This window comes from Plodia interpunctella, chromosome 24 (genome assembly GCF_027563975.2).
Source record: "Plodia interpunctella isolate USDA-ARS_2022_Savannah chromosome 24, ilPloInte3.2, whole genome shotgun sequence".
Classification (NCBI taxonomy): Eukaryota; Metazoa; Arthropoda; class Insecta; order Lepidoptera; family Pyralidae; genus Plodia; species Plodia interpunctella.
This window is the reverse complement of record NC_071317.1, coordinates 2,465,903-2,575,639: the sequence shown is the minus strand read 5'-3', so window position 1 is coordinate 2,575,639 and position 109,737 is coordinate 2,465,903. Positions and strand designations below refer to the sequence as shown.

Here is a 109,737-nt window from a genome sequence, read left to right as displayed (position 1 = left end):
AAAAGTTCATCTATCTACATATTTACATACCTACATACATAATTGAATCTAAAAAAGTTAATTACTTACTTATTTGCTGCCGATTTTTCATCGAACTAAGAACATAATATGTATATGAACGAACTATATCGAAGTATGTTTATAGAAAAAAAAAAACAATACTCTTGCATAAGCTCCTATTGAGGCAACAGGCTGTTGGTAGGTAAGGTCCTTAAGGCCAATTTAAAAAGCATAGTTAGTAATTTACCTACTTAATGGTACATATATATATTTGCTAAAGAGCTCTGATAGTTGAGTTTATACCACGTAAACTAGGGTGCTCTGACAGTTTCATATTTTATAATAATGTTTTCAAACGGTGGTGGCCTAGTTAAGACCGTCCGCCTGTGATCTAACGGTCACAGGTTCGAATCCTATTCGTGCCACATGAATTTGTATACCAATATGACTCATGTATATTGGTTTTGATAGACCGCCACTTGCTTCCGGTGAAGGAAAAACATCGTGAAGAAACCTAACACACTGGTTGATTATTATCTTGTGTGTGAAATGGAGAAGGCTATGACAAACCACTCCATTAATAGTGCCCAGAAAGTTGTTGTGTGTGTTTCATTCCACGTAATGACCACGACCCTCAACCATGAGGAATACGACAATGAAGAAGAGAAGTTTAAATTATTCACGAAGAGATTTTTGTAAACCTGTGGTTAAATGACCTCCCAAAACAAGCATTGGTTCACAGTTATCGTATTTGCAATTGACAGTCTATCCCACCGTCACACCGTGCCTCCCAAGCCAGTACGGTAACTTCAATTCGTTCATTTTTTATTTTTTTTTATTTACACGGCTAATCGCGCTTAACGATCGCCTGCGCAGCAATGACATGCACGATTTCTTGAGTTTGGACACACTTTTCTTGTAAAACGAGCTTCTTATACAGCACGATCTGGTTTCTTCAAATATATAATATTTTTTAAAATGCATAATAAAATCTAAATAAAGAAGAAGAAGTTAGATGTTTCATTCCTCACTAGGAAATTCAGAGTTTTGTACAGAATCCAAATCAAATCTAGACATAAACTATCTAACGCTGAAGACGGCAAACCAGTAAAACTATTTATTCATTGTTTAGAATTATTGTATTGTATACCTATAAATTAAAAAAAATCAGATAATATTTAGAAAATATAAGAAATTATTAAATTATCGTATAAAAAATATCATCAAATGCGGGGCATGCCTATAGAAAAAAAAACGGGAAATTTAATAATAATAATATAATAATTTATTTCAGATAATTTAAAAATCCATATTTTGTTAGTAAATCTTAATCTATATTAGTAAAAATTCAATATGATATTAAATTACAAATTAATGTAGTTAAGTAGTTTTTTAATAAATTGCATATAAATAAATGTCATTATTAAAAAGATTGGTAACTAGTAATACAACGTTATTGAAACTTAGATAATTTAGCCTTCAGCGTGCTCTCGATTCCGAACATCCTATACCCGCCAAATCAAAAAAAGAATCGAATTCCTGACCGTAGCGCGGTTATCTGCGCATGATTAGGTGCGCGGCGGGCGCGCATTGTGCGATGACAGCTACCAGGCTGGGCCCTTCGATTTAATTGATCCACTAGACAACATTTAATAGATTTACATCTCATGTTAATACTCTTCGTTCGCTATTAAGTAAGGTATCCAAATTATGTTTTTATATTCAAACTATACGCTTTCTCTTAACGGAAAAATTTAAATAAGTACTATTAAAGAAATACTTTTGTTATAAATAACCGAGTAACTGGCAAGTCTGTGTCTTTTTTTTTTGCTAGTTAAGTAGGTAGCTTATTCTTTTGGATATGATTAAACTGGAAGTATTCCTCTTTTTTCCAGCAAACAAGAGTCTCTCGTAGACTCTTTAAAAATTACTAATCGTTAATCGAATACCAATGTCGGACTTTTCTGGTTGAAAAAGAAATTGTTTATCGCGTCTGTTGCATACCAGTGTCAGTAGTGTACAATGTACTTCTTACTTCCATATCACTAGAAGAGGAGTGGAGACGAAGAAGTAGGAAAGCGGACCCTGGTCTCCGAGGCTGAGCGGCTGACGAAGAAACTACTTCCCCTGTCTCTCGCAGCGGGATGACCAGTCTTGTCACGTCATTATACCATCATTGTACAACAGTCGCCCGTCGTGCCTTTAATATGTTTAAACCACACAATGACAGCTGATAGGACTACTGGAGTTTTTACGAACCAACAAAACATGTTCTGATAGTAATTTGAAAGTATTTTCTCTCTCTTACGCATGGTCGTGGTTTCATATGCAATCCCGACGCCCCGAAGCCAGGGATACGGGTAAAAATAAACTTTTTTGTATATTCTGCTGTGATTTCACGATAGATCGCCTGCAAATTTTTAGGCCGGTAAATTTTCTTTGGGAATGCTATTGTTGCCTTTCAGCTGTCAAGGCTTATTAATTGACTCACAATATCCACGATAGGATGTCGAGTAGTGCTTCTAGGGCGGGAACCACCGTAAAATGCAGACAACACTTATGTTTATTTTTGTATACAGTGATATATTTTTATCTTCCACGTACCTATAAAAGATAATTAAATTTGTTTATAGAAGAAAATCAATAACGCAAAATATTCGGAGAAGAAAATTAAAATTAATCTAAATTAACAAACGATCCATCGGAGAGATTAATTAAAAAGTTTTGGAAAAAAAAATTGTCGCAAGAGCCCAATTAAAATTCTACGGGGTCATTATGAGACCTTGTTTTGAACGATCGTTAAGAATTCTATTCATCAGTAGGTAAATAAAATTTATTTCGAAGTAATATCTTCTTTATTCCTTATAACATTTCACTTGGGGTCGGGTCTCATCGTACACATGCGCCAGACCTCTCGGCGACTCTGCTCCGGGTTGTCTATCTCTAGATCTCATTTGTATATTGGACCACCCGGTGGAAGAATCTCATTTCATAGTATACATTGATTACTATAGTAATCAATCTGAAAGCGCTCGCGCCTTGTCTTTATCTTTATTTACATTATAAAACAAACTCCTCTGCCGCGTCCGGCGTCTGTCTGTCCGCGATAAACTCAAAAACGACAACACGGATTATCATGCGGTTTTCACCAATAGATAGTGTGATTCATAAAGGTTTATGTGTATAATTTATTACGTGTTTACCCGAGCGAAGCCGGGACAGGCCGCTACTATAGTATAAGTAATGGTTTCATTATATTTATAAGAAGTCAAAGAACTCGTTGTTTCTTACAGTTAGAAGCGCAATAAAATCCTTAATGAGCTCCCTACAATGTCTCCTCAATAATTTGAAACATTTATTTTAATCTAACAGCTCATTCAGCATCATCTTTGTTGGTTTGTTCCCTTTGAGGCTGGATATAAATAAATGGAAAACACTCAACGCTGGTCCTGAAGCCTTCAACATCCAATGGACACAAACACAGAAACGAGCACAACGCACCCAGAACCACAGACGAATATATATTTCGGATGATTACGGTGACAAACAGAGCTATTAAATCATATCTATAAGTACAGTGACAAATACTACTATTAAATTATATCTCTCGAGGTATATGGTGAGTTTATACATACAGACGAATGATACGGTAGTGGCAAGGTGAGACCATCTTATCGTGTTCGTGTATGTGTAACTTTTATTTTCTTCCCAAATAAAAAAAAAAACATATCAATTTGTTTCGATAAATCTTATTTAGAAAGTAATTAATAAGGGATGGAAACAGACAAGTGGAAACATTGATAAAATTATGTAATATTTACAATATCTAGTTAACTTAAAGATTTCAAATTGAAAGTGACAGGCAACAACAGGAGCAAACCTGATACAAGATCCCGCCAAGAATTTTAATAACCAATTTGCGTTACGGTTCTTCGACGCGTCCAAATTATAAACGACGGTCCCTAATTGAATGGTCCACAAATAAATTAGAATAATTTGTACGAAAGATGGTTATTGCTCTGTTAGAGACTGGCTGAGTAATTGCTGGCACCCGCTCGCGTATGTTGCACACCGTACGTCTTTTGTTTGAAGTTTACTTGGTTCGAAAAAAGAATTGGTTTTGTAGTTTTTTTTATGTTGGATTTATGATTTTACATTCTGCGGGTGAAAAAATGTATTTAACTGGCCAGAAGCATCAAGCGCACCTACCTGACGCACTTTAATCAATTTTGTAAGGTGAGATGCATCAGTAACTTTGACGACGGCGTACATTGCGTTTTTCTGCGCAGATCAAAGTTAACCTAAAATTAGACTGGTGCAAATACATTTTTAATCTTTCCTGAGATGTATTGTAGGTATACTTATTAAGAATCTTTTATGATGTGCGTACAGCAACTTAAATCTAATTAGATAGGTACATTAATTAATAGCTAGTATTAATAATTGAACGTATTACTCATACAACTTATAATTAACAACACTTTAACGCAATGAAATACATTGATATTAAATTAATAAGATGTTCAAAAGACACTATTAAACAAGAATAATAGTACAAATCGCCTTGTTTGCGTTGCAATCATTAGTGATAGCCATTCATTATATTAATGAGCTAGTTCAAAGATAGTAAGCCTATTTAAAATAAAGGAAACCGATCATTACAACGCATCCCTTTCATAACCACCCCGAAATAGTAGCCAACCACCCCGATAGGTGGCGCGCAGGTAATTTGTCACACACTCCCAACCAGACGCCTGACAGGCCCAAATGATTTATCGCCTTTCACACAGACAAAGACTTCTACAAATAGACCCCCCTTGCAAGGCAAACACTCAATTCGGAAGTAATTATGGATGGAAAATAACCTCTATATAATCTGAGCAAGGCTTATTTTCGCGCCAAAAAGTGACGTTGACGTTTGCCGCGCTGTCAGCGAGATAAGGTGCGTTCGAATCACTGCGCTCAGCCGTTCGAATTCCTCGCCTAATTGTATGTATCGCGCCGCCGCGAACACATTTATCAATTGACGCCTGTAGCTTCCTTTATAACGACATAATTAGTTAGGTGACTATTTCTGGAATGCTTTGACGGCTTATTAAGAATTCAAATTGAACACAAATTGGATGTCATGCCTAACTGATTTCTAACCTATGATATTAAGCTTTGCAGCGCTGAAAAATGTGTTCGTTGACGCGCAGACAGTTCAGTTTTCCGGACATCAAAAAGCTATCTGTTATTTAGAATTGTACTCAGAAATAGATCTCCAAACGGATTAACTGTTCATAATTGACTTGTCATGCTGGTTTTTGCTGTGAGTGACAGTTTATAATCGTGAAATTGTAAGGAATTTCTTTTTATAATTATGTAATGAGAGTGGTTTGAGAATTGAGAACATGCGGAATCCGCGTCTTGGGAACTTGAAGAGTTTAAAAAAATACCAAAAAGTATCTTCTTCATTCGTTACCATGCGTTTTTAATCGTTTTACTGAAAATTATTTAGATTATTTTTTGTAAAAACTGATTTTTTATTAATTTTCTAACTGAATTGCAAGTAATTTTAAAATGACAACTTTAAAATGGAATTTGGAATGGAATTTTAAAATAGGAACATTTAAAAGATGCTTTGGGGTCGTATTAGTACCTAGGTAGGTACTTAATTTACGGCAAGAATTGTTCCTAATTATAGAATACAACAATCATAATACACAATACCTAATCCTAACAAATTAAAAGTCAATAAAAACGCGAGATTGAGGCAACCTCATCACCACATGTTCAAACAACTAATTACAACTCGTCGAGATTCCAGTCCCACAGATCGCCATCTGTTGACAGCCAAACAGATCGCTCGACAACCGCGCGAATCGATTCGATACATCGAGTTTTTCTAAATCGATTCCTTTAAATGAATGCACCGCGACGAATCTCGATACCGAACCATCAATTAGTGAATGCTCTCACAACATAGCTCGTTTTATTTTTTTAAACATACGGCTTTGATACAGATGACAAAAAGAGAACGAAGCGAGATCGCTGGCTAGAGGTGGCGGGAAAAAAAGAAAATGGCAGCCGGAAATCGTTACAACATTTTGATTGCGCCGTTTGTGGTGTTTCGTTTGAGTCCATTGAAAAATAGAAATGCAGGCATCCTCTTTCTATTTATACGGTTTCTTTACGTTAATTCCATTTAATTGGATATCGCTACCGATACATACCGATTTGTCAAACATATGTTTCTATTAATCATTCTTGGTAAAGTCGATAAATTTTAATAAGTGAGAAGAATATAGTCAGATAGGTCCAAGGGTCCAAGTAACGATCACTATGTCGAAAAGTAAAGTAAGTTACATTTAACAGCTAAAAGTATGTACCCATTGCTACGTTGCATCGTCGTAGCACAATGCGGTTCCGTAGTTTTCTATAGATTTCATATGACGTGCGTAGACACATCCTTTCTCCGTCAAGACAATGGGGTCGCGCTCTTTGAAACTATTTCGAAGGTTATTCCGCCATCTAGTATACTTTGATTGAAATACTTACCTATCAATAATACATAAGTAGGTACTACTACTATGAATTAGTAACGTAGCGAATTGGAGTTATTGATGGTTTTTCCTTGCATTGATACAAAGTACTTACACATTATGAACCGGCTATATACTTCGTTGTGTCTGAGTTCGTTGAATGTATACATGTAGCCATAATCCAGTTGATACCAATAACACCAAATTAGAGCCATACCCCATAGTTTTGTTTCTTTTAATAACCTAACTAACCTAAACATTTAATTAACCTCTACTCGCCAAGCTGAAACCAAAAAAGGAAAATCCTCTCAGTTATTTCACCGACGCGTTCCGGAAAACCATCCCCAACATTTTTATCGCATTATACCCAACTGAAGAGGGTGAATTTTTTCACCCTGCACCGCTGACGTTTATTGTAACAGGAATCCAATTAGCCCGCCGAGCGTGGTTCAAAATATTATGGCGGGAGTATTTCCCGCGCCACGACGCCATCTTTAAATGATTTTTCTTTTTTTATTTGCTCGAGTTTTCCAGCCAGTGTTTAATTAGATTGCTTTTTTATGTTCTTGTTTCGTTTTGGTTTTTCATAATTTAACGATTTATATTATTGAAAGATAGCATTTTGTCCATATTACCTCTAATCATATTATAACAGAAAATAACTTTTACCTATTCCATAATTACTTAATGAAAATTATTGGCACTAGTAATTTATTCGACATTTTACGGAAACACTGTCGATTTCAAGCGTGCATTCAACATTTTTACTCAGCATTATTATAGCGCTCGACTTCGGCTTCATCCCGCTTTGTGTCTAGTAACTACATTTGCACATTTGTACCATTATACCTACGCTATTTAAAAAATACTTGCAAAAAAATTATATTGATATTATTTCATTGTAATATTAAAAAAAATATGGACTTAAAGCTTGAGTCTTTACACCAGTCAAAAGATTCAGAGACGAAAGAACATTTTTGGACTGAGAACAAATGAAAGAAAAAAGATTTCTCTAAACAAAAGAACTTGGATTGGATGGAATGTGAATATATGACAAGTTATAATTGTAATATGTATATTAACATATTTATGTAACACAAATACACGTGAATACTTACATATATAGATACGTATAGTACTAGCAGATTAATATCGATATTGCCATAGACAGGAACAAGTCATTGAAATTCACAAGGCCACGTAGGTATTTATACAACAAGCTCGTGCGTGATTAATAGAAGAATATAATTTTATAAGACACGACGACGCACAAATCTGTTTCCGCAAACAATCACAGTAGCTCAAATGCATAAGTTATAAACATCAAGTACTTTTAACCGTATACGAGAAACAGATATGGTTATAAACATTGAACTTGAACGCATTCTTTTCTCTTGGTGGGTTTTGGGGGGGTTCTCGGCGTCCACTCGGCAAAGAAGAACCCCTTCTTCTTAAACAATCGTAAACAACAACATAAAGTTGAATTATTTTGAAATTAATGATCAAAAAAAATAATAAGAATACTATTTACTCCCATGCAATCCCCAAGGAATCCATATAGATACCACATTTCAGCTATCTCAGGCCAGTAGCGTCGCCTGTGCAATGTTTGTCAGTATATTACTCGGTATTTTCTTTCTAAATAAAAAGTGAAATAGAAAAACACAAAACATAGCTTTTTATGCAGTCGTTAATTATAGGTTGCAGGTAAAGAAATTTCTAATTGAACACTGAATTTAAAATGTCCTTCGTTTTTCACATTCGACCTTTCAGAGAGACGCGTTAATTGAACCTATCACTTGACAATCAATTAATGTTTTTGCCGTTTTAGAAAAAAAAATGTGTGAAGGGAAAATCATGGTCTTTAAACATAGTTGTTACTGGCCATAAATTATTGCAACGACTAGCCGCTAGCACGTCTACTCTGGCTAGAATATAATTCGAATAAAAAATAAATTGTTTCCATTTTTTTATTTTCAAATAAATGGTTGAATATTTTTTAGATTCATTAGCTGTAAAATTTCATTTATGAGTTTTAATAACTAATTTGTTCACATGTGTCATTTTTGTTTCGTCATTGATAAATTAATGAACTAAGGTAGTGTGATGTTCCTTCCGTTCAGGAATTTCCTATTAACGTTCAAATGGCAGCAATACTTAGCAGCATCTTTGGGTAAGTCAGAACTTAAGGCACCTACATTATTATTTTCACAAATAAATAAATAGGTAGTAAACCTTATGGATAACCATACCAACCAATAAGGGCATTTGACAGGAAGTGGGTGAAAAAAAGAAAAAAGTAGGCATTTGCATAGTGCAGTGGGACATACTATAGCTATTTATATATAGTTAAATTAAATAGCCAGTAACCATAAGACTGTTTATATATTTTTTCTTGTTTGTTTTAATGAAAATAGTTATAATGAACATGTTTCTCCCACAGCAAGCTACGGCAGCCTGTGCACGGGCATGGCGATGGGCTGGACGTCCCCCGTTCTGCCTCAACTCAGGGGGGAGAACTCCCCCCTCCCGCGGGAACCCACGCTTCAGGAGGAGTCCTGGATCGGCTCTCTACTCGTGCTGGGGGGGCTTTTTGGTGAGGTCATTTCGATAGATCAGTGATTGTTACTCACGTCCTAACGACGCCTGCTATAGATGCGCGAGCGCGGGGGTTACGAACCAATTTGTGGCCCGAACCGGTAACCGCTGTACTAACAGTGGACATGGACACCATTCCTCATTACACCTTGGGAGCGATCGCACGCTGACACGTTAAATACTTTCTTTGTGTTCTATTATTATATCCACGACACAACATCTTTACTTCTGTTCTAATCCTTCTCTGATTTTATTTACTCAATATTTTTTTTGCGTTGAAGTCGTTAAATAAGATATCGTAATTTATACTGTCCATTAGTTGATTTTTTTCCAATAAAAAGGCACTGATGCAAAAAGATAAAAATAGAAACAAATTAGTGTTCAGTGTAATTGGTTTCTCGATCAAAATAATCTATAATGACTTCTGGAATGATACAATTCGTTTCAGGGTTAAAATCATTACTTAACTTGGTACTTAAGTATCGATCACGGAAAATCAGATGTGAAGCAAAAAAAAGAGTTGTTTTGACTCACACGTTTACCTTGTGATCTTGCGAATGAAGTACTATAGATATTGTTGCTGTGTAAGTACATGTTTAGTGGTGGAACATTCGCCACCTACTTACATCGTAAATATGCAATAGAAATAATAACATGATGATAAATACATGCAGTAGGTATGATGATCAGTTAGCTATATTTCTATTTGTCTGTCTGATGTCGTCAAGAAGTACTTACCTAGAGGTATACATACCTGTGCCAAAGGCCTGACATCTATGGATATATCGTGAAGTGGAGAAATAAGAGTAGGAAAGGTCGGGGCTCCGACGTTTAACGGCTGGGGAATCAATCAGGAAAACGCTCAGAACAGTGAGAATTCTATCCAGGAAACCAGTCAAATCAAAAATCATAATAAAAATCTTCATCATACGCAGCAGGAGGCTTGTAATTAACTACCTAAATCATAAAAACATGTATGTATGGTGTATTAAATAAATAAACAACCTTGCGTCCACAGGTCCTCTCATAACAGTGCCCCTGTCGAAATACGTGGGTCGTCGCTGGATCATCATGAGCACCAACCTGCCGCTGCTCCTGGGTTGGCTTCTGGCTGGGGTGGCCACGGACCTGGGCACACTGTACGTGGCCAGGCTTCTGTGGGGGTGCGCCACGGGCATGCTGTTCGCGACCGTACCCATTTACATCGGAGAGATCGCTGAGGTAAAGCACTTAAGCTTTTAGAGGTATGTCTTCGAAGAGTATGTATGCGTGCCAAATGATACCTAAAGAAAACTACCTATGTCGATAGACTGGATTAGATGGTCCTACTTTTTGCTTATCTTGGAAAGATCTAAGAAGTTTCATCTATGTGGGTAGTAGTAGGTCGGTTCCTAATTCCTCTGGTGATAATTGGTCAAGCGTTTTTTAACCGCTAAATATAATTATTTATGTATTTATTTCATAATAACTTATTCAACAAATTTTTAGTATTTAGTCAAGTCAATTTTTGTTTCTATGCGTCAAGTCTTTGTCATAATCGCTTACTCTCGTCAAGTGTGCCATGAGTCAAGTCAGTTCAATAGTGTAAATTGGTTGGTGCAGTCTTTATGGTTGAAATTATGTAAAGCATTTCTATTCCTTTGTTCCCAGGACAAGATCCGCGGCTCCCTGAGCGCCCTTTTCCTCCTCTTCATCAATGTGGGCTTCCTCCTGGCCTACGCCATCGGACCGTTCACTTCTTACTGGGGCCTGACAGCCGCCGGTGGTATTCTGTCCTTGTTCTACCTACCTTGCACCTGGTTCATACCTGAGACGCCGTTCTTCCTGGTTTTCAAAGGTGCGGTATGTGACTATGAGGTAGGTAGGACAAAATTGATAGGACCACTGAACAAAAAACCACAGGAGCTGAAATAGTAATCCTGACACTCAACACATTTTTGGAACACTTAAAAAAAGGTGAAATTAAATATGTATTTCTCTTCCAGGCCGTCACGACGAAGCATCAGCAGTTCTTCAAAAGTTACGTGGATCTAGCAAGGAAGCCGTGCAACCTGAACTGGAAGGTCTGCAGGCACTGGTCACCAGGGAGTTCCAGGAGGAGCCCAGGATACAGGACCTGTGGGCCTCCAGGGGCAATGTGAAGGCATTGGGTAAGTCTACCTCATCTTAGGGTGTATCCGACTGTGTTGACGCTGTGATGTCTCGAAGCTTGGGGTCAGCGTGTGGCTGTGATTTAAGAACCGCCTGCCTGACATCTTTGAATATGGTATTATATCAGCTGCCAAGGCTATGTACTTTCGTGACCTCGTGTCACATTAACGCGTGGATGAAATAGTCCTATCCAGGGCAGCCAACCTGTATATGGCATGGGAAACTATCGTCATGATGACACATCTGCTATTCTCTACATATCAATGCTTTGATTAGTAGAACTAGCAGTGATACCATCACAGTGGAATTTTATCTACTCATAAATCTATATTCCACTAATATAAAGGCGAAAGTTTGAGAAAATGTGTGTTTCTTCAACGGCTGGGACATGGGCCTTTTAACGCATATGGTTTTTTTCGAAAACACGAGATTCCCGTAGTATTTCGTAAATAAGCCTGATAGCCGATAGGATTTTTTTAAGTAGGTGACACTACTCTGTATAAAAACGTAAGAATTTTTCGGGTCAAGTAAGAAAATAAATGTATACCTATTCAGGTATCTGCGTGTTCCTGGCGATGCTCCTCCAACTGTCGGGCATCGACGTGCTGTTGTTCTACATGGAGGAGCTCCTCGCCAAAGTCGGCACCAGCATCTCTGCTTCTGATGGCACCATCATCATGGGAGTCGTTCAGGTCTGAAACTTCAGTGTTATAAGTAGATGCTCATTAGTTTTGTAAATAATCATTACATAACTTATCTCGATTAAGTTCTGTGTTAAATCATAATGCAGTTAGGCAGTCATATCATAACTAGTAGTACCGGATTGTAAATGTTAGTTAGTCTAAAGGGTGGGCCTTCGAACAATGCCCGATAGCCTCTTGGGCAATTCACACCGTGGTTCGAATCGCTTGTGGTGCGAAACGACTAAAGACCCCCCATTGCTACGTTGCGTCGTGCCAATCCGTTGTTTTCTATAGGTTTTGTCATTGGCATGTGAACCACTAAATTTCCTCCTGTGTCGTCGTAATATTAGCCGACTAAGAGATAAGAACAGCCTTGACAGCTAATATAGATGACAACAGCAATCCCGAAGAGCGATGACATCAGACAAGCCAAAAAAACTCGGACGAATCTTCAAAATTTAAAGAGTTGGATATTGGGGCGTCACATGCAGCCGTGAATAAAACCAAAAACTTGCAAGGATAAGAGAGAGCGAATGGTCAATATTCATTACATGTCCTCCAGGTAGTGACCAGTTGCGTGACGCCACTGGTGGTGGACAAACTCGGGAGGAAACTGCTCATGTGGACCACTTCACTTGGCCTCACCATATTCTTGGTAAGACCTCCCAACATCAGTTTTAGCTATCTATATGTCAATTGCAGCATGAAGCGTAAGATTTGCATACCTATTTGATTGGAGCATAAACATCCGCGTCTATCTGTTTCTAAGCTTTAGGTACTCAATTGATTTTTATGTACTATTCACTGTTATTTGGACAATTTATACCCGAAAATTTATAGACCTCCTCTCTGTATGACCTGAAGGTATACTTACATATTATATCTAATTTGTAGAAATATATAAGTTTTAGAAATAAGTAAAAGGTATGCATCCAAAAAGATCCTTCTCGTATTTAGCGTCATATTTTACTTGTGATTTCTTTTAGTCTTCCAATCATTTAAATGACTTGTTAGCGGTACCCCGTAGGACTGAAGTTGGGTACTAATACATAACTATAACTAAGTAGGTATGTGTACCTGGTCATATATTTTATAGCAAACAAATTCAGTATAACTCAAACAATCTCCACCTTTTAATAAGAATGTCATCAAAACAAAAACAAAATCGCTTTCTTCATTTCAATGCGTAATCATGGTCAAGGTTGGTCAACATAGCCATGAACTCTGTTCATTCTAAATCGGCGTGACCTTACGATTGTTTTAACAATTGTTTTGTCACAACCCTAGTACATGAAGGATCACAAAAAATCTATTGTATCAGTTCTTTCAATTCACTTCTTATCAATCTAAATTTTCTAATTTTTTGGCATTATTCATATGGAAGTAGTGTCGTAATGAAAGGTAAAGTACCTATGTAAGTGTCCTAGGATGTTTTTTATAATCTAAGTACCTTATTATTATTCAAACAAGATCATAAACATCTACCAAGACGACCCAAGCGAAGGGCTAAAACATTATAGTTATGTTTTCACGAACTGTTTCGCTGAAATTTTGATTTTATTGATACGTAAAGAACTCTAAGATCACGTACTCTAAGTTGTAGAATAAGCTCTCTAGAGATAATCATGCCCCCTTGTCAGACTACAACATGGAGTTTGTTTAAAAAGGGCGTAAAAGATTAATTTAGGGTCGGCAACGCGTGTACGCGCCTGGAGTTGCAGCGTCCACAGGCTGCGGTGATCACTTCCCATCAAGTGGGCCGCATGCCGCATGCATGGCCGCTAAATGAATTAATTACTTTATAAATTATCTAAATAATAAATAATCTATATTCTGTTTAAAGTTTCTTATAGGCGTGTACGCTCTGCTGGACTCATACTTCAAGTACGACCTGTCTTCCGTCGCCTTCATACCGCTGCTATGTCTCATCATCTACATGATTCTCTTCACTCTGGGTTGGTAGATTTATCTTCATATCTTTTTATTAAACCTGTTAAATAACATTAACGTTTTATGTATAGTTTGATGAGAATATGACCGTCCGAATCACGAAGCTAAAATCATATCAGAACTTTCCCTTACCTACACGGCTAGGTAATCTTTGATACCCATATAGCGATTTAGCTCTGATAACAACGCAATTATTTCGTCGGCGTGAGGTCTCGTCCTAGAATATCTTCATATGGTGGCGTTCGAGATGACATTCCCGAGGATAGTTGACGACAAACGTCAGGCAACCGGCTTATCACAGTTGAATCTTCAAAACTGTAAGATTTAGTTGTGATTTTACAACAGGCCGCCTGCCGGATGGATGTCGAGTCAACCCTCATCAGCTGCCTAAGATATGTGTTCCTTAGTGGATTCGTACGACATCATCGGGAGGATATGGATGGAGTGGTTCAAGGGCGGAAAAACACGCCTTTTATGTTGTTGTATTTAGAAATCTCTTTTTTTTTCTGAATAAATAAACAAAAGTTTTATTTTTTATATAAATATCATTAACTGTTGTATAGGCGTGGGTCCTGTGCCGTGGATCTTGGTGGCGGAGATGTTCCCGGTGAAGACCAAGTGTCTCGCCAGCGGGATCTGCTCGTTTATGTGCTGGCTGGCGGGATTCATCTGGACCAGGTAACAACACAAATGCACAAATGCCTAGTATTTTCTAAACACATTCACGCTTTAAACTCACGAATATTACCAGACGTTTGACGGCCACGGCTACTGCAAGTTTTTTGAAACAATACAATACTGCAAGTTCCCTGAAAAACTGCAATATTTATACGTAGGTATTTTTCAACAAAGGCTCATTGGAAGTTTTTGTGGAAATAATTACCTAATACGGTTGTACTTAGTTTTCTACTTTTATATTTACATTGAAGTTATGTACATAAATTATAAAACTTTAAAATGTCGGACAAATAGCTCAAAAACGGACTTTGGGGATATGGCATTATGTATTTTTTCTTTTTGCTCATCTATGGGATATGGGGACCTTCGATCGCTAATAAACCATGATGGTGGTGGCGTTATTGTACCAGGTGTCGAGCCCTTAATCACTTGATATCTCAAAATAAAGAGGACGCGATATATTTAGCAAGACAACGTTTTGTAGTAATACTGATAATTTTATAGATTCTTCCGCGACGTAGCAGCGTCGTACGGCATATACACGGCGTTCTGGATACTAGCTGTGTGCTGCGGCATCGGGTTTATATTCTCCGCTACTTTGCTGCCGGAGACCAAGGGCAAGACCTTCGATGAGATTCAGGACTTGCTCAACAATAGGTACGTACTTAAAGTCAGTTTTTTTATGTATTTGTATGAAGCTATAGATACTGAGCCCGCATCGCTAAGAACATATACTGTGGGGGGTCTACCCACCTAACATTAGCCTGCTCCTCTGATTCTCTGCCCCTGACTTTGTCATTAGTACTACCAAGACCAAGGCCCCATTGCTACGTTGCTTTCCGTCGTTCTCCGTAACGTTGACTTCGGTTGAAATTATATGTATCGACGTACGTCAACGCATGTCACTGTCAAAATCTATATAAAACAATGGAGCCGCATTGTGCTGTATCAGTGGATGACTGAGGAACGGGACTCGCTGTAATACAATAAAGCGGACGTGTTTGAACTCCAATTTTTCCAAATAACAGTGAGACAGTGTAAAAACTACATTAATCTGCCTTAAGATCAAATCTGAGAGCATTCTAGAAAAAAATCAAGGAGATCTTTTTCTCACGGACATCCGTGTATAAAATTAATGTTTGTTTTTAAAGTTTTCATAAGTAAGCATAAAGTTAATTACAATAATACGAAGCCAAGAGGCCAAAATATTGATTCCTGTTCATGGCACACCGCGCAAAAAACAACTGAATGAAATGCAGGTTTCATCTAATCATGATTAAAAATCAATAATTTATTTAGTATATATATATTTTCACGTTTTTCTGTTATTATTTTTTAGTACTAAGCAGACAACAAACTTAAAAATTTTTCTTTTTTACTAAAATCCGTAAGGAAATAAAAACTATTAACCAAAATATTGTTACAGGTCTAAAGAAGAAAAATCTGCTGACGACGTATAATCCTATATTTATACTTTTTATAATACTTAATTTACATAATATTATCATTACTTAATTTATTACATCGTAATTAATTTAAGCACAATTCAATAATATATTAAAAATAATAAAACAATAACATCGAAGTATACATTTATTTACTTTCTAACCTTATAATAGTCCATAATATAATGCAGCATTGCCCTATACTTGTCGTCCTCGTACTATCTCTGGAACTGTAAGGGACAAATCCGGAGCCCGAGGACGTCTTTACCAATTTCGGCAACCCCGCATACGGTACACAACTTTCCTTTGTGTTCGGGCATGAAGCTGGCGCTGCAAAGTGAGCATTTTTCCTCCGGCTTCCCTCGATATATGGGCTTGTAGCTGATGCCGCAGATGTTGAACGGATTGTGCTCGTCGTATAGGAGTTGGTGTTCGTCTGTTAGTGTCTTTTCGCACGCCTGGAGAGAATATTTTTATTTTATTTGTATATATTATTTGTATAATATTTTTTTAATATGACAAATTATCAAGTGTTTTACAAATATGTAACTTTTGCCACAAGCTTTTATTGTCGTTAGATCTTGTAGCGTTTAGCGCCTAAGCAAGCACAAAAAATCAAATCCGTGCTGCAAACCGTTAAGAGTTCCCTTGTAGGGAGACGATCCTATGTGCACCATCAGGTCATGCGTATTATAATAATGCATTATCATGAAAACTGAAGCGACATGGAAAATTTCCACTTTATAGGACAAGCGGAAGTAGACGAAAGTTGCAACACACAAGATTTGATTACAGGACAAAACAACATCGGGTGGAAACTAAATTAAAGCTTGTAAAATAGGAAAACGGGCTTTTTTTGGCTTTATGGCTCCGAGAACATAATGATTTTGAAAACGTCTAAACTTATATTAATTCCCTATATGGCTGAGGAAGAAACCTACGAGACTATAACAAAATTGACGAAATCTGAATAAATGAATTTATTATTATTATAAATACCTGTAGAATCTTCCTGGCTTGTTGAGCGACCTCAGGCCTCGGGCCTAACTCCAAGAGTCTGCGCGCAAACGAGGCCGCAGTTCTGAAGTTCCTCAACTTGTAGAACATGTTCAGTGCCGTCCGTAAAGTCAGTATTTGGTGGACCGGCTGCAGTTTGCAGTGGGTGAAGTATGCGGCCATTTCGCACGTGCGCTTCTGCTCGTCCAGGGTGTTTTTGGGCATTGCTGCATTGAGAAAAAATATTGATGAGTTCTATTTTCAACTATTCAACTAACAAAGGCGGCCGGTCTTTTAATTACAGCCGAATCAGAACAGTTGGTTAGCTTAATTATTGTGTCCAGATTTAAACTGTTTGTCTCCATTTTTCACTTAGTACATGTTGAGAAATTACGAGAAACTATAAAAATAAATTACCTTTCTGACTGTAGCTTCTCTATGGCTTCGGTGAATTTCTCACTATGTATATAAAGTAAGACATTTACTACAAAACTCTCGTTTTCCCAGCAGTTTCTATTTGTTATCTCTGTCTTGGTCCCCGCGAACATCGTTTCTCACAATCTTTCAACTAGTTGAGAAACTATTATAAGAAACGAAATTACCTTTCCTATCAGTCGCCACCCCACAGCAAATTACTCTTTACATATATTCAACAGATTTGTAGTTCTTACAATTTCTCACCTAGTATAAATTGAGAAATGTCGAGAAACTATAAACTATCCAGATTGAACAGCAGATACTCTCGCCATATATTTAACAGTTACAGCTTCATTACTTTGACCACAGTCGATACTCCAACCATTTCTCACAGTTTTTCAATGAATAACTCATTTGAGAAATGACGAGAAACTATAAAAATAGATCACCTTTCCTGGCAGTCTCCATCTGCAACCCGAGCAGGTATTCTCGGCATATATTCAGCAGTTGCTGGGCTTCAGTCAACTCGGTCTTAGCCTCGACATTCAATAAAGGAACGGTTTGCACGATACGCTGAAGTTTCTCAATGGCTTCGGTGAATTTCCCGGCGGTCGTCAGTTGGTAACACTGCTGCAGTTGTATCACGAGGTCGTTCAGTTTTGCAGCTAGAAATAAAAATATTGTTTGAATATTTCCCAATTTACCCCTATAATTAATGACGTGCCGTCCTCAAAATTTTCGAGAATGCACGGATACGATCAGGAAATATTCTCGGGAATTCGCGAGGATTTTCTTAAGATCGTACCTGTGTTTCCGATCACAATTTGTCTTGGAAATTTACGAGAATTCTCAAGGGAGGAAATTGCCGAGAATAGATATTTCTTAGCTGCCACATTGCACACACACACACACACACACACATATATATATATATAGAAAAAAAATAAAACATTATGATACAGTCGCACTATAGCGCTATGTCGATCTACGGTTTGAGGCGTGAGATTTCCACCAGATACCTCACCAAATAGTCACAGCCGCGAATACAATATATTTACGTTATATTGGTTATTATAATGACGAACGCCGTGGCCTAATGGTCATCATGCCGGACTGCTACACTGGAGGTCCCAGGTTCGAATCAGGTCAACATTAAAAAATGATATTTTTCAGATTGACCTGGGTCTTGAATGTTCATCTGTATATGTATACGTTATAGAATATTGTATCGTTGAGTTAGTATCCCATAACACAAGTCCTGAACTTACTTTGGGGCTGGCTCAATCTGTGTCACTTGTCCCTATATATTTATTTATTTATTTTATTTTATTTATTTATAATCGGTAGCTATAAGAAGGTTAAGTACTACCAATAGATCATTGATATTAAAGGAATGAACGATTAGGATGACTCACTGACAACAGGCAGTAGATGTTTCCCGCTGGCCTCCTTCCAGTTGCGGTGCAGACGCGCCCACAGCGGCGGCAGCGACGCCAGCGCGCCGAAGCTGGCGCGCGCGCTCGCGAACATACACATGAAGGTTTCTAGGTACGGCTCAAAATTCACTATGCCCACTTGCTCGTTCAGCAGTCTGTGGAATTGACATTTGGAGGACACCATTGTATGTAAGGACGTATGTCATAGATCGATAAAAAAAATACCAGGGAGATTGGGCATTGAAATTATTTTCTATATAAATCTTTGCGCTTATTGGAGAAAATAAATGTATATTTTTATTTTAGTTCACAATGCACGTGACTGTGGAAAAAAACATTTTTAAATGCACTTATTGAGAAACATTTAAGGCCTGTTTCACCGCTTGATGATAGTCTATATATATATCGAACACATAGCGTTAAAAATTGTATTTCATAAGTTGTTCTGAGCTAATTTTATGACGCTGTTCTATTATATATATCTGTCATATTATACGAACTTAACTAATATAATTGCGAAAATAAGTTTGTTTGCTTGTTAAATAAATTTTTCACACATATCATCCTTTCATCCCGGAAAAATAACTGTACCCGTGCGAAATGAAGGGATACAAACCTGAAAGCGATCTCAAACTGTCCCGTGGCGACGTGATCGTGCGCCGTGCGCAGCGCCGCAGCCGCGTGTGCGCCGCGCGTCGGCGCCGCGAAGTACTGCGTGTCGCCGCCGCTGTCCATGTCCGCTGACAATATATTGTTCAATTTCATTTAATTAAAATCACTTTTTTTTAACATAAATTTAAATTTATTATTGATACTTAAATTAAAAAAAAAAACTAATTTAAAAAAAATTCAATGTAATACGTCCAACTGTTATTTACTACCCGACTCCGTATGTATGTATATATATATATTTTAACATACATAATTAGTTTTGAATACTAGCTAGCTACACACCCTATCGTTCGTTTTGTAATTATTAAAAAAAAAGAATTTTTATTTTTTGTATAGTAAATAGACCATCTACTTTATAAAGCACTATTATGATATTATTTAGTCACCTTTATAATATTAATAAATTTACGATTCTTATCAAAACCACACACAAGAACACACTATCTATTACTGAAAACCGTACGAAAAACCGTCCGGTAATTTTAGTTTATGTTTAATTTAAATTACATGTGTGTCTTTTCTAAACTTTGGTTAGTGAGAGTGAACTCTCATAGTAGTTTTTTTATATGTATAACTAGCGGCCCGTTCCGGCTTCGCTCGAGTAAAAACATAATAGATTATTAAACCTTCCTCAGGAAATTATCTATTGGTGAAAACCGCATAAAAATCCGTGCAGTAGTTTTTGAGTTTTATCGTGAACAGACAGACAAAGGCGGCAGAGGACTTCGTTTTATAATATGTACCATTAATTAAATGTGTGTCTTTTCTGAAGTTTAGTTAGTGGGAGAGGATGAATGTTCACAACATATCTCACCAGAAACTGGCGCCAGCTCCTCGGGCAAGTCGAGGTCGTCGTCGCCGACGTCCCAGCCGCCGTCCTCGCACGCGTCCTCAGGGTCTACCGCGGGAGCTTCACCTTCCTCCTACGAAGAAACTACTTATATATTTCTATTCGACGATTCTTATCACTTTTATATCTATATCCAACTTGAGTTTGTTCGCGTCTTCGTCCCCGTGAATTTGAAAGTGCCCGGAGAACTGAACAGGGTAGAAGGTTAGTAAAGTGTGTCTTATGGCCTTGTTTCTATTCTACATAAGCAAAATTTAAGGAAAATTGGTTGAGTAATTAAAGCGTGAAAGGTGAAAAATAAACAGTTACTAACATTATTTTTTTCGTATAATTTCCATTATTAAGGGTTATTGATAAAATTAGGATTAACTAACGTTACATGAAACATGAAAACAAATACCAATACTGATGGTGACTGGAAGAGATCGCTGCGAGTTCGTTTTGTGTCTATAAAGTTTTAATTTTCTGTATACAAATCAAATCAATTTTATTTCGGAAAAAATAACTTAATAGTGTTAGTGATTATATGTTTATTTGTGTTGTTTTCACTTTGTATGTGTGTTTGATGTGAGCAAAATTTATGTACATGTTATGTACACATATTGTTGGTCAGTTTGTATATTCGTAGTATATACATTAGTATTCGTATATATTCGTAGATACTATGTAATTTTCATATATTTTATGTGCATGTACCTACTTAACTTGCTGTTTTGTGAACTTATGAATAAATAAAAACATGTTTGGTCTGGTCCACTACACCAGCAAGAGACCCTGGTATACTTCTCTCATTTCGCAATATACAGATAGGAAGACAGTTAAATTATTAAACATTTTTGATTGTTTTTAAATATGTGCTATTCATTGTTTCAAATAACGTCACTTAAGCAATTAAGTCAATGACATCTGCAAAGATGTCATTAATATATTTGTATTGTATTGTACTTTTCTAACTACGTTTTTATTCGATGTGTATTGACCAATACATACCCCATCCTCAGCCAGCGGGTCATCGTCATTGCCCCAGGCGCCGCCAGCCTCCAGAGGCTCGTCATCGACGATCGCAGACGCGACGCCAACAGCTGAATCAGCCGCGCGCGCGTTGCCAGCCACTTCGAAGAAACTCCTGAAATTAAAGTAAGTTTTTTATTCTTATAGAAGACATTTGACGACCCTCCGTGGCCTAATGGTCATCACGCTAGACTGCTACACTGGAGGTCCCAGGTTCGATCCCCGGTCAGGTCAACACGGAAAATGAACTTTTTCAGATTGACCCGGGTCTAGGATGTTTATCTATATATTATAAAATATAGCATCGTTGAGTTAGTATCCCATAACACAAGTCTCGAACTTACTTTGGGGCCAACACAATATGTGTGATATGTCCATACATATTTATTTATTATATTTATTTTTTTATAGAATGTGTATTCTCCTAGGCTTATTGTCAGCCTATCGTTGTGTCCCACTGCTGGGTAAATGCCTCCCCTTCCTTTTCCCACAAGTTGTGGAACAGATGTGTGCGTATATTATTGTGCGATGACGTCATTCTCAGCTGATGGAGGCATAGATTTATTTTAAAGTAATTATGAACTTTTCTGAACCAAATCAATTGTGGTCGTAAATGACAATTAGAATTCGTATTGAATAATTTGAATGCTGGGTATAAATAAGGGTGACAATACACATAACATAGCACATATTGCTGAGAAAATCGAGTCGACCATTCTAATCGCAACTATTAATATAACATGTTCTAATTGTAATCATTAAGAAAGCAGCAGTTGCAGCAGTTGCAGCAAATGCAAATTAATGCTTAAAACTATTACTTATATTAAATTTATAAAATTGTAAAGAGTAGTAACTCGCCATGCCACGTTTAAACCTATATTATGTAATCATGTAAAAATATTGTAACTTAAATAAAGAAATTAAAAAAAAAAACATACTTGGAAACAGCCAACAAAGGCCAGTTCCCCTGCGCACGCTGTACCGGCAATGGCGGCCGCAGTACTTCCGTCGCGCCGCTCGCTTCCGGTATAGCGAGGCCGGCCGCTTCCAACGATTCTCTTAGTTTCTCTGCGTCTTCGTCTTGTTTATGGTTGATGGCTGTTAGGTACGCGAGGGATAGCTGTGAAACAATATTTTCTAGACTTAAAAGCCCATCCGGCTTCGAATAATATCATAATATTAAAAAAAGTGTCGTATGTTACTTTATATGGCGTATGTCTCTGTGTTAGTTTTCATCAAATTCGGTCCAGTATTTTTGAGTTTATTTATTACAAACAAAAATACTAATCTGTTCTCTTCATAATATTAGTATAGACTAAACAAATTTATTTATTTTCTTGAGTACACAACGTAAATTAAAACCACGTAACTATTAATGTCTGATGTGCGGTTATTAAAATGTGAATTTCAATTTAAAAAAACACATGTCGGGATCGTGTACCAACTTAAGTACCTACCTAAATAAAAGCATATTGTGTTATGTCAAGTGACATAAGAAACTATATTGTTTTACTAGCTATAACCCGCGTAATTATTTTAAATAGATTCACTTTATGTCCAGTAGCGCCATTTACTTTATAAAGCGCCATTGACGGTCAGACTTGACCAAATTATACGGGAATCGCGTACTTTCAGCATAAAAAGTAAACTATGTGCATCCAAGATATCAGCTATCTCACTCAACAAAGGCCCAGTCGTTTGAGCGTGAAAAAGTAACAAACATACAAACTTTCGCCTTTATAATATTAGTGAGATCACCTGTCCAGCATTGGTCAGGAGGCGAATCCTCTCCTTGATATCTCCCAACAGCAACGCCCCTTGGAACTGCGCAGACACATCCTTCCTTATCTCGGCGATCTTCATCATCTTGCGCAGTTTCTCCAGATTGCCGGTGATGAGGTACAGGAACGACAGCTTGTCGAAGTTCTTCGTGCGTTGGTAGCACATCTCTACGATCTGTTATAAGAAAATTATACATTTTTAGAACATAATGGCCCAGACTGGTGGAAAAGTAAAGGGGAGACCTTTGCCCAGCAGTGGGACACGTAATCTAATGGTTAAATAAAAAATATATAATGAGAGTTATAATTTCTTTTAGGTTACCTAGCGGATACGCTTAACAAGAAACCGCGAAGACACTCAAATTAATAGGAAGGCAACTTTTTCCTCTCTCACTAGAAGGCGACACGGTCGAATGAGACCCTGGCACTATTAATAATAAACGCTCTGGCCACGTGGTCCGACTTCCTTTGTCCGATCGATCGAACGAATCATGACCACAATAAGAACGTCTATATTCGCTCTGGTCATTGACCTGCTCTTACCCAAAGCGGCGAATCCAATTGCTTGTCCTCGCGTGTTGTGACGAGATAGAATAAATTAAAAATTAAATTTCGTATCTTTTCCGTGTTGCGAAAACAAATGTTTACCTACCAATAAGTGACGCTGAAACAAAAAATGGTCACCTTAGTTATCATTACAATCCGGACCAACTCTTTAGTTAGATAATATTTTGCTCCATATTGATTGAAATTACGAGATTACGCGAACCATTAATTGCTTCAGTGTATCGACAGCTTTGATTACGCGGCGTTGTGCTTGTGGTAGGATAGTCGCCGCCACGAGTTGCTGGCGGCCATGCACATGACAGTTTACCATGATACTCGTTTGCCTAAAATACTGAAAAAACAGTTACACCATGTGACTAGCAATACAATTGTCCCCAACTTACGTTGTAGTTCCCAATGGCTAAGCCGCCTGCGCCTCTCGATTTCTCTACAATTAGATGGTCTCGTCTTCCGATTTTTTTTCGATTATCCGGGTCTTGGATGTTTATCAATATATATATATTTGTTATAAAATATAGCATCGTTGAGTTAGTATCCCATAACACAACTCTCGAACTTACTTCGGGTCTCGAACTTACAGCTCAATCTGTGTGATTTGTCTTAATATATTTATTATTTTCTGCTCTTTTCTCCAATAGATTCAGGGTTCGGAAGACTTCCTCACCGTTGTGTGGCATTGTGGCATGGCGAACTTAGGATGCTTTTCACATATTTTTTATATTTTTTGGGCGTTCCCAAATGTTCCCAAATAGGTTTTGTTTGTTTGAGCATTACTTAAAGTGCATTGTTTGTTTGATTCAAGAGCATTATTTTACTCGTCCATTATGGTGTTTGCTTACCACCAGCTTCCTATGCTATAAAAAAGTTGCACCATACGCCTTCAGATATAGATCTGAAATGTCCCCATGATACCTGATGGTTGCCGGTAGCCAGCGCCGCCTGCGCCAGCTGGTCCCAAGCATCGGTCTCGTCCAAGCTCTTGGCGGCTTCCAGCGCCACCTCGATGTTGCCGCACTGCAGCGCCAGCGACAGGCGAGTGCGGGGGTCTTTTACGAAGTGGAGCGCTACCTCTGGGTAGCCTGAGACAAAAATTATAGTTTTTTATTACTACCTTAAGATCCTACTAATGTTATAAATGCGAAAGTTAGTGAAGGTGTATGTGTGAATGTTTGTCACTTCACATAATCTACTGAATGGATTGTTATGAAATTTTGATAAGCGCTTAGAATATATAACCTGTAATAATACATAGGGTTTTTTTCCCGAAATTCCTACGGATGCGATGCCCCGGGACGCAGCTAGTAAATAATAAATCACGATAATGCTATTACTGCTTCGAGTATTTTTCACCACTTTCTAATAATCTGCAGATAAACTTTTGAAACGCAATTTTTAACTCTATCTGTTTGATATGTTACATATAAACTATCAGATACTTTATCAGCAAGAGAGTGAATGAAGAATGAAGAGTATATAAATATAAAAATTACCTTTATCTTGCAAGTAAGCAATGATGCTCTGTCCCACAAGTTTGGCCGTCCTCACCATGTGGAGCACTTGGTCGTACTGACGGGTCACCAACGCCAATTTGAACCTAAAAATGCATATTTTAATGTGTTACAGAATAATCAATTGGCGCAATATAGAAAATCATTAATTTTATATAAAAATAATGTTTTATGAATATTACACTAGTATACTTAAATCAGGGCATGCAGCCTTATATTTATTAGCATTTTTATGTGTAAATATTAGTCTAGTCTAGTAATTATATTTATATTTGTACAGTTTAATGCCAAAATAAAGAGAAAATAAAAAGATATTACTAGATAACTTACCTATATTCAGTAGGGTCGATGTTGAGCACCTTAGGCCTGCACTCCCGGTCGAGACAGACCACCCTGGCTGCGGTCTCACTGGCCAACACTTTCACCGCGTAAACCGGAACGTCCAAGGTTCGAATTATACCGTAGTCACTGGTAAAAAATAAATATATAGAAACAAATCAGACAGATTGCGTTAGCCGCAAAGCAAATTCGGACTTACCTATGGTTTACAAACTCGACGATACTATATACATACATAGTATATAACACAGTACTTGATAAAGTGAATTGATCATAAAACTTTCGCGCAACTCATCAGCTGCAGAAGCTACCCATTATTCAATAAATATATATTTTATTCACGAATGATTTTTCATGGAGCAAAAATGTCGATTAGTCGGTGAATTTTTTTTTCTTTTAAGTTTCGCAGCTTATTGCCTTGCCTTTGCTTAATGCCTACTCTTTTACAATTAGGTACCTACATTAAATAGATACAATGAAGTCGTGATATTGTATCTGTTTAATGTAATAAAAACTATACAAAAATGGTGAACTTTAAATGTACACGAAACTGCATATCGCGATGAAAATATATTAAAATAAATCGAACTATTATTGGCGGGATTAGCATAAACGTCATTGCGGGAAAATATTCAAAATTCGAACACTATTTTCAATATTTCTCTTTATGTGATGGCCTGTGCAATAAATTTCAATTTCCCGGACATGTTTCATTGCCTTTGTCAAGAAGTATAAAAAAAATGCTAGGAAACATTACAAAGATTTCATTATGTCTAATAAACATATAGCGAAATCAAAACTGCCGATTTTGATGAAACTTGACATAGATTTGCAGGGTAGTAGACTTAGTTTTACGTCAAGAAGTTTATCACCCGAAGTTGTATAGAGAATTCAAACTTCGACTTGGACAGAAAGCGCGATGACGACGCGGGAGGCCGCTAGAGCCACTTGACCGATTCCGATGGAATTTGACACAGGATCAAATTAGGTATAACATCTCTTATTTACCGCGGACGTAGTCGCGGACACTGCTAATATAAAAAACCGTCTCACCCGTCCTTGCAGCAGTACTTGATGTGGTTCGCCGTGGTGTATATGAACACGGGCTGGGGGGTGGAGTCGTCGAACGCCCCGGACTTGACCCTGGCGCCCTCTGTGATGCTGCACAGCTGCTCCAGCTTCTTGGTGCACAGCGTCACCGTGTGCTTGCCCAACAATGCCACCAGAGACATGTCCGAGTTCCACACGGCGTAGCGGCATTTCGCTACTTTCACCTATAGCAAAATATACTATTTATCTATACTATTATTATAAAGAGGTAAGCGTTTGTGAGTTTGTATGTTTGAGGCGGGTAATCTCCGAAACTATCGAACCGATTTTTAAAATTCTTTCACCATTAATAAGGTACATCATCCAAGATTGCTATAGGCTATAATTTATCTCAAAATACTCGCCTGGGCAATGGTCCTCTTCTGCTGCACATCAAGGAGTTGCACACAGTCCGGTTCTCTGAGCAACAGCATTCCAGTGCCCGCGTACATAATCTCTTCGCATTGCGGAGTGGAGATCTTCTTCGACACTTCGTTCTTTAGGTTTTTGATCACCAACTGTAAGGAAGTTTGTTAGGTAATGTAATCTAGAAACTTCGTCATATCTTCCGTTTCGCTCAGAAATACATAAGAAGAAAGGGGACATACGCTACTAATTTGTAAATATTGAAATAAATACATTTATATATCCTAATATATATATTTATTTCAATATTTACAAATTATTCACAAACTACACAGATTGAGCTAGCCAAACAACTTACCGTTGAGTTAGATATACAACCTAACATACCTATAACATTTTTAGATATTAGGTAATGAAATTTTAAACTTAGAAATAATCAGGCTTTTTATTTTTATATATTTTTTAATTATTCATTATATCCCGCAATGAGTAAATCTGACTCTATGGTAGGTTTGTTGGAGAAACAATCGGATAGATCAGAAAAAGTCTTTACTGTTAAGATAATTCACTTCACAAACATAGTACGAACGGATGCCCCACGTCCACTGCCCTGACATCAATTTTTTCCTCTTGTCCGTCAAATACGGATTGAAATATATTTTATTTTTAAAACGAATAGCTACTACCTACACTTTAGCGCGAGCACAGTAGCAGAGTGAGACCGTGGTACCTGGTTGTTCTTCTCGAGCGCGGCGAAGCGGTTCCTGGCGACCCAGACGGCGCTGACGGCGGCGCCGCGCGCAGGCTCCGCAGCCGCCTCACTCACACCCGCCTCGCGCGCGCTGTACAGCTCGTACGAGCAGCTCTCGCCCGCGCGCCACGTCACCAGCACGCACCACTCCGCGTGGTTCAGCGACATGCTGCAAGCGTAGTGCGAATGGAAACGGCTGGCCGCGTAGTGCGACTTCGCTATTTACGTCTCAAATAAAACCAAATCATTTATTCAGAAATTATAATTATAATTTCTCACAAGCTCAAAACCGATCACGTTGCGATGTGGTTGTCGTTGCGTCACAATGGCGGACTGTGATAGGGTTGGCTGCGTCTCACTTCGATTCGACTCGATGGTGAGAAGTGAAATGCAAACCCGCACTAAGCCCTCTGAACTCTGTTTGACCATAGGAGCTCCGTAAATAAACAACGTAACCCCACTTAGTTTGGGCTCATTCAATTCTAGTACTTTGATATTAGATGGTAACTAGTGTTTGATAATGGAGCTGATAAACTTGACCTGATGGTGCACCCAGTGTCGGTTCTCAACGAGGACACTTCTCAACGGTTAATAGAACGAACTTTAAATTTTATAGGAAAATGTAAATCTTGATAGAGATTTTTTGGAAAAATACTTTTGTGAATGAATGTTCTAAAATCAAAACTTTTATTCAGAAATTAAACCTTCACACCTATAATATAAATAAATATTCATAATTATCAAATTATTATGCTATATACATATATCCTGGTCGTTATTATTTCCAATACCTTCCTAATAACATTTTATTTATTTTTTATTCTAGTTTACTCCAACAACACACGCAAGTGAAATGGACATAAAGCCGACATACCAATAGCCGGCATTTTCAACGTGATATCAAAAAAATCAACATCATTAAAATATCACAACATCATCCTACCTGTAAGGTTGGTGGCGGGAATTTCCCTTGATCTGCATTACCGGGGAGTCGCGGTTCGTAGACATGTCCAGTTTGCGGAGTTGTCTGTAACAATATTGTCTCATTAATACAAGTTTTGGTTTGGATCTCAATATGGATTAATGACAAATTTTGCCAAAATATACAGACAATTGCGTCCCAGGAGTCACTTAGGACATATTACCCGGTATCTCTGTCTCTTTCTCTCTTTAATCTAAGCGTACTCTCATTTCATTCTCGGCTGTGACGCGACGACTGGGACGCTTAAAAATGAATATAAAATGTTGATTCGGCAGTGATTTACGACCGGACGTAAACACTCATTGGCAATAATGTTTTTACCTATCAACTTGTCCAATCTATCTCATTGGTTTAGCAATGCCAAATATAGTAGTTCGTTAAAAAACCGTTTTCAATTCTTTATAGACAGACTGTACAAATGTACCTGTAGTTAATAGGTTTAGCAATGCCAAATATAGTAGTTCGTTAAAAAACCGTTTTCAATTCTTTATAGACAGACTGTACAAGTGTACCTGTAGTTAAATGTTACCAGCGGCCCGTCCCGGTTTCGCTCGGGTAAGATTTTGTTTTATAATATGTAAGTATGATGATACCTGTCCTGTATGTAGAACAGCAGGTTGTTGTGCACAGCGTAGGCGGGCCTCTCGCGGTGCAGCTTGAACAGGATCATGCCGGCGTCGTGCCCCGCCGCGAACAGGTTCAGCGTGGGGTGCGACGTCAGCACCCAATACCTAATAATTAAAAAATAAAAGAAGACATTGAATGACTAACTGACATATCAACGCACAGCCCAAACCGCTGGGTCTAGAAACTTCAAATTAAGGTATTTAGGCTCTTTATGCGATATAGGGGTGCACTAAGGATTTTTCAAAATTCATCTCCTACGGGGTTCACAATTTGTATGAAGAAACGGGATTAATTAAAGAGTTGATATATTTTGCTGAAGAGAAAATCACGCGGCCGAAGCCGCGGGCATAAGCTATTAATACACGGAGAAACGTAAACACACAAATATCTCCTAGAAAGAATTTGAATAGAAAGATAACATTTATTTGAAGAAAGAAGTCACCATAAATAAGCACATTATGAAAAAAAAATCCGCAATTTTTCAAAATACGTATTTCCCTCAGGGAAAGGAAGACAAAAACATCGTTGATGTTAGCAAAATATGTATATTGATATGATTCATTACTTTGTGTTGGATAATCCAACCGTAATTTTAAAAGATATAGCATACGGACAGACAACAGCGATAGCGACTTTGTTTTATACTATGTAGTGAAGTGGTCACCTCTCAGTCTCCCTGCGGAAGGTGTGCAGACAGACCCGCTTAGTCATGTCCCACACGCGGATGGACTTGTCCTCGCTGTTGGACAGGATCAGCTCGTGTCGCGCGTGGAACAAAACGCACGACACGTTGTTGTAGTGGCCACGGCACGCGTCTACCTCCCACGCCTGAAACATTTCAATTTTTATTTTTTCTTATCGAGTGTTATTGGTAACACTGGTGTCGAATTTTAAGACGAAGGTTTAGGATAGATTTAAGCAGTACACTCGCAACATCTTACTGACTTCCCAAAAAGGAAGAGGTTATATGATGGAGTGTGTATATTTCATTCATTTTATGTAAATAATAGCCATTTTGCAGGAGTAAATCTTTCTACAAATTATTATTTCTATATTAATATAATTGTATATTATAAATACAATTATAAATATATATAAAGGATAGATTAGAAATATGAAATAGGTTTCTTCTTTCAAATCTATCCCTAGTAGATATCCTTCTTCTCTAATGGATAGGTCTACTGTGGAATAGTATTTGTTAATTCTACTTAATTACAAATAGATTCTTGAAGTCTAGTGACTTAGTAACTTACATGCATGGTAATCGATAATTAATAAAATTAACTTTCACACAATATATAATCAATGTAAAAAAAGACATGGTAAAATATAAAATTAAATATGTTGAAATACTTAAAACTAACATATGCGGTGGTTCTCAGAGTCAGAGCGTTTCGACCGCTGCGGGCGCGCTGTCATTACGATCCGTCAATTTCCTTAATCGTATCCAAAATTAATGATTGGTATTGACATTACACCTACTACAGATTAATTATACAAGAAGGTTGGGTAGTAAAATTGATTCTTGACTTTGTTAAAATTTAAAAAGCTGTAATGACAGCGCAGCCGCGGCAGAACGGTCGAAAAGCTCTAGGAATGATTATTATGATAAGGCATTTTGGTATTACCTTGGCATCATTCATCCTCCACAGTTTGACCTGTCTGTCGTCAGCGGCAGACACAATGAGCGGCAGGGAAGGGTGGAACGAGGCCCAGTTGACTCCGCGATCGTGTCCCTCCAACACATGCTTCACGACTGCATCAGCCTAAATTGAATTATCTTATGTAGGCTCGACATACGCGTAATTTTCATCACGACACTTACGGCGCGAAAACGAAAACAAGTGTGAAATTTTTGATTCAATTATAATTTAAAAAACTACTTTCGTGCCATTAATATTGTAGAAAATCAGGCTTTATTTATTTTAGTAAAATTTCTTACACAAAAAATATTTTACACTATTGTCCTTTACTCACTTTTTCAAATTCAAATTCTCGATTTTCAACTAAGTACATTGGCAGTTATCTAACTAGAAATAGTATAAAAATGAATCTCATCTCTTGATGTCAAGAATTTACTTGAAACTAAGTTTACTAGAAATAATTGTGTGTTATTGTCCCTCACAGGTTCAATTTTCTAGGTTTCATTTTAGGCTATAACACCACAAAGCCCATGGTAATTGTGACAAATAAACTTTAAATTTTGAAAGTTCAGCTGTGATATACAACTGGCTGCCTGCACGATCAAACCCAGATATATATTTTTTACAAAAAAATAATTTTTATCAATACCTGTCCAAACAAGTCTGTGGCCTGTGGATTCCTCAAATGCTCAGCCAAGCCACTGGGCCCCGGTGCCACACTCTTCTTCCTCAACCCGGAGAAGTCCCAAACCCGCACGGACTGGTCCAAAGAAGCTGACACAAGCAGATCTTCCGAGGGATGGAACTGAGCACACATGACATAGTGGTTGTGGCCGGTGAGCACACTGATGCATTGGCGGGATTGCCAGTTCCATATTCTAATGGTCTGTAAAAATAAAGATAATTTATTTGTTTATAATTAATAACATTTTTTTTTAAGGTAGAATGCAATATGTTATTTGGATCAAAATTGTCTTTTATTTTTCTAAGCATCAACAGTAACCTAATATATTATATATTTACATCAACAGATTCTACTAGAGAGGTATGTAGTAACTCACTAAAATATTGAAAAAAAAAATACCTGATCATCGGAAGCACTTAAGATCCATGGGTATTCATGATGGAAGAATGTTGTTCGTATATAATCCAAGTGGCCAAGCAGAGTAAACAGGCATCGTCTTTGTTTGTAGTTCCAAACCTGAAAAATTATAACTTATAGATTAAATATGGTTTTATCGATAAGAGCTTTTGCATTCAAATAAAATGTTTATAAAATAAAGTTGAATATGTTCACGATTTCATCAATACCTCAATCAAAATTGAATTATTCCTAAACATTTTCAAAAACACAAACATGAGGAAATAACTTACATTGATAATCTAGAAATAAACCACCTCACCTTAATTTTATAGTCATCACCTCCAGAGACGAAGAGGGGTTGTTGGATGTGGAAGCAAATGCCACGTACAGGCCCGTCATGTTCATCAAACTTCTCCAGCAAAGTACACATACGGTAATCCCATAGCTGTATCACTCCATTGTGCAAACTCGCTAATACCCATGGCCGTTTGGCGTGAAAGGATATACCCTTCACCCGAGCCGATTTTGTCTCGAACTTAGTCAACATTTCCACCAATTATTCTACAATTTTAAAGAAATTCTTGTTAAAACATAGGCTACAAAATGCAATCAATTGAAATGTCAAATTGACAAATATTACCGGCTGACGTGACACGTTTTACGTCAGTTATGTTTTCGTAGTGCCTATCTAGTTTTTTTACCCTTGCGCATTACGATTTTGTCTACGATCCGTATTCTTTTTAGAAGACGCATAAAGATTTTTACGGAGACGAAAGAATGCCATGGATGGAAACGTCCATACGTGCACGTGTGTGTGTACACAAACGTATAGAAAACTAACGAAGATTCTGTTTTTTTTTCGCCACGCCCTCACTGGACCGTGACGTGATAGATAGACGCTTGTATTTTTGTCTTTCCAATATAGATAAACTAAACAAAAAAAATGTCGATAGTTAAAAAAAAAATGTCATAACAAAAGCAAGTGTTTGCAAGCGCTAAGGCTTGATTTATGTTGTTTAAAATATTATTTAAAATAACTTGTAATAGGAACTGCTGAAGTGGCGATATTTTATTTTAATAACATATAACTTCAACTAAACTTTGTGTTCACTAATTGAAATATAATTACAAATAAATTTGTTATAACCTCTAAAGATACAAAATGGATCCTGAAAAGCTGAAAGAAATTGGTAAAATATGTATACCTGGTATGAGATTAAGTTTATTGAATAAAGAATTTATATCTGGTCCAGGAACATATGAATTAAAAGGATATATCTATGCCGCTTTGGCTGGAATATTGAAGATGGAGGAGGATGAAAAAACCAAGGTAATAAACATTCCAAGATGGTACATAAAAATGTATTAGAACTTTATATAATGTTGCATTATCATCAGACTTCCCCGATCCATTGTATGATATAACACATACATTGTATACACACAGGAATATATAAATAAATGCATTTGCATGTCCAAATAAACATCTTTAGAACTTTCAATCTTACAATGAAACAGTTTTTTAATTAATTCTAAATATGTAAAATTTACTGTTTTTTTTTTTCAGGTAACCATAGTATCTGTAGAAAGCCCAAGAACACCAAGTATTCTGCCAAAAACTGGTGATATAGTGACAGCCAAAGTAACTGTGGTCAACTCTAGACAGGTGCAATGTGTTATCCTTTGTGTCGGACCTTCAGTGTTGGTCAGACCTTACCGAGGGGTGCTGAAGAAAGAAGACATAAAATCAACAGACAAAGATAGGATAGATCCATATAAGTGCTTTAGGCCAGGAGATGTCATACTCGCTAGAGTTGTATCCTTTTATTTTAATATTAAATTATTATTATTTTAAATACAAGTTTACTATCATTGTTATCAATCTAAATCTATACTTTGAAATGCTTTCCTTATCACTACATTCAGCTACCAATGACAGAAATACACTGGTACCACCTCTCAACAGCAGAGAATGAACTTGGAGTGGTGATAGCGACAGCAGAAGGTTCCCCACAAGGAGTGGGTATGGTGCCTATCAGTTGGTCCGAGATGCAATGCCCCAAGACTTTGGTGAAGGAGCCTAGGAAAGTTGCCAGAGTAATTCCGGAGAACATAAACCAAGCTTTGTTCCCAATGGATAAACAAAATGATATTATGGAAGAAAATACAAAACAGCAATCTTGATGAATACAATATTTAATAAATAATATTTTTTGTTATTAATTTTCCTATGTCCTCACTTTGAAATAGTCTCAAAAGTCTTAACGTAGCTATCTACTCTAATTGAATGGGCCGTATGCTTGTTTGGCTATAGAAAAGCTTTTCCCCGCTTGCTTTTGAAATTAAAATCCTAAACGAAAATGTCAACGTCATATTTAAGATTTTCGACGAAAACGTCGATGTCGTATGCTGCTGTCCTATGTCAAAATACTTTTCCATAACAAAAAATGACACACACAGTGAACTTTTTTACTTTTATTGTTAAAAATTCCAAAACGACATAGCTGTAATATTTAAAAGACATCATATAACCGTATTAAATTTATTCAAGCTCACATAATCCAACCATTCCATTGATATAGTGTTAGTTCAGTAGAATGAAGTCATCGCACTTCGGTTATCTTTAAACAAACTGAACATTTTGGTTACAGTGTTAATAAGTGTTTCTTGAGATAAAGTCGTCTCCCGAGAACTCTAAAAATGAAGTTTGCTGAACATTTAAGTGCCCACATAACGCCAGAGTGGAGGAAACAATACATCAATTATGAGGTACTTAGCCTACACCTTGCAGATTTGTGTCAAGATAACAATGCCCTTGGTCTATTAGTCTTGGATTTCAGATGGTTTTCATGGAAATCTTTCTTTGTCAAGTTACTTTTTAGATAAGGTATTATTGACATGTTTGCAAATACATTTGATTTTGGTTTTGAAAATCAGCTGATGTGTTTTGGAGGAAACACTTATTAATAATTTTGTTCTTTGATTTAAAATAGCTTTTTACAGACCATTTGGAGCCTTCACCTACTTCACTGATTATCTAAACTACACTGCACCCTGGGACTTTACTTCTTAGAAATTTCCATTGGGTCATACAGAGAATGCTATGTGGGTGCAAAAATATAATAAAAAAATAACTGTGCTTACATATAAGTTGATTGTTATATTTCAGGCCTTGCTTATATATTTTGAGGTGTTTATTGGTATGTCATTAGGGTATGAGTCATGTCACATGGTCCTATTTAATTGAGATGACAAACACAGGCCTGCTTATTGGTCTATGACAAGTTTCAGTTATTTAGTTATGTGTGATGGACGCTTCCAATGTAAAACATTTCTTAGCATTAATGCAAAATGCATTTTTGTAAATTTTAAATCTATTATAATAATAATAATATTCTATTGTAATATATTGTATTAAGTAACATAAAAAAGATCAATTAAATGGGATGATAATAAGTAAATCTAAATCAACAAATAAATATTTTAAACTAACTTTTGCCCGCGGCATCACCCTCCTGAATTTCTCCTGGGAACATTTGTTTTCTGAAATGAAAGGCACCCTAAGTCCTTCTCCATACTTCAAACTACATGTAAAATTTCAAGAAAATTGGTTATGCAGATAAAGAGTGAAGAGGTAACAAACAATCTTACTTTTGGATTTATAATATTATAATAGTTATTTTGCTTGAATAAAAAACATGATTAATAGAAATAAGTTTGTGAAATTTTCCTTCCAGTCCCACAACTTTACTTGTAACAGGAAGCAATTCCTGTAAGCTTATCTTACCAGAAACAGGTGAAATGGTCCCAGAATGGGAGGACCGATTACCCGTCTAGTGCTTGAGTTGACGTCCCCGACCAGGAAATAATAAATTATAACTTATCAGGAAATGAAAGCTATGCTATACACGGCGGTGGAGGAGGCGCCGTCAGCCGAGAATGTGGAGCCCGAGGTGCTGTCGCGACACTTCGCCAACTTCGACGAGACCTTCTTCCATTACTGTGACCAGGAGCTTAAGAAAATCAACACATTCTATTCAGGTACTGAAAGTCAAAGTCAAGTCTACTGTGAGGCATTTGCCTGATGTCAGGAGCACTTTTCATCCAGGTCTTTCCCATGATGACATACCTCATGACATGTAGAGTTATGTCATCAGTCCATTTTGCCTATGGCCCTATCTCTGTCTCCAGTCCACAGCCTTCTGGCTCCATCCATCCATCATGCCAGAGGTAGACCTTCGTACAAAGGTCGTCTGCATGGAAAAGCATACTTACATTATTGTGTTTCAGTTTGAAATAACTAATTACTGGGTTCTTTAGCAAAAGACCACAGAACTTGATCTCAACATTTAAATTCAAATTCAAAATTTAGGATGATATAATATATAAAACTAAGTATACTGCCGTCTTCCAAAGCCACAAAGTATGCATCGCGCGAGAGACATCCCCATCCCTACTTTCTCTGATCCCCACTAGTTTTATTTCCACATTTCTTTCACAGAGAAAAGCTTGCTTATCTTTCTTACAGAAAAGCTTGCTGAAGCCACTCGCAAGTTCGCAACTTTGCAGAGCGAGCTGAAGTCGCAGTTCGACACAATGAAGCCTAAAGGCGGGGGGGACAGCAAAAAGGCGCCGATTCCACGCAGAAAAGTCCAGGAGCTGAAGTTAGCCTTCAGCGAGTTCTATCTCAGCCTTATCCTGCTGCAGAATTATCAAAACCTCAATTACACAGGCTTTAGGAAGATTTTAAAGAAACATGATAAGGTCAGTTTAATCTTTTTATTTATTGACGTTTACAGACATGTATTATGTCTCGAACTTACTTTCGAGCGAGCCAATTCCATGCAAATCGTCCCTATACATATATTTATTTATTTATTTATTGAGGCAGATCAACATTAACATAGTATATTATTCTCATCTAATCACGACACCAATATAAAACAATGTCGCTTCCCGCTGTCTGTCTGTCCCTATGTATGCTTACATCTTTAAAACTACGCAATGGATTATGATTCCATACAACAATGCAGCAAAAATACTACACAGGAATTCGGTGTGCACGTGCCTTTACCACATGACCACCGTCGCGTCAACATCGCTTCACCCCTGAACAACAAAAACTAAAATATTTAAGGAATGGCAGTGTGATCTTGCGACATTGCTGGTTCTAATTTTAACTCAGTAAAATTTTCCCGAAGTACTTTTAGCACTGCGAAAGGGATATTTGTTTATTATTTGTTTTCGTTGCCAAAATCTGTTTCATTTGTGAAACTTGTCTCCCGAAATAAATCATCAGCGAAGTACTTTAGGCCGAAAACACACAGTTCCCGGTTTATCTCTTACAAATTAAAGTCAAATGTAAATTAAAAATACATTAACATTGTACCTCCTGATCATCAGTCTCAAGATATTGCTTCCTTTTTACGTATCCCCGGTGAACAAAATTGGAAACTTTAAAAGTCGATTTGAAATGTGATTTCATTCAACAGTGATCCATGAGATTAAACAGAGAGAGCGGTTGAGAGAGATATGTAATAATGATAATGAAGAATGATTGTTTCAGTTATTAAACGTAAGCAACGGTGCACAATGGCGGGCCGAACACGTGGAGACATCGCACTTCTACACAAACAAAGACATAGACAGACTGATCAGCGACACAGAAGCAACGGTCACTAATGAGCTGGAAGGCGGGGACCGGCAGAAGGCGATGAAGAAGTTGAGAGTCCCTCCGTTGGGGGAGCAGCAGAGTCCATGGACGACCTTCAAAGTTGGGCTGTTTAGCGGCTCCTTCATAGTGCTGTTCATCACCGTGGTTTTATCAGGTTGGGTCTAGTGCTATTCAGTACTATTAGACATTTTGGGCAACACGTTCTCACGGTCTTCGCCATCCTTGGTCACTCTGTGGGCACGCTGCAAGCCGGTGCGTGACAACGACTAAACTGTTTTTTTTTTTTATTAACCAAAAAGACAGACGAAAGAAAGATTTATAAACAAGAGTGTGCAAGTGACATACATTTTTAACTTTTTTAAACTGGATAAAGACATAGTTAGTCATACTTTTTACATGGGCACATGTAAATACAGCCAAGCTCAATACCTTCTGAAACAGGGGGTGCTTAAGTTACGGTTCGGTAATTTCGGAGATTACCCGCCTCAAATATACAAACTCACAAACGCTTACCTCTTTATAATAATAGTATAGATCACAGGGACAAATAGAACCCAGGAGCGGATGGCGGACAGGCTTAGTGATCACTACGCCACGGAGGTCGAATATATTCCAATAAGAAATTAAGATTCACTTCCATGTGTTGTATGCATATTTACACTTGGTGCTAATAATATAACAAAACGGAAAAGTCATATTTTTTTCCAAATCTCTATAATTTTTTCAATAAAAACCATATTACTATGTATAGCAATTTCTTGTAACGTAATATTAGCACACTATACATATCCTAACAACATATTTACACTATACACATGAGGTAATGTTGTTTTACGATTATTTGTGGTCATTTTTATGACTCTTTTCGCAAACAATAGGTAACTGTTGATTCACCTTGTGGTTACCAGACCAGATAACTCTGTTTTGATAGACTCTGTTATCGCAGAGAATTAGATTCTAATTAGGTAATTATGTAAATGTTTTATGCGTCCAATAATCCAAGCAAATATTAACTTTGTTATTTATAGTACAGTCAATGGCAAGTTAACCTATCCATATTCATGGCAAACTCGCCCCTATCGCCGCTGCATAAAAATGTATGCAGGGTAACTTCACGTGCGGTGATTTTCATTAAGAGCGATGGAACTTTGAAATGATACAAGCTGTTGTAGTTTTTGTTTTGTTTTACAATGGAGTCAACGATAAAATTAAGTTAATTATTAAATTACCAGCTGCACCCCGGGGATTCGCTCCCGTTGGAATTTCGAGATAATAGTATCCTATGTGTTATTCCAAGTTATTTTCTACCCGTGTACCAAATTTCATAACAATCAACCCAGTAGATAATACGTGAAGTGATAACTAACAAACAAACTTACTTTCGCATTTATAATATTAGTTGGGATTAATTCCATATCATATCACATATGGAATTCCGTGCCGTGCCGGAAGCCGTGAATATTCACGGCTTCTTCCGAAGCCGTTGAGCGTCGGAGCCCAGAATGCGCTTAAATACATTGCTTCTAATCGTAATTTACTTGATTTCCGAAATTATATTAAATAACACTATGCCACTTCACATAATATTATACTTAAATGGGAAAGTATGTCTGTCTGTTACGCTACGATTACGTTGTTACGTGCGGGAAAACGGGAAACATCTAGTAATATGTAATATGTAAATAATAAAGTTCAGATGATTTTTCGTCAATTCATTCATCATTTTAGCCAAATACAAGAATTAAATGATGCATTTGGCTAACATTATATTCGAGATAGAAATATACCCAAGTGACAACATAAAACAAAAACATTATTTCTCTTTCCAGCATTATTCCACGAAGGAGCCACGGAAAACTTCAAGACAGCCTTCAGATTATACCGTGGCCCGTTCCTACTGGTCGAGTTCATATTCCTAATAGGCATCAACGTATACGGATGGCGATCGTCAGGGGTCAACCACGTGTTGATCTTCGAGTTAGACCCAAGAAATCATCTATCAGAGCAACATTTAATGGAATTGGCAGCAGTTTTCGGTGTAGTATGGGCGCTTAGTATACTCAGCTTCATATACAGTGCTAGTTTGAGTATACCCCCATTTGTGAATCCGTTGGCGCTAGTGATAATCATGACGGCGTTTCTACTGAATCCGCTGAAGGTTTTCAGACACGAAGCAAGGTTTTGGTTCTTGAGGATATGTGTGAGTATCCTTTTTTTCTTGTATTTATTTATTTGTTGCCTTTGAAATCTCTGATACTGTGCGAAATTTTGTATGAGAAGAATTTATGGTACAGTCAACAGCACATCAAACTGTCCAAATTCATTGCAAACTCGCCGCTATTACCGCGCAGGTCGATTTATGCAGGGTAACTTGATGTGCTTTTGACTGTAAGGTGTTTTTCGAAAAGTGCACATTTTCAATGTTTTAAATCTTAGACCACATCGGTTGTATATTTATGTAAATACCATTTTAGCATTAAAGGCTTATTTATACGACATCTGGTCGGAAAGTAATATATTCCATGTTTGATGTGAAATACTTTATTGAAGTCGAATATAAACGCAGGCACAACATACACGATATACACCCTCTTTTTGAATGTTTGAATCTGTTACTTTCAAGTCTTGGTGTGCATTATACTATTAAATTTCAATTCTTTCAAATTGTTTTAAATAAAATACTTGTTTATTTAACTTAAATGAATGAATAGAAATATGGAGAAAAAGCCACGGTGAAATTTGTCGCCCTGCTTCTTCTTCACCTGCGCTTTGGAAGTTGGCGGTAGATTTAGTTTAAATATTCTTTGACGTCAATAAGTGATGTATATGATCCTAAATTGAATAAAGAATTTGGAATCTTTGAATAATTTCGTCTTCTTCACCTGCGTTTTGGAAGTTGGCGGTAGACTTATATAAGTTACTAGATGTTTCTCGGAAGCGAAAATATAATTTTGAGATAAAATATAGCCTATAGCAGTTTTGGATTATGTACCTTTCTAATGGTGAAATCATTTTGGAAATCGGTTCGGTAGTTTCCGAGATTACCCGCCTCAAACGTACAAACTCACAAACGCTTACCTCTTTATAGTATAGAAGATAGTATAAATGTAAATTTTGAAGTCAATTTTTTTAAATAAAGTGATAATCATCAATAAGTGATATATCATCCTAAGTTGAATAACGATTTTTTTGATTGGCACCAGGGCCGTATCCTAGCCGCGCCCTTCATGCCGGTGCTGTTCGCGGACTTCTGGCTCGCGGACCAGTGGAACTCCTTCGCGGCCGCCTTCCTCGACTTCCACTACCTGATCGCCTTCTACGTCGCGGGCGGCGACTGGTTCAATGTCAACAGTATGTGTTTCTCGTTTCTATTAGCTCTTTCATTTGATTATATTAGCTGTTCTTTCTTTAGCTTTCTTTCTTTTGTTCATTTATTTTTTTATGTTTTCCGGTTGTCATTGATTTTATTCATAACCAGATTTTGCCCGCAGCTTTGTCCGCGTTTTCCTACGGGGATAGTTATTTTTCCGGGATTAAAGGTACCCTATGTCCTTCTCCATACTACGAACTGCTTGTATGTAAAATTTCAAAAAGATTGGTTGAGAATATAGAGCCTAGAGGTAACAAACAAACTTACTTTCGCATTTGTAATATTACTTAGGATCGTCTTTGTTTCGAACCTAATTTGAAATTTCATCGCCGAGAGAAAATTTATATTTTTTAATGAAATACTTTTTATTAGTTTTATATACAGTTTGGATTCAATATATCTTTAGTTGTACACACATCATCTTTTTATGACCCAAAGGTGACTGTTGGATAATGCTCTTAGCATTTCGTGCATTACATTATTTCGTGCGTACATTATATATCGTATTTTTCGCAATAAGTGTACACAAATAAATAAAAAAACATTTGCACTTGAAGACACATGAACATATATTTGAACTTCCAGATGCGTTCGAGCGCGAGCAATGGTTCATCATAACTCGCTCGGTGGTGAACATAGTGCCTGCTTGGGGAAGATTCTGGCAATGTCTACGCCGATACAGGTGATATTCAAACTGATGTACACGATGAGGAGCTCAATGGCGCAATGGTTAGTGCTCGGCCTGTGATAGTGGTTCAGACTCTCTCACAGTGGTCGGTCATTGGATGGGTGACCAAAATTATCTTGAGCTCCTACGTGCTTCGGAAGTCACGTTAAGCCGTTGGTTGGTATTTGCAGTCGTTTAAAACCCGCCAATCCGCAATGGGCCCGCGTGGTGTGTCATGACCCAAACTCCTTATCCATCCGTAAGGAAGGCCAGTGCCCCAGCAGTGGGGACGTTTAAATGGTTGTAGATGATGACATGATTTGGGGCCTATTTCACGATAAAGTTTCGCATAACCTAAAAGTAACATATCATACAGATAGCGTTCGAAATTGTTTCACAAGTGTTTGTTAGGGCAGTCTGGCCAATCACATCAGGTAGATTTATCTAGATGTTAGTTTATGTGTCAGATTACAATATTATATTTTATCATATATATTTTATATATTATTTTATTTAGATTTAAGATTAGATTAATGATCTCTCACCACTCTGAGAGATCATTAATCTAATCTTAAATCTATATTTAAATATCTGCGACCGACTCCACCTAGGTTTATCGAACATATGCAGGCTACACCTGAGTGCAGCCAAAGACCAGCTGCACCTGCTAGCCTGCTAAACCTAGGTGTTGCCGAATTTAGGTGTTTAGCCTAAAAATATATAATTTATTTACTGTGTTAGTGTAGCATGTTTGGCACAACTACAGCCAAATCTTCAACATTTTTATGCCAGTTTCACACTGCCGCCGAACTAGGACACATGCCGACGCGAATACGTGAATATTACGTAGTTAGTACGAGTGCTTTTATTTACCGCAATGAAAAGACAGCAATGTATACCGAATCCGAAAGTTTGGCAAACTGTTCGACGACAGTGTGGTACCGGCATAAGGTATATTTGTGTCCGTACAGGCTATTACTACTGTACAATTCGTCAAATATTCGATTGTTTGTTTATTTGTATGTTAACAGGGACAGTCGGGAGGCATTCCCACATCTTGTCAACGCGGGAAAGTACTCGACCACATTCTTTGCAGTACTGTTTAGCACATTGAGGACGATTTATGGTGGTAAGTAGTTGATTTTGCTGTATTATATGAGCATAAAAATATACCACGCCTAGCGTGTATAAAACACGTTAGGTGTGAGCCACGAAACCACGCCTAGCGTGTATAGAACACGTTAGGTGTGAGCCACGAAACCACGCCTAGCGTGTATACAACACGTTAGGTGTGAGCCATGAAACCACGCTTAACGTGTATAAAACACTGTTAAATTAATTAAATGTGATCTACTAAACTACGCGTAGCATGTTATACAAATAAATAAATAACATGTTAGTGGTTTTGGGACTCAAGTTCCATATAAACTCAGATCTATTAAATACATGGTACATAAATATAAATATATAGGGACAGATCACACAGATTGAGTTAGCCCCAAAGTAAGTTCGAAACTTGTGTTATGGTATGCTGACACAACCATTATATATTCTATAACATATACATATATAGATAAACATCCAAGATCCAAGTCAATCTGAAAAATATCACTTTCTATCTTGGGGCTAGCAGGGCTGCTAAACTGGAGGTCCCGGGGATCGAACCCGGGACCTCAAGTCTAGCAGCCCTGCGTGATGACCATTAGGCCACAGAGGTCGTCTATTATTAAATCGCAGTCATTTAAATCAGTTAATTTCATTTTTATTTCTTTCTCTTTTGACAGGGAGATACTCGGACCCGTACAGCAACCCGTTCCTGTACGCTTGGTTCCTGTGCCAGCTGGTGTCCTCCCTGTACACCTACACCTGGGACGTGAAGATGGACTGGGGGCTGTTCTCTGTGGGGCCCGGGGCCGAGAACCAGTTCCTGAGGGAGGAGATCGTCTACAGCCCAGGGGTGAGGGGTTCCTACATCCTTACATATTATAAAACAAATATATGCTAACTAATATTATATAAATGAAAATAAGTTTCTTTGATACCATTTCACGCATTATCTATTCAACCAATCTTCTTGAAATTTTGCATTCTAGTTAGAGAAGTATAGAGAAAGACATTTCATCCCGGAAAAATAACGCGGGCGAAGCCGCGAGCAAAAGCTAGTGATGTATAACTATAAAACAAGTATATGTATAGCTAGGAGTAGTGTAAATTCACTTTCTTGATAAACTGTAGATATGAGAATATAACTAATTTGTATGCTGATGTAATGTAACTTGTGACGCCTCGAAGCACGGGGCCCGCGTGAAAATAAAAATACTTGAAAACAAGAAATGCATTTGTCATTGTAATTGTATTTAAATCGTTATTGGATTTGCATACATCGAAAACAGGAAACTGGGTCAAAATGAACTTGCAAAATTTGAAAAACAAACCAAAATCTTTATAAATAAAAAAAAAAACTAGTTATCTGTGGCTTCGTTCAAGTGTATATGCCATGGGAACAGTACAATTTTCACGGATGAAAGGTACCCTATGTTCGTTTCTGAAGAGGTAATAAATAAAAGTCTAATGGTCTTAAATCCTCTCCTAATTTACTTCAACGAAAACTAAAACAAAAGAAAATGACACATATTATTAATCCAATAGGACATATAATTGCTCATGTGTTCCTGGTTATATTCGGGGTCTGTGATGCAACGAGGCCCGAGTTCAACGCATATATTAATATTTTAAAAAATAGTTCGTAATTTTACTACTGGCTGTCTGCCGTAGGTCAACGCTCCTTGCGAATGCTATTGTTCCTTGTCAGCTATCAAGGCCATGTGTCCCTTAGTCGCCTCGTACGACGAGAAAATATGGAGCGGTCCTGTTCTAGAGTAGGAACCACACGCCGCAGGATAAATGACTACTATATCTCTTCATTTAGTTCTACTACTTCGCGATCGTGGAAGACTTCGTGTTGCGTTTCGTATGGACGGCGTCGTTCGTGCTCACTGAGAACGGATATGTCAACCCGGAGACCATGACCTCCATACTGGCGCCTTTGGAAGTTTTCAGGTTAATTTACAGAACAATTCATTCTCAAAGTCATCTGTCACTTTTACCTTTGATCCATTAACTTAAATGTTTTTGCATGTACTACATGATAAAGGAATTTTCCTTCACCGTAGCATAACTAGTAATTAAGAAGGAGCATTTTATTCTTATTTTAACTACTTCGTAACTCTTCATGTTGCCGATCGATATGTCAATTGAATAGTAATTCGATTGACTATCGATACCAATAGTTCAGAATTAGTTTTATCTCTTTCTCAGCTATTGTACCACACCTTTAGGCGATTATTGAATAAAATCTGATACCAGTGTTAGCAATAGCACACTCGATAAGATTATACTGTCGATGGATATTTATAGTTTAAAATCATTATTATATCGAAGTTTTTGAAAATATGATATTATCAACCTTCGATAGTATTGGTGAAAACGCCGATTTTGATAGTAGGTATATAGTTATCAAGAAAAATGTTATGAAGCTTGCAATTATATCGGCAGACGGTTCATCTGGAATTTCTTCCGCCTGGAGAACGAACATCTAAACAACTGCGGTAAATTCAGAGCCGTGCGAGACATATCTGTGGCGCCGCTGGACTCCTCCGATCAGGCTGACATCATCCGCATGATGGATCATCCAGATGGCGTTGTTAATAGGTGAGAAACCTTCGATAATTGTAGGAAATTTTATTTATAATGTTAGGCAACATTAGCCTTCTACGACCAGATAGACATAATTAAATTTGTAATACGTTATAGATATAATGTAATTCCTACAAGTGATTGTAGCGCCTCAAAAGATACCTGTATACATCACAAACTAGGATTAAAAATCGAGAGGCAAGCTATCAATTCGTTTTAATTTGTATGTATAGATTATGTATATATTATTAAGTGAAAAACAAAAAAATATATATTATTGATTATCTCCGATAACTATAGGCACGCGATTTGTTGTTTAATGTTTAACATAATCATTGTTTTTTACAATGAGAATCATCTGATGGGGTCACTAATGGGTGAGAAACATTAGAAAATTACATGGAACGTGTCTCAAAAACTTAAGCTCATTAACCTTTAAAAAAGTCACACCCTCTGTACGTCATTGCATTTTTTACAGTATTTTACGTAATAAACAATTATCACTACGAAAATATATTCAGGTATTACATAAATTCTTTTTTAAAGTGCCGTGTACATTATTTTAAGAGTCAGGTGTCAAGCAGATGATATAATAATCACGTGCCTGTTTGCAGAAAGTTTTAGCGAACACATTAACATAACATATTTTCTAGATGTATGTTTAAAATTAACACTAGTAACTAGGTGATGTTTTAACCTATGTATTTAAGGCGTTTGTCAAAGAATTTGGATTTTTTATGTACACCTATGTATTGGAATTTTTCAAAAGGCCTTTAAATCACGGCCAAATTTATAACTTTAGGCCAATAAGGTTCATCGTAGTGAAATTAGTAAGATGACATTAAAATAAAATCACTCGTTCGTCTGTGTGTCCGACCTAACTCCTTCTCCGAAACTACTGAAACTATTCAGTTGAACTTTAGTGCACATAATATGTGAATCTGTGTCGATTAGTGTAGATGCTCGTATCGTGCCCTACCACAAACACTGAAAGACCTGTATGAGGACACAGATAGTACTGTATCAATGATCCTCACAAATGATGCCAGCTAAGAAGTGTAATGTGGTTCTCTGCAGTGCTAATTCAAAAAGTTTCCAGTAGTTTGTAGCTTTTTATGAAATAGTATAATAATTTAAAATTTTAATAAATGCTCGTGAAGGTCTTAAATCAGTGTCATGTCTCCGCGTCACGGTACAGTCAACAGCACATTGAGTTATCCTACATGAACTACTATGGCGTGGTAATAGCGGCGAGTTTACAATGAATTTGGGTAGGTTGATGTGAGGTTGACTGTACATGCTAAGCTGACACCTTTTTGTAGCTTGCTTAATGTATCTACCTACTTTTGCATTTAACATAAACATGTTTAACTCTGTGTATTTATTTTATGCTACGAATAAATCCTAATATTAACTAATATTATAAATGCGAAAGTAAAAAAAATAAACTTACAATAAAAACACTAGATGGCGCTGTGTGTATTTTCCATGCGCTATGGATATTATATTTCAACAGGGCATTGAAGCGGCTAATCTGCTAGTATATTTCTATTTTCTGAACAAATACATTGACATTGATAAGGCAATTTTTTCCAGACTAACGAAGAAGAAGAACGCGAAGAAGATGAAGGAGGACCGCAAACCGCTGCTGAAGAAGGAGTCGATACAAGAGCTGCAGCTTGAGCTAGAGTTGTCCTCCAAGATGCTGTGACCACTGTGATACATTATATACCTGTTATACTGCATTCTGCGAGTATTATATTTTTTAGAAGATTTGCCTGACTTTTATTTAACTTCAAAATAAACGGGTTTTAACTTGGCGCCACTGATCGCGTTATCACATGCTATATCTCTGCATACCATCTATGAAAATTTATCATATAATTTATGAAAGCCAATTTCTCAGTACACCAGCACCCCTAATGGTGAAATTACTCACGTTTCATTCAAATTCAATTCAATGAAATAAGTACGAGATAAAAAATATTTTCGAAGGTATCAGGCTCGTAGGACCAATTGGGTTTTATTATTACCAATTGGTGTAAATTTTAATACGTTACGTTATCGCTCGATTTTTAGATATTTCTAGGGTCTGCGTGAAAAATGTCCTACAAACGCAGTACTACAGTCGCTGACAATAACAATGTGGCAAAGTCATTTTTATTATTAAATCCACACATGGCCGCGCGACTTCGTGGCGCGGACTATATCAAGCCCTGAAATGGAACCACTAACTAAATTAAAAAACGTTTGTTAGTGCAGCAGTTTAATATAAATATATTTTTTAATTACACCAACAACAGTGTATAGTATATTATTGTACAATATATCAACTTGTACCTTGTTTAAAACAAACTTTTTATAAAAAATCGTAATCGATTAGACACGTAAGTCGTGTCTTATAAGTTCGTCCGTTAATTACGTGGGGCTTGAAAGGGGTAGAGAGGGGGTTCTGCAAAAATCAAAAGGGCGAGAAATGGTAAAAAACATCACGTGATTAATGGACGGTCCCTAAATTGGTGGTTAAATATTCGAACTATTTGTGATAAAATACTCTCGTTTTATGGCATTTTCTTGTAAAATGTGAAGTTGGAAACTACTTACCATAATTATTGAAATATAAATACAATAGTTATTGGAAACGAAAAAAAATATTAACCTAAAGGGTGGACAGAGAAAACTGTAGATTGTATGTATCTTCAATTTCGCTCTTGCAAGAAAGGGAAATGCGTGGAAATACACGTAACGGGACAGAGCGCGATGGCCTACCGCGATTTGACTGGTAGGCAGGCGTATTGAATAGTTCTATCTCATGTGGCTACGCTAACCCCTTGTCTATAGTTTTCTTTGCCTTTTACCCAAAATAAATAGGTCACATTGTTTTCCACTTCTATATATTAAATAACTGTGAGATCAAACTCCACTTAACCATCTACTTTGCTCAGTTTACTTGCCAATTACAATGATTTGTTTACAAAATCCACCATGGAATAAGCATTCATATTATTTGGGGTGACATCTCAAAGGATAAAGATATTTTAGAAATAAAATATATACATTTTATTCATTCACATAAAATGTTGAAACCTTATTTAGATTAAAAAAATGACACGATCTCATGTTAGCATAACATGAGATCGTGTCATTTTTTTAATCTTTCACATCGACATAACGAGATATACCTTGACTATTCTTTCAAGTGTGCTAATTGCTAACACTGGTGTCAGATTTTAGATATCTTGACTAAAATAGGTTTTTAGGGTACCATTACATTAAAACGACAACCCTTATATTTAATCAATAACATATTATCAGAAATATTCACTACGAAAGTATCTTTAGTATTTTAACATAAATAATAATATAATTTCAAAACTGGTAAAATGCAAGCCATTAACAACATTAAAATGATTAGTTTACAGCAAACTTAATTACAACAGTATTTACAAATAATCGTAAGGCATTTTATGCGTCGACAATACGTGTCTGTTTTTAGGCGCCAAAATTAAAACATGACGGTTCTGAAACAAACAAAAAAGTCGAAAATACATTTATAGTAGTAACCCGCAAAGAAATAAGGTATCTTCTTCATCTCTCTATCTATAGAGAGAGAGAGAGACATTTGATGAATTTGGTAAATGTAAATTTTTAATGAAATATTTTTTTTATTTCTTTATTGATATTATGTTGTGTCAAATTGAAATGTAAATATTGTCCTGTTGTTGAATTTTATGATTTTTATTTATTTTTTTATTATTATTGCCACTAAACTTTCAAAAGAGGCGGCGTCGAATTACATAATATATTATGTAAATAGTATACCAAGTGTGTCGCGCGTACTTGACCCTACATTGACACTGGCGTCAATTAAGGCCGAAGTAGTGCTTTTAAACCGGGAAGCAAGAAAAAAATGTATTTGTATACAGATACAAATACATTTTTTCTTGCTTCCCGGTTGACAATAACTATAGATACACGCAAACTATTGACAAATACATGAAGCTATAGGTAACACTGGAGCCAGTACTCCCAAGAACTTTATAAACCCAAAGTACATGTATTGCCATCACTTTCATCGGTACCCCAAACCTCTCCTTCTTGCACACTGAAAGGTTATACCTATGTATATGACCTATGTGTACTCTTGTTCACTAATTCAATATGTGCCGGTATTTGAAGAGCCTACCCATTGTTTGTAGTTTTCTTTGTACCCATTGTTTGTAGTGTCTTTGGTATCAATAGTAAACAGGTAGTATAAAAAAATAGACCTTTTCACCTTTCAAAATTATATGAGCAAGTAGTAAATAGTTTTGTTTGTTAATTTTTTTTTGTACACTCAATTGTTACAAAAACAAAAAAAAGGCAATGTAGACATTGATAAATAAATTATTTTAAGATCTTTGTAACACTTGGATGGCCAATAAATAAAATGAATATGAAAAAACATGAAATTCCCTTACCATCCTACGACCGTAGTGCTTCTAATCTGGACTGCATCTCATCGAGCTCGCTCTCATCAGGCACCGCGTCCTCCTGCTTGCTGGTGGACGCCGCCGGAGCCCCCACCGCTGACGGCGGCGCGGGCGCTTCGCCCAATTTGCCTTGTGTCAGCTCCCATAGCACCTGATCAATTTATTGACATAAAAACATGTTTGTGGCTCCATACCTCTTAAAGGTAAGAACGGTATTTAATCTGTTTATTAGTTACTGAGTTAAGGTAGACCTGTGCCCAGCAGTGGGATTAGGTTAAAACAAAATTCGATGACTATGTTTTCTATTTATTATCATTTGTTGTTTTTCTTGTCGAGTCGGAATGGTATTATAACTTCTATATTACAGATGAATTCAAAGAAATATAAATATGAAGCATACAAAAAAACAATATAACGGAGGACTTTCACTATACACAATCCTGGCTACGCTTCTGCCTGTATACCCTCTCCTCACCTTGTCCACTTCGCTCTGTGCCGCCTCCTCCATCTCCTCCTCATCCTCCACACTGGACATGGTCTCGTCCAGCATCTCCTCGATGATGCCGGCCCTCATCATCTCCTTGCTCAACTCCTGCATTGTGTGCGCCACTTCTGGCAGCTTCACTAGGGCTTGCATCGCTTGCATCACCTGGAAATATGTGAAAGAATGAAATGTTTATTCACTTGAAACAGGACAAATAGAATAGATAAAAACATTGATAACTCCTAGAACTAAACAACTTGGGTTATCAGAAGAAATTATTACAATTGGGAAATAACTTGCTAAACAAATATCACACAACAATGTGCTTGCTGCTAAAATGGCAGATCTCATTATTTTTCACTGAAAAACAAAATATGTAATATATACGTATGTCACTATAAAATTATAATATCCATTATATTAGTTTTTAAAGCCTTATTGGGTGGTTCACAGAACCTTGTAACCGTTGTGGTCACACTGTCATTTCAATTTTTCAAATTTTAACAAAGACGAGAATGAGTTTTTCTATATGACTTCATATTAATTACTCTGTACTGTAGTAATGTAAATTTTATGAATAATTAATTTTGGAAATAATTCCTTCCTCAAGACCGAGCAGCCGCAACCGAAACACTCTGCGAACCACTCTATTACAAAAATTGTACCTGTTTCTATGTAGAGAGGTACCATTATATGCTTATTAAATTTGAATGATACAAAATACATTCACATATTATCATGCATGATTACCACTACAACTATGTATACTGTGACACAACTTACCTCTGTAGATTTTTGTAATGATCCTGCTACTCTCAAGGTTGCTGTAATAAAAAATATATGTATTTTAACATCAACCTTAGAACTGGTGAAAATGTGCCACTCAAACAATTGTTCATCTATAGTGTCTTGATTCTGTACATTATATGGGTTAACAAATTCACCTTTTTGTGAGGCTTTGGCGAATAACTATGTATATATGTTGTTGGGCAAGAGCTAGGTATAACATTTGTTCTTGGCTCATAACATGTTTAAAAAATATAATTGCTTTGAGTAAATAAGATTTAAATAATATATTCCGGGACAAGTAAAGTATTTGGAAAAAATATATACAACACCTAGCTGGTGGTTCATTTGCATTTGTACAGAGTTCAAGTGGGCTTTGCTGGTGTATATTTTGCTTATGGCTTTCCGAGACCGAATTATTTCTTTGGCGAGTATAGTGCATATTTGTTTGTCATTCTTTCCAGCTGCTTCTTTGAGGGAGCGCTTTATTTTTTCTTCTTCACGCTGAATACCTGGTAAATAAAAAAACATACATAAATGATTCCCTGTGATATATTTTAAATAGTTAAGCATAGATAGTATTCAATTAAGCCCACAATGAAAACAGGAAAACCTGATAATTTAGGATTATCAGATTCATACTTACTTCTTATTTGTCTATCCAAATTGTACCCTTCCTTACGAAGTTTATGTGACCAATCATTGACCTGTAACATATAAAACCTATATTTCCAAATTCTAGTTTTTGTTTTAGGAGCCAAAAAATTTAACTAATAGAATATAATTCTAATTCTAATAATACATAAAATTACCATTTCTTTTGGATTTCGCTCCGGGGATTTGCCAAATAAACCCATTTTGGAGATTTGAATTTATGAAAACCAATAAAATACAACTTTATTTTGATCGGGCTTGTTGGGACACTTCATTCATTGGGACACTATTTCGACATGACAGTTGATTTGACAATCAAGACAACAACGATGACCTCACCTCAGGTGCTGCTTTATCTTTTGACATAAGTAAATCGGAACGCGTTTAGCCCATTGGTTTAACCACCTACCCACAGCCACCTACCATACTAGATAGGTTTTTATGCAGCTCGTAATTTTACCACAGATATAAACATTACATAAATCTGTGTTACACAGATATAATAAGAACATACGTGATGTTTTCATATTATATTCAATGTAATGTTAAGAACATCTGTGTTATAGTATTTATAAAACCGTGTTAGGTTAGGTTTCATAGTAAAAATAGCAGTAAAGGTGTTTAGGTATCGTAAATTTCTATTTAAATTATATTTGATTTAAGCTTACAGACAGTGAATATTTCTTTATATTAGACTTTTAAAAAATTAAATCTGTCAATGTCAAAGCAATTCTAGCCTATCAAAATAAAGATAACATGGTTTGCGGCGTGCGGGCGAATAGTTTTGTAATTCAAATGAGTTTTTTTGCTGCGCATGTTGATTATTTTCGTTTCCTAGTGGTTTCCTATTACTAGTATTTCGTGCCAAGTTTCAAGCCAGTTTGGAATTGTAGCTGTAGTCTCTTGTTTGTCGAACATGTAAGTTTGTTTTTCGATGTGTTTAGTGCATATGATTGCCCCTTTTCTTGCACTATTTTACCTGAGATTTAATGCATGAAAACTTCATCAGCACTGTTTTTCTTTGCAGAAGTATCATTTTGTGCGTGGCTTTCTCCAGCCCTGACCATATTTGTTTTTGACTTTATTATTACTGAAGCTTAGTATACTGAGATTTTTATTATTTACTTTTTAACCCAGTAAATTTTATAAATCATTTGACAATTTTATCCGGGTCTCAAATTCTCTGAGAATTTGAATGAACAACTGCTATGTTATATTTTTTCAAATTTTATTTAATGATATTATATATAAGTACATAAAGAGTGGACTTAATGCTAAAACATTCTCTACCAATAGCTTTCGGGAAAAGCAAATAACTGCATCCAGGGGCATAAATACTATAGGTACATCTCACTAAACAATTTTTTTTTCATACAAGTCTTAGTTACCCTGTTATTCATACAACATTTAAAACATAATAAGCTAAAGTATGTTTTGTCTCTTTCTGTCTCTGTCTGTCAATGGCAAATATTATAAAGTGCAATAGTGACAAAACATATTTTAGCTTAAAGTATGCTTTAGCTTTTTTATGAGTAACAGGGTAATTAGTTATTAACAATCTTATATCCCTTTTCATAATTTTACAGCAATATAAAATATATTTTTAAAGAAATTATTTTTGTGGTTAATTAATGTTTTTCGTTAGAATATGTAGGTTTTAAGTCATATTTGATTTATTTTCCACAAAATTAAACAATAAGTACTGTATAGATTGTTTATATGTCAGGACTCGTAAGAAAAAAATATGTGCAGATCCACTCTGGATTGGATCTACTTTGTAAAAAAAATTAACACTATATCCATGATGGTCCATGATGGGTCTGGACAATTGATCTATTGAGAATGATAGAAAGTGACACAACCCATTTGGAGGTCAAAAATAATGTTGTCAAACCAAGAAATCAATTTATGGAACTCTTGTTGCATGTTGATGGCTATTTCAATGAATACAAAGCAGATCATATCTTATCATTAATGCATTAGAAAATTTATGAGTTATTAATTTCAAAGTATCACCTGTCAAGTGTGGGCAAAACTGCTAGTTGGTGATTCTACCATACCATCAATTTTAGTAAAGTCAATAAAAAAATGTTTAATGATAATGTTACAAAATATTTTCTAGGGAAATTCTATTAAGTCCTTGTAAGCTGAAGCAATTTGAAAGTCAGTACAAAGGTCACATCCTAAGATCACATCACATGTTATAAGATTTTAAAGAATGTAGGTTCTTATGTATTTTTATGTCAAAGCATGTATGAACCATGGATTTAGTAAGTACTTCGTACCTACTAATTCCATGGTATGAACATAAAGTAGGTTTGGTGACATGAAATAAAACATGTCTGATTTTCGCAACGCCCCCCTGGCGGAAGGTTGCGGCATCCTGTCGGCACCAAGTGATTTTGCCATACCGGCGGCGATTGTACGATTGTAACTGGCCAGATATATCTTACTGGCCATGTCTTGATTTTAAAAAAGATTTTTGCGTTAAAAACAGTAGCAATTTGATTGTCATTTTGATGTCCCACTTGCCCCTCCTTACCAAATCTCAATTTTGATGGCGGTAAGCGCATATTGAGTAATAACTGTAATTAAGTTAATTATTTGTCCATCTGCTCAACATCATAACCATAAATTTTACTTATCTATTATATTGCATACAAAGTCCAATGCGCAAGTACTATATAAAACTCCAAAGTACAAATATAATAATGTTTATTCAAAATGGACATTAAGTCAATAATGATAAGGTTTACTAAAGCAAACCTACAGACAAATTACAAGTTTAACAGGCATAATTTTTAGCAAATTCCACCATAATATTTTCAACGGTTATTACTTGAAAGTTTAACATCAATGATGATTAGTAAAATTCCACTCCACATGTCATGATTTATATCATGTTTATTATTGTCCGCAGTCATACACAGGTTTGCTCTTAGTGGTTTCCCAGTTATTTCCTAAGAAGTCAGGCGTAAACCCAACCGTGAGATGGGTTTGCGCTGGACTATTTGTAAACAATCTGTCAAAATACCGGACGCACACTCATCTGTTTGCAGTCCCTTTATCTCAACTTGTGTAGTACATAAAATTATTGCTATTGGTGTTATAATAATAAACTTGATAATGTCATTTCAATTTGACCGATAACTTTGTTTGCCATATTCTCAAAGCACATTGTAAGTATTGCAAATCTTAATCTCATATCTATTTAATCTCATGACAACAATAATAATCTTCCTTTCATCACTCAATACGGCAAATATCAAAAGACAATTTTTTTTAACACAAATCGAGTTAGCCCCAAAATAAGTTCCTTACTTTGGAGCTAACTGTGTATTTACTCAACGGTACTATATTTTATACTACTTTTCACTAACATATGAATGACCAAATAGTATAAGTGTTCTCATATTTTCTTAAGTATGGAGTCAGTTTTAATGCTTTTTATTTTTTATTTTCTTTTTTCACATTGATATATTTTATCTAGTGTACTTGAGACGCGCTTATCAACAAGTATTACAGGAGTAAATTTTACTTGTAATCTAATCAGAAAAATAACATAATTATACATAATCTTGTAATCCGCGGTCAATAACAGGCACATCCTTGATCACGCGATATATATATAATGTTAATGATTTAATGACTGTAAGATTGAGCCAAGCAAGCTGGTTTAATGTCTAGATTGAAATAGAAACAGAGACAAAAATTTGCACTATCATCACCATACGATCAACCAGGCGTAATTTCAATGCGCGTAAAAATTGCGGTGCAATATTCTAAATAAAATATGGCAACACTACATACATATTATAAAAATAAGTCCCCCTGTCGCGCCTGTATGAAGCGATAAACTCATAAACTACAAAAATCCCGAAAGGTGGGAAGGGACGGGCCGCTAGTTAAATATATGTAGTTATGTATATATGTAACTATATGGAAATAAACGCGCAAATTCGGGTAAGGCCATCGACTGGCCCGAATTATTTATTTTTGTACGCTAAGATAGAGGCCTTGGCTGACGGTCGAGTCGAAGTCGCAAAACTTGTTTTTTTATGTTAACACTAGCTGCACCCCGCGTTGTTACCCGTGTAATTATGTAAAAAAAAACCTTTTTATAAATAAATAAATATATTAGGACAAACCACACAGATTGAGCTAGCCCCAAAGTAAGTTCGAGACTTGTGTTATGGGATACTAACTCAACGATGCTATATTTTATAACAAATACATATATAGATAAACATCCAAGACCCGGGCCAATCAGAAAAAGATCGTTTTCCATCATGACCCGACCGGGGATCGAACCCGGGACCGGGTTCAGTGGCAAGAACTTTACCACTGCGCCACCCAGGTCGTTTTATGCACAGAAGCGCCATTATCTATCAGACTTTTTTACCCAATCCTATAATAAAAGTACACAGTGTGTAGCGTTTTGCGAATTAAAATGTATTAAACCAGTGACTCTACTATATTATGTATATCGAAACAATATGTAGCGTTAGACAAAAAGGTGAAAAAAGACAAATGGCTGGTGATGGTGATGATCTAGGGCTGCCTGGAGTTGGTCGGTCGGTTGTGGTAATGTAATATCGACGTATTCCATCCTATTCTTCTGACTTCCTCTACTTCTTTTTCCAATCAAATCCTGTATCCTTTGTACAATGTTATTCTCCTCTCTTCTCAAAACGGGCCCATATCCATAGCAAATTCGCCGCTATTCCCCCGTCACAGCGGTCTATGCTTGTATTGCGGGTTGAGTGTACACGAAGAACAAACTAATCCGTCAGAAATATGAAACGTGTTTACCAAAGCACGTGTTTAGAGTCTAATCCAGTTATTGGAAACATAGCCGACCTACAGTTCTAAAGAGGTTATCATGTTGACGCACAGGTCTATCGAATGGAAATTATTTTAGTACTATCAAACCTTTTGACCTCATCTAGAATGATTTTATACATCTAGCTGCGCCTAGGGACTTCGCTGTCGTTGGGATTTACAGTTTAAAATGTCTTGAACCAGGTTTTGATAAAGGCTTTGGCCGCGCTAATGTTTTTCGAAATTTCGCCCCTGCCCCTCATTGGAACTTTTAAAATTCTGATGGACATTAAGTCTGAAATGAATAAATTTTATTTTGAAAATGATCAAGTATCCAGATCCAGTTTCGTCGATAAAATCATCTATATCAATCAATTTTTCAAAATATTTTATTTAATTTTTTTCAGCGAACAATCCCAACTATTGTTTGTTAGATAACTTCCTTCTTCGTACTTTCATCCAGGAAAAAAGCACAACAGAAGAATCCTCTATATGCTTTTTTAAAAATTTTTCATGAAAAAATCCGCAACATGCTTCGTAAAAAGAATAAATTAGTCTATGAGACCACTCCGAGCAGAACCCGGGTAAAGGTCCCCATAATGCTAGCTGCATTCCGACGTTAAACAAGTAAGGAGAACCTCTGAGACAGGAACAACATGGAGCGTCTATCATTTTGTCATTAAACTTGAAAGTGGTCAGTACAGTATCTAAAGATCAAAATTAACTTCGTCACGCAATGGTCCGTCAATTTATCAATTGCACTTTACGGGATCAAACGAAATTCGCTACGGTATCATGTAGTAGAAGTACAAAAATAATAATTACCTAAAGCCAGTCAAGAAAGTGAAGAAAACAGATTTTAAAGAACTACATGTTTGGCCATTGCAATACCAAATAGAATGGTCAAGATTCGTTGATAAAATACCCAGTGTTGCCAGCCAACCAGGCGACAGCGCCCGCCTTATTTATCTTTATTTTTTTGATAGAATGTACTACTTCATTTACATTATTTATAATATCGCGGGGCGCGGGTGTATTATGTATTGAAATGGCATGTGAATGAGCGTAATGGGAATTACTCTCACACTGTCTTTCTCTCATCTCCGCATGTTCTCGGTTGCGTTCTGTGTTGTTTATTGAATCTTGAAAATAAATATTTTATACATTTTTAAATTGTATTAAATTGTAATTGAATACAAATTAAAAATATCTAAACATATTTATTTTGATGCGTCTGTTCCAAAGTTCAAGATCTAGTTATCAGGTTACAATTTTATCGTTTTAAGATAACAACGGAGATTTCAATTTATGAGCATAATCTTATAAGTACTCAAACGGGTCTTATACGGATATCATTAAATTTAATTCCTTCGAATAGTGTACTTTTATCCCGGCCCGTGTCCTATAAGATTCGAAATAATTAGTGTACATATTTATCTTTCACATTCTCGCGAGTTCTTGCTTGCGTTCCGACCCGAACTAGGAAGTCCGCGAAAAAAATATATCTTGAAGATTTGAATCTGTTTTTCTGATCAGCTCCGTTTGCCTGCTGCGTCAACCATATTTAGGAACGCTTTTGTTACCAATCAGCTGTGGTTCATATCCCTTAGTCGCCTCATACGACATCTACAGGAGGTTGTGGTCCAAGGCACAGCGCCTAAAATTGTATACCCATTTATATTCCTCTATATCTAGCTAGATTATCCATAATGAATAGCTACAGCGGATGTGAAAAATGATACCCAACGCAAACCCGCGCTTCTAACTGGTTCCATTTTAAAATGTAACGCATCTTTATGCAGCTACTTCATATTAGTCGTGTTCTATAATTTGCAGTCATTACTCCATACTGAGACGACAAGTAATTGCGTAGCTAAATTTACTAGTGCACTGATGAGAAAAAATAACTTAGGGCCTGTTATATGATGAACTAGCTGCGCCTCAAGCAATTTTGGGATAAAAAGTACCCTATGTGCTTTTATGGATTGCCCCTTTTATGGATGCCTGACTAGCCATGGACCGGTTTTTTAAGCAAAATTACTAATTCCAATACTACAAACTTTACCACTACATCACTGCATTTGCACATGTTTTTGACGTGTTAGGTGTTACTAAAGAAATATTTTGCAGATAATTCTAGAACAAATGCTGTCATTTATATTGTGTTATTAAAATGCATTATTCGTTTCTGTCACGGCCAAAGCACCGATATATCGATTTAATGGAGGCTAATCATGAAGCTAATGTGAATAGGAAACACTTCCGGAAACAACATGTTTATTCATAGTTTTTGAACTAAGCAGGAGACACGTAGTCTCGTTAAAAAAAGTTCTTGACAGGACCCGCGCGCGGGGCCCTTGTTCTTGTTCCCTTGTTCTTCTATGTTCTTGACTCATGTGGAATGGGCACAGTATGCCTATTCCTTCCGTTTTATTCTGTCACTCTTATTTCACTTGTCATTTCCCGTAAGGTTCTTTCTTGATCTCCTCCTATTCAGGATGTTTTTGATCAAATCCAACTAAAATTATTTCGTTGTCCTTTTTTTAAATTATCTATAAACAGTTTGTAAATCATACTAACGTTAAGAAACAACCTGGTTTCCATTCTGCAATTCCTTTTACTTTCCTGAGAAACATTCAAAGTGTGGTTGTTAGCAGACGCGGCTACATCTTGTGATCCTTCGAGCCGGATTAAAGTAAAAATATTATGTCATCATTCAGAATCGTGTTATTCATTTTGAAGTACCAACAATGGGCCGGCATCAGTAATTGACCAGCCGTCACCCGCCGCGCCCGTTTTATTGTACTCGTATTTGTGACCACTTGTTCCGTGAATTCAAGGGTACTTAATTGAGGAGACAAAGTACCCTTGGATTCATCTTTTGTGCCCCACGAGTCCCTTTCGAAGCCAGACATGGGTTATTTGACAGATTATAAAATGTATTTAGTATCAGATTATAAAGTGTATCTATTGATACGCAAAGAAAAAAGCTCACACAAACTACCTACCTCTTGCAAATTTGCAGCTATTGCCATCGCGTAGTAATTCGGCGTAATTCGATGTGCGGTTTATTTTATTGTGCTGTCAAGAGCACACCACCTAGGTATGAAATTCCACTATTACTTAATGGCGCTCATATGTATCATTTCATTTTTATCAGTTGTCTATAAAGTTAAAATTTTCGAGAAAAGGTAGGTAGTGCCCTTGCGCTTAGCTTGGCTCGTCTTGGTGAGGCACTCCCGTGCTCCCAGATGTGGCCAGTAATAAAATTGTTTCGTTTCTGGCCACAGTGATAATTACAAAAGTGAAATTTGAAATTCTACATTATATTTATGTTTATGTTTATTTTGTGAAAATTTGACTATTGTTTAAAAACCTACCCTGTAACTTATTTACGAGTACCTTTATCTGCTGCCCGGAAAAAACATATCCTTCCCATATCGCCTTCCCTCTCTCTCTCTCTCTCTCTCTCTCCCTCTCTCCAACTCTCCCACTATCTCCACATAAAAATCACCACAATCCAGTGCTCCGTTTGTACGAATCCTAAATAAACAAATAAACACGGTTCTCATTTGATGTCATGTCAGTATGTAGAACTATTTTTCCATATTATGTTAGCAACTATTAAACATCTAACACAGTTTGTTTTCACGCTGCTATCGTAAACAAAGATAATTATTTAGATTATGCGTTTGTTTTGTAATCTATGTTTTTATAGGCATATTTATAAATAGATATTGCTTTGATGTCCTATGTCTCAGACGCGGTAAGTATATATTGAATACCAATTACTAAACTAGATATTGCCCGGTACTTCCCTCCCGCGGGACTTTTGAGATGAAATATAGCCTATAGCAATCTTAGATAATGTACCTTTCTAATGGTGAAAGAATTTTTGAAATCGCTTCGGTAGTTTCGGAGATTACCCGCCTCAAACATACAAACTCACAAACGCTTACCTCTTTACAATAATAGTATAGATAACTAGCTTAGTCCTGGGGCATCGCTCCCGTTGAAATTTATTTACATGCTTATCCTTACATTATCCGTGTTTCAGTTTATCGCGTCTTTCGCGATAATCTGAAACACGTATTTTCATACGGTTTTCAACAATGGATAATGTGATTCATTAGGAAGGTGTATATAATTTATTATGTTTTTAACCGAGGGAAGCCGGGACATGCCGCAAGTTCCAGAATAAAATGTACCCTAGAACAATGCGTAGGTGCAACCTATATGATTATATAGGTTGTACCTACGTACGTCCTACTAGTGAAAGAATTTCGGAGATCGGTTAAATAGTAACTAATAGTTCCGAAGATCCCCTACACACAAATGTACAAAGATTTCTTATAATAATACTAGCTGTTGTCCGAGGCATAAAGTAGCCTACGTCATACTGCGCCTCTCCAACTATCTCTCAACCAAAATCACTTTTTAAAAAACATATTCGGGTGTATAGTATTCTAGCTACGCGTGGTAGTTTCCGACGGACGTGTATCAGAAACTTTACCGTCACTGTGATTGTCAAAACTTAATCTATTTGCAAAAAAAGCAAATTAAACATAAGTGAAAAAGCTGATATCAACTAACAGCACAATGTAAATTTAAAAATAAATTATTTTTATATTCACGTTGTTCTTACTTGCTATCTTTACGTCAACATTATATAATCCAGCAATAGTTTTTGATCCCTGCATGTTTTAGCTCTGGCAAGTTCTTTGACTTTGTCTTGACAAGATTATGTATTCTTAACTAATGGTTTAACCTAGTTCACATGTTATATTAGGTATGTTTTTAGAAATTGAATAGAACACATCGTTTCGTGTTCAGTTTTATTGTACCTACTCTTGAGAAGCTGTACCTACTGAGCAATAAGACAAAAGTCGAGAGAGCCTAATGTTGGTACGGTCATGTAATCACTTAAGCATTATAAAGATGACGACTTTATGCGACCAAGAAGGTGCTGAACGTGGCCATAGGAAAGAGAGGAAAAGTCCGACCTCACACGATTTGGACTAGTCCTGTGAAATTATGATCGTATCCCATCGTCTTCAGATATGAAGTTCAAAATTATTTATTCAACTTAGGATGATGATGATCATCATCTACTGACTCTTGCGCAACAGAAAACAAAACAAAATAATTAGGAAATTCGACCTCAAATGTAATGGGAAATGATATAAAGAAACAAAAAATATGCATTTCATAAACAAATTTTGGGTGGACCAGCAGCTCCTTGTTAGACAAACTACATTCTTAATGTAGAACAAGAATATCTGCTGAATTAGTTTTGTCTGATTCATATTATGAAGAGACAAGAATATTTATACAGTAACTTATTTATTCATTTGTTGTAAACATGTAAATGGAAATTATCGTTGACATGCCCCATTTTCATACAAGGGTAAAGCTTTAAAACTTACATAATACATATACCTAAATGAGTAATATTTTATTTGTTGATGTAAGAGAGAAGATCTATGAAGTTGTGTAAGGCAAAAAAATATTTGTTTAGACATTCAGTCATTTAGGAAAAATATTCAATTTAAATTCTATTGCGCTTTTAAAAGCGCCACTGCCAATCCTTCTACATTTGCAGTTCCTTTCTCTCTCATGTGAGTGTTTTCTCGGTTTCTTCTGAAGGCATTAGGCTTCTGAGCCCAAGGTCCACCTGTCCTACTTTTTGCCTCCACTTCGCGCGGTCGTCGGCGTACCCAGTTGTCAGGCCGCTTATACATTTGCAGTTGCATGGGCTAATACGCAGTGAGTATAAACAAAAGTTACAAAAAACTACTTTCGTTTGTCTATGTATGTTACTAACACTATGTTTATAAGTTCTTCGATCGTTTAGTAACTATCATATAGTTACTAAACGATCAATGGTCTGAAATAAATGAATTCTTATTATGAATAGCTTGAATGTTAGATTAGTTGTGCAAGCCTCAAAAAGGCAACTTGTTCAGGTTGGATCAATGATTCATTCAGTCTCATTTCGATACGGTAACCAAATCCTACACTCCGTCGAAAATGGTCTGCCAACCGCTGACTTGCGACAGCGCAGGTCGACGCACCGTGATGTGGTATTAGGTATTGTACAAGTTATATTACTACACTTACCACATTAACCACTTTCACAGGCAGGGTTGAAAATAATTTATATTTTAATATTTTTCGTTTCTCATCCATGTCAACCTCTTAGTGGTGAAAGTTACAAAATTTCTTTTTATTCATCTATGCTGTATAAAAAATCTTCGCTGAACATGTTTCTACATTCAGTTGTTGCATCTCCGCATATCCCAATTATAGTCACTAGTTGATTATTTAGTTCAGTAGAGTGTAAATGACTAGATGGCGGTCGTCGCAAAAGTCATGAAAGATACCTTTTGGGCGACTTGATACACCAGCAGTAACATTAACGAAACCCTCACTAGCTTCCAATTTTATTTGTATAGATTCTACATTTCAATGCGAGCACAAAATGCATTGTATCAATAATATGCAATAGCGTTAATAAACAGATTTTGGATTACAACTTTACCAAAACATGTGTTTTACTCAGTCTTGCGTGTTATCTTAGTGTGAATCGAATTTTGTTTAATATGAAGCTGCAACAAATATTTCTATGCTTGATATCATAATCGATTCTGTTGACCAACCAACCAACGTGACGACGTATCATTGTTTCAATGCATCTGTGTCTGGGGATGTATCTTAGATACATGAACATTATGTAGGAATTAATGAAATAATTTTAAATAAGAGTAATTTATTTACAGTTACACACAACACAATCTACATAGACAACTGTGCATTGTATACTACACGGTAAAAACTGTGTCAATTAGAAATTGCGATAGCACCTTCAATTAGAAGTGGAAGAGACGGAAAATATCAAGTCGGTCAGTTTTGTTGGCATTTCTTTCTGAATTCACAACTGGTGTTGCTGTAATAATACTGCAAGCGTGACGTGTGAGCACTCGGCCAGTTCTGCGCAGGCGGCGCCCGCACCACCACGCATCGCGATCCATTCGCCTCGCGACCGATTCTTATCAACCTTCGACTCAAAAACACCAAATATCTAGTGCATTCCTTTCAGTCCTTAACCTTTATTCCCTATTTTATTTCGTGATAGTTATCAATCAATTAGGTAAGCAATGGTTTCCGGTGCTCGTACTATATTATCGTCGATTTCACTTTCCGATATGCGCTGTAATTCGAAAATTGTCTGTTACATTAGCTCATTGTGGACCCCTCTGTTCGCGTATTGCAATCGTTATTGGTCTAACTGTCCGTCCATTGTGCCGTGAATCTCCATTTCAACCTCTGATACTTCGTCGAATGTTCCTTTATGTTTTAGAGTTTTTATTGTACTGTTTAAAGTCATAAACTTCTTTGTTTAGTCGTGTTTTTGTAATGTGTTCAATATTTTTTTGTTGACAGCAATTAGCTTGAAGAGAAATGTATTTGGCCATAATTTGTTTACCATTAACAGACAAAATTTGAAAGAATGCATGTGGCTGAATAATTATGGTATGTGCTTAAGTATTCGTAAACTTCTAATCACTATTTACATAAGGTGTTTTGTTGTCGTCACAATAGCATTTTTGTTGCCGGCATTCGACTACCTTTCCTACACAGACCGATATTTATAAATGAAATATCGTGACTGCGGTGTAAACCTTTTTACACATTGTGGGCATTTATGGGCAATGATTTGTATCTAACTTGTCACACAATCGGCCTATTATTGTTCGTAATTGGATCAAATTTAATCTAATCTTTCCAATAACGTCTAATAATATCTCCATTACATCTGTGTAGACTTGAATCCTAGTTATTTCGGAAACAAGGTTGTTGGGTATTGCGTATTTGGCAAAATTTTGAATGAATAAAATCTTGCAATATCTACAAAATACAGACAGCGTTATTTGTCTTATCCTTTAGTGGTTATTTCTACTCAGTATTTACGATAGTAGGTTCAAAATTGTAGTAATTACGATTTCACGAAAAGACCTCACGAAAAATCTCAAAGGTATTTTTTATTACCGGTTTTTTGGTCTTGTGTGAGAATAAATGAGTTTTATAATGTCATAGATTTTCTCCTAGTTTCTTCATTGACAAATGTCGTTTGTTGAATTTCAATAAGATTGCGATAACTGTATTTAATTTGCTGCTGATTTGCTTACAATGCCAGTGGCGTGATTCATACTATTGGTAAAATTATGTTACCTCCGCCTATGTTCTTAGCTTAGTATTTTATTAATCAGATGCTCGAATCATACGACTCTTGTTTTCATTTGCAAATGCATAGCAAAAAAATATTAAAAGTTTAAGGCGTATTATAAATAATTAACCTAGTATAGTTAAATTGATTTTGCCAAACAAGCATTTCTTAAATATTTTATTTTTACTTTGATATTGTCTGTTTTTATTTACACACTACTCTGTCAGGACTTAACCAATTTATTTTTATTCCGAAACAGTTACTCATTTGTCTCAAAATAATATCAAAACAATTGAAAGATCTTGATCATGACCCTAAGTTACATTGCTATACCAACATTCTTGTTTGAATTATCTACATGTGCCAAAGTAATTAATATTCTGTCGACGTTTAATTCAATTGAAACATCGAAGAAACTCGTCTCTGTAGAGACACACGGGTCAGTGGTGTCCTGACCTGGGCTTCTTTGTCGTGAAATCGATTATATTTTACTTATTCTTTCGGGAGTAACGCAATCCGTCTGTGCTAATGTGATTACAAAATTGAAATATGAACAAAGTACATTTCAAGAATTTTGTAATTGTACTAAATCTAGTGTAGAATTTTCATTATACGATTCCTACGACACTAGAACATGCGTGTCTCTGTTTTGCACGCAATCAAAATAAATTTGATTCTCGTGTGATATAATGTTAGGTAATTAATTTTATCATCATATTCATTATGAATGGTGTTGTTTTGAACTTTTTATGAAGGTTCTTTTTGGCTTTGATGCATATTTTTTACGCGCAGAGTGTCAGTGTTATTGTTATTTTTTCATAATTTTTTCCACCTTGGTTTGCTATACTTATCTTTACGACTACAACATTCGTATCGACCATGCCATCACGCCACCCGATGTCAGGGGTCAGAGATGCCTTTATTTTATTATCCAAGACCACTTTATCGTGATAGCCGCGTGATACATTTGTTAAACAATTCGCTGATTGTTTTAAGCTCGTATTTATTTATACTAAAGAAAGGTTGACACACCCCTCGGTAGATTCAGCTGATGTTAAGACAATATCGTGTGTCAATATTGGTTCTTATTTACACGCAATAAGAACTGCTATTGAAATGCTATTTTGGTATTTCGTCCCAGTATCGATAATTTTTTTGTGTATATAATAAACACAAATAAATAATACAATTTGTTCATAGATTTCAGTACATTTCCAGTAATTATTTTTTGGAATGCTTTAATATTTTCCTTCTCTGATGCCATGTAAAGATTTTTGTGCCTTTTCAAATGGCTATAGTTACCTTTTAATTTAATGTAGTTATGACTATTATCTACTAACTATGACTTATTCTTCTAAAAGAGAAAAAATACGGGATTATAATTACTAAGAATTGTGTAATGGCTGTTTTTAGATATGTGGTGGCTAAACTCAACAATACCCGGTTTGGTGGAAATTTTATATGTAAACGTCGAAGATACAAAGGACATAAAAATATCGTGCACTAATATCAAGTACCTAGTCGACATGCAATTTCTTTGGTCCTTAATTTCTTCATCTCCCATCTTTCGCGAATCTTTATAGTCACAACTTTCTGAACTTTGTTCAGTTCGTTACTAGTTTTATCTGTCACCAATTAGGTCGTACTTAATAAATTAATGTTAATGTGATAACGGAGTGGTGTTATCTATCACGCACGCATCAAGTTTCTCTAAGCATTTGTACCTACGTATTCTACATCGTCGTGTGGCATTTCGAACGGCTCAGTACTGCTTTGCACGCGGGGCGGAGCGGTCGTGTTTTATGGCGCGCAGATCGGAAATTGTCATCGATCATTTTAATTGCAGTGATAATTGAGAAGGTACTTGGTGGTCTTTCGTCTGTGCTATTTGAATGACTGTCAAAATTAGTGGTATCTGGAATTGGACGGTGGGTGATGCGGTGGTCAGTACAGCCAATTGCACCATGGAAACTATGAGCAATGTTTGGACGGTGGTGGAGCATGTCAGGGTGGCCAGCGGAGCCGCAGAGTTGGCCATCTTCACCGCTTTACTCTACTGGTTCTTTACTTCAAGGTACGGTTATTCGAATGTTGAACGTTTTTTTTCAAAATGATTCATATTATCATTGTCACTAATTTTTTTTTATTTTTTATTAAACCGTAATGTTGGATAGCTTGTACATTGTTCATGCTAAGCTGTGAATTTATCGGATTATTTTTCGTTTTGTTTCATATTCGTGCAAGAATCTGACGATAACTATTTTATTGTTACTTTTTATTGCCTATTGCGTCACATAACCTGATACATTTTTATTCTAGATTTCTTTACTGAATAGGTTATTTATTATATTACTATCCGATTACTACCAAATGTTATTATTATGTATTTACTCCAACTTATACGATGTATTAAAAATATATACTTTTATTGTAAACTTAATTGGCAATGAAATTAAGCCAGCTCCATACAATAAAATAAATAAATAAACTTATTACTAGTAATATTTACATAATATACTAATAAAAATAATAATTTTTAAATATTCTATATTTAAATTAACGTATCGTTGAATCATGAGACGCCGCGTTTAACCGTTAAGCAAAAAAAAACTTTAGGACCGGCTGTCGTTTGTTGGATTCTTTTCTATAAAAGTTACTGAACCTGTTTTGTTTATTTACTTTTTATTCATATAAAGTGAGTTGAACGAAACTGATGTTATACTTAGTCATCGAGCACCATGTAGTCCTTTGTCTTCAGTTTACAAATATATATTTTTTCTTTTCTGATGAGTCATAAAATAACATTAATCATTTAGCAAAGAAATATTTAATCTTTCTTTTGTATTTTATATTTATATATTATATTTTTTCTGTTATTATTATATTGGTAATACTGGTGTCGAATTTTAACTCGCCTGATTCTGATCTGTCAATTCAATTACTGTTGTTTCCTGAATTAAATTCTCTTGAAGATATTTATTTGTCCACGTGCTTCTTGTTTTCACTTGATCATATTATTATGTCTTATAGTAAGGGCCCGATAAGTATTTAATAAATCATGATAATTTTTGTAAGATAATTATCATATCTTTGAAATTGTTGCTTGTTAAATAAAATACACGACACACGTGTTTAATAAATTTAAAAAAATTTCGCCATCATCATCAGGAAGCGAATCTGCTATTTCGAGGCGGCGAAATAAAAAGGCAACAAAAGTTAATAAAAAAAATTATTTGAAAATTGGTTATTCTTTGCTTTTCATATAGACAAAAGCGTAGACTATAAGAAAATTATAATGGTGGAATTGCTACTATAGCAAGAAGTCGTTGTCAGAGAGGAAAAAGAAACTTACGGCCAGAAGGCTACAACACGTGGGTACTAATTAGTAGACTATCCTTTCTACTAACATTATAAATGCGAAAATTTGTGAGGATGTATATACGTGTGTATGTTTGTTTCTCTTTCACGCAAAATCTACTGCACGGAACGTTATGAAATTTGGTACACGGGTAGAATACAACCTGGAATAACACATAGGGTACTTTTTATCTCGAAATTCCCACGGGAGCGAAGTCTGTGTGTAAGTGAAAACAAAATTCTTACCCGACTTTAAATTAATTCAATGCATTCTCGAATTAATTGATACTGTAAAAAACAATTGTAATGATCAGACCAAACGTATAACTAATTTGTCTGCAGTAACATAATATTTTATTAAGAAAAAAATAACCTTTTAAATTTTACTTTCATTTTTTCATCATTTACATATGAAAATATAAAAAATTATACAATGCATAATGATTTGACAAAAAATATACAATGACAAGCTACTATTGATGAGGCATATATGTATGCAAATGCACTTTTGTCATTTCAGAAGCATGTTTTAGATGTTCACGATGAAAAACATAAAAAATATTTGAAAGAGTCCGCGTCACGAAAGCCTAACTACATTCGCTGACAACAACATGGTTGGTCTGTTATTGATAATTCCATACATTGTCATAGTACTTTGGTGGTACAGATCCGCACTATTATGACAGAGATCAACCAATTGCAACTTTTGACTCTGTCTACCCCGCAAGGGATAATGGCATGATACATTATCTGTAAATTTCTTTAAATTAAAACTATAACATTTTTCAACATTTTTTATGATCCACTTTGGTACACGCGTCACGTCAAATGCGCATACGTAGCCGAGTTTACAGTTACGCAATTCCTTTTATGTTGGTTCTTATCCGTTTGTTTGAACTACATACTTGTATATTTTACTGATGACTTTATATTTTCCTCCAAGCTCTTATCGAGCTGAAATATTATTTTTTCGAAAAGAGGAATTATTTTTTCGTTTCTCATACTCGGAAAGTAGTGTATGTTTGATCTGATTGAATAGTGGGTGGGGAAATGGATTTAAAAATAGAATATTTCGTTCATTGTTTTTTTTATAACAAGAATTGTTTTTTTATTTAAAAAAAAACAATTCTAATCAGCCAGTGTGAACTAAAAAAATAGCAAGACGTCCTTCGTACTCGTACATAGATCAACAAAAGGAAAAAAAATCCGGGCTATCCATTGGTGGCTTTCGTTTTCAAATATCTCATACGGAATTCCTTTCGAACCTTGTCTAACAATCTATTAAGAACAGGTATTATTTGTCCAAACATTGGAACCTGATTCTTTTAGGTGAAAATTCATTAATTTTATAAGTATGTCTAAGAATCAGTTTCCAACCACAGTTAAAATTATTTCGCTTGACTCAAATAAATACACCGTGAGAACCCGTCGTTTGTTTTATTATAAATTGTTTTCAATTCAGAAAGGTTTGTTTCCACATAATTATTGAGTAATGTCACGTTAACAATATAATGTTTTATAACAATCATTGCAAATGTTTTATTTTATATTCCGCAGTTCGTATACATTGAGTATTGAGATTTTGCAACAAGTGTATGTATGAGTTAAATAATTACAAGTAATAAGTATAAAGATGTGGATCACAATTACAATAATAATGTAGCATTACAATAATAATGTAAGATTAATACATAATCTTGGTGATACCGATAGTGGCTACTAGTTAGCATATATGAAAATAAACAAACGTTGGTAAAAGACGAAATTCAAGATATTTGGACTAATTAAATAAATAATATATTATGGATAAATCACAAGGATTGAGTTAGCCCTAAATCATGTTCGAGACTTGTGTTATGATGTGCTATATCAAAGATATTTTTGGCAACTTGAATAAAATCTGACAATAAGAAAGAATGACGATAATGAAAACGTCATTACGGTTTTTGACCTGATGATCGAATCCAGACGTTTTCTGTGATCGCCTGGGATGATGGCTACTAAAATTCTGCTGCTTCTCATAAACCACAGATATTGTCAAAATCGTTTTTCTATTCATATTCAAGATTCATCTATAAAGAAAGACTAACCATCTATATTTACACGTCGACTTGGCAGAATATGGTTTGCTTTATCGCAAACATGTACGTATTCATATATACATATCACTTGTGTCTGTACCCGTATTCTTAAATAAAAACTTTATACCTTAGCCTTAGTCTTAACAACAATATTTTGTATTGTTACAGCCGCGTCGCCGACATGTTGGAGGTTGTCGGCGAACGCGTCGGCGGGTGGTGTGGGGGCAGCTCCGACACACATAGCTCGCTGAGACAAGCTGTGAGGGTCCGCCGGCGGCCGCAAACGGTTTACAGCAAGCTGGACGCAGAAATTACGGTCAGTTTAACTTCTACAGTCCAATCCTTACATAGTGTAAATAAAAGTCGCCTTCCACGACTTTTCCAAGCTTTCTTCTGGGTGGATTTTGGCGCAGTTTTCGCTGTTGTCGAAACAATTTATTCCTGAAGGTTTAAACATACATAATAATCGGCCGAAGTCGCTAGTAGGAAATTGGTTGATGGTTTCATTGTATTCTGATTCTGTTTCTCATTCGAGCGACTTTGCAGTTCCTTCTCCAGTTATAAAGCGTCAGGGATCAACATCTTCTACATCAAAACTATTTTCAACTGTCTAAAAGATCTGTTATTTACGGAACGCACGACTTTCAGATTTCAAATGTTCCCCTAGCAAGTTATCCTGCTTAGGAATGTCTGTTTTAATGTCATGACACAAGTGTATTGCCATTCTCACTATGAACGAACTCAAACATATACCTACGCGAATAAATATACATTGCGTAGTTCGTATAAATGAGGCAAAAGCCTCATATATACGAACACGCAATATATGCTGCAAGGAAACATGAAATGTACGTCGAAACTGCCAAGTTTGCCGAACTATTTGTCGGTAATGTGGAGCCGGCGGGCAGGTCACATAATCACGTTTAATCGGTGTGGTGTCAGGACGCTGCTGCTGATGCTGACTAAAGGTCGCGCTATGTCTTTATTGAATCATTACGCTTGTGAGGGTTAATGAGTAATATACATTTTGCGTCAAATTAAAATTCAAAGTTTCAACTTTGGATCATGTAGGAGTACATACATCACTTATTGACGTCAAAATTGTACTTAAAACTAAGTCTACTGCCAACTTCCAAAGCGCAGATGAAGAAGAAGGTGACGTAACATCTTTACCGCGTCCTTTTCTCCAAAGACGTCACATAACATGTGTGGATTTTATAAGGTATTTTGGTTTTATCCAAAATTCTGTTGAATTAATCTGGTGATGATGAGCGGCGAACAAATAGCAGTAGGATGTTAATCAAATTAAAATCTTATTAACACAAGTCTAACACCTTACTGATAGTATTTTTCCGCCACAAAAAGTTGACGTAGGAAGAACCATAATATGCAGTTTGTGTAAGAATAGTATAGAATAAATATTGCATCACTGAAGTGCAAGTTATATCTATTGAATGTCAGTAACATTTGCTGCTATCTCTGGTAATTTTCCCCTTGGACTAATTGCCTCTTTGATTAGCACCTCAGCGCCATTTTTAAATTATATCAGTCTGTTAATATCGTGACCTATATTCTCACAACTTAAATTCTCATTAGTCAAATGTTTCCGACTTTATCATTCTATATTTTGATTGGTTCAACTATTTACGCTTCTTTTTTTGTGAGCAAGGTCATCGATCTTATGGGCAGAGTCTTATTCCAAAAAAACAGTAACCCATATTCAGTTTAAGTGGACAATTTTTAAATTACTGTCTTTTATTTACAATGACATGAGTCCTTACTTATTAATATTATCTTCACCTGTAAACGCGAGAGCTGCCTCTAAATAAATCCCACTTAAAAAAGAAACAATTTTATCAAAGCAACATTTTAAAACAGAAAGAAATTTTAATTAGTTTCCTTTCTACTCTATAGTTACGTGTACAATCGGATGTTATGGTAAATATCCCAGACTTTGTGAAGTCTTCCCCTATCTTGTGTTTGTGATATTGAAAAACATATCACGACAATATGATATTATAACTGGCCTACCCGCTCATTATGTGTGAAGTAACATTCATAGTCACGCCACACCTTCTCGAGGTAATTATGTAACAATATTTTTGACTATTACACAAATTTAGAAATACTATTAAATGTTTCAAAATTTTCATTGTTATGTGTGTTGGACTGATTAATATAATTGAAGTTATTATGCAGGTAGCTATCATTTAGCGTGGTCGTGTTGCATTGGTGCAATCGCACATCACTTTACTCTTCCTGGATCTCTATGCGACAGTTGATAGGAACGAAATTACAACGGATTTGGGTAGTTTCATATAATGTTAAATGTACACCGGTGATGTCAGAATTTGTGTAATCGTCATGCTGATTTCAGTTTTAAATTATAGTGTAAGAATTAGCAAGTATGAAATCTTTTTAATTCATTGTTTAATTCCTTTCTCTGTGTGTATCGAGAGTATCTAATTGTTGACCCATTTCACCTATTTAATTTTGTTTATCTTCACGAGTATACGAGTATGTAGTCTTAAAATCGCTACTTGGTGATTCAATTATGACTATTTCGGGCAGTTTAATTCTGTCTGCTGCACTGCATCTTCCATGCCTTCATTTTGTTAGGAAGCAAAAGACATTGAGCCTATTTTTAAACGATGAATAAGGGCAAACAGACATAATTCTCACAGCGAACCGCAGGCTCCGACGCTCGCTGAAGAAACAACCAGAAAACATTGAAAGATAGAATCGGATATAATTATTTTACTTAATACTTTATATAGAATTAAAGGTAAAAAAAGTATAATTATTTATTAAAAACCATTATGATAAAAGTAGGACTCGTATTAAACGAATAGAAACAATTTATACTACCTTGGCAGAATCGATGTTTCTTCCATTAAAAAGGAAAAAAAATCCCAACAAACTCTCTGTGCTTGACATGGAATTGTCATCGAGTCTGTCCATCATCCTGATTTCAAGATGTCAACCAAAGTTTAGGTTCGGTAACTAAATAAAACGCAGTGATTATATGCATTTCCCTTTTTGATCGTATTTATTTTTGTTATTGAAAAAAAAAACCGTGTGTCCGATCATCCATGTTTTTATTTTTTTACTATTTGAGTTTGATTAGTGATCGATGGCTCACTGTCGAATTGTTTTGGTTGTGCGTGATATGTTTCCTATTGAAATATGTAGTGGTGGGTATGTCTTCATTGTACTCTCTCGACCTCGTATGTTCCCGGTTTCATTTGAATTGTAAAGTCGCGAATCCCGAAAAAAATAACTCTAAAATTTGGAAGATACCGCTGTGCCAAACAGCTGACATGACGTTTTTGTACGATACGGCAGAGTATGGAGTGAATTCCAGGGCGGAACCACTCACCTCACGGTTTCTCTTGTTGTCACTATATTGCGCCTAAGAAAAAAAACGATCAAGTTTTACAAAAAAACAATAAATTTTAATAAGAATATCTGCCAATAACTTGAATTGGTAATAAGCGCCTTTGTTACAATTGCATTTTCTACAATTCTTAAGGACGAATGAAAATTAACATAATCGATATTTACCATGCGTGCGCTTTTTTATATGGAATTGTAAAATATATTTATTTATACTAGATTAAAAACATTTTTTATTGTAAAATTAAATATTTTATATTGGTTACTCACTAATAGTTAACTATATATACTTTTTATTAATACTAGCTACCGACCTAGCCTTGTTTCGCACGTAAACTTTCCTTATATTTTATGAAAAGTGTCGTGTCTGTCTGTATTTACGCAATAAACTAAAAAACGGACGGATTTTTCTCCGGTTTTCATCTATAGACAGCGTGACTCCTGAGGAAGGTTAATAAACAAGCATTAAATTAGCAAATATTTTCTATTGTTTGCCACAGAACCGCAACAACACCCTGTACAGGGTGAAGGAGACTCCGGCGGTGCCAGCTCCACAGCCAGTCACGCGGCCGCCGGCTGGCCTGGCCTGCGCTAGGTGCGCTCCTCTCTCCAGGGTTAGTATCCTTTGATCAGACTTACGATGACGTACCGAGAGAATCGGTATGACCACTTTCGTCGTCACCGGAAAGTCACTCCATATTCTCCTCTCTCACTGGATTCGTCTTCACAGGAATTATATGAGCAATAGTTCCTTTTACGTGTATAATTGTCTATTATATAATTTTGTCGATGGGGCGATACCCGGGATAGGTTCACAATTGGGTATAAAATAATGCATAAAACACCAGATACATATACAGTATACATACATACATACTCGGAATGTTCTGTATTATACTCTATGTATCTGCAAATATGTATTTGCAATCATAGTTTCAAGTTTATGGAGTTTTAAACCAAAATATGATACTTTCTTACTAATACAGTAAGTTTTAAGGTGCTTTTTAATAATATGTATACTTTTTACACTCACGGAACGGATAATACTTTGTTTATTAGCACGACTAATATATTACTTTGTTAATTTTACTATTCTTAACCTTATCTTATATCTTATTCTTAACCCCCAATACATAAGTAACCCTTTTACTCGTAACACTCAAATTATTAATCAATTTTGATTTTTTTTAAAGGTAGGTACGTACGTACGTTTGAAAGGTAGGTACGTACGTACGTTTGAAAGGTATGTACGTACGTTTCGTTTAACACAGATTGTGAGTTTATAATGTTTTTAAAATATATTTCTACTATAAAAAAAGTATGTTTAAATGTCTCTATTTTTACGGCTAAAAATAAAATATGTCCGTCATCATTAATAACGATGTTTATCTATATTTCCATGTTCTATTAAATTTGTTGATAAACTAGGTATATGTAGGTACATACATAATTCTTAGCAAAATATTAGATAACCTCAAATAAAGTATGTGAAAAATGTCAATGTTAAGTCATTTATATATTTTATGCGCAGTTTTTATCTTTGTTTAGAATTTTGGTTATTAAATGTAGGATACAAGAATATCAGAGCAGTCTGTGGCGCAATATTAAATATATTCTACATTTAATATATCCATTTAATGTATCCTACATTTATACATATATGCGCCACAGACTGCTCTTTGTATCTTTTTATCACAAAATACACAGGAAATAAATATTGAACATATTTTAATCAATAACATATTGACATGTATTTACTTTTATATTCATATTTTTATTCACTGCTATAATTTTGGCGAGAAATAGAAGTGGTTGGAAACAAAGAGGGGAGACTTTTGCCCAGCAGTGGGACCTGAGAGCTACATAAAAAAAAATGCAGTATTCAAAGTTTTTACGTCTATTTTCCAAAATAAGTGTGTTGTGTTTTTGGTGACACCTCCTGCTTCTAATGATTACATTTAAATACTTTTACGACTACCTACCGCCATACAGTATTCGTATCGTATTATATCGATCATTTGTTTCTCATTTGTGTCTGCCATACGAGTGTTATAGCCACGTGACGTATGCTCGCTAGGAAAGTAGGTGTGCCGAATACCAGTCGTTCGCTGGGTGGTTTGGTACTCAAATACACCGCCCGGTACATCTGATACTAGGCGGCAAAATGGTTTATACTGACCACATAAACATAGGCTAGATCTAGGTCCATCGGTTTGGTGGTTTTCTCTGTAACTAGGCTCTTTGATTTATAGACCCAGGATAGACCCAGGAGCTCGATTCTCACGCAATCGAAGTGTTGCGTCCATTCATTCGTTCATTAATTTTCTCAAAATTTAAACGTCATATGCGATTGAACTGTGTTGAACCTTTAAAAAAAATCAGTAAAATTTGAGCTTCTTCGATTGAGTGAGAATTGGATGCCTTCATTGATCATGACTGGGAAGTTCAGCGTAACGACTACATCAAAATGCTTTTGTGGTATCTAATATCAAAATCTAGTGTATTGTATGTAATTTATTGTGACAATGAATAGTTCCACTTGATTTGGCTCATGTCAATAAAATATAAAAACTCATTATGTATGTTACCGTATCATGACAGTTTTGTGATTCTAAAAATAGACGATTGGTCTGGGAGTGTAAGAAAATTATAGAACGTACCAGCTACATCTCTTTCCGTGCTGATTGCATTGCATTAGTCCTCCAAGGCTTGCTGGGGATTCCTCTCGTAGACAATGGGCTACCTGTCATTATTTCACCAAAAAACCCCGTCATGTAGCTACTTTAGCCTTCAGGTTTCGCAGACTATGATATTGAAATGTGAGTACACTTTCGAAATCACTTCAAGGATGATGAAATTGACGAAATCATAATTAAAGACGTGATATAGTGTCTCTATTTACTTACAAATTACTAGGAATGCTTTCGATTAATTAGGTTAAACACTTTTTAAGAATATATTTAGCTTCAACTAAAAAGGAGACGCTGACTGATAAGGTGACGGCTGACACACATTTTTAATGTTAATGAGAATTAATCGGAGAGTGATTCACGTCAGCTATACATCGCCCGCCGCCAGTCCAAGTCATTGCCTAGGTTTTCCTTGCGTTGATATTAAACTCAAATAATCACAAAGCGAAAAGACTGCGATCTTGCACGATGTATAAAGTTTTTGAAAATCTCTTGAAATATATAATAACAACATGGCAACATAACATGGTTTATTATCTCCTTCTAGAGGTATATGTGTTGATGATTCTTTGCGTGTCAATGGCAAATCCCACAAAAGCGCTACACCACTGGTTACTAAATCCTTTCTTGCCAGAACCGACCCCTTCCATGGCTTCATGGGAAGCTGCCATCAAGTCAGCCCGAGTACAAGTGTTTAGGCATTCGGGACTGACGAGCAAATGAGCTATTGAGTGCGGGGATATGTGTTGATAATTTAAATTAAATACGAAAATACGTCTATAATGGATAATTATACTCGTAACAGTGCACAATTGTAATGGTCATGATCTCTGCACTTAAAATAATGAGATCATCCCAAACATTTTGTCCGTTGTGGTGATACCGGTATCTTGCTGCTAAAATTACATCATAAAGGCACCTTGTTTTGTCTACTATCGTTTTTTGGCAAATGAAACCTTATCTCACAGTCGTCGGGTGAAAGAAGAGGCTCTATCTCGATTACTCCCAGCATTCCACCCTTTCACCCAGTCCCACGGGTAAAACAATTGGGAATAATATGCCAAGTATAAAGAACTTTCTTGGCTCAAATGAATCGAAGAGGGTCCAATAGTATATTTAAATACCCTATTGGTTATTTCGGCGAACTGAGAACGGCACTATTAGTCCGAAAGGAAATATGATGTTCCACGTAAATGGCTTCCCGATCAATAATATCCAGCAAATTCATTATTTCCTTCACTAAAAGTATGTTGTTTTAAAAGATAATCAACAAATACATATTCAACTTCAACTCTCATCTTCGCATGTTTTAGCCTTATTCTCAGCCGCGACGGCTCGAGGTACTTATACGTAAAATATCTTTGAATTCTGATTATTATGCTGTGACTTTAAGACTCGCTGCCAGCCTGACGTCACTACTATCAAGGTCCCTTAATCGCTCTATTCTAGGGCGGAAACCACGCGCCACAAGCAGTGCTTTATTGTACTATTACATATTGATGTCTTTGTCTGCGCACTCTCCTTGCACGTGGCGTTATCAGTGTCATCGTACAGTTCAACTACTCTTGTCTTTTGTTTCGTCACTATTAAAAATGTTATTGTTTTCAACACTTTGTTTCTTTTATGTTTTATTGATTGCTTTTTTAATTATTATCATAATTTAAATATTTGCTCCACGTGGCATTTACATATTACATAGCCCTTATATTATTATTAATTCAAGTGCGATTGACCTCAATCTTGGCTGATAGAAAGCAAATATTATGTCTTCAATTAATCTATATTTGTGAAACATAGCAGTAAGTTTTTCTTTCCTATGAAAGAATACTAGTTCTAGTACAGAACATTTTTTGCAATCTGACTGGCGATGGTAATTCCCGAGATTTGATACGTTATCAAAGACCAAAATATATTCAGCTTTTTTATGTCAAATTATTATGTAGGCATTATTTTTTTACTAGATTCCCATAAGATTTTATTTACAATCCTGTATTATCTGATCTCGATTCGTAAAGACATCAGTTATTGTTAAACTCTTTAAAGTTTGAGTGGAATGAGACCTTATTCTCAGAGTACAGCAACTTGATTTATAGCTTTAAGACAATAGTTCGGCTGAATATTTGTAACATTTGTATGGAAACCACCTCGATAAGATTTCCTCTTGCAGATCAGTGGGAAATTAGCATATTAATTTTGTGTATTAAAAGTTTTGCATGCGTACTTTAAAAGTAAGATACGTAAAGTCAAGTTGGCTTGCAAGGAACACAAATATTGCGGCACTAGGGGCGAATTTGAAATGAATTTAGGTTGTTGTTTGAATGGTAAGGTTGATGTGATATTGACTGTATTGATGATTTTGATACTGAACCGATTTTCCATCGGTTTTAATGCAAATGCAATTGATCATTCTCTCTCGCTTCCTACGTCTAGACTCGTTACTCTCTACATACACGGTCGCTTATGTGTACTCCTGATATTGCTCCTTCGAGTTTCAACAAAATTCAGAACCAGGATGATAACCTCAGAGCAGAAACAATACAAAAGTTCAGACAGACATTGTCCGAAGACGGAAATCCTAACACCAAAGCATTCTAATTCTCAATTGCTAATTCAAGAACAGTTACGTCGACTGGCTATTTCGTACAATGACCTTTGCTCAAGGCACTTTACGGACTTAGCTTAGGCTTGGCAGCATCCTTTTTGTGACCTTCCGAAACTTCAGATTTGTCTAGGCTATCACCGTATACTATGGAATATAATAATACTCCTAGGTTCCTTAATCTTGTCGAAGCAAAGAAAACTTCGTGCATCTTACCAAATGGTGTAATATCAATTTTTGGTAAATTGGTATTACACCATTTGGTAAGATACCTTACCGATTAGTGCATCTTACCAAATCATGGCTCACTTGTTGTCCTCCCTGCGTGCTACCTGCACTCTCTTCTTGTTCTTTGCGTGTCGATGGCAAATCTATATCCCAATCCCAACTAATAAATTCGAAAGTAAGTTTGTTACCTCTTAATGCATTATCTAATGGACCGATTGTTATAAAATTTGGTACACCTGGAATAACATTCCCACGGGAGTAGCTAGTACTAGCTGCGCCCCGGGGATATCGCTATATCCCCGGGGCGCAGCTAGTACGCTATATCGGAGAATAAATATGTTCTTGCCAGAATCGAGCCACTTCGATGCACCTGCACACTAATGGAACTATACAGGGCCAGGTCCAAGCATCATACGATGCCACAGATAATCTCATATCAGTAGCGTGAATTGCGTCGTATTGGTCCTCTCCTCACAAATTATGCCGAGTCAACATACTGAGAAGATAGTTCCAATCATTGATCTGTACTAGTGCAAGCATCCGGGAACAACAGTTTATTCGCATTAATACGGTAACAGCATTCATTATCATTAATTTACGGGTTTTAACACTCTTGCTACTTGCGCATTTCGCTATTTTGTTTATCGAAAACTTATATATCTGCAATGTGCGATTTTTAACCCAATGCCATCATAACACTTGAACATTTATGGCCATAATTGAATAATGTGTTATTGAACATTTGTTTGTTCTTCAATAGACGCTATACTAGCGTCTATTGAAGAACAAATATGCTAAAAATGATTTTGTCGTCGAGGCTGTTAGGAAATAGTTATTTTTATTTTAAAAGTACTTAAGCACATTAACTCGCCCATGAGGAATGGTAAAGTACGACTCCCTATTAGGCACGATTCGCACTCGGCCCGTTTATTTTCACATTTCAAAACAAAATTCACGTGTTCACGCACGTTGTTACCACATAATACACGATTTAACAGAGATGCAGTAGGTATGCTCTGTTGTTGTCTTCTGAATAACAAGAAAAATATTTTAACCTAATGATCGATTCTCTTTTTAAAATCTCATCTGTAGTTGTAGTATTATGCTAACAAAGATTTCGACTTTTTCTTCAATTTGTCCCTGGTCTTGTTAACTCTGGCCATTTTAGTAGGAATTTGTTTTTAATTCAGGAGTTAGCCAATATCGCTCACTTTTATTAAGGCTCATTGTGTACTTTGTTTATATGCTTTCGACGTCAAGTCTAGTCAAGATTTTGTTTGTCCCCATGTCTCGACCTAGCATTTACGTACGTTATGGAAATGGAAGATTTTAGACAATGTTTTTTTTAATATAGTAGAGGTCAGGGACTCGGGTTTAAAGATATTTTTAGAAGTAGACAAGCTGTTACGTAAGTTACGTACGTACGTTGGAGCAACGAGATCAGCTGATCTGTAATGGGTATCATGGTCAAATTAGTGCTATTTTTAGACAGCTTCTGTTGATACCGGTAGATGTTGAACAGGAATACATTCACGTTATATGATCCAGAAAATCTGTGATCATTAAAGTTCTTTCTAATTTTATCATACTCAATGACAAACTCATACTGCTGTATTACGCCTGCGCCGACCGCCTCCTACCCGCTTCGGAATTTATTGAAATAGAAAACAAAAACGAAGTTATTATTGAAATTAGCAAAAAATACTAGGAATATCGAAAGTCTTTTTAATGAATTTGACCGAAAGTTTATCTGACTTCGTAATCTGAGATATACTTGAGGTAATAATCTAAAAAAGGTGTTAATTTTGAAGACAGTCAACACTGAAGATAATAAGGACTATTATCAAGACAATTTGAATTCTACGTCACACCTGCTCGTCAATTTGATTGCAGTGTTCTCGCAATTTATTAGTTTTATTGCTCATTTTGCATTGAATTTACGTTTATTGAGTTTTAAAAAGTTGGATCAGACAAACATGAAAATATTGTAATGATAAAACCAAACAGAGATAAAGTACTTACAATAATTCCCCAATATTTAAAACTTGACAATGACTTGGAATTTTCGCGTGAAACCAAGAACTTTTGTATACAAATATGGTTTGCGGCTTTGCTTTTACACAACGCTCATTACCCATTTGCACTTGCGGTCGAGTGCGTGTACATTGCTGGCTTTGTCTCGTGCTAAGTCTAAGCTTGCAATGAAACAAAGAAACGTACGTTGATTGACCGTAACGTTGGTCCAATATGTAACTTTATGAGTCACGGGTCGTCGATATAGCTATCTGGCAACCTTCGGACGTGACATCCTTCGTCTCATGCGCACATCCTTTCCTATTTATTTACATAGGATAAACATGTTATCCTTTCGAGAAAATGGATTTAAAAAATTTACTTGTGGTAAATGTTTTCTTAGGCTTGTATTGTCTCTTAAAAATTCCGCCATTACAATATCTAAGACCAATCTCGCTGTATGGTAGTTTTTGTGGACTTGCTTCCTGTGAACGAAAACATCGCAAGGGTACCTACTCACTACTTGATTTGTATGCAATAGAGAAGGCAATGACAAACCACTCTATTCCTATTGCCAAGGAAGTCTGACCGTCAGCAGAAAGTAGGTAGTCTTAGAAGTCATATCGTACCTTCCGGCAACTTAATTAAATCTGGCACCAGTGTAAGCAACTCACACTCAGTAAGAAAGAGCCTCCAAATTATTAAGTGCAAGCAAACAGGCACCCGGTCCTAATGAGTAGTAGTCACCGCAGCCTATATGGACACCTGCAACACCAGGAATGTCGCCGTATCGACCATGAACGAATACTATGACGTCATTTCAAAAATGAATCATTTTCTCTCCACCCATCACGCAAACCTGATAAATATGTAAATGTATATTTACTTGTACATACCTTTATCTGAAAACCTGAGAATAGGTCAAGAACGCGATCAGCATTCGTAACACGAGCTGCAGTGCAACCTTGCTGCAGTCGCACTCGGTTTTCCCTTACATCTACTACAATAGGAAAACTCGGACTACGGCCTTTTGTGATGCGATATTAATCCATCAGTGTCAGATCTAGTACATTCATCAAATATTAATTATTTGGAAGTGGAGGCAGCTCCACGGAGATATTTTCTGGGTGGAGCAGTCTCCACCATCATTTTAGATCCATTCATCATTTCAGAATTAAATATCCCAACTAATATTATACGTACGAAAGTATGTTTGTTTGTGAAATCTTCATAACAATCGGCCCAGTAGGGACCGAAATTTGGTACACGGGTAGCAAATAACCTGAAATAACACATAGGGTACTTTTTATCCCGAAATTCCCACGGGAGCTGGGCCGATTGTTATGAAATTTGGTACACGGGTAGCAAATAACCTGAAATAACACAGGGTACTTTTTATCCCGAAATTCCCACGGTAGCGAAGGTATTGGGCGCAGCTTGTTTGACATAATTTGCATATTTATTCTAACAATAATATTTGATGTGCATCTGGAGTCATTACTCATAATCCTGATATTGAAATTTCTTAACTTGGTCTATTATGAACGACTAGACTTTTGCTGGTGACGTGGATAATTTTAGTTTTATTGGCGTATATTTCTAAAACTATTTCTTTTACTACGTAGTACATTAATTTGCCCAAAATGGAAAGATTGCTGTTACTGTCACGTTGGAGTCCATGATGGTTGATTATCATTTTATAGACCCTGCTGTCATTCCAGAATTCTGTCAATTCCGCTATATTTTTTGCGTTCTACGTCCATTTTCTCTTACAGCTTTCAGGAATCTAAGTAATGTTTAACAACGGAATTATACCATGTAAGAATGTATTATCATATCGATATAATACATATGTCAATACTTTTCTGACTATTGTGTAGCCTGATCTTCTGTTTTTCATGCCATCATTCTCTTGAAGTCCTACAGTCAACCACAAGCCAAGTTACCATATCTTCAACCACCCTTACATACTTATCTATGTCATGATTGTTAATTGCGAATCAACATTGATTTTGAATAAGTTTATTTACTGTTGATTGTACTTATCAATATGAAATTGTTATTTGTATTTCATGATACAAAACTGTAATATTCTTTGAACTTTGAACAATCAGTTCAAGGACATAAAAAATTTATCACCGCAAATAATCGCAATTTTAATCGATTTCCTCTTAACGAATTCATTATGCAATAGTGTTTAGATTGTTCTTTTTATGGCTGTTTTGTTTCTTCACCTTCATTTGAAGTTTTGTCCTTATCATACACCCCACCCACAGAATCTTCCAACCTTCTGATCGGATCACCTGGATGTATATGATATATAATGTTAGAATTGTCTTAGATGAACATGTTAGATTTGTCATGTTGGTATCCCTCAGAAAAATATTCAACAGTTTCAAATTCGGATAGGTATAGCATATTGAAAAGGGACAGAAGTATGTAACATGATGACGAGGAAGCGCGCGCGGTGGTAGTTTTGTCATTTGTCAGTTAGATGTTACAAAATATACTCCGCGGGTACCTATAATATTTTTTTTTCTCTTTCAAAATAATTTTGAGATAGCTACAATTAAGTCGTTGCTTTTATTGCGCTATTTAATAAAGTTTATAAATAAAGCGAGATATTACACAGATAATGGGTACGAAAGTACACATGGATATCATTATAAAGGCAAAGTTTTTATTTTCGACCTTCCACCTAAAACATTCGATATTGGAATTCTTAGCACAAGTTTAAATGTCGCGAACGATAACGCGCTTCCCTGATACTGAGCCATCATAAGAGACCACACGCATATTTTAAGTATGGTCTCATGCTGATTGCAGTTTTTTTATTTCACCATTTGACCATTTTTTTAAATTAATAATTCCGAGTGCACTTGACTTTTATCTACCCTATTTGATGGGAAGCGAAGTTGTGGTGTAGCTAGGGTGCTATTAGCAAGTTCAAAAAATACCTCTTCATATTGCTCTTGATCCCTAATTAGTAATATTCCATATAATATAATAATAATAAATATCCATTTATATACAAATGCACGAATAATATTAATAACCATCATACGTTGATCGATCCTAGTGAAGGCATAGGTATCTTGAAGATTTACTTTCTAGAATTTATTTACGTCGTCTGTACCTTGGAATCGGTATCTCAATATCAGTTTACTTGTTTCCACTATACTAGTTTTTATAACTTATCACGACAACAGTCGTTAAAGTTAAATCATCTTGTTTTTGTTTTATTTATTCAAGTGTTTTACTTTATTTTCATCTGTGCAAATGTTCCATTCTATATTACATTCGTTTGCGATTACGTTTCGTCTAATGTCATCGTTACTTGTAACTACATCAAAATTTTGTTTACTAAAATAACCTCACAATAATATACAAGCTATATAGCACGTTTATTGACAAGCGTCCATTCACATGCTCTTGATAAACAGCAATGGACTTACTTGTTCCAAATTTAAACTGCGGCCGCGGTGGCGTGACTCGCGCCAGCCAATCGAAAGGCGGCGCCTGCGCGGCTAGTACGACGACCTCTAGTAACAACCATAATCGACTCATCTGCATAGACTGAATCGATCGATTGTGCTGCAGAATGTGGCAAATGATGGGTTAGTAAACATATGTTATTTCTGGAATTGTATCTGTAGTTGGATTTCTTGTAGAAAGCATCTGAAGTTTTTATCAAAAACACTTATAAGACGTTGAATGTAATTGTTAAAAATCTAGGACTAATGAAAGTATTGTGTTTCGTATCTTGAAAGCTTAGATTTGAAAGTGCACGAAAATTACTTCTGAAATGTTGAGGTACTTACGAAATTTCATTTCATATAGGTAGGTTTTACGATGACGAATACTGAATTAGAAACACGTGCTGCTAACATTGTAACAGAATAAATATAAACACATCGCCATGATACTATTGCGATGCGTTGAGTGTGTACGGTGAACCACACATCGTCATTAGCAAATTCACTTCAAATCTTATTACCAACGCATAAAGATCTTCAAAGGGTAGCTTATCATGTAGTTGACTGTGGTTGTCTTGTAGTAAATTGTTACTTTCATGAAGCGATCACTTTCTACTAGTTACTTGAAATGTCTAAGCTTTCTCCTGGACATGAGTTTTATCATTGTTAGTGTAAAAATTGAAGTCTAGTTTATTATTTATTTGTCTATTGTTTTGATAGATATAGGCAAAAGATAAATTTTAGAGTTGAGTGACAATTGGGAAGCTTTGATTTTAGTTGACTATCAGTTCAAGTAAAACTGGTTCTCCTTATTTGTCCATTATATATATGTATAGTATGTATAGTATAGCGATATTATGATTCAAAATATTATATTCAAAATCTCGTGCATATGTTTATATTCTACACGTGATTATTGATTTATGTTTTATTTCAACAAATATTCCTATCTCAAAGTACGAGTGTTACATTGTTTGAATATAGATTGTTTATAATGATAATTTATTATACGCCAAATTGTAAGTCTGTTTCAAGTGTCAGTTTCTGGATTCTCTTAGAATTACGATTGCATGAAACACTTCAATGAATGCAAACGTGTATGACTTGTTGTGATAAAAATCGCATTTGTAATATGATTAATAAATTGATATATAGATGTAGATATAGTTAGAGCAAAACTACATTTACATACAATACAAATAGTACTTACTGATATATAAGAATTAGTTTATTTATATGATCTTCTTAATATCAAAATACTTTCCCACGTCTTTGTAAAAATTATCGTGGCTGAACGTGACATTGCCGCTATGTACATTAAAAATAAACACTTATTTCTAGACGCAACTGTCCCTTTCTTCCATTGGGGCGCTAACATTCTTCATCTCGTTCTTAAGAGTCATAAACATTCGTAGTCTTGGTGTTCATTACTTTTTTATACTCATCTTTGAGTGTCATGATCTAATGCCTATTTCTATACAATCACCGTTAGGTTTTCACTGCCACGACCAAGTTGTGGAATGGCGTAAACAGTTATATTATATGTGATGCTCATATTTGTTATTTTATTCACCGTCTCTCACTTCGTAGTCTCGACCGTGAACCTCGGAAAGGCGAAATAACTAATATTAACTTAACTATTAACTTCTTGGTATAGACTTCTTGTATTTCGCTAATGATCAATTTGGCATCACATTCTGCAAAATTATCTTTATCTTGTGTTTTTCTTTATTAAAATTAGTATTTTAACCTGTAACCCGAATTATCTTTACAAAAAACGATTTCTTTTAACATGTTTTCAGCACAAAGTCTAAATATGCTTTGTATATTCGAACGATCTTTATTATAATTGAAGTCTTCCAATTTATGAATCTTTAATCCTTCGATAAATCCAATGCGTGTTTGCAAAATGGCTTCCGCGTTTTAACATGGGCCTTGGACATGACATTGAATATCGAATGTGTGTCGAAGCTATTGGCAGAATCCGACCATGCTACTTTAACAGGTTTTCATAATGAATTTTTTGCAGTTGTGTCTGGCCTAATAGCATCAATCTATATTCCCGCAGGTGTCGTGTAAGGGGACTGACAAAAATAGCTCGTGGCGAGGAGTAGCGACTCGTAGTCTATATTATGTGGTGAATATGAGAAAATCCGTTCATCGGGAGAGGATTTTTATAGGCTGTAAAGCAGATCTGCTTTAGTTTATAAAATATCAATAGTATTCATTATGAAGAATTTGTCTGAGTCTTTCTGCTTTCGGGGGCCTATCATTTGTTCTTATTCTTAGTTGTGAAGTTTGTTTTGTGCTAATATTAGTACTATTTTTAACCTTGGTTTTATTTACAAAATTTGCAAATATTAAATTAATCTCAGACTATTAAATATCAAAGTGAGATTTAACTACTTCCGTTTGAGTATATTTCAAAAACATTTAGGGCGTGGCCGCAAGGTTGATTGATCTATTTTTTTGGCAACTATTTTCTGTTACGCAATTACTACTGTTGATAGTTATCACCTTTTTAGTCATTTACAGTTATAAATGACTAAAAAGCTGTATATTCTATACGATTTGTACATTTTTCTCTATTAGTTGGCAGTCTGTCGTGTTTTTCAAGATACGTCAGTCAATGTTGTTGCCATCTATTATATTGTAGATGTATTTGAAAATCGAACGATCTGCAGAAAAATTACATCTTAATTTATTGCACGAGAAAAACGAAATGGCAGATGGACCTTGCGTATTCATCCAATTATATATCTGTAAACGTTTTAACATCATCACCCATTGTAATGTCTATAGGAACGAATCAATCCATGACTCACCTTGCCCAAACTGTTCCTCCTCCTGCTCCATAGAAGACCCGAATGAAGCCGCAATTGCTGTGGCTACGTACTATTCTAAATTAATATAATTTGTCTGCTATTTCGACTCGAAAAGAAGTGGTTAGACATTCTGTCTACGGTTACGACACTAACCATAAATATGGATAAGGAGGACTGCCATAATCACGCACACAATGCCGTTTACGACAATATAAAAGCAAATATATCAGTGACCTTAACGTGCCTTTAATCACGGAAGATTCGAAATAAATAATATTTTTTGGCATAGCATTTAGCATTGCAAAATTGTACTATAATGATATTATACTTGTCCGCAGGAGTCATGGCAAGATCCAAAAGCGACGGACACGGGCAGCGTGATCAACATCCTGAACATCGGCAAGCAGACTTTTGCCAATGGTGGCGTGGTCTCCCGCTACCTGTGCGACGTAGCGCAGTGCTGCAACCTGAGGACCTTCCACTACAAGGACCTAGTTCCTGACGTAAGTGGTCTGACTTTCATTAGACAGATCAACATTCGATGACCTATACAAGATACTAAAGAACTCTTCGTGTTTCATACGAGTATGGGTTAGCATAATTTTCACATTGTATCAAATAAACGACTTTTCTATCGCGATTTCGAAGATACTTCTATTCTATAAGAAAAATATTTCATCGTATCAATTGAATTGTTTTTTTTTGTTACTATTTTATGTACTTGCCAGTCTGCTACTAAGTACCTCTTCTCTCACGGATCTACTAGAGATCTCTTTTGAAATAAATAGCACATTTGTACTCATTTTTACCATGTGATCTTTCATTATTATGTGTGCATAAATAGATTTCTTTTTCTCTCCAGGTAATAAAAGACGAGCATCTGAAGCAAGCGGTAGACGACATGACACAAGAAGATATCAACAAGTTATACGCCAACAACCAATATGTCGGCGGCGGCGACAGCGAGTACGCGGCCCGCTTCCAGTCTGCCAGGAGGAGGATCGAGGCCAGAGCCGTCAAGATTGTCCAGGACATCAGCTCGGCCATGTCCAACGGAGTGCTCAAGTCAGTACCAGCTTATATACTTTATAAACCAACTACATAACGCCAATAGAGGCAGTTTATCAATCGATTAAAATATATTGTGTTCTGCTTATGTGTCTTGTGTATTTATAGTTAATTGACGACCTCGGTGGCGCAGTGGTAAAGTGCTTGCCTCTGAAACAAGGGGTTCCGGGTTCGATCCGAGATCGGGTCATGATGGAAAATGATCTTTTTCTGATTGACCCTGGTCTTGGATGTTTATCTATATGTATTTGTTATACAATATAGTATCGTTGAGTTAGCATCCCATAACACAAGTCTCGAACTTATTTTGGGCCTAGCTCGATTTGTGTTACATGTCCTATTTATTTATAGTTAATTATTAGTTATTGGTGCCCATAACTTAAGAATATATTAAGCAGTAAGCGATACGGATTATACTCTAACAACCATTACGTCGTTATCCACACTATGACTTCTACTTTAAGTTATGATATTAAATGCTGCTTATTAAAAACAAGATAGAATGAAACGGAATAGCGAAAAATGCGTATAAAATCAAATCATTTATTCAGAAATTATGCCTTCACAGGCACTTTTTCACGTCATATTCTAAATATAACCGAAGAAGTGTTCAATGACCACCAGAAGAATAATAAAGAGAAATATACTTATGTATTATCTAAAAGTGTGATATTTTGTGTATTATTTAATTGAAAGAAAACAAAATGCTGTGCCATAAGTAAGACTTTATATATAAAGAACTTGTTTACTTACAATAAATAGCAACACTTATTTCAAACGTTTCTCTTCCAGGTTAGTGGCCTGGTTATGCCACAAAGCGATCCGCCGCATCGCGCGCGGCGGGTGCGGCACGCGGGCGACTTGCGTCGAGCGTTTACGACGCGCCGACGCAGCGGGTGTACCATTGGTCTTCGTCCCGCTGCATCGATCTCACTTCGACTACATACTTGTGACGTTCACGCTTTATTTGACTGGATTGAGGCCTCCGCTGGTGGCTGCCGGGAATAATATGCGCATTCCTTTCTTTGGGTGAGTATTCATCAATACACTAGGTATATAGGACGCAGGTGTTATGATTAAACAGGTGTGGTCCACAGTTTGTTCTGGTCACCAGATCAAACCCTACTTGTATTTGACTTGAATTTGGGTAAATTCAAGTCAAATACAAGTAGGGTTTAACTTTCTCTTCTTTCTTAAAGTAAAGGGAGTCCTTTATTATTGTTATTTATCCATGCTAATATTATAAAGAAAGATTAGAATTTAGATAGAATATTTTTTTTTGTTCTCTTGTTTCTTTGTTTGTAATGAATAAACTCAAAAACTACTTGGCCGATTTTGTTGAAATTTGGCACATAGATGGTAACATAGGCTACTTTTTTATTATGGTTTTGCCCGAGCGAAGCCGGGTCGCGGCGCTAGTTTGCGGCAGTTTATGTTGATCCTCCCAGGTTCACTAGCGCCACCATCACATTGTCATAGATTTTGAAAAACTACCACAGGATATTGTTTGATATTGATTGATACATATTGACAGATGTCCACGAAAGGCTAACACATATTGATTGTAATATTGTCTGTAGTTGGTTCCTCCGCGGCTGCGGCGCCTTCTTCATCAGGCGGCGGACGGAGGGCGCCGACAGCCAGACTGGAGACCCCGTCTACAAGGCTGCTCTGAGGTAAGCGACCACACAAGTAGCCACAGCACGGATGGGTTTATTAGTTATTGCCCGCGGGGTTTTCCACGGGATTACTTATTTTTTCGGGACGAAAGGTACCCTATGTCTTTTTCCGTATTTCATACTATATGTATCCAAAATTTCAAGAAAATCGTGACATACAAACTTACTTTGGCATTAATATTAGTTGGGATACGGATAGGATTAGGATATCAGTAGGATTAATGAAAAATACATGTCACTTCCGGTGTGATGTTCGACGAAGAAATCTGCTATAGTTTCGCTCTAGTAGTACACCCTTTTCAAGGCGAGTGACAAATATTCGACGCGGCAGAGACAATGTAGGAAAGTAGTGGTGTTATCGCGGTCGAAGATTTATTATTTTTATTTGTTTTAACCTTAACCAACAACACATCCTAATCGTAACGAATATTATAAAAGATTGTTTGTAATTTACGCTCTATCTACTAAACCAATCTTTTTGAAATTTCGTATACATGTAATTTATAGTATGGAGAAGGATATAGGCTACTTTTCATCCCGGAAAAATAACTGTTTCCGTGGAAAATGACGTGGTTATGACGGCCGCGGTGGAGCAGTGTTAAGTGCTTGCCTCTGAACCGAGAGGCCCGGGTTCTAACCCCGGTCGGGTCATGATGGAAAAATGATCTTTTTCTGATTGGCCCGGGTCTTGAATATTTATCTATATACGTATTTGTTATAAAATATAGTATCGTTGAGTTAGTATCCCATAACACAAGTCTTGAACTTACTTTGGGGCTAGCTCAATCTGTGTGATTTTGTTCTAATATATTTATTTATTATTGATTTATAAAATCACGCATGCAACAGCTAGTGGCATATAAATTATTAAAGTTTTAAAAATACACGTCATACATGGACCCTGATTGTTCCAGAGCTTACATCCTGAATGGTTTGGCGGCAAATAATAACATTGAGTTCTTCATCGAGGGCGGACGCACCAGGACCGGCAAACCGCAGACACCAAAAGGTATAATATCGTACTAATATTAATGCGAAATTGCATGGGGATGCATGTCTGTATTTTGTATTATATGACGATATATTGTATGACGCAACTAGTTATTTATACAGGGTATCAAACGCAAAATCTAGACTACTTGGGTAGATCAAAACAAGCAACTTTTATTCTACGACTTTTCGTGATTCTACACATCTTAACTCTATGTAATAAGCAAACAACACGAGATAGTAGAGTAGCTTCATGTAGCGGAATCGACAATAGAGTTAAGGTTTATAGAGACGACATTAAAACTAAAAAAAAAAAAAGGATTTTTTTAATATTTATTAGGTACGTTTAGACAAAAGTCGTAGAACAAAAGCTGTAGCTTGTGTGTCAATGTACCTTATGCGCCTTTGGAAGGTTATGCGTTAGATACAGTAACCCTGTATACTGGCTTCGGCCCATAACTTATTATTGTCAATATCGGGTTCTAAGCAACTTATCGCGATGAAATCTTTACCGGATTTTTAGTTAGATCATCCGCTATACAACAGTTTAGACCGCATCAAATTCCATCCAGTAGTTTTTGCGTGATGCGAGAACAAACTACATACAGACAGACAGACGGACAATCATTACGTAAGTATGACCAAATTTCATAGAAAAAAGTCTTAAAGAGGTAACGATCAACATTAAATTTAAGAAGAAAAGAAAACATATTTGTAAGTTACACTTGTTGTTAAGAACAAACTTAAAGTGCAACATGTAACATTTTGACATTGCATTATATGCGCTGTATTGTACCTAATTCTATTTTAATTTTACATTTTCATGCTCGCATGGATTTTAGAATGTCAATGTGGTAGGTAAGCTGAAGGCCCGTACAACCATTTGTAAATTAAAAAAATAGGTAAAAAAAAATATGTTGATGATGCCTACGGATTTTTATTTAATAAATCTTTTTTGTATAAATGTTACGGTTAAACCAACTGCGGCTAAACCTAGGTATAGTCTGTTAAACCTAGGTATAACCGCAAATATTATCTAATAAATTATTGTGCCTGTTTTTTTTCTTACTAAATACTTTAAAAGGGTACATTTGGGTACATATTGTGTACCGTTGTATTTAGCTAAATAAATAAATACATATAACGATTTCGCAGCCGGTCTCAGTTGGCAACAGTTAGGTGTAACCTGCTTAAGTTTTGCTAGACCTAGCAAGACGAGATGATAAAGTCTAAACCTATCGTGCCTAACTCGAGTTAAACGTAGGTGCAGTCTGCCACAGATGGACAAATGCAGATTTAAGATTAGATTTAGTCTTCCGCTTTTTAGCTCTGACACGAATGCTAGAATATAAATAGAAGCGCATACGATTTTCGACCTTATTGTCAATCCATTTTATTAAGTCAAAAAATCATGTCAGGTGACTTTAGGCGAATTGAAATAACACACTGGATGTCTATCCATGTCATATGTCTACCCAAAAGATTTTTTACCATAGGTTTATTTTATTTTTTTCGCAGCGGGAATATTGTCAGTAATAATGGACGCGTACCTCGACGGAACCATAGACGATGCTCTGCTAGTACCAGTGACCCTAAACTACGATAAACTGGTCGACGGAAATTTCGTCCGCGAACAGTTGGGCATGCCCAAACAAATGGAGACCTTCTGGTCCGCTTTGAGGGGCATTTGGAGGACTTTGAACACTAACCACGGCAGTATTAGGGTGGATTTCAATCAGCCTATATCTCTGAAGGTGAGTTGTTTAATACTAGCGACCAGACCCGGCTTCGCTCGGGTTGAAACATAACCTCTCTCTTTTCTATTTTCTCTATTGAATCATTCTATTTATAAAAATACCCGCATCAAAATCCGTTACGTAGTTTTAAAGATCTAAGAATACATAGGGACAGACAGCAGGAAGATTTTGTTTTATACTATGTAGTGATTCATTCGGTCCATAAAGCCATAGACAAGGCTGGGGCAAACACTGCTTAGAACTTGCAACGTATAGGAGAAGATAGTATATTGCTATCTCATTCATCCGTAGCAGTGTCTTTCAAAAAATACAAAAAAGAAATCCCGATTATTTATGATTTCTAAAACTAGCTTTGGGAAAGGCAGATAATTAATTATTTATTCGAACAAATACGTAGGGATATAGTTTTTAATAATAATTGTTTATTTGTCAGGCCATAAATCCGTATTTTACAAGTAGAATTCTTAACCTATGTATTAGTAAGGTACAGAGTCATCAAAATGTATTTGCGAGACATAAATTTATAACCAGTGCCTCGTATTATTGGACAGTCAATTTTATAATCATTTACAGTCTGTCAAGAATATGAAGAAAATAAATGAGGACGCTTTATCCTGTTGGGGCTGGCAATACTGGGTGTTGACCCAATCTTGACCTTTCTATTTGGTATTGCAATGGCAGAAAAATATACTTCGTTAAAAATCCGTTTGCGTCACTTTCTTGACAGACTGTTAAAGCCATGCTCTTTATATTTTTATTTTCGTCTCCAGGAACTGGTAACCTCTTTCCAAAAGTACAACTTTCTGAAGGCGCCCATTGAGAGGCCCTTGACCCCGCCGAATAACAATTTAGCTGTTAACCTGGACAGGCAGATCTTATACAATCACAGTCACTCGAGTCTGTATGGAGCTGATGTGACCACGGACCATAAGATGATGGTCGAAGCTATTGGCAGGCATTTAGTCTATGGTAAGTTTTGTTTGTTTGTCATATCTTTATTGTACGTATTACAAAAATCAGTTAGAAACTCGTATCAAAATCTAAGCATACATAGGGATTGACAGCGCGACATTGTTTTATACTTGTTTAACCTCAGACTGGCAGCAATTAGGAACACGCGATTTGTGATTGTTGTTATAATCAAAGTCATGAAATCTGTACAGACCAGTCTATACTGACAGTGTAACTAAATGTGGCAGAAGATTTCCATACAACTTCCCGGCCCAATCTGGCCAATATCGTGCAAAGTGGCAGTTTAAGCCGGGCACGAGAGGGACAAAAGATATCAGCGCTCTGTCTCATTTCTCTTCATGTATTTCTCACGTCTCTTGTGAATTGAAATATAAGATTCTATAGCTTAGATCTACAGTTATAATAGTAATTGTACACAATGCGCAGACGCAGCGGAAGCGACGGCACTGATGTGCACGAACGTGGTCGCGTACGTGTTGCTGACTGAGACTCGCAGCGGCGGCGCGCTGTGCGGCGTGCGCAGCGCCGTGAGCGCACGCGGCGCTGCGTTGCGTCGCGCGGGGCGGGATCTCGGCTACTCCGGCGCAGACCACGCCGTCTTCAAACACGCCGTGAGTCTACTCCTCTTGTATCCTACTAATAACGTTGCTTTGTGTGATCACCTCGGTGGCGCGGTGGTAAAGTGCTTGCCTCTGAACCGAGAGGTCCCGGGTTCGATCCCCGGTCGGCTCATGATGGAAAATGATCTTTTTCTGATTGGCCCGGATCTTGGATGTTTATCTATATATGTATATATTATAAAATATAGTATCGTTGAGTTAGAGGGCTAGCTCAATCCGTGTGATTTGTCCTGATATATTTATTATTATTTATTTACTATTGCAATGTGAATATCCTGTCAAATGTTATAAAGTTTTAATAAATAAATAATATTATAAATGCGAAAGTTTGTGAGGATATATATGTCTGTGTTAATATGGATATATATGAATAACACATAGGGTACTTTTATCCCGAAATTCCCACGAAAGCGAAGCCCTGGGGCGCAGCTAGTTATTAATAAATCTGACACCAGTGTTAGCAATCAACCTAAAATCTGTCATGTGCGAGTTGCTATATTTTTATTGACGAAGCATAGGCTAATATGAAGTGTCTCAATTCCAGTTGGACATGTTAGGGCGAGGTCTGGTGCGCGTGGAGGGCGACAACGTGCGGATGTGCGGCAGTGTGTCCGCGTCCTTAGAACTGTCTTACTACAGTAACTCTTGTGTGGCGCATTACGCTGCGCCCGCCATTATGGGTGAGTGCAACATTATTCATTTTGTAACACGTTTCTCGTCACTATGAATTTCAAATACGTTCTAATATTCTAATATCCTTCTTTACATATTATAACAAGAAGTACCCCTGTCGCCTCTGTCTATATAATTGCGATAAATTCAAAAACTACTCGGCGGATTTTTTAGGTAGGTTTGATTGTATAATTTATAATGGTTGGCGTTAGTAAATATATAAATTTATATGTCTTATGAATCATATTAAAATAACACACAGCACAAATAAATTGATTTACAGTATAATATTTCTTTTTTCATATAAAATATTCAAATTCAAATTAATTTATTTTGTGAACATAGGTAACACAGGTTGACATGGTAACAAAACAAAATATACATGTTAAAATAGATTCACGTGATATGTTTTTACCAATTTATTAAAAGTACAATATAAAACAGAGTAAAAAAAATATTATCACGTTAAAACTTCCACCAATATTTAAAAATATACTAAATATTTTCAGCTACTGCGTTGGAAAGCATACTAGCTCAACCGGACGCGGATCAAGAATACGTTTCTCACTGGGACCTGATGGAATCCGCCCTACAATTGTGTTCTATTCTAAGTCAAGAGTTCATTCTTTGCGCTCCGTGTACGAGGATCGAAGAGAGGATGCTGGATGCTCTGGACGAGATGCTCAATGAAGATATCTTAGTTAAAATACAGGTTGGTTAATGTTTCTCGTGGTTTCTCATATGTTTCTCGCTATTAACTAGATTAATCTATTGTTTTGTGCCGTGAAATCTTTTAAATGGCATTATAAAATTGAGGGCTAAATGTATAGTGTAGTCTTTTGACATATTCGATACAAAATTGCATATAATAAAACTGTGTGTCGGCTATGTCTGTGCATAGGAGACATTAAAGAAAAATAATTATGGGACTAATAGAATTCAAAACAATTTTTAGAATTGTTGTCTTCTCTCTGTTTGTTATTTGTTAGCACATCACGCTATACTGGATGGAATTTAATGCTTGCTTTGATGTTTTCGAAATAATATACCAGATAAATAAATAAATATTAGGACAAATCACACAGATTGAGCTAGCCCCAAAGTAAGTTCGAGACTTGTGTTATGGGATACTATATCAACGATACCATATTTTATAACAAATTCGTATATAGATAAACATCCAAGACCCGGGCCAATCAGAAAAAGATCATTTTCCATCATGAGCCGACCGGAGATCGAACCCGGGACCTCTCGGTTCAGGGGCAATCACTTTACCACTACGTCACCGAGGTCGTCACCAGATGGTCTAAACAAAAAATCTGGTATATGTTTCATCGCGATACGTCGCTTAGGACCCGAGATATCAACAAAAAAATAATTTATGACACACGTAATAAACGCGAGCGAGGGCTACAGCTAATAAATAAATATTTGATTGTCCTCCAGGAGGATGAAGGCCTGGAGGAGCAGCGCTGGGCGCGGCGCCTGGCGCGCCGGCTGGAGGAGGACGAGGCTCCGCGCGCGCGCGGTCTCAGCTACAGGGTCGCTCACTCCGCGCACGCCAGGGCTGAGAGGTTAATGTGAAAGTCTGTCTGTCTGTCCGCATTCACGGCTATATCGGTCAGTCGGACCGATTTTGATCAACATAACAAATCAACCCCTAAAAGACTATATTGGGCGTGAAAGTTTGTATGAAAATCATGGTGAAAAGACGACCAAATATAACTTAATTACTATCACACTATAACATATAAAAATAAGTCCCTAAGAAGAATCTTTTCATTATCCTTGTAGGCAGGTGTCGTATAAAGCACTATATGTATCACTCGGAAGAAAGTACAATTCTCAACTCGGATATTTAACGCCCTCGACTACGTCTCGGTCTTAACATGTCATCCTCGTTGAAATCCATTACTTTCTTGCTTCGAGGAACAATGTACAATTCCTAATAACCTATAAAAAAATCTGTAAAAAATAAAATAAAATTTAAATATTACACGAATAAAATAACATCAATCCTATATTATTTAAATATAGTTTAAAAAAAACACTTCTACAAGCAATAATATACCAATATAAAAAAAATATTCTAAAATGTATTAAACAAATATTTCAGACGACGCCTCCTCCTCACGATCAGACCTCTATTGGAAGCGTACTCGACCACCTGCCGCTGTGTCCAAGATGGCTCCCAGAAAACTGTGGTCAAAACTACACTGGACACACTGACAGAAAACTTCACACTCAACAAGATGGTATATGGTAAGTTTGTTCATCAAATCAAATCCTACTAATATTACAAAGTATGTTTGTTACACTTTCAACGCAAAATCTGCTGGACGGATTGTTATGAAATTTGCTACACAAGTAGAATATGACCTGGAATAACACATAGGGTACCGTTTATCCCGAAATTGCCTCAACAAGTAAGAACAAGTAATGCTATAAAAATTGAATTTAATACAACCATATCAATTTTCAGGTGAAGCGATATCAACAGACGCGATCAGAAATTGCCTAAGGCTTCTGAAACAGTGGGGACTCATAGACTTGTACACCCACGGCAAGGACAGAAATCTCCGCGTTCTCCCGCCCTACAATGAGCGAGAAACCTTCGACACGGTGTGTACCACCATCTACAGATACAACATGGACTCTCCCCTTCTCAAGTGATCTGTGATAACAGTTTTAGTGATAGTGTTAACAGTGTTAAAAAGTGTTATCCGTTCTGTGATGTCAAATGCATCGGTGAAAGTAAGTACACTTGACAACCTTTTCTATTCCTAAAGACTCAAAGTCTATATTCGAGTGGACTTATTTTCGTTTGTTATTAGTACTTGAAAAGTACAATCGTTGACATTGCTCATACCACTGGGGCCGATACGGCTTAGGATTAAAACTTTGATTTAGACTGTTAGGATAATGATACTGTGTTGCAAATTTTTTGTAAAGGGTAGTTTAAGTTTATCTATAGGCCGTTGAGAAGTAAATGGCTTTTGATGACAACTTATAAAATTGTTTTATATTATTTTATATGACGACGTAATTTAAAAGCGGGGCCTTAAAATGTGACTGTATTGAGTGCAATAAAAAAGATATAAAATTATTTATTTATGTATATATATCTTTTTTATTACTGAATGCTTGGTTGCAAATGCATTTTAAAATTACATGTGACATTTTCATGCTGACCCTATCTATTTAAATAGATCTAAAATTGATATGTAGTGTAATATTTTAAAATACGTTTCTGCAGCTATGCCTACGATAATATATTCAATGTACGACTTCTTAAGCAAATTATAGTTAAAATGTGTGTCAAAAATACGTAATAAATACCTAATATTGTTATACACTAGAAAAGAAAAAGAATCGCCAGCAATATAAATATTCTCCCTTGGAATTGGGAGTATAATTGCAACACAGATTATAGATAATGTCATATAACCTTCTGCTTATATTTATTCCTACTTTAGTACTAAGCAGGGTACAGACGCACTCAACGTAAACGACGCATTTCTTATAATAGTTTTCACCAAGCAATGAGAGGTAAAACATAATATTAGTACAGTTGACAACACAAATGTGTTAGCATATGGACTCGATAGACAAAAGTTTTTTTTTCTATTCAAGATTTATTTTATACTTGTGAATAGATCATTTTGAGAATGATCACAAATGATTATCGGCTGTAGTTGTTCTACAAATATGATTGTAAACTGAATATACAGTTGAGACCAAAATTAGTAGAAAACAATTCACAAACAAGATTTGGTATGCAATGAAAAAAATATCTTATTACCACAATGTTTAACTATTTTTGAAACCTAACCTTGTGTGAACAGAATCGAAACACCAAATTTTTTACATTGAGTTGATTTGTTTCATTAAAATGTATATGTAAATTAAACATTTTTTCTCACGAAATGTGTTTTTTGTTAGCGTATTATTCCCAAAAGTGGGAATAATACGTTCATTTTATACCTTAAATAAATAGCAGCAACATTACTGGTGCTTTATATATTATAGTTTTCTGTCACTGGACATAATTTTTACAGGTCTTCTATTCTTAATTGCTGGGTAGATAGTGCCTGTCAACATTTAATTTTTTTCAACATGTAAAATTGTACAGAATCTAAGGCATTTTGTTCATAAAGAGACACCAATCTTCATTCTAGGTTAGATTTAGTATAATAATGTCATGATTGTGCAATAAGAGTCAAAATTAAATCCGTGTTTTTTGTAAGCCTTTTCCTTTTTACATATTATTCCTAATTTAACATTATTATTTTATTTGTTTTTTGGCCCGAATGAAAACCAAATGTGAGAGTCCTTAAAAGGATTAGGCAATTACTTGAACACAATTGAGGGATATTTTTCCTTTGCTGTTTGTCAGCTACATCATTCACAAAATGATTGCAATATATTAATATTTCCTTCGCTCTATGATCCCAATATAACATACATATATTGAAAGGGAACAAACAAATCTAGTTGTCTCACAAAATGTAAAATATTTAGTTGAATAATCCATGTGCTGATCGGCATATGACGATCTTAAGGAAATAACCAGCTTTGACTCGCCTTTTTATAAGTCTCTAAAGTACTTGTACCGACAGCCAAGAAGAGATAATTATTCAAGTTTCTCCATAAAATATTGTATTTTACTGTAACCATACACGACAGTAAACTTCACGAGTATATAAAAACTGCTGGGAACAAATAACAGGTCCCATTAATCGTGCCTTATAACTTCAGCTGAATCTCGATCGGTCCGCAATTTTTTTCTCGGTAACGCCTTTAATGTCTCAATTGTACTAACGTTAAGTTATAATCGTATATCAAAGGTTTTTTAATAGTAATTTCTCAAAATGTGTACTCTACAGTCAGTAATGAAAGTGATGAAGATAATTGGGGACTCTGTGTCTTCTCTGCTGGCAACCTTGGGTGTTTTTCAACCAATATTGTTTTTTTATTTGGAAGTGCAATGACAAAGACATTGTAGTTCGTTTAAAATCCAAAATAGTTTTCTATACTTTCGTGACAGTCTGTAGTTAAATGGTAAAAGGCACTACTGTTTCAAAACCATTGATAATAGAAACGCTATGTTTATATTCTGTATTGAACGCTTATTGGCTGTTGATAAAAGCCTTAGGGATAAATAATTATTGTATATTTGCCTACTTGGTTGACTAGTTATTGCTAATGAGAAACGTAAAGGTTGAATAAAACAACATTTGTACATAGATTTTGTGTCTTATTTATCTTTAGTTAAGTACTAGCTGTTGTCCGCGACTCCCCCCGCGTGAAAATTAGCCGATTAAGTTTAATCAAGGTGGACAAAGACTATGAAACTCTTCTCTTCCAACTATCACTACCCATAAAAATATAATCGTAATCGAATGCTCCGTTTCGGTGTGAAAGAAGAATGAACAAACATACCTTCACATGTTTGATATAATATATCCATATAAATTGATGTTTTTCGTGGTCACAAGTGCCATTATCAGTTCCATGATGGAACTAATGTAATAATTATATACTAACATAAAAATAGTAATAATATACAGGTATATGATGGTGAAATGTATTAATTATAAAATTAAAATAAATTATTAATAAATATTAATTACAAAATTATATCCCTATTCCGAAGAATCAACCATAGTTAAGTAGGTATAAAGAGTTTTTACCCAACTTACAATTTATACTGTACAGTCTGCTGCACATCAACCTTGCCAATACAGACCTTAATGCGATGAAAATAGAGGTGAATTTGATGTGTATTGACAGTACTATCCTGATTTGTTGACTAATACCTACATACCTGGGCCGGGTAACTGCTCATTTACTCAAATACCAAGGTACAGGAAAATGAAATATGTACCTACTGGGGAATTCTGTTATTTAATCTTCTATATTAGTAGTTGCATAAGTAAATATAAATATATATGCTATTTTCGTTTTTTTTTTCTTAATAATAGTACTCGAAAAAGCTAATCCTAATTTACTGATAGTATGTCATGTAGTTAATTATAGACATTTATTGTCAGCGTATTTTTTACGATTGAGATTGGTATATTTATAAACAAACACAAAAGTTTTGTTTTTGTTTATCATGATCACAATAGTGGGCAGAGTATAGTTATAGAAGTTACGGCATACAGGAGTCATCATTGAAGACTTTGGTCAGACCAAAAACATTTTACTAGTACGCGCCGAGCGAATGCGTGAGTCGAAACGAAAATATTCTCTATACCTAGTAGAGTAATTTCATTAATAAGTACCTAAGTACTATATATTATTACAGTGGTGAATGGTGTCAACATTAAATAATGAGTGGTAAGTCATTTTGTTCTCAATAGTTTTTATTATTATCAAGGCTTTAAGTGAAAAAATAATTCTGGATTTGTTGCACGGAACTGTTTCTCATGCCGGCTCCACGTTATCCGCGAACAATTCGCCTAACTTTGGCGGATTCGGTATACATCGCTGATATTTCATTGCGGTAAATAAGAGCACTCATACAAACTATGCAATGTTCATGCATTCGCGTCGGCGTCTATCCGAGTTCGGTGATAGCGCGTCGCTTTCAAAACAACAAAATTTGTCCACTATATTTTGGTGTCACTTGGGGTTTTAAAAAGTTTTCCAAACTATATAGATAGAAAGATAGAAATATACAATTCCGGTGCCCTTTAACTAATCCCTTATGCCCAAAACTATTTTTAATTATAAAATGTGATGTTTTTTTTACAAAATCAAACGCAACACTCTTTTAGAACACGCTGTTAGCTTCGATCGGCGCCATCTTGTAACTCCGGTCATCTACCACGGCAAGACCAGAAGGAAACTATCCACCACTCGTCACACGGTAATTATATGCATCCACTCAACGGTCCACATCCATATTTAGTACCAAAGTTTTTATTGTGGGTCCGATGGACACAAACACAGTAATGAGTACAACTCTCCTAGAACCATAGGCAAATATCTGTGAATATAAGTAGAAACATTTGGCCGCGTCGAGTACCTATCACATTGAAGACCCTAGGTGGTGGACGGGCCTGGTAACATGCATTTAAACGTGATAACTCGATATCTATGAGGTACGTAATTACTGTCAGATTTCCTATCGCCTGATTATTTTTGAAATGCCATGATATATTAATGTTATTTTCGACCTTGAATATTATATTATTATTTTTTTAGTTGTTCATCTTAGTAGTTGTCACTATTTCAGAATTTCTATTCAACCTTAATCCACTTGGCACACTGTCTACCCCGTAAAGATTTTTGATCTCGCGGGTCATCAACTGTTTATGAATTTCATCAAAATCGGTCTAGCAGTTTAGCAGTGAAAGCGTGACAGACAGTCTTTCACATTTATAATATTCGTATGGAAATACAAAATAAATATGGAATAAAGCGGTGGTGGGTGTAATGGTCAAGAAGACCCTCGCCTGTGGATCGAAAGGTCCCAGGTTCGAATCCTACTCGTGCCATATGAGTTTGTGTACCAATGACTCATGTATATAAGTTTTCATCGGCCGCCGGTGAAGGAAAAACATCGAGAGGAAACCTGCACACTTGTTGATTATTAACTTGTGTGTGAAATGGAGAAGGCAATGGCAAACCATTACATTAATAATGCCAAGAAAGTTAATACATGTGTTTCATTCCACATAATAAGCACGACCCTCAGTCATGAGGAATACGACTATGAAGAAAAATATTGATATATCTTAGGATTCTCAGGGGGGGCACCATGATGAAGTGTTGGTGACCATTAGCGTTGACGGCGATGAGTACACCCTGGAGTTGTCACTGAACCGAGGATTGCTGCCCGAGGGCCACGTCATCAGCTACAGGGACGCAGACAAGAGTGTCCTGCACAGACCTAATGATAAGGTATAGAAGTTTTTTTTTTTTTTTAAATATTTGTGTCATTTTGACCAACCATCTCAAAATTATTCTTCTCTAATTTTTATCTTTCCTATGATGCACAGCTATGCTCCAAACTTAGAGCATTTTATTCAGTAATTAGAGCTTCACAGACTAATGTCTGTGAAGCGCAACTACAACGCATCAGCAACTAAATTATGTTTTTTTTTTAAAGCAAGGTACTGAATGAGACGTTCTTAAAAAGCTTGCTCGTTTCTTAAATTATTATTTCATACCAAAATTAATAGATTGATAAAAAAGTATTATAGTATTTAAAAAAAAAACGATTACGTTATTAAAAATTAATATTACTTAGATAAACAAAATTATTTCGAGGGTCTCCTTGATCCACTGATGCCCACATAGGTATATGCTGCATGTAAACCATTAAAAATTGAGTATTGTATTTAAGGAACTAGAGCTATGCCAGTATACGGGACACGTTAGAGGGAAGCAGGACTCGTGGGTGGCAATTTCCACGTGTTATGGTCTCCGTGGGGTCATCCATGATGGCACCACCATCAGATACATCGAGCCAGTCAAAGGTAATCGTCTATATTCTTTCTTAAATTTTATTTTGGTTTATTTCTTTTTTATAGTTACTTATCTGTGTACCCGCGACTTCGTCAGCGTAGAATAGTTAGGTAGACAGCATAATTTAGATATATTTTTTTGAGATTAAGATGTTTACCCATTCTAGTGTGTACAAATTTTTGTGATATAGGCAATTAAGTCATCTTTTCAACATGACGTTCATACAAACTTTCATTTTTTCTGATTAAGCTACTTCTTGGATGTTTGTATATTTTTATTTATATGTTATAAAGTTCAATTTCAATTATTATCTAAAACACTAGAAGTTCACCACGTCAGTTTTCTCCATTTTTTTCCGAAGTTCTAGCCAATATTCCTGCATATAAAGCGAGCGCATTCGAAAAAAAAAACGATTTTATATTATGTACCCACAGAGAACGATATACAGTCCCTGCACCGCGTTTATGAGGATAACAATGTGAAGAATCGCCATTGCGGATACGATGCTCAGAACTCAGACAAAGCATATGATACGTTTATTGCAAGCAGTGACAACAATATGCGAGTAAGTGTAATAGTTTTTATAAAATTAAATAAAAACAAACATAGAAATCACTGGACGCGGCACTACAGTCATATATTCATATATTCCCGCGTATGCTTTTCGTGACGACTTTGCCCTATTTTCAGCATAAACGTGCCGGATCATTTCCAAAACGCGGTTTCTTCAACGCTAACGAGGAGTCCCGATATATCGAGGTGGTACTGGTGGCCGACCACGCCCAGTACCTGGGTGCCGACAGGAACTTGAAGCTGCTTCATCATCAACTGCAGGAGACCATCAACATTGCCAATGCGGTATCGTTATTTGAGCATAATAACTGTTTTAAAAGGAAAAACAGAAACCTAATCCTAACTAAATTATACCTAAATGCGAATGTAAGTTTGTTTGTTTGTTTGTTACCTCTTCACGCTCATCCTCGACACATACATCCACGGGACATTATTATACGGACCAATAATTAAAAAGTAATTATATGTCCACAGATATTCTCGCCACAGAATATATTCATAGCATTAACGGGCGTAGAGGTGTGGACTGCGGAAGACAGGATAGTTTTGGACCCCGACACCCAAACCACTCTCCAGCGATTTTGTGACTATACTATTCTGTTGAACACTATCGGGAGCCACGATCACGCTCAACTCGTAACGTGAGTATGACCACTAATATCCTATTCTACTAATTTCATATACATTTTAATATTGAATTGGATACGAATCTGTAATGATAGAAAATAATTGGGAAATAAATACTTATCCTTACATATTATAAAACAAAGTTCTCTGCCGCCCGTCTGTTCGCGATAATTTCAAAAAAGACGGCACAGATTTTCATGCGGTCTTCACCAAAAGATAGTGTGATTCTGATTCCTGAGGAAGGTATCACACAAACTTTCCTCAGGAATCAGGAAATATCTTTTGGTTATGTTTTTTAACACCTTCCATGAATTTCCAGGCAAACGGATTTCTACAAGGGCCATGCCGGCTTAGCATATGTGGAGTCGATGTGTTCAGCAGAGTCTTGCTCGATCATCTACCGCTCTGCGCACAATGTCACCGCGTCCACCATCGTCAAAACCGCATACAGCATGCTCCACGAATTGGGCCACAGTTTTGGCATGCGCCATGATGGTGATAACTGCACTTGCGCGGATAAATTTTGCGTTATGAACAAGAAAGAACAGAGGGTCATACCGACGCGCTGGTCGGATTGCAGTTTGGAAGTGCTCAGCGCGAATTATGCTGACGGCAACTACTCGTCTTGTCTAAGGTAAAGTGTAAAGACGAGGGAAGTAGGTACGGGATTTGAGGCAGCCACGGCCACTTGCCTCTCTGGTGCAAAAACACCCCACACAAGCGCGTAACGCGCTTGTGTGGGGTGTTTATGCACCAGAGAAAAATGGACGTAATATAATAAATAAATAAAAAATAATAATTATTATGCGAGGCCTTTGTTTCCTCTTTATAATAATAGTATATATACTGTATAGTTTTCCTTAATATTCAATAATAAAACACGGATTTAGCCAATACACACACTGCCTTTATTGTCGTCCTCCATAGATTACTATTCGATATCTAAACGTCATTACATGACAGGTAAACTGTTTGGATACACAACTCAACAGTTGAACATGTTCGGATACACGCAACTCTACAGATACATAAATTGTATAGGGACAAGACAAGTCACACAGATTGAGTTCGAGACGATAAAGCAAGTTCCAGACGTGTTATGGAAAAAGTAATTAAACTCTTCTTCATAGGAACAAGCCAGTCCATTTGTTTGGTCCGCCATCATGCGGCAACGGCTTCTTAGACCTGGGTGAGGAGTGTGACTGCGGGGTGTCCTTGGACGAAGACAAAAGCTCATGTCACAAGTGCTGCGATCCAGCCACGTGCCTGTTGAGGGCCAAGGCTACGTGCGTGGGGGGTGTCTGCTGCGATGTACAGGTTCGATTCCTTGCTTGTTAGTTCCTGGCGTAGACCGGCAAATTGCGTAGGGAACAAATGTCTTTATTCCGCCTGAACAGTTGGTAAGTCAAACTAATGTACAAAAAAGATGTGCGAAAGATATTACGAGAAAGAAACATTTTGCGTCTGAGCCAATTGGCTAGGTGTGTACGGCCCGTGGCTAACCTCGTATATATATATATCACACGAAAGGAATACTTTTCAGGGATATATGTACGTATAACACTAGCTGCGCCCCGGGGCTTCGGTCCCGTGGGAATTTCGGGATAAAAAATACCTACCCTATGTGTTATTCCAAGTTATATTCGACCCGTGTACCAAATTTCATAATTCCGTCGAGTAGATTTTGCGTGAAAAGAGTAACAAACATAGGTACACTTACACTTAAAAAAAAAAAAAAATAATTACACACATACATTCTCACAAACTTTCGCATTTATAATATTAGTAGGATTAGTACCTATTTGTTATGAATGTATAGGTTAGCATTCGCTTTTTTGACACATCTCATAAACTTTCACAACAGAATTGCCAGTTCCAACCAGCAGGCACCGTCTGCCGCCCCGCCGAGCTCGAGTGCGACCTACCCGAGTATTGCAGTGGCCTCTCCGATTCCTGCCCAGAGGATGTCTTCAAAATGGATGCTGTACCTTGTTTCGGGGAGGTAGGAGGGGAGGTTCCAATGTATTTTTAATTAAGTACCCTGTAAATGTTGTGTCCCATTACTAACCCAAACCCGCCTCCTTTGCTACGCACTTCTAAAATTAATAAATTGTATTGTTTATCAACTAAAGTATGTGTCTAGGTGTGATCCCTGAGAGACACCAACTTTTATGCAATAAAGTTATAACAAACAAACTTATAGCGAGTTATTATAACGAGTTATCGTTACCCAGTATAACGTTACCTTTGCTGATAACGTTAACTGCATTTGGCAGCGGTGACAATACCATATTTTTGGAATAACGTTAAAATGGTAACGTTATCGCTGCTACGAGTGTAAAGTTTACTGAAAATACGACATACATATACCTACATATAATAATATACTTGTTTATTAAAGATGTGTGCGAGACAACGATGCGTGTCCGCGCACGACCAACAGAGACAGATCCTACGTCACAGATCCAAGGATTGCCTCGCCAACTGCTCGGGACATGGAGTTTGTAATTCGAAAGGTATCTTCTCTCATTTTTATAATAAAACTGCCACAAGACCGCATGTCTTGGAGAATTTCTTTAAAGGAATCCTATTTCCTTCTTCGTACTCGTACATATGCGAAGTTTCAAGAAGATTAGTGAAATAGATAAAGAATGAAGAAGAAACAAACAAAGAAATAAATTCACTGACACTTTAGGTTGGAATTGGGATTATTATCCTTTCATAAAAAGTACCCCTGCCTGAACGCGATAAACTTAAAAACTATCGCTGATATTTGTACGCTTGAGTGATACTGGAGAAGGCTGCTAGTAAATAACATATTTATTTTTAATACTAGAATTTTCTGAGCAGGTTTCTGCCACTGCGACGATGGGTTTGCGCCTCCTCTGTGTGATGTACCTGGCTTTGGAGGGTCAGTGGATTCTGGACCGACCAGACCTTCAGAATCTCGTAAATATTTCATTCTCATTCTTCTTCTATTTAAATAAATAATTGCTGATACGGGTGTAAAATTTTATTCAATTCACCTAAAGTCATCTGACGAGAGATTCTGATCGGAAATTTCACGGGACCGATCAGAAATAAATTCTTGGGAATCTTTCAAAATATTTCCTAATCGCTTCCGCGCATTTTCTAAAATTTCGAGATCAGCACATCGCTAAACCTAACTAATATGCTTAATATGCTTCGATTTCCCAGCAAACTGTTCCTGCGACCATGACATCTCGCCTACGTATGCTGGAGCACTATATGATTCAAAACCCACTACTGTCCATTACAATATAAAGGGTAAAGAAACATTTTATGACTTATAATAATCAAAGTACTTCGACTACAATACGATCACCAAATTTCCTCTCATGGATCTCATACGAAGCGACTAAAGGATAGCCTTGGCAGTTGATAGGCAATAGCAGCGCCAGATTGTTAGAATCACAGCTGAATCCTAAAAAAATCATAGTTAAATTTTTTTTGCGCTGTTACATCGCAGTGAAGATGAGAAAGAAGTATTTTATGACTGTTAATCGAATAACTTAATAAACATATTAATAATATTATTTTTCAACTAAACCGGTACGTCTTTGTCTACAGATCGAGACTTATACATCACTGCCCTGGGTAGCATCACGGTCATCATGGCTATCATCGTCCTGATTTGCTTGCTGAAGTCGCGATTTCAAAAAGACAAGTCCAAATCATCTCTCCACGGCAAATACAGCCCAATTTGCTCAAGACGAAGCTCATTCAGATCGGCTAATAAAGAAGAAGAAAATGACGAAGCTAAAATTGAAATAACGCCAGCTATTTTGTCCAGTATTCATTTGAAAAAATTAAGGAGGGAAGAATATATGAATAAGAACGATAAGCAGGACAAACGTTCGGTAAATACTGTTGAAGCTATGACTACCCCGAAACAAAAAGACAATAAGCACATTACAGCAGAGCCGATAGATCAAGGTATTGGATACAAAGGGGCGCCTAAAATTTGCGAATAACCATGGCGACAATTGTCTTAAGGTCACACAAGACAAGACGCGGTTCACCTTTAATAAATTAAATACAACGGTAGTTGTGTATTAATCGATTAAATTATTACCACTTATTACCAATTGACTGGATACAAAAGGACTGGATACAAACGACGCAGATATAACTGCCATTCATGTAAGTTTTAGCTAGAAAAAACATTGCGTTATTTTAATGTCGATCACAGAATTTGTATAATATTAAATTAAAATTAATTAACTGACATATACATAATACGTTTTTATTTACTGACTCTATAACTCGTATAATGCAACAATAAGTTTGTTCACTCTTCACGCTTCAACACTCAACTAATCTTATTGAACTTTCGCATACCTGTTATGGCTGTATAGTTGTTGTAAAAGTCATGTTAGATGCCTTTAGGCGACTTGAATGAAATCTGAGACCAGTATTAGAAATTAACACACTTGATAAAAAGAAGAAGAAATGGGAAATTCAGGCAGACTAAGCCGTGCCTTGGTTCACGGGCAAAGGCAAGTGTTAATGATATACACAAAAAAAATCATATCTACCTTTTTTTATTTATAACGTTAAACGCGAATATTAAGCATAATATAAAACGTTATCCAATATCAGTATAGACCTACTAA

At 36.2% G+C, this 109,737-nt stretch overlaps 7 protein-coding genes across 12 annotated transcripts; 5 read left to right on the top strand and 2 right to left on the bottom strand.

The window, feature by feature from the left end:
* The first annotated feature begins 5,218 nt into the window (after positions 1 to 5,218).
* On the top strand, positions 5,219 to 16,172 carry LOC128680398 (facilitated trehalose transporter Tret1-like). 3 transcript variants are annotated; one of them, XM_053763512.2, is made up of 11 exons: positions 5,219 to 5,339; positions 8,968 to 9,120; positions 10,141 to 10,343; positions 10,773 to 10,959; positions 11,108 to 11,272; positions 11,829 to 11,965; positions 12,519 to 12,611; positions 13,800 to 13,911; positions 14,470 to 14,584; positions 15,089 to 15,241; positions 16,011 to 16,172. In XM_053763512.2, the coding sequence occupies exons 2-11, from the start codon at positions 8,994 to 8,996 to the stop codon at positions 16,042 to 16,044; spliced, it is 1,326 nt and encodes a 441-aa protein (XP_053619487.1). In that variant the 5' UTR covers positions 5,219 to 5,339; positions 8,968 to 8,993; the 3' UTR covers positions 16,045 to 16,172. The 3 variants fall into 3 exon arrangements, with proteins under 3 accessions (XP_053619487.1, XP_053619486.1, XP_053619488.1); XM_053763511.1 differs by lacking the exon at positions 5,219 to 5,339 and adding an exon at positions 8,399 to 8,697; XM_053763513.2 differs by lacking the exons at positions 5,219 to 5,339; positions 8,968 to 9,120 and adding an exon at positions 9,472 to 9,706.
* Positions 16,165 to 32,778, bottom strand: alphaCOP (Coat Protein (coatomer) alpha). The gene is made up of 22 exons (XM_053763510.1): positions 32,468 to 32,778; positions 32,149 to 32,265; positions 31,714 to 31,950; positions 31,050 to 31,187; positions 30,086 to 30,249; positions 29,388 to 29,525; positions 28,756 to 28,839; positions 27,792 to 27,981; positions 27,061 to 27,213; positions 26,660 to 26,880; positions 25,598 to 25,735; positions 25,250 to 25,353; positions 24,672 to 24,838; positions 23,170 to 23,367; positions 22,350 to 22,531; positions 21,391 to 21,526; positions 20,365 to 20,473; positions 19,495 to 19,618; positions 18,858 to 19,033; positions 17,892 to 18,107; positions 17,029 to 17,252; positions 16,165 to 16,487 (listed from the first exon to the last, which is right to left on the bottom strand). The coding sequence occupies exons 1-22, from the start codon at positions 32,693 to 32,695 to the stop codon at positions 16,248 to 16,250; spliced, it is 3,684 nt and encodes a 1,227-aa protein (XP_053619485.1). The 5' UTR covers positions 32,696 to 32,778; the 3' UTR covers positions 16,165 to 16,247.
* Positions 32,779 to 32,848: 70 nt separating this feature from the next.
* Csl4 lies at positions 32,849 to 34,355 on the top strand. Its single transcript, XM_053763515.2, has 3 exons — positions 32,849 to 33,478; positions 33,716 to 33,964; positions 34,075 to 34,355. The coding sequence occupies exons 1-3, from the start codon at positions 33,311 to 33,313 to the stop codon at positions 34,330 to 34,332; spliced, it is 675 nt and encodes a 224-aa protein (XP_053619490.1). The 5' UTR covers positions 32,849 to 33,310; the 3' UTR covers positions 34,333 to 34,355.
* A 182-nt stretch (positions 34,356 to 34,537) lies between these two features.
* Positions 34,538 to 47,330, top strand: LOC128680496 (solute carrier family 53 member 1). Its single transcript, XM_053763696.2, has 12 exons — positions 34,538 to 34,917; positions 36,036 to 36,189; positions 36,677 to 36,912; positions 37,715 to 37,976; positions 39,652 to 40,022; positions 41,026 to 41,173; positions 41,778 to 41,874; positions 42,891 to 42,988; positions 43,644 to 43,816; positions 44,789 to 44,919; positions 45,415 to 45,570; positions 47,152 to 47,330. The coding sequence occupies exons 1-12, from the start codon at positions 34,849 to 34,851 to the stop codon at positions 47,264 to 47,266; spliced, it is 2,010 nt and encodes a 669-aa protein (XP_053619671.1). The 5' UTR covers positions 34,538 to 34,848; the 3' UTR covers positions 47,267 to 47,330.
* A 474-nt stretch (positions 47,331 to 47,804) lies between these two features.
* Vps24 (Vacuolar protein sorting 24) lies at positions 47,805 to 52,298 on the bottom strand. Its single transcript, XM_053763768.2, has 7 exons — positions 52,110 to 52,298; positions 51,944 to 52,004; positions 51,630 to 51,809; positions 51,295 to 51,335; positions 50,503 to 50,676; positions 50,016 to 50,178; positions 47,805 to 49,076 (listed from the first exon to the last, which is right to left on the bottom strand). Exons 1-6 carry the CDS (start codon positions 52,152 to 52,154, stop codon positions 50,020 to 50,022), a joined length of 660 nt encoding a protein of 219 aa, XP_053619743.1. The 5' UTR covers positions 52,155 to 52,298; the 3' UTR covers positions 47,805 to 49,076; positions 50,016 to 50,019.
* Positions 52,299 to 52,711: 413 nt separating this feature from the next.
* On the top strand, positions 52,712 to 100,670 carry mino (minotaur). Of its 3 annotated transcripts, XM_053763433.1 has the most exons (17): positions 63,769 to 63,922; positions 66,846 to 67,073; positions 70,606 to 70,753; positions 74,334 to 74,447; positions 88,003 to 88,167; positions 88,527 to 88,729; positions 89,525 to 89,761; positions 90,313 to 90,408; positions 91,326 to 91,420; positions 92,920 to 93,155; positions 93,929 to 94,127; positions 94,557 to 94,741; positions 95,295 to 95,430; positions 95,932 to 96,134; positions 96,869 to 96,996; positions 97,539 to 97,684; positions 97,905 to 100,670. In XM_053763433.1, the coding sequence occupies exons 2-17, from the start codon at positions 66,892 to 66,894 to the stop codon at positions 98,093 to 98,095; spliced, it is 2,664 nt and encodes an 887-aa protein (XP_053619408.1). In that variant the 5' UTR covers positions 63,769 to 63,922; positions 66,846 to 66,891; the 3' UTR covers positions 98,096 to 100,670. The 3 variants fall into 3 exon arrangements, with proteins under 3 accessions (XP_053619409.1, XP_053619410.1, XP_053619408.1); XM_053763434.1 differs by lacking the exons at positions 63,769 to 63,922; positions 66,846 to 67,073 and adding an exon at positions 52,712 to 52,869; XM_053763435.2 differs by lacking the exon at positions 66,846 to 67,073 and having other exon boundaries at positions 63,768 to 63,922.
* Positions 100,671 to 101,588: 918 nt separating this feature from the next.
* LOC128680590 (disintegrin and metalloproteinase domain-containing protein 32-like) lies at positions 101,589 to 109,453 on the top strand. 2 transcript variants are annotated; one of them, XM_053763834.2, is made up of 14 exons: positions 101,589 to 101,764; positions 102,205 to 102,296; positions 103,172 to 103,333; positions 103,779 to 103,911; positions 104,335 to 104,465; positions 104,591 to 104,758; positions 104,948 to 105,114; positions 105,420 to 105,734; positions 106,231 to 106,417; positions 106,965 to 107,102; positions 107,502 to 107,616; positions 107,951 to 108,049; positions 108,299 to 108,388; positions 108,692 to 109,453. In XM_053763834.2, the coding sequence occupies exons 1-14, from the start codon at positions 101,758 to 101,760 to the stop codon at positions 109,093 to 109,095; spliced, it is 2,208 nt and encodes a 735-aa protein (XP_053619809.1). In that variant the 5' UTR covers positions 101,589 to 101,757; the 3' UTR covers positions 109,096 to 109,453. The 2 variants fall into 2 exon arrangements, with proteins under 2 accessions (XP_053619809.1, XP_053619810.1); XM_053763835.2 differs by having other exon boundaries at positions 101,590 to 101,764; positions 103,181 to 103,333.
* Positions 109,454 to 109,737: the final 284 nt, after the last annotated feature.

Coding starts and splice junctions, on each gene's coding strand:
- LOC128680398 (XM_053763511.1), top strand. CDS start 8,631: ATGTTCCTTCCGTTCAGGAATTTCCTATTAACGTTCAAATGGCAGCAA. Junction 11,273..11,828: donor GGGCAATGTGAAGGCATTGG/GTAAGTCTACCT, acceptor ATACCTATTCAG/GTATCTGCGTGTTCCTGGCG. Junction 13,912..14,469: donor CATGATTCTCTTCACTCTGG/GTTGGTAGATTT, acceptor ACTGTTGTATAG/GCGTGGGTCCTGTGCCGTGG.
- alphaCOP (XM_053763510.1), bottom strand. CDS start 32,695: ATGTTGACTAAGTTCGAGACAAAATCGGCTCGGGTGAAGGGTATATCC. Junction 27,982..28,755: donor TCCCGCCACCAACCTTACAG/GTAGGATGATGT, acceptor CTACGCTTGCAG/CATGTCGCTGAACCACGCGG. Junction 25,736..26,659: donor AAGTACTGCTGCAAGGACGG/GTGAGACGGTTT, acceptor ATTTTTTACCAG/TGACTACGGTATAATTCGAA.
- Csl4 (XM_053763515.2), top strand. CDS start 33,311: ATGGATCCTGAAAAGCTGAAAGAAATTGGTAAAATATGTATACCTGGT. Junction 33,479..33,715: donor AGGAGGATGAAAAAACCAAG/GTAATAAACATT, acceptor TTTTTTTTTCAG/GTAACCATAGTATCTGTAGA. Junction 33,965..34,074: donor ATGTCATACTCGCTAGAGTT/GTATCCTTTTAT, acceptor CACTACATTCAG/CTACCAATGACAGAAATACA.
- LOC128680496 (XM_053763696.2), top strand. CDS start 34,849: ATGAAGTTTGCTGAACATTTAAGTGCCCACATAACGCCAGAGTGGAGG. Junction 34,918..36,035: donor AACAATACATCAATTATGAG/GTACTTAGCCTA, acceptor ATAACTTATCAG/GAAATGAAAGCTATGCTATA. Junction 45,571..47,151: donor CCAGATGGCGTTGTTAATAG/GTGAGAAACCTT, acceptor AATTTTTTCCAG/ACTAACGAAGAAGAAGAACG.
- Vps24 (XM_053763768.2), bottom strand. CDS start 52,154: ATGGGTTTATTTGGCAAATCCCCGGAGCGAAATCCAAAAGAAATG. Junction 52,005..52,109: donor AGCGAAATCCAAAAGAAATG/GTAATTTTATGT, acceptor TATATGTTACAG/GTCAATGATTGGTCACATAA. Junction 50,179..50,502: donor CACAGAGCGAAGTGGACAAG/GTGAGGAGAGGG, acceptor TAAATTGATCAG/GTGCTATGGGAGCTGACACA.
- mino (XM_053763433.1), top strand. CDS start 66,892: ATGACTGTCAAAATTAGTGGTATCTGGAATTGGACGGTGGGTGATGCG. Junction 91,421..92,919: donor CAAACCGCAGACACCAAAAG/GTATAATATCGT, acceptor TTTTTTTCGCAG/CGGGAATATTGTCAGTAATA. Junction 94,128..94,556: donor TGGCAGGCATTTAGTCTATG/GTAAGTTTTGTT, acceptor CACAATGCGCAG/ACGCAGCGGAAGCGACGGCA.
- LOC128680590 (XM_053763834.2), top strand. Junction 105,115..105,419: donor GATCACGCTCAACTCGTAAC/GTGAGTATGACC, acceptor ATGAATTTCCAG/GCAAACGGATTTCTACAAGG. Junction 105,735..106,230: donor AACTACTCGTCTTGTCTAAG/GTAAAGTGTAAA, acceptor TCTTCTTCATAG/GAACAAGCCAGTCCATTTGT.